This window comes from Primulina tabacum, chromosome 11, assembly GCF_025594145.1.
Source record: "Primulina tabacum isolate GXHZ01 chromosome 11, ASM2559414v2, whole genome shotgun sequence".
Taxonomy (NCBI): domain Eukaryota; kingdom Viridiplantae; phylum Streptophyta; class Magnoliopsida; order Lamiales; family Gesneriaceae; genus Primulina; species Primulina tabacum.
In genome coordinates, this window is record NC_134560.1 from 39,957,005 (window position 1) to 40,096,551 (window position 139,547).

The 139,547-nt window shown below is 36.0% G+C and overlaps 14 protein-coding genes and 2 pseudogenes across 16 annotated transcripts; 8 read left to right on the forward strand and 8 right to left on the reverse strand.

Annotated features, from left to right (window-relative positions):
- Positions 1-5,007: 5,007 nt before the first annotated feature.
- Positions 5,008-14,128, reverse strand: LOC142519879 (carotenoid cleavage dioxygenase 8 homolog B, chloroplastic-like; annotated as a pseudogene).
- Positions 14,129-17,707: 3,579 nt separating this feature from the next.
- On the reverse strand, positions 17,708-21,664 carry LOC142518216 (putative beta-1,4-xylosyltransferase IRX9H). 2 transcript variants are annotated; one of them, XM_075620949.1, is made up of 4 exons: positions 19,972-21,664; positions 19,076-19,325; positions 18,870-19,002; positions 17,708-18,328 (listed from the first exon to the last, which is right to left on the reverse strand). In XM_075620949.1, exons 1-4 carry the CDS (start codon positions 20,886-20,888, stop codon positions 18,162-18,164), a joined length of 1,467 nt encoding a protein of 488 aa, XP_075477064.1. In that variant the 5' UTR covers positions 20,889-21,664; the 3' UTR covers positions 17,708-18,161. The 2 variants fall into 2 exon arrangements, with proteins under 2 accessions (XP_075477064.1, XP_075477065.1); XM_075620950.1 differs by having other exon boundaries at positions 18,208-18,328; positions 18,817-19,002; positions 19,972-21,660.
- An 8,439-nt stretch (positions 21,665-30,103) lies between these two features.
- On the forward strand, positions 30,104-42,283 carry LOC142517793 (26S proteasome non-ATPase regulatory subunit 2 homolog A-like). The gene is made up of 25 exons (XM_075620246.1): positions 30,104-30,400; positions 30,591-30,691; positions 32,341-32,461; positions 32,550-32,609; positions 33,152-33,219; positions 33,506-33,548; positions 35,576-35,641; positions 35,832-35,870; positions 35,966-36,048; positions 36,413-36,527; positions 36,721-36,795; positions 37,646-37,804; positions 37,978-38,085; positions 38,182-38,286; positions 38,369-38,509; positions 38,635-38,739; positions 38,899-39,120; positions 39,486-39,599; positions 39,706-39,921; positions 40,048-40,107; positions 40,213-40,326; positions 40,434-40,519; positions 41,453-41,561; positions 41,662-41,840; positions 41,919-42,283. Exons 1-25 carry the CDS (start codon positions 30,272-30,274, stop codon positions 41,992-41,994), a joined length of 2,694 nt encoding a protein of 897 aa, XP_075476361.1. The 5' UTR covers positions 30,104-30,271; the 3' UTR covers positions 41,995-42,283.
- A 606-nt stretch (positions 42,284-42,889) lies between these two features.
- LOC142519145 (uncharacterized) lies at positions 42,890-45,496 on the forward strand. The gene is made up of 3 exons (XM_075622082.1): positions 42,890-43,470; positions 44,189-44,269; positions 44,801-45,496. Exons 1-3 carry the CDS (start codon positions 43,062-43,064, stop codon positions 45,217-45,219), a joined length of 909 nt encoding a protein of 302 aa, XP_075478197.1. The 5' UTR covers positions 42,890-43,061; the 3' UTR covers positions 45,220-45,496.
- Positions 45,497-46,341: 845 nt separating this feature from the next.
- Positions 46,342-49,988, forward strand: LOC142518509 (uncharacterized). The gene is made up of 8 exons (XM_075621296.1): positions 46,342-46,801; positions 47,196-47,354; positions 47,653-47,984; positions 48,463-48,802; positions 49,034-49,182; positions 49,407-49,500; positions 49,660-49,731; positions 49,809-49,988. The coding sequence occupies exons 1-8, from the start codon at positions 46,442-46,444 to the stop codon at positions 49,851-49,853; spliced, it is 1,551 nt and encodes a 516-aa protein (XP_075477411.1). The 5' UTR covers positions 46,342-46,441; the 3' UTR covers positions 49,854-49,988.
- Positions 49,989-51,645: 1,657 nt separating this feature from the next.
- LOC142518234 (aspartate aminotransferase, cytoplasmic) lies at positions 51,646-56,182 on the forward strand. The gene is made up of 12 exons (XM_075620979.1): positions 51,646-51,896; positions 52,036-52,107; positions 52,197-52,258; positions 52,333-52,416; positions 52,686-52,785; positions 52,869-52,989; positions 53,444-53,607; positions 53,723-53,860; positions 54,575-54,696; positions 54,878-54,972; positions 55,544-55,664; positions 55,798-56,182. Exons 1-12 carry the CDS (start codon positions 51,720-51,722, stop codon positions 55,880-55,882), a joined length of 1,341 nt encoding a protein of 446 aa, XP_075477094.1. The 5' UTR covers positions 51,646-51,719; the 3' UTR covers positions 55,883-56,182.
- A 2,312-nt stretch (positions 56,183-58,494) lies between these two features.
- Positions 58,495-62,354, forward strand: LOC142518334 (NADH dehydrogenase [ubiquinone] iron-sulfur protein 7, mitochondrial-like). Its single transcript, XM_075621095.1, has 2 exons — positions 58,495-58,956; positions 61,908-62,354. The coding sequence occupies exons 1-2, from the start codon at positions 58,538-58,540 to the stop codon at positions 62,140-62,142; spliced, it is 654 nt and encodes a 217-aa protein (XP_075477210.1). The 5' UTR covers positions 58,495-58,537; the 3' UTR covers positions 62,143-62,354.
- A 450-nt stretch (positions 62,355-62,804) lies between these two features.
- On the forward strand, positions 62,805-67,854 carry LOC142517831 (uncharacterized). Its single transcript, XM_075620295.1, has 6 exons — positions 62,805-63,154; positions 63,591-63,880; positions 63,956-64,048; positions 64,112-64,183; positions 64,336-64,452; positions 66,491-67,854. The coding sequence occupies exons 1-6, from the start codon at positions 62,869-62,871 to the stop codon at positions 67,616-67,618; spliced, it is 1,986 nt and encodes a 661-aa protein (XP_075476410.1). The 5' UTR covers positions 62,805-62,868; the 3' UTR covers positions 67,619-67,854.
- Positions 67,855-68,311: 457 nt separating this feature from the next.
- LOC142517612 (cation/H(+) antiporter 28-like) lies at positions 68,312-71,350 on the forward strand. The gene is given in 6 exon segments (XM_075619928.1): positions 68,312-68,539; positions 68,710-69,336; positions 69,338-69,706; positions 69,837-70,430; positions 70,738-70,893; positions 70,895-71,350. Coding segments are annotated over 6 exon segments (2,385 nt in total). The 5' UTR covers positions 68,312-68,356.
- Positions 71,351-89,563: 18,213 nt separating this feature from the next.
- On the reverse strand, positions 89,564-90,792 carry LOC142519880 (uncharacterized). The gene is made up of 2 exons (XM_075622895.1): positions 90,445-90,792; positions 89,564-90,139 (listed from the first exon to the last, which is right to left on the reverse strand). Exons 1-2 carry the CDS (start codon positions 90,790-90,792, stop codon positions 89,564-89,566), a joined length of 924 nt encoding a protein of 307 aa, XP_075479010.1.
- Positions 90,793-92,896: 2,104 nt separating this feature from the next.
- On the reverse strand, positions 92,897-93,520 carry LOC142519881 (uncharacterized). Its single transcript, XM_075622896.1, has one exon. The coding sequence runs from the start codon at positions 93,518-93,520 to the stop codon at positions 92,897-92,899; it is 624 nt and encodes a 207-aa protein (XP_075479011.1).
- A 610-nt stretch (positions 93,521-94,130) lies between these two features.
- On the reverse strand, positions 94,131-94,844 carry LOC142519882 (uncharacterized protein At4g02000-like). The gene has a single exon (XM_075622897.1). The coding sequence runs from the start codon at positions 94,842-94,844 to the stop codon at positions 94,131-94,133; it is 714 nt and encodes a 237-aa protein (XP_075479012.1).
- A 306-nt stretch (positions 94,845-95,150) lies between these two features.
- Positions 95,151-97,938, reverse strand: LOC142519032 (uncharacterized). Of its 2 annotated transcripts, XM_075621921.1 has the most exons (9): positions 97,776-97,937; positions 96,987-97,067; positions 96,606-96,655; positions 96,261-96,338; positions 96,006-96,063; positions 95,881-95,930; positions 95,616-95,724; positions 95,477-95,538; positions 95,151-95,312 (listed from the first exon to the last, which is right to left on the reverse strand). In XM_075621921.1, exons 1-9 carry the CDS (start codon positions 97,857-97,859, stop codon positions 95,270-95,272), a joined length of 615 nt encoding a protein of 204 aa, XP_075478036.1. In that variant the 5' UTR covers positions 97,860-97,937; the 3' UTR covers positions 95,151-95,269. The 2 variants fall into 2 exon arrangements, with proteins under 2 accessions (XP_075478036.1, XP_075478037.1); XM_075621922.1 differs by lacking the exon at positions 96,987-97,067 and having other exon boundaries at positions 97,776-97,938.
- Positions 97,939-112,016: 14,078 nt separating this feature from the next.
- LOC142519883 (uncharacterized) lies at positions 112,017-112,706 on the reverse strand. The gene has a single exon (XM_075622898.1). The coding sequence runs from the start codon at positions 112,704-112,706 to the stop codon at positions 112,017-112,019; it is 690 nt and encodes a 229-aa protein (XP_075479013.1).
- Positions 112,707-113,485: 779 nt separating this feature from the next.
- LOC142519884 (clathrin interactor EPSIN 1-like) lies at positions 113,486-118,456 on the reverse strand (annotated as a pseudogene).
- A 1,304-nt stretch (positions 118,457-119,760) lies between these two features.
- On the forward strand, positions 119,761-124,156 carry LOC142518096 (RNA polymerase sigma factor sigC). The gene is made up of 7 exons (XM_075620773.1): positions 119,761-119,960; positions 121,054-121,199; positions 121,383-121,865; positions 121,949-122,179; positions 122,624-122,764; positions 122,872-123,072; positions 123,720-124,156. The coding sequence occupies exons 1-7, from the start codon at positions 119,879-119,881 to the stop codon at positions 124,002-124,004; spliced, it is 1,569 nt and encodes a 522-aa protein (XP_075476888.1). The 5' UTR covers positions 119,761-119,878; the 3' UTR covers positions 124,005-124,156.
- The last annotated feature ends 15,391 nt before the right edge of the window (positions 124,157-139,547 follow it).

Sequence of the window (139,547 nt, forward strand, 5' to 3'; positions counted from 1 at the left end):
TCCCCAATTTTTTATGTCAGAGGTCAAGTTCACTTATCTTTTCATGTTTGCATGTAAGTTATTCTCCTAATTGATAGCAATTATCCAAAGATCTTGTACATGTCATCATGCAAACATTAACATCATCAAAAACTTCACATGTATGTTTATCAAACTTAACATGTAAATTGTCATCACACAATTGGCTAATGCTTATTAAATTCGAGTTTAATCCCTCGACATGTAGCACATTGTGGAGCTCCGACAGTCCTTCAACATTCAGTGTTCATTTTCCAACAATCCTTCTTTTTGCTCCCTCTCTATAGGTTACTTTATCATCTTTGTTCAACGTAATCCGTGAGATGTTCACGTGAACCTGTCATGTAGCGTGATCTTCCACTATCAAAGTACCAGTGATCTGCAGTGTTAGTCGTACCCAATTTTTCCTTACTGTATGTCGATGGTTGGAGGTGTTGCGGTAGGTGTTGGACAACACTCTGGACAATATCGGATTTATTTTGTTGTTCATGCAGTGTTCTCTAAGCTTAAAACAGAAAGGTCTGATATGACCGGGTTTAAGATAATAGTGACATACATACTTGTGTTTTCCTTGGCTTCGGCTTTTGAGCAGCACTTTGTCTTTTTTGCGAGGATTTCTTAACCGTAGAGATAGCTTGCGGCTGTTTGGATGTATCAGCTTTTTTTCACAAAAACAGTTGGTTTAGATGATTCACCAAATTCAAAGACATTGTTTTTGAAACCTAATCTAGTATTATCATCTCTTCCCATCATCAGTATAGAATCAAGCTTAGATGTGCTCGAGTTGAACTTGGTGAGTGTTTCAGTCGTCTTCTTAAGCTCATATTTAGTTTTGCACAATTTCATATCCTTTTTGCTTAAGATAACTTCAATTTGGCAACTACAGGCTTCAGCTATGTATTTTCCTTTGTGAGAGTTGTGTTCAACTTATTTCTCTTAATTCAGTCAGCATACAACTCTTCATTTAATTTATGTACACTCTCGAGAGTGGTTTCTTCATCATCAGCTTCCAAATCTTCATCTGCTCTTAAAGTTTCAGAAGTTATTGAGTTGAGACATAATGGTTTTGAACAGGTGTGGCAACACCTAAGGCAACACCTAGTGGATTCACTTGTAACCAATGTTTTTCTTCCAAAAGTGAAGTCAAGGAGGTGTGATTATCTTCTTCAATATATTCTTCCTCCTTATCAGATTCCTCATCGCTCAAGAAAGATTAAGTCCTTTATTCTTTCGGGGTATGTTTGCACATTCGTTGGCATAGTGTCCAAAGCCATTGCACTCTCTGCATTGCACATAGTCATATCTCTTCATATTAAACTGGCTATTTCCTTTATTACTTTGCCAAAACTCTCCTTGGGCACGAAACTTCTGTGGTTTTTTCAGGAGCAGTGATACTAGGGAATTTGGATGGTCGTCCAGTCTTCTTTTTGTCTCTAATACTCTTCAAATAATCTCCAAAATTCTTTTTAATATAGGAGATAGAGTCCTCACAAAGATTCAACTCATTCACTTCTTGTGATAGTTGAAGAAGATCATTATAGGAGTCATTTGATACCTGGAAAGTGATCGTCTTACCCTTATCCTTCTTTTGCATATCCATGTTTATCTCGAAAGTGCGAAGTGAGCTTATCAGATCTTCGAGTGCAATTAAGGTTGTGTCTTTTGCTTCATCAATTGCACATATTTTGATATTAAATCATTCTGGCAATTATTTGAGTACTTTTCTAACCTAACATTCATTCGAGATTGGATCACCTAGGCTGAATACTTCGTTGGCAATTTCTCTGAGCCGTCGATCATAATCTCTTATGGTTTCATTTTCTTCCATTATTAGATTCTCAAATGTGGATGTCAGCATTCTCAACTTCGTTTTTCTCACATTTTCTGATCCTTCACAATTTTCTGAAGGATTTCCCATGCATCCTTAGTCGATATACAGTTTGTAATCAAGATGGACATGTTCAGATCGACAGATGAAAATAGCATTCAAGGCATTTGAATTGTGATTCAAAACATGTACTTCATCAGGAGTCCATTCGTTTTCAAATTTTATCAGGCTATCGCCATCTTTGTATATTTTTTTCGGTGGACTCTAACCGCTAACAACACGTTGCCATGCTCGTTCATCCATGGATTTAATGTATATTCTGATCTCGATCTTCCATATATTGTACTTAGATCCATCCAAAACAGGTGGTCGAAGTGCTGCTTTGCAAGTGACGCGTCCATTAATCAAGAGAATATGTTAAACAAAATAATTAGGATTAGCACTTAGTATATCAAGAGACCTCTCTGATACCACTTGTTGATATGAGATATAATTTGTTTAACATAAAATATGAAAATAGAAAAAGTTGTGTGTATCAGATTTAAATGTTGTCCAAGATGTTGTAACACCTAGTGATAATAATCAGGGGAATATTATAACACACAAATAAATAACTTAAATTAAAATAACTCATGATTAATTGTGTACAAGTATGAATACTTGTGTGGTGCCTCAAAGCAAAATAATCACTAGAAAACCAATTTCAATTTACAAAAACCTAACACTAGTGATTTTAAAAAAAAACTAAATTTCTCAACATGTTGAGAAAATAAATTACTTTCTAAAACAACCAATCACACTAAAATGTATTCAAGAAATCAAAAACATGATGCCGAAAACGAGATTAATAAAAACACGATCTTCGGCCAACACTTCCACGCGTGTTGTTTGCAGATGTTTTCAATAATCCCGGCAACATGTAACACAACACTTTTCAAAACAACGACGTCCTTGTGGATTGTTTTTCTTTGAATTTTACGGCGTGTAGGAGTGCAAAAGCGAGCAGCCACCAAACGTCCAAGAAACAGTTCAAACGCCAAAAGTCTTTTTCCTTAGCTTGGTTATCTTATTTATAGTTTCCTCCTCTCCTATGGTTTATCTCTAAAAGAATCTTACAAAATATAGAAACCAAGAGTTTTATTAGAAATAAAATATTTTTAAACAATAATACTATATCATTAAATTCTTATCATAAATATCATATATAGAAAGATAAAACTCTTAATTAAATATTTCACACAATCTTATCTATAAGGAAAAATATGTTAAAGAAAGATTATTTTAATTAATAAATTATATATTGGAAACCAAGATTATTTTTCATTTCATGGGCTACATATGAAATCAGCTGTCTATCAATTAAGCTGCAACTTATGTCTCCATTAACATTAGCAAATTATGAAATGAAGTTTGGTGGTTCTTTACTTCGTTTAGCCTCGCACCTTATAAATTTTGCACAGAATCGAGTACCTTTATTTGCTTGCATATCTTTATTAAGTACATTGCATCGTATTTCTAGTTTGACAAGTCATGTCTCGCTGGACTCATTCCCAGAACAGGACTCTGGTAGCAGTTGAAATTTAAAACATGAACAATGCAGACAATTTATTCGTCAAATTCAGACGTGGGGAAAGTACAAAACGTTTTAAGGATTTTCAATAGTTAATGTGTCCGGGCCGACTCAAAAGTTGGTGGAGCCTTTCTCGAGTCTGGTGGTTTAAGTTCTGTAACGATGATCACGCGAAGCATTACCATGGGTAGTTTGCAAATACTTAAAAATTTTACCTTTCATTACTGATCCTTGACCTCGTGTTCTCAAACTTTACAGGCTATGTGTTATGGTGCCGATGAAATTACTCCATTTGATCATGCAACTAATGGGTATTGGAATATTGTAGGCAACAAATCGTTGTTTATTGTACGTATATCTAGATGAATGCGTAGAAGTTCCATCCTCAAGTAGGTATGAACATACTCGAACAAATGTTTGGACATGCAAAATTATGTAATTAATCAGCTTTAAGATTTATAATATTCTAGTTTTTCTATATATATCTGGTATTTTAATGACGTATTATTTTTTGTAGAATGCCTACATATTGGAAGAAAGTTTTTCTGGATCAAATGTCGCCAGATGGCCGTCAAAAAGCATGAAGCCAAAAACAAAGACTTGACATGCATTCTAACAACAATCTCTCTGTTTTCCTGCATTACAATTTTTTATACGATCGATGAAATGTTTACAACAGAAAAAAGGAATAAACTCAAAGAATTGCGTGTCTTGTCTCTTTGGAAAGAGCGATATGTTTTGCTAATGGACAATTCCATACAATATAAATTTACTTATATATAACAAACTACTCCGAAGAAGAACAAATGTTAAATATAATGCAAAGAAATATACGTACAACTACTAAAAGGAAGATATACTCCAAGTTTATCATGTCTTGGGAACCCAACATCCATGCAGTCCGTATGGAAGACCATACAAGAACTTTTCTCTAGCAATTTCTTCAAAATTAGATCTATCAATTAGTAAAGCATATCTTTCCCCATTTTTATCGCTGATTATTGAGATTACGACTCCTATTCGGAACACGGTCACCATATCAGTTACGACGAACTTAAGAAGGATTTCAAGACATCCATGTGTCAAAAATATGAAGAATATACTAAACAAAATTTGTCTCACCGTCATCTTCTTCTGTCGCACCGGCCCATGCTACAAAGAAATGTTCAGAGGGAATGGATCCATCATCGCACCAGTTCTTCGCCTTATTCCCACCAAGTCAATATGAACAACCAAATATTCAGATGGAATTTCTAACATGCCATTGTGAAACAAAGAAAATCTGACATTGGTTAAAGTGTTGGGGAAGTTGCAAGGCCTTTGAGCACCACAAGCATAGCCATATGAGCATATCTATATTTCTTCCCCAAATAATTAGCATTTGTACTGGACATATCCATCACTTTCCCATGTTCATTTGGTTCCAAAGCCACCTCTAGACCTCCACACGGGCTTCCATCCATCGGAATTCTGAATCTTCCAACTATATTCAAAGCAATAAATTAAAATTAATCAATATCACTTTATTTCTTAGGTTTTATGTGAGTGAATATACAACGCTTTCAACATGAATAAACTTCACTCAGAAATATTATATTATATTCTTATATAAAAAAATCCTCACCACTTATTATCCAGGATTTTTCAAGTCCAGCGACAGCGTCAGGAATTCGGTATCTGTTACAATGGGATGCGCTGAGTGAATCAATCCCCCAAGTTATTGTTGTATTCGATTTTCCTGACCGTATCTAATGTATCTGGATCAGTGACAATGGACCCCTTAATGGTTTCTATCAGGCAAACAACCCACACATCATCGAGTTTTACAACACCGATGTTGGCGTTATCGCTCAGATATGAACGTGAAAAGAGTTGTTGGGTTTGGCCCAACTCTTACCCAAGCCCAAAAACCCAAAGCCCGTTCCCATAAGCCTTAGCCTACTAGGTTTTATGTTTTATATTATTTAAACCGAGGTTTTCTCTCAGGAGCCATGAGATTGGGACATAATCAATAGCGTGAAATTGTGCACTTTACTCTTCATTCTTCTTCTGCGTGTAGTGCTCTTTGCTTGGTACATGTGAGGTCTTCTCTTCTCTTCTTCATCTCTATTCCTCAAGTGATATACGAGAGTGTGTGTGAGATTGGAAGCTGATCTCGGTTCCTTGTGCTCTCTCGATCAATGTCGTTTCCAGCCTTGGTTGAGTTTGCCTACTGTCTGTGTTGAAGGTTGGCCAGCCAGCTATAGAAAGTACGGGATGACTGATGGACACCTAACAGAGGTATCAGAGCCATTTTTTGCTGCCCGCCGTGTTGTCGTCGTCGGAATCTGAAACTCTTACTTAGGGTTTCTCTCTGGTAGGCTTCAGTAGCGTAACAGCTTGCCGCGGATTTATGTGATGGAATTTGTTGCTGGTAGAACTCTATGTTTTATGTGCTTCTTGGTTATTTTTGTGTTTCAATTTTCGTGGCTAAAAGTTGCTTCCGCTGTGTTCACTTTGATCTTGTGTGATTTAAATTTTTATGTGTGAAAATTTGTTGTTTTTGATTAACTGTTGTATTTTTTGAAAATGGCTATGACTGGATATCATCTCAAACCTTTTGACAGGATCGGTTAAGGGGTTAAATCGTTGAACTACAATAGCTTGGTTCTTGAAATATTGAACACCGATGAATTAAATCGAGTTTGGTTTTCAAACCATGCGGAAGACACTCGAAATAATCATTCGTAGAAATCAATTAAACATTTTTGTAAAGCATTTAAAATATATGCAAGTTGAATGAGTAATAATATTTTGGTTGAAGCATTTTATCAAACACTTGGTATGCAATATTTTGGTATTTGAAGAACACATAAAATGCTTCAACAATGCTTCTATAAAAACAGTGGAAATGAACAGTAATGCAATAAACAAATAGACACGATTTTGTTTATGGATGTTCGGAGACTTCAAATGCTCCTACGTCGCCCCTTTTTCCCCTTGGAAAGGATTCACTAAAAGACTTTGATTTATACAACTCTTTGTACAAACCCACTCCGGAAGGGCAGCACCAAACTAGAACTCGTAGCACTCAAGATTGTAGGCATCACCTCACAATCAGCATATTATTTAATGTCTCATATGCAAAGATTACAAACACATTGTTTTACGTCTTTGTGTGAAGACTCACTCAACTAATATTTGAAATTCAACTCTCTTGTATATGTGTGAGTGATTGTGTGTGAGGAATTTATCCTTTACAGTGTACATCTCAAATGTATCCTCACACAAGGGCTTGTGCTCTCAACTAGCTGATTTTTTCATGCTAACTGTCCATGCTTTGAATCATCTTCAAAAGATTTTGTTTGATCTTCTAGATGTTGTATTTATAGTCCCCAACAATGATATATACGTTAGACACAAGAATATGACCGTTTGAAAAGTTTATGTACTGTTTCTGATATTACAACGGTCAAATTCGCCTTGCTGGACATTTCCCGACTGGTCAACTCAACTGGTCATTCAGTTCAACTGGTCAGCAGCTGGTTCGGTTCAGTTCAGTTGGTCAGCTGCTGGTTCGGTTCAGTTCAGCTGGTTCAGTTGGTCTGGTTCAGTTCAACTGATTCGGTTCAGTTTCAGCTGGTCTAGTTCAGTTCAACCGGTTCGGTTTCAGTTGGTCAGCAGCTGGTTCAGTTCAGTTGGTTGGTCAGCTGGTCAGCATCTGGTTCAGTTGGTTCAGTTTCAACTGGTGTGCTGAAATCAGCCTAGCTGATTCAGTTTGTGCAGAATCAGTAGCTTCATCATCATTTATCAGCATCTTAAATTTCGATTCAGACTTTGACTTCTAAAGATGATTTGTAGATCATCGTCTTATCTTTACAACGCATAATGAATCGCTTCATTTCGATAACCGAGCTGAGAGATACGACAAAAATACCACAGATGCTCAAACCCAACTGATTGTTGTCTTCGTGCGATCAGTTACGATCAGCTATGATCAGTTTGACCTAGATAACATCCGATTTTGCCCAACTGACGTGAAATACAACTTGTTTAAATTGAGTTTTCTGATCATTTAAGTTGGCGGATTGTCATTTGGATCATCCAGTTGAGAGATATCTTCAAAACACCGAAACTTGCTAGAAATTCAGTTTGTGCAGAATTCAGTTTCAGCTTGCTTCTTGTTTTAATAACTTCACACTTGAGTAAATATGTTAGAAACACAACAAGTTTTATTAACATCAAAATCAAGATTGCGAACATGAAATGTTCCAACACCTTTTAACGGAAAAACAAATTTTTCAATATGACAACAGAAAATGAAAGGTATTTTGATACAACTAAAGGTTTTCAAAGAGATAGGCCTTTCATATTCAGCTACCGAAACTGCCGATAAAAAGGCTGAAAATGATGAGTTTGCTTATTCGTCTATAATTTTGAACTTGTCTGACTCTATGTTAAGAAAATTTGGTAAACTGAAATCGGTTAAGGAACTTTGGGAAAAATTAGAAGAACTTTATACTAAAACTTTGTTGTCCAATAAATTGTTTTTGCTTGAGAAATTTTCCGGTTCAAACTTGACTTAAACAAATACATTTATGAAAACCTTGATGTGTTTACCAAATTAGCGCAAGAAATTAAGCGAACTGGAGATAAAAATATTGATGATTACATCCTATTGTTCTTTTAAATGTTATACCTGATTCATATAGTGATGTTAAAGCTGCCATTAAGTATGGTAGAGATCAGATAAAGTTAGAAACCGCTGTGAATGGCTTGAAGAGTAAAGAGATTGATTTAAAAACCAATAAGGGTGGTAATAATTCTGGTGAGATAATATTTGTTAGAGGGAGGTCTCAAAATAGATTTCAAAATAAAAAACCTTCAACCAACCATAACCAATATTTCGTTACAAATAGAGGCAAGAGTAAATCAAGGTCTAAGCCGAAGCCCAAGAATAAAAAATTCTATAATTGTGATGAAACTGGTCATTACATTAAAGAGTATTATAGGCCTAAGCAGAACCAAAACCAAAATTTTAAAATCATCATGATGACCATGCTAATATGGCTTATTGTAGTGAAAACATGGGTGATATTTTTATGGTGACTGAGATATATGATTTGTCTGTTGTGAATCATGTGCATTCAAGTTCTATGTGTGAAAATGAATGGTTAGTTGATTATGCTTTTACGTTCCATATGTCTCCATTTAAAAATTGTTTTCTAGTTATAAAGATGTGAAGCATGGGACTGTTTCTATGGAAAATGAAAAATTGTGTCAAGTTGCTAGTCTTGCTGATGTATCGCTGAAATTTGATTCTGCTCATGTGTTAACTTTGGAAAAATGTGAGGCATGTTCCCGATTTATGTCATAATTTGATTTCTTGTGGTGCATTGGAAGATGCCGGTTTACATGGTAGATGGGGAATTGGGGTTATGAAAATTATGAAAGGATCTTTGCTGATTTTCAAAGCGACTAAAAAGAAAAACTTGTATGTTTGCTATGCTGAATCTGAATCTTGTATGCAAAATTCTGTGAATGCTGTCTTGAGTGACAAAATTTATTTGTGGCATAAAATATTAGGTTACATGAGTTTTAAAAGTCCTCAAGTTTTGCACAAATATGGTTATTTTTAAAGTGACAAATTGACTTGTATCTCATTTTGTGATTTATGTGTTCTTGGTAAACAGTCTAGAGTGAAGTTTTTTAATTCCCCTATTCTCAAACAATCTGTCACTTTTGAAATACTTGAGTATTTTCATGCTGATGTTTGGGGTCCTGCTAATGTGCCCACACGTGGTGGGAATCGATTATTGATGATTTTAAAGTGTTAATCAGTAGGGATGTTGTTTTCGATGAATTTGAATTTCCATGTTTATCTGTTCTTTTACCTATTCCTGAACCTTCCACTGCTTCAAACAAGGTGGAGCATTTACTTGTTCCAAGTCATGATTCTGAGAATGTGCGAAATGTTCCTGATATGAACGATTTATCTGAAGAAATTAATTCACTGCATGTTAACAACATTTGGATTCTTGTACCTAAACCTGAAAATTGTTCTGTTGTGGACTGTAAGTGGTTAATTAATGTCAAGAATGAATGTGAATCTGTTAGATTTAAAACTAGATTAGTGGCTAAGGGCTTTACTCAAAATGAATGGATATACTATACTTGAATATTTGCTCCTGTTGTAAAGTTTACTACTGTGAAACTTATGTTTGCCCTTGTTTCTCAGTTTGATTGGGAGTTGAAACAATTAGATGTTAAAACTGCTTTTTTATATGATGAACTTGATGAAAAAAATTTATGAAGCAACCTGATTGTTTTGTTGATTCTAAGTATCCTGATCATGTTTATTTGCTAAAGAAATATTTATATGGATGTGGATTGAAGCAATCTCCCAGGCAATGGAACAAAAAATTTTATAAATGCATGCTCTCTACGGATTTTACTAGAAGTAATTATGATAATTGCTTGTATTTCAAACACAATGCTAAAGTTTCTGTTTTCTTACTTATCTATGTGAATGATATGCTATTGATTAGTTCTTGTGTGAAGACTATTGATCATGTCAAAAATTGCTTGAGTGCTAAATTTGATATGAAATTCCTAGGAGATGCTAAACGTATTTTTGGCATGAACGTTTATAGGTGTTGGAACATTTCATTTTTGCAATCTTGATTTTGATGTTAATAAAACTTGTTATTTTGTTTATAATGAATTTACTTAAGTACGCAGAAGCTGAAACTGATCAGGATTCGAATTGATCAGTTACCGAGCCAAAACTGAAACTATCGAGATGCTAACTGAAAGTGCCAACTGATTGCCCAAAACTGAACCAGTTCAACTGACAGACCATGTGATAGGTAGTTCAGCGGAAGACCTTCAGAAGCCCGGCCAGCTGATGAAGAGCTCAAATGATGAAGAGCCCAGCTAACCATTTCAACTGAAGCAGTGAAATCAGTTCAGCTGACGAGCCTCAGCTGAACTGATTTCACCAAACCAGTTCAAGATCAGTTCAACTGACCAGTCCAGAACATCAGTTAGGAATCAATCAGTTTGCAGAACACGACAAGCTTATTCAAATAGAAGTCAATTGTGCGCATTGAGGAAAAGCTTTTGTCCAGTCAAAAGACAATAATGGACGTTGCAGCAGAGCTTAAAACCTAAACGTTCCAGAATGACTGTCGGAAAGTACAGACATATTTCGAGGAATGGATTCAAATTGCAACGAACATATTTGACGAGTCATGGTGTACGGTCACATTGCCTCTATAAATACTAGACCAAGATCATCAATATACAAGTGTGGAAAAACATATACATGAGTGTGTGAAAGAAGAAGTGCACGCATAATGCACATCAGTTTACAAGAAACAATCAGCCCAGATTTGAGGGAACACTTCAAAGTGTTATCAGCTTAGTTTAGAAGCATTTTTCTATCAATGTGTGAGAACACTTTCGTGTTGTATTCATATATCAGTTCTCACACACACGCACACACAACATCACTCACATATACAGAAAATAGAGAGTATTGATAAGTTGAGTGAGTCTTGTACAAAGACAATAAACTTGTGTATGTAGTCTTTAACACGTAGACGTTAAACAAGTGTTGGCTGGAAGGTGCTACCTTCAATCCATGCTAGGAGTTCAGTTAGGAAGTAGGATAAGTCCTAAACTGAGTAGGTTTGTACAAGGCATTGTATAAATCAAAGTTTTCTAGTGAATCCTACCCGAGGTGGTAGAAAGGATGACGTAGGAGCAGTTGAAGTCTCCGAACATCAATAAACATATCTTGTGTACTTAACTGTTTAACTTTTGTTTTCAAACTTATTTGATTAATTCGAGCAGTTATCAGTTCAGTTCTCACCATAACTGAACTGATATATGCAAGAACTGATCTCCCTCATCTTAGTTATTCAGTTCACACAAGTTAAAGGCTTCCAAATTAATCATATTTCTTAACGAGATTATTTCGAGTATTTTCTGCTTGATTTAACACCAAACTCGATTTAATTTATCGGTGTTTACATTCTTATAACACGAGCTATTGAAGCTCATGGAAAATATTGTGTTTGAAGCACCTTCGTAGGTGTTAGAACCGATACATCAATAGGGATAGAAAACGTTACGTCATTTTGTTGAATCGGGATATTTATGTCAAGAAAGTTTTGAGTAAATTTTCCATGTCGAATGCAAAACCAGTCAATGTACCTTTAGCTGATCATTTTGTTCTAAGTAAAGAGCAATCTACTAAAACTGATTTTGATGTTAAAAATATGAAGCATGTGTCATATTCAAATGCTATAGGTTCTGTCATGTATTTAATGGTTAGCACGAAGCCTGATATTGCATATTATGTGAGTTGTTTGAGTCGGTATATGTCTAATCCTAGTGTTTACCATTGGCAAGCTGTGGCTTTTGAGATATATCTGAATGGTTCTGTGAAGCATGGTTTAAAATTTTCAAAATATGATGTTGGTGTTAAATTGGTTGGATATGTGGATTCTAACTATGCAAATGATAGTGACAATAGTAAATCAATAAATTCTTATGTGTTTACATTTGTGGTGCTTGTATTAGCTGAAAATCTCAATTACAACACATTGTTGCTCTTTCAACCACTGAATCTGAGTATGTTGTTGTTACTGAAGCTTTAAAAGAAATTATTTGGTTGAAAGGTATAATTTTTTAAATTGGTTTTCTTGAAGGTGAAGTTGTAGTGTTTTCTGATAGCCAATCTGGTATACAACTATGTAAGAATCATGTTTTTCATTATAGAACTAAACATATTGATCTTAGATTCCACTACATTCGTGATGTGGTAGCAGAATGCATAGTCTATCTTGAAAAAATTCCTTCTTATTTTAATCATGTTGATATGGGAGCTAAGTGTTTGTTTGTTGAAAAATTCAGATCTTGTTAAAAATTTTAAATTTTGATACTTCTGATTGATGTGTTTGGTTTCTGTTCTTTGATGTAGCTTACTTGGTGTTTGCTATAAATTGATACTTGTACTAACTTAGTGTTTTCAACAAGTGGGGCAATGATGATGGCTATAGATGATTCTCCTGTCCAGTGAACTGGTGTTTGGCCGAAAGGTGGAGAAATATTGGGTTTGGCCCAACTCTTACCCAAGCCCAAAAACCCAAAGCCAGTTCCCATAAGCCTTAGCATACTAGGTTTTATGTCTTATATTTTTTATACCGAGGTTTTCTCTCAGGAGCCATGAGATTGGGACAGAGGCAGTAGCATGAAATTGTGTGTTGTACTCTTCATTCTTCTTCTGTGTATAGTGCTCTTTGTTTGGTGCATGTGAGCTCTTCTCTTCTCTTCTTCCTCTCTATTCCTCAAGTGATATACGAGAGTATGTGTGAGATTGGAAGCTATTCTCGGTTCTTTGTGTTGTCTTGATCAGTGTCGTTTTCAGTCTTGGTTGAGTTTGCCTACTGTATGTGTTGCAGGTCGGCCAACCAACTATAGATGGTACGAGATGACCGATGGACACCTGACAAGAGTTTTGCGAGGTCGCCTACATAGGATAAGAAGTTGTCGGGCTTCGGGACTTTGGAGAATTCGCTGTAGCAGAGTTTGTTGTTCTTTTTGGCTGCTTTGTAGGCATTGGACTCTATCTAGTGATGGCCCATTACAAGGCGTCCGTTCTCAAAATGGAGGCGGACTAGGGTGGCATAGCCATCGAAGAAGTGGCGGAAGTTGTAGTCTACGATGTGCCAGAGGCCGGGGCCGTTCCTTAGGTGTGTTCCCCTCTGCATGGAGTCAAACATAATATATAATATTTATAATAATAATTAATCAATTTAATAATTGTAATATGAAATATTTTACTAGCATTAGTTATTGATTGGCTTTACATGCATAAACAATTAAATTTGAATGAGACATCCCACGTAATCTTCGCCTACCTTTATTTTTTTAAGAGATCATTCACGGTTCATTATCCTAAATAATTATTTGCAGATTACAAATTATTTTGAAGTAATCTTAAAGCTTAAAATTGAAAAAATGGTAATTGCTATCCCACTTATTTTAGATGTTTTTGTTTTGATTAATATATATGTTGCACACATATCATGCATACTTATGTGAGTACAACACCGATGAAGTATCTCACACTTATTGGATGTTCAATTTTTTATGTTTCGTAACATCTAATATGTGAATGACATCTCATCTCGGTGCTCACATAAGTGTGTACAGTAGATGTGCAGCATATCAAAACTCTTATATATATTATCGATACAGATACATAAATTTTAATTTTTAAATGAAATATTAAATAGTAGTAAATAAGTTGTTCTTCGAGCAAGAGATTAAATACGCATTAAAACTTAAATTTTAAAGAAATATATAGATTATTTCCTTTGAATTACCAGCCATAACGGGATTTCTCCTTGAACGTCAAGCTCTCCTTCCCATCTCTCCTGCTTTACATTTCTCCATGCAACAAGCTTCTGATCATTTCCCCAAACTTGCTCTGTCGGAGGGGCGACGGCCGGAGGTTTTGTTGCGACATTCATAACAGTTAAGCTCCGATGTTTAACTAATTTCATAGTAATTGTTTTCTTGAAAATGGATTAATCGTTTATCAGATGGGATTTCTTCCGAACCGGAATTTTGTCGGATAATTTTACGGTTTGATGGTAGATATTACAAGGGAAGACATTGATTTAGGAGTTGAAAGAAGATGGTCTGTGAAAGAGAGAGTCTTTTTTCTTGTGAGGAACGATGGAGGTTCAAATCACACACAAATATATAGGGGGTGCACAAGGATTTACAGTATAGCCAACTCAAGTTATAATAAATTCAGAACATTTTTTTCCCGGTGTACTGGTTAATCTCATTTGGAATTTTAGCTAATCTATATATATATATTAGTAATTTCTCGCCAAAATGTCATTTCTAAAAAGCAGAGTTTTTGCCAAAAATAGTAATTTCTCGCTAAAATGTCATTTCTAAAAAAGGAAAGATATAAATATAATGAATCTTGAAATAAGAGTACTGCAATAAATGATAACTTCAATTATTGTTTGCATTGATTATATTGAAAACATAAACTACATTAAAATTTTTGCATTGATTATATCAATCAATTTAATTTGTGATATGAATTGTGTTACTATGATATATTTAATTTTTATTACAAATTGTATAAATAAATTATAAATACAAATGATTGCAATGTTCAGCATCACTCATCTATATATATATTTTTGCAAAAAAGTAATTTCCCGTCAAAATGTTATTTTTTAAAAAAGAAAGATATATTAATATATTGACATATGTGTACTGCAATAAATGATCACTTCAATTATTGTTTACGTTGATTATATCAATTCATTTAATTCATTTTTGAAATTAATTAATATTTATATTAATTTAAATGTAATTTATGTATTATATGTTTTTTTTAATTTTTTTTACTCAAATTAAAACTAAACTCTATTGAAAACGTAAACTATATTAAAATTTTTGCATTGATTATATCAATCAATTTAATTAAAAACTGTATAAATAAATTTAAAATACAAATGATTGCAATGTTCAGTATCACTCATGAGATAAATCATTCAAAAATACATTTTGCTATTTTAAGTAATTTTCTGCCTAAATTACTTACTAAAAAAGAAATACAATATTTAATTTCTCTAAAAATAAAATTGGTTGAGTGTTAAAAGTTATCAATACAACAAGGTTTTTCAATGAACATTAAATTATCATTTAATAATCATAAATTTTTTTTATCCCAAATGCATATTATTTCGAAATTACCTTAATTTGAAAGAATTAATGCATGGTAATTTTCTTCCAAAATCATATGTATATTGTATATCTTGAATTGTCTTCTTAAAAATTCAAATAAGAGAGCACAAGAAAATTAAAAGATATAGATACAAAAATGTTTCAAATGGACATTAAATTACTCTCAATAAACATATATATTACCCTCAATAATCAGAAATGTTTGACACCCAATGCATGCAATTCGAGATTTATATAATTTATAAAAATTTAATGTATGATACACTTCTGTCAAAAGCATCCAATGTATAATTTTTGTCCCTTGGGATGTCTTATTTGAATTTTAAATTATAAATAATGCAATATTGCATATTATATTAAAAATCAATTTTATTCTATTTATCTTACTAAATTTATCCACTCCAAAATTAAATTCTGAAATGACTCATCTTTTCAGCACCATATATGAGTTGAATCCTTCCAAGATGTAATGTTCGTTTAAATTTATATTTGTTCGTTGTTATGAACTACCTACATATGGAAACAACGAGAACTACGAGACATTAAATTTGAAATCTGTCTTTCATGATCGAGAAGTAAAAAAATATTATTATTCTATTTGTACAAAATTTTAATTATTACATATTATTAATGTGATAATTTTCTTCTATATTACAAGGTTCACGGATACATGATATTATAAAATGTCCCCTGATGGAAATGATTAAACTAATTCTAAAGAAAGTACGCAATTTATTAGAAGACACCTTATAAAATTTATTGACATTACTTTGGAATACACATAGTAAATGTTAATAAAATAACTTTTCTGATTTATACATAATTTACTTATGATCACACGTTTCATTTTTCTTTCGGAATAATAGGTTGTTGTGTATATTATGAAGAGATTTTGTAGATAAAATCACAACTCATATGGATAAAAATATTGATGAAACAATTATTGTTATCATTCAAATATGTCAAACATGTGTCATATCACAAAATTGTTTGTGAATATGGATTTAGACGAAATTACTGAATTTTTAAAAAAGTATTTATCATTATTTTTATTGAATGTGATTTAAAAATATTTTTTTATCGCACGTTAAAAAATAATAATATATAGCTTTTCGAAAATTAAAGAATTAAATATGTATTAAGGTTGGTGGTTGACATCAATACACTAAACACGATAAGCATAATGTCATTGCCTTAGGCTAACACAATCTAAAATTTTGATATATGATATTGATTATTAGTCAAAAAAATTAATCGACATGCGCTGTATTTAAGAAAGTTTTTTAAAATTAGCGAGAAAATAGTTTTTATTTTTATTTTTATAATTATATTATTTTTTTCAATTTAAATCTATATTCATTTTTTACTAATTTTTAATAATATCATCTCGTGCATCGCACGGGTTAAATACTAGTTAAGTACTCAAAGTCTAGTTTCATATACCAACTTTTAATTTTCAACTATTTTATTCTAATCATTGGCATGGCACTAGACGAGCCAACAATTTTTGGTACCACATAAACAATTCATGAATCATATTAACACTACGATGAAATAATACTAAATGGAAAAAAAATCAAAATTGTCGACCCAAACTAGACTTTAAATACATACAAAAACCCAACAAGAGGCAAGTTAATGGAAAAATAGTTATTTCCATTATAAATTACCTGATTAATTAATAAAAAATTTGAAATATTTTCGTACTCAAATATGAAAAATATTTAAATATTTTTGTTTAAGAGACTTACCATTCTAATAATATAATTTAGCCATATTGTTTGCCCCAAATCATAGTTTAATTTAGTGAGGGTTTTTTTTTTTTTGTAATATGTATAATTTTATAAATATCAAATAAAAAGTAATTAATTAAAGACTTTTAATTAGTTGAATATATGTTTAGATATTTGTGATTCGAACTTACAGATAGAAAGGTGGTGGAATCCAGATTGGTGGAATTCCATGATACTAGAAGACAGGCTACGTTATTGTCTCTAGCCAATGTTTTATTTAATTAAATGTCCAAACATTGGCACCTTCCTCAAAATGGATCTTCAACCACAATGGGTATTTTATTTTCCCTATCAATTAAAGTTACAACAGGTAAATTGTATTGGACAAATTAAATACGACATATCGTCCGAGAAAATATTGGTAAGGATAATCAAACTCATTATTATTGGTCAAGTGATCGTTTACTTCAATATATGGATAAATCCTTGCATTTATTTTTTAATTTTTGGAAAAATAGCCAAACTCATCCACTAACTCCTTAAAATTAGATCTTAATGCATAATTTTGATTATTATTATTTTTTTGTGTCCCCTTATTTCGTGTTTTAAATTCAACCCAAGCATGTTTTAACTCAGCTCGCGTTTGATATTTCAGCTCTGTTTTTAAGTCGTGAAACAACTACATATACAAGATTTAAAAGCGTAAAAATACATAATAATATGAAATACAAAATTTGCACTTTGATTCTCAAGTTGAAAGTAACATTTGCCACAAAGGCTTTGAAGATGGGATAAGACAGGTAAATCCCAACTCGATATCAGATTTTCCATAGAGAAAACATCTAAAAAATGAATGCAAGATTTGAATATGACTATCAACATTAGCTCGACACAAATTGCAAGCTAAAGATATGTTGAAATGAGAAATATAACGATGCAACGAGTCTTAACCGTTTTAAATCAGGTAAAAACTTCTGAATCAAATGATTTTCATTTCTTAACGTAGATGAATGGCAAAAAACACATCACATATATACGTACAGAATGGAGAATCTTGGCTGCAGCATCACGAAATCAAATGATTAAAAAAGAACTAGATTTAGACTAGGATCGACTAACAGTCAGCATTCCAACCAAATGGGCACCATGATTTTTGTCCAAGATCCTAACAAGATGGCTACAAGTACAGCTTTCGTAGATCAATGCAATTCAAGGAACGGCTAAACCAATCGCATCTGTATAGAAATTAAATACCTTTGAGAAAAAAGCGAGAGCAGTGGATGTTGAATTTGTCCATCTTGAAAACTTGCCATTTTCCAGAGTGTATTGCAACAATTGGTTCTGTAAACAGCAGAGTAGGTGCTTCTTCCCTTCTCGACCAAAGTTCCCCATTGAGCAAGTATATTGTCACATCTGCCAAGATGATGATGATGATGATGATGATAGGTGAAGTAGAGTATAAATCGTATGGAATTTAAAAGAAACTGTGGTTATCTCACATCAAAGATATGATGTTAGAAATGTCTGTTTTCTTTCGAAAAACTAAATTATGAGATGTATATTGGTGGAATCTTTGAAGAGAGGAAACAATAAATATTGAGATCAGAGAAGTGAAATAAAAGCTCGAGGACCCAGGCTGTGTGACAACCTTCAACTATAAAATTTTAAAATTAAAGCATTTCAACTGTATAAAATTATGGTTAATGCTAACTGTACAACTCAAGTATATTAAACCCGAGAACAACCACACAAGCAACAAATTTCCATCACTATGCAGCATAGGTAGCCACAAATGTTAAGAGGTGCAATTTAGTTCCCAACAAAAGTTAACCAAAATTTAATTTTTGTAGTTTTATACTCTATTAGTTTATGCCTCTGATAGTATTCCAAAGCAGACTGACCTGAACCATACTTGTCTGCCAAATTGCAAATTTTCAAGAAAGTGGAATGAAACTCTTTGCAAGCCTATCACGAGGGAACGAGTTTGAGCCTGTGACGTGATGCCAAACCATGATTTCTGAAGAGTTTAAAGAGAAACATTCCATTTGACTTTCATCCTCAACAACTTGCTCAATAAATGTGCTTGCCTGAGGTAGGATTTACACTTTTGTAAATGAATACTTCAACAAATAATTATACACCAGTTAAATATAGACTCACTTGGAAACCATCTTTAACATTTTTGAGTTGCCTGATTGGTTCAAGCATGGGCCGATGCCATCTCTTTGGATCCCAAATGATTGTACTATTGAAAGCAAATCCAGACATATCTGTGTGGAATCTTCGGAATCTTTTCGCTAAGTCAATAATGTGCCACCCCAATACTTGAGAGCCATTACATATTGGACCCTCCAAGAACATTTTACCTTTTTTTCCCTCAAACTTTGTCAATGGCCACGTTCCAAATCGCCTATATTCACAGAGCTGTTGTTAAGAAATACCGTACAAGCATATATGCTGAAACTATTATAAGTTTTTGCTTCCAAGAGAACATCAATTAATTTCGGTAAGGACGTAGCCAACATACTCTTATTTGTGCTAGTGAAGAATATAATTCAAACTCTTCATACAAGCGAACAAAACAATCAATTTTAAGTCTAACCAGTCCTGCCAAAATGCGCAAAGAAAACACATCTAGCAAATTTGATTGTCTATTACTGATGGTTACATGAGATACTAGTGTAGCACAGCTCTGATGTACATTAGAATCTGTCAAATTTTGGTTTCCCTTAATAATTTCAATACTTGAAATTTCAGATGTACAAAATAAAATATTTATAAATACAATGTGCCTCCTCAAAAAGACGAGGATAATCAACGAGAAAGAGAAATGACAAGCAACATTAAGCACAACTGAAGATTAAGATACAATCTACACGGCTACTTGAGTTCAAGCATGTGCAAAGATACCATCTCTTATTTTCCTATTGGAACAATGAAAATAACAAAGAAACAATATAAAAACATCAGCGAAACAAATTTGTTGTTTCATATTTCTCAAGGTGACAAAATAATTGCAGAAGTTGTATAAAGTTGTGTAAGACTACGGAAAGTACCTTATCTGTCTCAGTTGATCAAAGAGATGCACCGAGTATATGTTATCTACATCTGCAAAGTACACAATTCCATCAAGATGGTGAGTCTCAATATGCGAGAGAGCCACATTCCTTAAGAGAACTCTTTTATCTATTATGTCAGTCGAATTCTTAATACTGCACACAAGATGTCTGTACATTATTCCCGTGTTCCTCAATAATTCAGCCGTTTCCACAGACTGAGAGTTCATCTCCACAATAATCCACATAAGAGGATGTGGAACAAGTTTTAGCGTGTTCCGCAGACGGTTCAGATAATAAGTCTGATGCGATGATGAATATGATGGTGTCACTATGATCAGAAGCTTATGGAACATTGAATCTGAATCTTGACCAAGTGAATTGTTTAAAAGAATTTCGTCAAGGTTTCCATCTTTTAGTTCGAGATTTGTTCTCTGTAGCTCTGACGTAGAATTCTCATTTACTGACAATCTGCCAACTACCGGTGTTACATTTTTGTTCCATTCATTAAATTCGTTCATGACTGGTTGATGCAATTCGAGGTCAAAAGCTCGGTTTATAGACACGATGTGTGGAGACGAATGAAGCGAAGCAAATGGGGTGAGTCCAACAAAAACACCAGCAATGAAACATATCAGGAAATGGAAACAAGCTCTCCGCCAAACATGTCCCTTTGCCTTTGATCGATCAAAGGGTCTAGCAGATCGCTTTGAGAATAAACCTAGTATAAAAATTTGAGCTCTATACAGTGCATGATCAAGTGAACCCGTTGAAGAAGCCAATAGCCCATCGTTTGGTGTGTAATTTTGACTGTTTGAGGATGATTTAGACAATGGGGATGCAACTTGACAGGCTTCGGCATTTATTAAAGCTCCCGGACGAGGCACGGGGGACAATGTTCTTCTAATAGATGCCATCACAATTCCTCAACTAGAATCCAATTTTCTCAAACATTTTAATGCAACAGAAAACGAGGGTACATCAAGATTCACCCATTCTTCATACGGAATTTTTGGGTACCAAACCGAACAATATCAGTACGCAAAACCACCCTTGCAATTCATCGATAAACAAGGAAACCGACAAGTAAACAATATGTTCTTTTACTTGGTTATGCTACTTCAAAGAAGATATCATGTCTCCAAAGTTCTGAACCTAAATCACCCCCTCGTAACACCATCTATCAAAAGGTTCACCAATATTCTCCTCAAAGATGCATATCCTTATTAAGGTACAGAATCTAAATAAAAAAAATTGAAACTTTTTCCTAATTAAACGTGCACAAGAAAAAGGGTAGACAAGAAAATCGATGGACCAGTTGTTGAAAATTGAAAACGTAATCGACAAGAGACACGGATATCAAGAAACCCAGAGACAAAAATTCCATTCACCTTCCTCCAAAACCCTCAGATTCGAAACTCAAATAATGAAAGACCAGCCCTTCTTACCTTGTTTTCGTCCCCCAAGAAATGGGTCCGAACCAATCTCCCACCAAGGAAGTTGGATGAATCTGTATTTACAAATAAATTGCAAGTCAGATAGACAGGTTGAGTGCTTTTTGAATCTTGGGAGAGTACAAGTGTTTGATTAAATATTAGTTATATATTGAAAGAAAAAGTGTGCGCAGTGTGTTAATTTCTTGGGAAGGCGACAGCGCCGAGTCACGTGATATGTCGCCCATATCCGAGTCTGGTGGAGAAACAGGGCCCAACATACGTAATAAAATTATTTCACAATTTATGAGCTCTAAATTTCCATGGACCATTCTATTTAATGTTAATGACAAAACACAATATCGTGTAGTTTATATAATATAATTTTTTGGTAGGTTGCACGTTTTTTTAGTCATGTTATCGATGACGATATTCATAATCTTATTCTAACTAATTTATTATTTTTTTTATTGAAAAACTGATGATATGTCATATTTTTTGTGTTAAAAGGGAGGTACTAAAAGCCAAAAAACATTACAAATTAGCGGACTAAGATAGATTATTAATTGACTGATAATAATTTCAAAATGAAACACACAAAAAAAAAAGTAAATTTCCTATATAAATACAGGATTTAAACCTCGCCATTGGTTTTATTTTTAATGTCACGATCTAATTTTTACCTTTAAAAAATTAAAAATCACATTTAAATTTTTTATGTATTCTGATATTTTTTTAACAATAATTATTATATTTATATTATTAACATGATATATTAATGAAATGAGTAATTCTACATGTATAATCAAATTTGTACGATAATTTTTACTACACGAAAAATTCAATACAAAAATTTTATTTATTAAAATCTCATGATAAATTCATCAAAAAAATCTCATGAGATAATAACGAAATCTCAATATGTAATAACAAAATCTCACAATATAATTAACGTTTATCTTTTTTAATTATCTAGATTTTGGTATTACATCATGACACCATCAATAATCTATTTATATAATTATTATTATATTTTGAAAATTTTGTATCAAAATAAATTTCTATTTTTATAAAATGAATTGTTTGAAAATTTGTATCATAAAACAGTGTATAAATGCACAAAATATGAAAAAAAAAATCTGGAAAAGTAAATTATAAAAAAATATTTTTAAAAAATAAAAATATTTGTAATAAAATATAATTTAAATTTTATGAATTTTATTCGAAAATCTTAAAAACACATATATAAATAAAAGTTAACATTTTAAAAAAATTAAAAATATTTATAAAATTTATAAAAATCGCAGAAGTTGAAACTTAAGCTGGTACTCACACACTCCTTCCACACAACCACCTTCGATTCTCCTGCCATAAAAAAACGACTTAGGAGTAAAAATTAAATTCAAAATTCCCCCCAAATTGCTTCGTGCTGCGGCAATGGAGGTTTAAGCAGAGAGCAATCGCCATTGCCGTCGAATGTCCCTGAACCTCTACTTTCATTCTACTCCAGCTACTTATTCGATGGCATCCGCTCTTTATTCCACATTTCAATCAACTATGCCAGTGTTCTTCTTTGGAAAGTCGCAAACATACGTGGTTACTTGATAAGCAGACGCCGGAGGACTTGCCTTCCCCTTCCTTTACCAGCTACTGCTTTGCTCGATCGAGAGCATGGTTCGCTGTCGCGGTCGCGATGATCGGAACGGATGCTACCGTTCCAGTTACAATGAAATTTCGCGGAACGGTCGCGGAACGTGTATTTAAAAAAATATTATAAATATATAAAAATTAAAAATTTTGGAAAATATTTAGAAATATAAAAATTAAAATAAATATCATTTAAATAGATTATTTGATGTAAATAAGAAATTTAAATATTTTTAAAATTTTATTAACAATTTATTGAACACAATTTATATCGTCATTATATTTAAAATATTTCCAACCATATCAAAAATTAAATATACTATTAAAAATTATTTGTATTTAATTAATTTAAACTTTAAAATATTTTCGATTGGATATATATAAGTTCGCATAAATTTGAATCAATTTAGAGTGATGGACTAATAATAAGCATCAAATCTTATATAAAGTGATGTTACAAATTATTTAACATCAATTAAAATAGAAATATTTTATAATTAACTTAGTTTTCTTCACACTTATATAAAGTGATGTTACAAATTATTTAACATTATTAAATCCTTTGCATATTCGAATTTGCGACGGTTTTATGAAAAATCGTCGCTAAATTTAGCGACGGTTTTTATTCAACCGTCGCCGATTTTAATTTGACGACGGTTTTATTCAAACCGTCGCTAACTATAGCGACGGTTAACATCGGCGACGGTTGAATAAAAACGGTCGCTACATACATAAAACCGTCGCTAGTAGCGACAGTTCAAAACAAAACCGTCGCGAATTGCGTTCCGGTTCCGTTCCACTGTTATATCCCCGTTTTCGGTATATGAAACGCCGATACAAGCCATCAACCTACACATCCCGAAACCTCGTCAAGGTTGCTGACGTTCCGGTTCCGGAACGCCCGTTCCGGCCATTCCGTTCCTGTTTCGGCGAACCACGATCGAGAGTGAAACTCTATATCACTATCATTTGCTTGATTTGTGTTTGCATTAAATGTTTTTGGATTGATCAAGGAATGATCACCTGTTCGTTGTAATATGTGTATTGTTTTTTGTCAGCATTCAGGCTCCAGGACTCGATATTCTGATTTAGAGTAAAGCAAAATGATTGATTCTGCCTCACTGGATAAAAATTTCTTGGAGGAGAGATGATGCATGTACTATCTATTTTGTTTTCTGCTACATATGAAAGGGCTGGCAGAAGCGGATGATCCGTCTTTGGGGAGAGTTCCCACTCTCGGTTCTAAACATGCAGAAATTTAGTTTAGCCTAAATCAAAATAGATATTGCTTCCCATTTATTAATGCAAGAAAATCAATTTATTCCTGTTATATCCATTAGTTGGCACGATCATAAGTGTATTTTTCATTTTAGTTGATCTATAACTGCGTGTGCAAATGTGAATAACATTTATGATCAACATGCTGAACTTTTCATTTATTGGAAGATATCATAGACCTCACACTTCAAAATATGCAAAACAATTTAGGGTTTTGGGAATCCAAAGCTGAGGTACGAGTAATGACTTGGTGAAAATGTCTATCACTTTTTGATCTGTAGAGACATGTTCTACTCTGATATTTTTTTCATGGCACGATCTCGTATGTAATTGTGTCTTATGTCCATGTGATTGGTTCTTGAATGCAACACTAGATTATACGTAATTGTTATAGCCCTTATGCCATCACAGAAGATCGAAGATTCATTAGCTTGAACACACCATAGTCTCTAAGCTTTTGTTGTATTCAGAGCAGTTGAGACAGCAGCTTCGAACAGCTACATATTTTGGTTCAGCTGTTGAAGTAGCAATTGATGTTTGCTTTTTGCTGAACCAAGAGATTAGTCTGTCACTTAAAAATTGACAAGTCCCACTTGTGCTTTTCCTGTGTATTTTACAACCTGCATAATCTGCATCATAGTAACAAGTTAAATTGAAACATGAAGATTTTGGATACCAAAGTCCAACATTTTGAGTACCCTTATGTTATTCCAATATACATAACAACAATATAATGTGATTGTTTAGGATTTGTTTGGAATTTAACACATATGCAGACAACAAACATGATGTCTGGTATGCTGACAGTTAAGTACAGTAAGGAACTAATCAATCATCTGAATAGTGACACAAAAATAGATGGTGTAATCTCAATTTTATCCAGCTTGATTTAGGAGCTCATGGGTTCCATACCAAATTTCTTGAGGAGTTCATTAGTGTATTTAACTTGATTTATAAAGATTTCAGTATCTAGCTTTCTAACTTGCAAGCCCAGAAAGAATGTCAGTTCACTCATCATGCTCATTTCAAATTTGTCTTGCATCAACTTGTAGAACTTCTGACCGAGTTTGGGGTTAGTTGACCAAAAAAATAATGTCATCTACGTATATTTGGACTAACAAAGTATAATCTCCTTTACTGATCTAAATAGTGTTTTATCAACTGTGCTGATGGTGAAATCATGTTCAATTCAAAATTTGGATAAGGTGTCATACCAGGCTCTGAGAGCTTGCTTCAAACCATATAAGACTTTATCTAATTTAAATACATAACCAGATAGTACTTGATTCACAAATCCATGAGCTTGTTCAACAAACACATCTTCTTGTAAAAAATCATCCAAGAATGCACTTTTAGCAATCATCTGACATAATTTGAATTTCTTAAAAACAGCGTATGCAACAAATATTCTGATGGATCTAATATAGCTATTGGTGCAAATGATTCATCGAAATATATTCAATCTTCTTACTTATATCATTGTGCTACTAGTCTTGCTTTATTTATGATCACAATGTCATTTTCATCAAGTTTATTTCTAAAAACACATTTTATTCATATAATAGATTGATCTTCTGGTCTGGGAACAAAACGTCAAAGCTTATTTCTATCAAATTGCCATAATTTTTCTTGCATGACATTTATCCAATTTGAGTCAATTAGAGCCTCGTCAAATTTCTTAGGTTTATTCTAAAATATAAATGCAATATGAAAAAATTCATAAATCATATGTTTCCTGGTTCTTAAGGAAGCTGAAGGATTACCAATGACCAACTCAGGTGGATGATTTTTTTTCCACCTGTAGCTTATTCCAAGAGGATTTGAATTTATGGCACTAGAATTTAGTTCTTGAATTTGATCAATTTGTCCCCTATTAGATTCATTTTGATTTAGAACTAGTCTACTATTGGTTCACTTGGATCTAGATCAGCTCAATCTATTGTATTGTTATTTTTTTGCTTATCAGCTTGATCTCCCAAGTTTTGATGTTTCCTCCAGCTTGATTTGTAGGAATATCAGGCTCACAGTGCAAGTCATCTATTCATCAATATGAATCTCATCATCATTGTTAGATTGAAGAGTGGTATTTTCCTTTCTATTGGAAAGATCATGTAAGTGCGTGTTGGGTACATTTGGGACAATTAAAGATTCATAGAACACTACATGAATGGATTCTTCAACAAATAGAGTTCTAATATGAAAAACACGATATTCTTTGTTAACATGTGAGTATATAAAAATATTCCAACATCTGATTTTGCATCAAAGGAAGTTAAAAGATTTTTATTATTGTTATGAATAAAGCACTTACACATAAATACCCTGAAGTATGAGATTTATAGTTGATTTCTATTCCAGATCTGATAAGATGCCTTTCCATGCCTTATGTTGATCATCGATCTGGTTTGAGTATGACATGCAGTGTTGAAAACTTCAACCCAAAATGCTAATAAATTCTAGAGTCTGCTAGCATGGTTCGAGCTGCTTCCTTGAGTGTTCTATTACGTCTCTCAGTAACATCGTTCTGCAGAGGTGATCTTGAGTATTGACTTGAGGATGCTTTTCATCTCCCAACCTATATCGTGGAGATCTACCATGTTGAGCTCCAATCTTCAACTTAAGCTCATTTCCTTGACCTTTGAAGAATGATAATTTGATGTGTTGTGGATTTCTTATATTTGAGGCTAAGAATCCTACACCATAATCAATGATCCCCGTCTTCCAAGCTTTGATCCCCCAGAATATTTTTGGCTCCTTGGTTTTGTCTTTATGGTTGATGATATCGATGGTATTCTTGATTCCTTGGCCTTTTGGCCATGGATCCCCTATGGTCTCTTGCATCCATCCATCTTTCAAGTGTATATGATTCTCTCTGCTTGAACTTTTTCCGTACCTATCATTCATTCCATACATCTTATCTCAGGACACCCAACCCTCTTTTATATTTTTCTTGAGAAAATTCTTCATTTTCCACTTTGAACATAAGTCTTTTATCTCAAATAGCATTTCTTTGAGAATCTAATACATTTTCATTATTTTCTTCATATTCCTCTCATCTTTTTTATGGTTAACCGAGGATGGTGTTTTCCAAGACACCCTCTCAAATGTGTATTGGTCAGCTCTTATTTCATCATTCATTGACTTAGAAAACGAACTTCCTCCAAGGTACCGGTTCACCGGCTTTTTGGCCATGGATCCCCCATTGTATCTTGTATTTTCCCAACTGTCAGGTGTCTTCTCCCTATAATAATGATGATCCTCCATGCTGAAACATTTCTCTTTTCTGTCTTTGGCTTAAAAATATATATTACAGGGTATCCAATACTTCTTTATGACTTCCTAGAGACGATTCTTGTTCTTCACCATTAGACATGAGTTTTTACTTCAAATATCAATTCTTTGGGAATCCCATACTTTTTCATCACATTCTTCTTCAATTTTTCTTTCATTCCTTGATTAATGAACATACCATGTTCCCTTTTTTTGCCCCCGAACTATCCACATCACTCAGTAAAGTCTCGGAAACATAGAACTCTTCATCTTTGTTCATTAGACCATCTTTCTGGGCAAAATCTTCTTTCATATGAACACAATCTGGATTTTGGATATCCTTCTCCACATTTGAGTGACCTGTAATTGCATCGAAATAATGGTGATGAGAATTCCCCGATGATTCTCCGACCACGTCATTTTGTTTGTGGTCACTATTCTTGTTTTCCTCGCTATTCTGGATGTCTTTGCCTTGGCTAGAATTCTGCTGACTTTCCTTCGCTACTTTCAATCCACTTACTATGGCAGTCACAATCTTGCTCATCATTTTTATATACAACTCATGACTTCCTCCATACATCTCACAACACTCAATATAATCAAATCCAGTTTCTCGATTCTTTTCTTGTACTCGGGGTCTGAAGTAACACGAGAAACTGCGGATCCCTCAAGAATTTCTTTGATATGCTATTTTGATATTCCACCAAGTTATGAAGGAACCCTCTAGCTGATCCTTCTTGCTCTTTAGATCTTTGCTCTAGCTCTTCACGTGAAACTCATGTTACTTTTTCTGACGAAAATTAGGTTTATTCTATACTCGATAAGTAACAATACGCAACGGGCGATTGATACAATTTTCAACGATTAAACTCGTCCACCCTTAATTTATCTTCAAAAGAATTTATTCGTCAAAAAAATTCTTTATTTATTTTGTCTTTATTTTTGAATTTTTCTAATCTATGGATAAAATTAATTATGATAAAACCAATATTATAAAGACAATAAAACCATATTGTTACGTTTTCATATCAAAGTGAAACATAATCGTATGGATTTGAAAGATCAGAAGCCGTGTATTTCCTAGTATCAAATAATGAATTACATTCTTGCAAATGCATCTTTATGATGTAGCTTTCACCTACATTTTGCGTCATTTCTCTTGTAAAAGAAGTTTGAGGAATCCATATTTCATTTCTAAAAATATAACCATATAGATCTCCATGTTCCCAACAATTTGTTCGTGAATTCCATTGATATAATGAACTCGTATAATAATATCCATCATTTGATCTCCATCTTTCCTCGACAAAAGCTGCCTGAGAAATACATTTTTTATCATGTGAAAATCAGTATATGAATATGAAAAATCAGAAATCGTATATCCTTCTTTCCAAGTATTCACTGAGTGTATTCCTTCCAATTGTACATAAAACTACCTGACTTTGCAGCATCATTTCGTCATTTCTCACTGTTTCCTAGCTTTCTTGGCGTCAGAGTCCCACTGGGTATGCCAATTTGTTTATTACGAAAAATTTTGGGCATTCTATGCATGGAATCGTGCCAATATTTTGAATAATCTGACTTCTACGCTCAAGCGACGTGAATCTCGATTTGGTTGTTAGTTCTGACTTCCTCGATAAGCCATGAAACTAAGAAATTAAATGAAGAATTTGGTGGAAATTGCAGAAGATAAATTCATGAACAACAACAAAATTAATTGCGCTATTATAAGTCGAGTTCACCATCTTTTACAACTAAAAATGAAAATAAAAGTTGGAGGAATATTTAAAACCCGAGGGAATTATACTACTGATAACTATAAATAGACGAACTAAGATGAACTTAAATTAATGAAATTTTTCAGAGAGCATTTTGTTGTAATTTTGTAGAAGTTGATTATTTACTTGTTATCCAGCTTTACGATGATTTCCATATCTTTTTTGTTCATTCTTCCAAGTAGTCTATTCCAAATAACACAATCACGGGGCGTGTATCGTGAATTAATTTATTCAACAATGTGAGTCAGATTATCAAATGTTCAAGTAATTTAACTCAATTGACCTTTGTTTTTCTGGGATTTCAGGAGTTGAGCCAATCATAATTCTGGGTAGCAAACATAAATACATAGATATTATATTTGACATGAACATAATGTATTTATACTTAATTTTTTTTCTCATATAAATTATGCTCAATATTAAAGAGTAAAGATCACAAAATATTATATTTTTGTGAAACACATTGAGAAGAAATCAAAATAGAAAAAATTTTAAATTAGTTTTTTTTATAAGAGTGTTATAATGTTTTTTATGTTAAATTTAAAATAGTCATTTAATAAACATTCAAAAGTATAAATAAAGATGCAAGAATAACATATTATTTTTTTATTAAATTAAGATGAAATATTTTTGTTATTGTATAAAAATACTTGTGACCTATCAAAATATATACCATAATCAATTTGAATAGTTGGGAAGCCCAATATATTTGGGCCACGTAGATGCCAATTATCAAGGTTCTTGCTTGTTCAGAAAGGAAACCTCTCTCCCTGTTCAATGTTCATATACTCCTAGGGCTCGAAATCGAATCATTTTAATCGGTTCTTCTCGATTTCTGATAATTTCACAGGAAATCTTGTCTTTGTTCTAGAGTTTTTGTTGTAGACATTTCAGATGGCACCAGCTGAGCCGGACAACGGTAGCGGCGGCGTCGCGGGCGATGGAGTGACTAAGGATCAGACTTCAGTGAAGGTGCCTTCTAAAGACCCAAAAAAGAAGGATGAGAAGAAGGACGAAGATCTGGTGAGTACCAAAATTAGATTAAACATTATAATTTTGCTAGTTAGCTGAGAAACTATAATTTTCCGAGTTACTGGAAGTTATGTATGTAGTAGCATGGTTGGAGTTGTTAATTTTTTGTGTATATTTCTTGTATGTTTGTCTCTTGTCATGGGAATTAGTGCAATTTTTATTTGCCACTTTTGTTTTGTAGTCGGAGGAGGACTTGGCTTTAAAGCAGCAGTTGGAGTTGTACGTGGAGAGGGTGCAAGACTCTGATCCCGGACTGCAGAAAGTTGCTCTGGAGAGCATGAGGTTTGTAGTATTTCCTAGTTAATTATTTTCCAATTAAAGACAGCATTCTATTTGGGTGCGCTGGAGATTATTTATTTGGCTAACATTTTCATGGCGACGCAAAATGGCAACTGTGAAATGGTTGTCATAATGGAGACATTTTTTTGGTTTTAATACCAGCTAGATTACCTGGTGCCTTGGCATCAATTCCCTGCACTTTAATCTCATGAGGATTATTGAATTATGGTGTTTAATATCACCGAGGCTGAAAAGCTGAGAAAGAATTTGTTTAGTGCTTGCTTTTCTGAGAGAGAAATGGAGGTCTGAATCAGGCCTTGTGAAAAATAAAGAATGGTAGTTTGAATAAACTGAGGATGCACTGATAACTAGATTACCAGATGCATGAGGTATTTGAAAATGCCACCACTGCTACTTTGGGGTGGAAAAAGATTTGTTGTATGAGAAACAGAGAGCATATGAATTTGTTGAAATATGGCTTACTTAATGGACTTAATTGGATTTTCTTTTATTGAACAAAGAATAAGATTTGAAATAGAAATTCTTGAGTTGCTGACTAATTAATAGTTGCAATTTACATAGATTCTAGCAGACCGAGGTCTCCAAATAAGATGATTTGAATTACCCCAAGATTTATTAATTATATGACAGGTGAAATGTATAACATCCAAATGTTGCTGAAATCTGAATTTCTGGTTTTATTGAAGAGTGGCACACTTTTAGGACTGGGGAGGGCTCTTAAATCACCGAAGACTCTCCGTGTTTATGATTACCTATAAAATGTGATGTTGATGCATTATGCCTCAGCATCTGAATTTTCAAGCAAATTGTCTATCCTAATAGTAACTTTTATAATAAATTGTTGGAAACTTATTATTTGGATCCAGACATACTGTTCCAATTTAATCGGATTTAATTTAATTCTCGTGATTATGGTTGGATTTTGATGTGATTTTTTCCTTGTAGAATATAACTTTTTTTTAATGTTAGGACTTGTACTGTAGTAATTTACATATCGAGAACAGAGATAACATACACTTCTACCAAAATTTGCTACTTTGACCTGTTTTGCACACCTACAACTCCTGTTTTAGGTTCTAACTAGCCTTTTGTCTTCATTACCCTTTTTTTCTTGTCATATATAATGGAACATGCCTTGTTAGTCACAACCAGTTATAAGAAATGTTGATCCATTGTGAAGGGGTTGATTATTTTTACAATAGAGCAACATTGAATTATGGGCAACAGTTTAAAAATTATGTAGGTTAATATATAATGTGGTGGTGAATCCCAATATTATTAAGACTGAAAATCTTATAGAACAACTATATGTGATTGATGCCCGGATGGTTTATGACTGAATATTTACCGATTTTTCGAAAATCTTTCCAGAACCTTGAAATAAATCGACCTGAAATTCAGAGTTTATAAATTTGGTCAAGAATGAACCATCATCCTAAACTCTAACAATTTGTAGTCACATGATTTATATGGGGTTGGATTTCTTTCTGTTACGATGATGATTGTTGAGTTGTTTATTTTAAATCGACAGTAAACATAATATGTTTTCTATTCAAACATAGATAATTATGCATGATTTTTACAATATGATCTATCTGGTGGTTTTTTTATGGCTGTATGTTTTTATTTAGGCAAGAAATTCGTACTGCAACTAGTTCTATGACTTCAGTTCCAAAGCCTTTGAAGTTTTTACGTCCTCATTATGGAACTCTACAAGCACAATATGAGAAAATGACAGATTCTGATCTCAAGGTGAAAAATATCAGGCCATTATTTTATAATCATAGGGTAACCGTGTAATCCTCTCTGATTTACAAATTTTTTAAAATATTTTGTGCAGAAACTGCTCGCAGATATACTTTCTGTTTTGGCCTTGACAATGTCTCCTGAAGGAGAGAGGGTACACTTTCTGAACGCAGTGCATTAGCATAGGCTTTTTAGTTCATTTCGCAGCATCCCATTTACTGTCTCATTAGGCACACAACTTTTTTTGCAATTTTTGTGAAATATTTAATGGAATAAGCAAACCAAAAAAGTTCATTTCAGATAATTATAGTTGTGACTTAATATTTTGTACATAAACCTTTTATAAACTGATTTATTCAGCTATCAATTATTTGTTACACATCCGAGTCAGACTTTAAGTTCTTTTAAACAATTATCAGTGGACTTCTTTCCAAATTAATCCACACAATAAAGCAATTTTGTTTCTTAGCTGCATTTGTTCGCCAAACATGCTTTTGTCTCTTCAATCCAAGGGAAGAACAACCTTCTTCATAGAGTATCTGAGGACAGATCTCCTTACCATATGAAATCTAAATTAGTTTTATTCTTATGATTAATATGATTGGGATTGGATGTGAAATTGTGTACTGGAGTCTAAGTTTGTTCTTAGTGTATACAATATGATGATATTTTAAGTGTAAATGCCAAAAATTGCAGGCGAGCTTGAAATACAGATTATTAGGGTCAGACGGTGATATTGGTTCATGGGGTCATGAGTATGTCAGGTGAGAATCCCTATCCATTTAGTTATACTGGTTGGTAGAACGTGACATTAAAAAATTACTCCTTTACTAGGCAACCTTCACATACTGCTGTCAAATTTATTCATTTATAGCTGTGCATTGCACAAGTTGTGTGTTAAGTAAGATACAACATGACTAATCAAGAAATTTGCATCGCATTTTTTTTTCTGTTGCATGTTTTAACTAGTTTTGTGCTTTTAATACTGTTCGAAGAATTTTATAATTGATTGTTTTAGTTATTTTCTTTATTGGTCCGATGCTAATGCAGGAATTTGGCTGGGGAAATTGCTCAAGAGTATGGAAAACGGCAGGTTAGACTTTTTATGAGACTTTTCACTCTTTTAATCGCATGCATATGCTTAGAGTACTTGCAAATTCTGATTGATTGTTCTAGGGTAGTTTTTTGCTTTTCTGTGTTTTGATACACTGTATTATCACTCAATCCTGAACAATTAGTTTGCTTGATTGAACTGAAACCAACTTAATTTGTTTTCCTGGATATTCTCTGTGTTGATTTAGATGTTCAGATATTCTCTGTGTTGATTTAGATGTTCAGATATTCTCTGTGTTGATTTAGATGTTCAGATATTCTCTGTGTTGATTTAGATGTTCAGATATTCTCTGTGTTGATTTAGATGTTCAGTCGCTGAGAATTCTATTTTAACTGAATTAGTAATAAGAATCTCAACTTGTTTTAGTTTGTTTGGATTTTTTTCTTTATCAAACTTTGAATTTTTTCATTCGAATGTTGACAGCATCACGCAATGTTAAGGTGATAATGGCGAATAATTTTGCAATTTTCTGGTAGTGTTTTGAGGTATTTTGGGAGATTGCAATGGAAAATGTTAGGAATGCTTATTTTTTAATTGTTTGAGTTAAACATTTTTTCTCGTTGATGTCATGACTCGTGCCATTAAAATTTAGGGTTAATTGTATTAGGCCCCATGTGAAAAGTCTAAAAAGCATAAAACCCACTAAAAATATTAATAGGCTAATGTATTCTCCATTTTTTTTTAAAATTCAAGCACATTTAATTTTGAGTTAAAAAACTCAAGCACATTCACCAATTTGTAAGGGTTTTTATACCTGATTTTAAGAAATGTGGTTTTAAGTACAATTAATTTTACATATTTGTTTTCCAAATTTTTACAGGGGTGCTGATGCAATTGGCCCTTGAAATATTTTGTGCAGTGATAGTCAGTCATAACTCATACACTGGAATATAAGGCATTTTAAAGTTTTAAAACAAACTGAATTGAAATTATAATGTAATAATAGAGTATTTTCGGGGCATGAAATAAATTAAGAATGATAGTTATATTGAAAACTATAAAAATAAGATAAAAGTATTTCGTCAAGAGATTGTGTTGGAGAATGTGATATGTTTGTTTTTGTTTTTGGTAGAATGGAAATGTTCTTTAAAATCATTATCATGAATAGCCTGTCTTTCAACTTCATTGAATTAAATATACAGCCTTTAGTATAAGTGTATGTTTTTGTTTTGGTAGAATGGAAATGTTATTTAAAAACATTACCACGGATAGCCTTGTCTTTTGGCTTCATTGAATACAGCTTTTTGTATAAAATCATTGTGAGAATAGTCATGGAAATCATTGTAGGAGGAGGAAAGTTGCCAACGAATACTCCTGCTGCTTTTCTTTTACTGCCTGATGTATAATTAATTCATGTCTTATCTTTGTTATAAAGAACACATAAGAAATTTGTCTAGCTTTCTAGAAGTAAAACCTATTTATTTAACTTTTAATTAGCTAGGCTTTGTTATAAAATGATCTAAATTGGAAAATTATCAGTTGTAAAAATATGATGAAGGGTTCTATTATGGATAGAAATGCCGAGCGTGATTGGTGATTGGAGGATTTTGTTGTACTTGTGATTCATGATTCTGTTACGGACATGTTGATTTTGATTAATGATCTAGATGAAGTGTGTGATAATCTTGGTAGTAAAAATAGTGTACGAAACCGATTTTTTTTAAATGTCAATGGTAACAAAAGCAGGAAAGAGATTAAAGTTTGTTATAAGGATCTAGTTTGGTTGTTTTCTTTGGATTGTATGGTCCCTAACTCACACTTGAGTAGTCTTTTTACTCTTACCACTTTGTTTTTGCAGTTTCGGAATATCTACTGACATACTTAGTCAGGAATCTGTGCAATCATGTTGCTTTAACTAATGACTTGGGTGAATTTATGATATTTATTTGGAAAATTTTAAAGAGTGGAAATTTACACCGTTCTCCTTTACTTGATGCCTGAAGTTTCTATATGAACGTTACCGCATATGCTTGAGATAAGTTTCTTTACTGCATCATCTCTTTCAGGGTGAAGAGACTTCAATCGATGATCTAATGGACCTGGTTGTGCAAATTGTTGCCTTCCATATGAAGGTACGATCATCGTTGGTACTGCTATTTGTTTAATATTAAGGTAGAGCTTTTAATAATCTTCTTTCTTTGATATATGTAATTATTAGTTCTGTCTACGCTGTAAGTAGTAAGTTTTTACTTCAAGTTGTGTATTTCTTCTTTTGTTCTTAGAATAAAGGTTTTGGATTGCTTTTGTTCATGTTTTTTGCAGCATAATGCTGAGCCTGAGGCAGTTGATCTTTTGATGGAGGTATTATTGCCCATCCTTGAATGTATTTATACATTCATGAAGAATTTTGTGAATAATCACAAAAACAGAGTTTTATATTCCTTTTTTTAATCCAGGTTGAAGATCTTGATCTGTTAGTTGAGCACGTGGACAGCACAAATTATAAAAGGACCTGCCTATACCTTACTAGTTCGGCAAAGTAAGTAGATGTTTGAGCTTCTGTTTTTAGATTCATTCCACTCTATTGGCTGGTGTTTTATCCTCAGTGTGCCGACCATTTGTGCATTGAATAGCTTCCTGTTTCATCGGTGATGATTGACCACAAGCCTATTCTATTACCCTTTTGCTGTCTCCATGGGTATATGAGACCAAAAACTCAACCGGTAGTTCTATATTAAATTTTAGATTGAAGGAGTGTTCTAGTTGATTTGGTCTGACTTGATCTGCTGGCTATTGAAACTTGAAAGTGAACATTTTGTATTGTGTTCCTCTTTGTTCTGATGGTTAAGTTTGTCATTTATATCGCGGCTTTTACATATTTTATTGCTGTATAAAAAATTTAGGTATCTTCCTGGACCAGATGACATGTTGGTTCTGGATATCGCACACACCATCTACATGAAATTTGAAGAATATCCTAGAGCCCTGCAGATTGCTCTTTACCTTGACAATATGCAGGTTTATATTTAGTTTGATTCTGGTATTCTTACTTCAGGACTTCTAATTGAGGAAACTTTGGATTGAAGTTTGCGGCGTGAGATTATCATGTCAGATATGAAATCATAGATCCAATAATAACATATGTGACTTGTTTACTTGACAAAACTTTATGTTTATTCTTCTGATGTAATGTTTGGGTAACCTTTTGCAGTATGTTAAGCAACTCTTCACAACTTGTAGTGATCTTAAGAAAAAGCAGCAGTTTTGCTTCATACTTGCTCGCCATGTAAGTCATCTGGATTTTTGGATGCAGTTACTTTGTTCATTGTCGTCAACCTTTCTTTTCTTTTCTCTGTGTACCCTTGATTTCTGTCACTGTTTACTTTATTGGTGCGGTTTTTCTTCTTGAGGTTTTGGGATATGTGTACTTTGGGTGGTAATTGTTTTTACTTTGTATTCTGCTGCACTGCAGAAAGGTTAAAGGTTGAGGCCTAATGATTTCTCTAAGAGTTGAAAGAGTTATTATTGCTAAAGCATATACAGTCACCCTGTAAATCTTAGAATAATATTAGATCCAACACTTGGTGAAGGAATTTCTTTCTTTCATTGCATGGCTGAACAATTGTGAGTGATTGCATGTAGAGTATGAATGTGCGTAGTCTTCCGACTTTTTGTGCTTTGGTTTAGAGTTGAGACTTAAAATTAGGTTACGATTTGCTATGCATTTTTTCTCTTACTATTTGCATTCTTCTTAAGCTTCGTGCCACTCATGTTACATAGGATGGTTGAGTGCATGTGTCTGTCTATGGGTTGTTAAACAAATAATGGCTAAGAGAAAATGAAAAATAATATATCTGAACTAGTATATGTTGATATCTTTGGTCTTTTATTAATAAAGTTTACACCTAGAAATATCTTTTATAAATCTGTCTTTGCACATCATTACACTGATGGTATAGAAGGCTTAGAGCATTCCTTTAAGTTTTGGAATCGAGGAAAACAATTGGGATTGTGTTTGGTTCTTGCGACCTTGGGAAAACTGAGCAATAGCTAGAAATATAAATCCATCGATCTTTTACGTTACATTGATGCTCGGTCCTTGAAGATATATTGGTGCATACTCTCTTGTTGTGCAGGGCATTACTTTTGAACTTGATGAAGAAATGTGTGCAGATGAAAAAGAAAGAGAAGCTTTGCAAGAAATAATTAATAACACAAAGTTAAATGAAGGTTATCTTGCACTTGCACGTGATATTGAAGTCATGGAGCCCAAATCTCCGGATGATATATACAAGGTCTGTCTAGTCTTTGACGTCTCACTTGTTCCTCTATCTTTGCGGTTCTTGCCTTTTGCATATTTTTTATCGCCCTTGCTAGTAATGTGTTATCTTTTTCCGCCTTCCTTACAAGCATGATAAAAAATAAAAAGTGAATTGTTTTGATTTTAATATTTTTCTTGGATCTATAGGCACATTTACTTGATGGCCGAGGCAGTGGTGGGGGAACTGTTGACTCGGCCCGGCAGAACTTGGCTGCAACATTTGTCAATGCATTCGTAAATGCAGGCTTTGGCCAGGTAAATGCCATTGGTATAAATAATTTTTCTACGAGGAAAAGGTCAACGTCATCTCTCACTCTCTCTACTTAAAGTGGTGTCATTATATGTGTGCAGGATAAGTTGATGACAGGTTCATCAGAAATATCAAGTGGTGGTGCTTCAACAAGTTGGCTCTTCAAAAATAAAGAACATGGAAAATCCAGTGCTGCAGCTAGTCTGGTGTTTACTTTTCCTATTTGTTTATGTTTATTTTATTTATTGTTTGTCTACTAGCTAGAAGGTCATTGTCTCACCATTACAGGGCATGATTTTACTCTGGGATGTTGATTCTGGGCTTGCTCAACTTGATAAATATTTTCATAGCACTGACACTCATGTCATCTCCGGAGCATTACTAGGAGTCGGGATTGTGAATTGTAATGTCAAGAATGATTGCGATCCTGTAAGTTTCAGTTTCAGACCCCATGGGATTATATGTGCATTTACTGACACATACATTTCGTCAATTTGATTATAATAATGTGTACTTGTTACTTTTTCTTTCCTCTAATATATTTGTACTCTTAGGCATTGGCTCTTTTGGCTGAGTATATTGATAAAGAAGATTCTTCTACCAGAATAGGTGCAATAATGGGCCTAGGTCTTGCATATGCTGGTTCTCAGAATGACGAAGTGAGTTCGTTTTGTGCAGAATCATAAAACAGCAGTTCAAGATTTTTATAAATCTGTGAAACTTGACCTTTCTTGTTTTTGCACACTCTCATTCTTGAACAAGATTCGGTCTGTGATGCATTAGAGTTGTTTGGTTCTAATTAGCCTTGCAACATCCAGATTCGCAGTAAACTAACTCCCATACTTGGAGATTCGAAGGATTCTCTTGATGTGATTGCATTTACTGCTGTCTCGCTAGGCTTGGTGTATGTGGGTTCATGTAATGAAGAGGTTGCACAGGCAATCATATTTGCATTGATGGATCGAAGTGAGTCAGAATTGGGGGAGCCCCTCACTCGTCTCTTGTGCCTGGGTCTTGGTCTTCTGTACCTTGGAAAGCAGGTAAGAGAGAGCCCTGAATGTGGATCAAAATCAATTGACACTCATCTGCATCAAGTTATTAGATAATCCTATATCTAATAAACTTCAACAAGAATATTGTTTATTTACAATTATCTGGTATGGAGCCATTAGGCGTAATGGTAGCTTAAATACTCATCAAATGCAGCATAAATGAAGCTATTGCAACGACTGTTGGAATTGGATCCGACACACATTCCTTAGTTAAAATTTTTAATTTGCTCAAACATTCCTGTCATGTTTGATTTGGGATGAGCTCTCACAAGCTCGCCGCAAAAAGAAGCTGGATAAATTTGTTTGCTTCAATGCTCAGGCTAGATTGTTTTTCTCTTTCTTCTGTATGTCAGGAAAGTGTGGAAGCTACGGCTGAGGTTTCAAAGACTTTTAATGAAAAAATTAGAAAACATTGTGACATGACCCTGCTTTCTTGTGCTTATGCGGGAACAGGGAATGTTCTCAAGGTAATAAACCCTTGTTGCACTTCTTATCATTTTAGTGTGACAATTTTGGTTCTTCACACCATTTTAGTGTGTCGATTTTGGTTCTTACTACCTTTTCCCATTATAGGTGCAACACTTTCTTGGTCAGTGTGCACATCATCTTGAGAAGGGTGAAACATACCAAGGACCAGCTGTTCTTGGAATTGCTATGGTAGCAATGGCAGAGGAACTGGGACTTGAGATGGCCATTCGGTCATTGGAGCATCTCTTGCAGTACGGAGAGCAGAATATTAGGAGAGCAGTTCCTTTGGCTCTAGGTCTCCTCTGCGTATCAAATCCAAAGGTACTTTTTTCTTTTCTCTTGTTCTTTATTCTGTTTCTTTTCTTTTCTTTTCTTTTGTAATTTTTTTTAAAACCACCAAATTTCTTGCCTATTAATTTTTTTGGAGTCCCTTTGGTGGTCTATCAGGTCAATGTCATGGACACATTAAGCAGGCTCAGTCATGATACAGACACAGAAGTTGCAATGGTAGTTTGATACTTAAGCCGGCGAGTTTTTGTTTGAATTTTTGTCATAGTTATTGTTGTGCAATTTATGGTTTGGTACTCAGTGGATACTTCTTGAACTATGTAGGCGGCCATTATTTCCTTGGGATTGATTGGCGCTGGAACCAATAATGCAAGAATTGCCGGGATGCTTCGTAATTTGTCAAGTTATTATTACAAAGATGCCAGTCTTCTTTTCAGTGTAGGGCCAATGTTGACAATTCTTGCACCGTGATGCATTTTTCACGCTCATTCAAATGGTGGGTTATTTTTGTGTGAGTAAAATTATTTGCATTCCCAATTGTGCAGGTCCGGATCGCTCAAGGTCTTGTCCATATGGGCAAAGGGTTGTTGACAGTTTCACCCTACCATTCTGAAAGATTTTTGCTATCCCCGTAAGTTTTCTAGATTTCAGCTCCGATATGTTAAGAAAAAATGTATCTGTGTTATTGGATGGCAGTTTTCATTTTACTTGATGCTTGGACTCAATTTATTTTTGAAAAGTTGAAAGAGCTAAATACGTGACCATGTTTTGAAATTTTTTTCTACTTTTATATGGTGTAGGTGAGATAGTAGGTGTCATGTAACTAGTGTAATGATGGTCATTTTCTGTTTATTTGAATGTAGAGAAGTGCAACTTGTTGTTGCTGCGTGCATGCATTGCCATGATCCTTTTACTTTCTTATTGTGTTGTCTGATGTTGTGATGTTCACATGGTTGCCATTGTTTCTCTCCCTTGATTTTGGATGAAATACTAGTGAAATCAATCTCATACATGTGGAGCTAGTGGCAATAGCAATAATATTAGTTTTAGCTTCTCATTGTTTAATTAGTTAAATAATGTGCTAATTTAAATTTAATAGAGCTTTACTGGGATTGCTTTCTTTCAATTTCCTGCTGCCTGTTCAATATTTAGTCTCTGCTCTATACGTCACTTGATAACCAATTATATTCTCCTTCATCATTTGCAATATAATTGTTATGTCTGATGATTAACAGACATAAAAAATCTGGTCAACGATGATCTCTTTTCTAAACGAAATTTGAAATCCACTTTACATCAAGTTAAACAATTTCAATATTAATATTTGATGAGATCATTTGACAAATCTATTTCTCAAATCCTTTCCTCGAAATTTAATCAATCAATACAAGCATAACCTTTATGATTTCTTCATATTTGACTTTTATATTTTCATTTTAATATAAGCACTACTTTATTGAAGGATTTTGCTTGGCTTTGACTGCATTATATTTCATGGAATCTTGACCCACCCCCACGCTCCCTCCCTTTCACCTACGCTCACTCTTCTTTTTCCTCCTTCCAGCATTGCCCTGGCAGGACTCGTGACTATGCTGCATGCATGTCTTGATTTGAAAGCTCTCATCTTGGGGAAATATCATTATGTTCTTTACTTCCTCGTTCTTGCTATGCAGGTGTGACTTTACTCCGTCTATTGTTCTGTTGTTATTCTCATTCCCATTATATTTGTTATGTGAATGCGCTTCCTGTCATAAAAATGTATGTACCCCGCAGCCAAGGATGCTGATGACAGTGGATGAAAACCTTAAACCTCTGTCAGTACCTGTTCGTGTTGGCCAGGCTGTCGATGTTGTTGGTCAAGCGGGTAGGCCCAAGACCATAACGGGTTTCCAAACCCACTCAACTCCTGTTCTTCTATCTGCTGGTGATAGGGCAGAACTGGCAACTGAGAAGTAATATATCGTGCTCTAATACTGGTGTTCAATCCTCAATCACATGAATCACATGCTAACACGCAACGGTTTTTGCAGATATATTCCTCTTTCGCCAATTCTCGAAGGATTTGTCATCTTAAAAGAGAACCCGGAGTACAAAGATGAACAATGATACTGATCGGGAAGTGTTTGCAAACAAGCCTTGCGAAGAACCCTAACGGGGTTTGTGAAATTATGTAGGATGAAAGCCAAATCGATCAAGAATCATGCATCAGTGAAGCTGACAAAGGACACTTTCTTTATTTTAGATTTCTTCACAATTGCATCTATGGTGAGTGCTTGACCGGACTGTTTAATGGCATTTTGAATCATTTGATGGGGACAGGAGGGACTTCTTGTAACATTGTAAAATTTTCTTACGTGGTAAAATTCATGGAGAAAATTCCAAGCATTTGCTACAAGTGGCTCGTTCATTTGACCACGATTTCAAGTTTTTCTTCCTCAATGCTAATTTTTAAATGACCCCCTTGGGTGGTTTGAACTCGTGGAACATTAAACCATTGTGTGATATTTCACGAGGAATTATATTCAAAATCCAATGATGTGATAACGTCTCTCATATTCCTCAATGTGCTATGTAAAGATTACTAGTCATTTCTCCATTCAACACGGCCCTGATTAAGACTTGGTGATGTTGATATAATGTTTTTCTTGCTTTGGTTTGCTATTGTTAGCATAATATGACAAGCAGTACACACACTATAATTTTTAATCTTCATAAAATCAGATCAACGCAATTTAATTACAAAAATATTTAGATTAAAAAAAACGAAACACTGGCTGAATATATTTTCAGGAAAAAAACTGTTTTCCTTCTTTAAAAACAAAACCAAACATATAATATATTTTAAAGCAATTACTCTGAAGTTGATGAGAAACTAAAATAGACAATGTTTTAATATACAAGTCCTAAAACTATTACAACCATAGATTTGACGGTTTGGAAACTTCTAAGCTTAAATTTTAGTCAAATGAAATGGATATACTTAAACTGCATATAAATTAATCTATTTTACTGTATATGATTCCCAAAGATGGTGTCCAACTCAAAACCCATTCCCAGCAACTCTCCAAACCCTAGCTCTTCTTTTGAAATAAGCAAAAACACGAAGGCAAATTCACGCAATAATGAGCGAAATCCAAATCCCGCCTTTGTATGTAGAATAATGTTCAATTGAGATGGCGATAATTGGAGATGCATTGCGTCAGGCTTTCATGCCGAAGCACGAGTATCAGAGCCTACGCGAGGAGGAAAAGGCGTGGCACAAGCTCCAGAAGCCGTTGATTTTGATTTCGTTAACCCTAATTTCTCTTGCTATCTTGATTTCCTCTGTTATTAGCTTGAGCATCGTGTTTCCCGCTGATAATTTGCGGCGGCCTTTCTGCCGTGACGCAAGGATACGACCGTTGTCAGTTAATTTTACAGCGCAGACTGTTGCTTCTGGAGATGGTGGAGGTCGAGAAGAGTTGGATCTTCTACCCGGATCATTTGTTTTGACGGATCGGGAGACGGTTGATTATTACTGGATGGTTGTATTTGTACCTTCGGCTATCGTTTTTGCTGCTTCGTCGGTTTACTTGATTGCAGGTTAGTGAAATGTATGATTTTCGTGAAACAACTGTTTGTCAATGCTTCGATCAAATGCATCTTGGTAATCTTTGTGTATGCGTCTGCTAGGGAATTAAAATTTATTTTCTTTGACGCAGTTGTCAACCATTCAAATTTAAATTTGATGGAATAGAGTTTGTGGAATGAACAGTGACATCTGTTATATTATGTATCTCGATTATATGTCATTTGATTGATAAAAGGATAATATTAATTGATTAATGTAGCCATTTGTGAGATCAATACTGAATGAGGGCATGTGATTGATCGTATCTGGACAACATGGAATTTGTGAAGGAAATCATCTAATTATCTTGCATCCAACTTATATGCAATCTTGTAATTAGCTTTCCACAGAACTATGTCCTACAATGTTGATGCCCCGTATTCGAAGAAGCTCAAGTTTGCGTAGATTCATGCTGTAACACAGTGGAACAATGTTTCTTTTTATGGACTTCAGGTGCATTTTTTGATATTTTTCATATATTTTATGTTTTGGTGTTGAAGATGAGAGAAAAATGGCAATGAAGTAACATGCTGCATGTGGCAAAGTAAGATAGAGTTCTATGGAAGAATGTCAAAATGTAGGTTTTTCTTTGATGGAGTAACAACCATACAAGTGCAGTCAGTGGTTTACGATTTGTATTTATCACGGTTATTTTTATTTGAACTGTAATGCCAATTAATTGTTATGCAGGTATCATTGTTGCTTATAATGCTCCCCTGAGACATGGATGCTTGAAAGTGGTTGAAAACAATCTCTGTGCTTCGAGAAGAGGTAATATTATTACTCATTAGTATGTCTAATATTTTTGTGGGGCCTGCAGTTTGAATTTTAAATTTATATGCTATGTATATTAAGTGGCAACATTCAAATGATAGTTAAGCTTAAGAGGTCCGGTTGGTGATTGCCCCGGCCCCTTTTCTCCCCGTCTTGGGTTACTTGTCCTGTTTTCATTATGGTTATGGATTAATTACGTCAGAATGGGAACATCAATTTTTCACCAGCTTTAAGTGCATATGATTTGGTAATTCAAAATTATGCGTGTATTCTCATTGTGTGTTTTTTAAATAGTGGATATTTTAGTCCTCAACTTTGAAGTGTTTTACTATGATAAAAGTATTATTAAAGAACAATCCAAATATTTATTTGGATTATTTTTCCTAGTATTTTGATGGATGTGCTGTTATGAACAAGAAGAACTACTGCTTGTAATTTGTGGTTTTTAGATTTCAAAGAACATATTTTTGCATTTATTCTACAGTCTAGTTTCGAAATGCTTTCATTCCAATTTCAAACCGTTTACAGGTGGAGTGCGCTGTCTATCAATCCTAAATGTTGTGTTTACCATAGTTTTTGGCCTTCTTGCTCTATTTCTCGGTTCAACACTTCTCACACTCGGTAGCAGCTGCACGTTGGCATTGTTTTGGTGCTACGAAATAGCCACATGGGGCTTGGCTATTCTCCATGGAGGAGCCGCTTTCTTCCTCAGAAGAAAAGCAGCAACAATTCTAGATGAAAGCGACTTTGCCCATAGAAACATCGGGCTTGAAATGTTAGAAGCAGACCCAATAGAATTCACCCCAGATGTTGAGAAACGTGTAAAAGATGGTTTTAAAACGTGGATGGGTCCTTCTTTCCTGTCTTCTGATGAGGAAGACGAGCCTGACGACTATGTCGAAGTTTCAACCGTGACTCGAACAAACTCCAGTCGTCAAAGAATGTGAACCTTGTCGATGTTAGATGTCACGGGCGCCTTGGGTGTAGCGTCTGACAGTCACACAAGCAAGTTCGATTCTACCGAGGAAATTTGGTGCCAGTTTGTTGATACATTTACACGATTTATAGGGCATGGTGTTTGATACTAGCATAGGTGCAGATGTAGTGTCGATTTGTACAATTTTCTTCCAATTCATATTTTTTTAACATGAATATTATCTCCGTGGAAAGGACTTTGGTATATGATAAATATGTTTGACTACAAGTTTATATTTGGAATTCAGAATAATGTCCCATCAATCGAAATTTACATGTAATAAGTTACTCTTTTATAAAAAGAACACCGTGATTAAAATTATTGAGGTTAGTGAAGTCGTCGAATGCATTAAATTCGATTAATTCAGTTTCAAATAGAAAATCATCAAAATTTAAACCCATATATATATATATATAATACGACGATTTAGAGATTTCATGGTAAAAGAAGTAATCCACAATATTTTCTCATATTGTTTCTCATGAACAAAAATAACTATTTAAGATTGTTATACTTTTTTTCTTTCACTAGATTTTTGTCTCACAGAGACAAGATTCTTTCACCGTAATGTGATAAAAATTTGGATGAATTTTAATATTTATCATAGGTAAGAAGTCGATACCAAAAACCTATAAAAAGGTGTCTGGCGACGGCTGTGCGGTGCGGTCCGGCGTATGTCCGGCGACGGCGACGGAGGTCCGGCGGCGGTCCGGTGAGGGCGGCGGCGGCGGTCCAGCAGCCGAGGTGGTTCAATAGCAGTGAATCAAGAAGGGTAAAATTGAAAGAGAGTAGCGATAGAGGGGGGATTAATAATCCTACGGAGGAAGGAGGTATTATTTTATCATACGTAAACCACCTAATCACTCATAGGAATGATTGAGCTGGTTAAATAAAAATCGTACCAAACGCAAGATTAGGTGTGATAAAATAATCTATCACACCTAATCCACCCAACCAAACGCTGCGTTGATGTATTAAATTTCACTTATATTTGCATAAAATCTTTAACGATAATAATAATAACAATCACTTTAAACGAAAAATCTATAAATTAAATTATATTATATAAATACTGAAAGAGCCTATTGTTGTACATAAGCCCAGTGGAAAGCCCATAGCCGAAAAATCAGCTCCGACTTGGTTCAGCTAGGGCAGACACCAATCCTGTGAGACTGCAGCCGTCTTCATCAGCAATGGCGGGAGCTACGTCATACGAGCAATCCGATTCCGTCGACTCCGCCGCACTCGGCTACGACCCCAACTATGTACCCGATTCCGTGAAGTCTTTCGTGGTTCATATGTACCGCCACATTAGGGAGAAGAATGTCTACGAGATCCACCAGATGTACGAGAACTCCTTTCAGAGCATCAGCGACCGATTTTTTAAGGATTCTCCTTGGCCTTCCGTTGATGCCGTTGCGCCGTATGTTGATAACGACCATGTATTTTGCTTGCTGTATCGCGAGATGTGGTTTCGGCATTTATACGCTAAACTTTCGCCTACGCTCAAGCAGCGTATTGATTCCTGGGATAATTACTGTAGCCTTTTTCAGGTTTGAGAAATTCATGTTTGATTCTGTGAGCTTTGAATTTGTTCTTTTTCAGGAATTGTTTATTATTTTGTTTATAGTACTTTCACTTAGAAAGCGTCAAGTGCTCGCTTATTAAACTCTACCTGGGCTAGCTTATTTAGTGTTTGAAAAGTTAATGGGTTGAGCTGTATAATGTGTTGTTGACTAGAGCTTGCGAGTGCTTGTGAAGAAAACATGAGATATACAACACAATTCACATAGAAAAGCTTTGTGAAGAAAACATGAGATATACAACACAATTCACATAGAAAAGCTTTACGAAGGGCAGTATTTGGATTACTCATTGGTTGTCGACTCTTTTGACTTATTATCATAATAAATAATATCGGAAGTATGTATTTGTCCTGGGTTGCAGGTTGTGTTGCATGGAGTAGTGAATATGCAATTGCCAAATCAGTGGTTGTGGGACATGGTGGATGAATTTGTGTACCAGTTTCAGTCGTTTTGTCAATATCGTGCCAAGATGAAGAACAAGACTGAGCAAGAGATTTCACTTCTGAGACAACATGATCAGGTTTGTTGATGTAGTAGATTGTGCAATTGAGCTGTGTCTTGTGTCTGTATGTGAAAGTTTTCCTGAAAATGTACTACTTCAACTGATTATTTTCTTTGATCCTTTCCAGTGATCCTTTCTTTTAATAGTCAGTTTGTTGAAAGGGACTTTTTGGTACAGTCATTGAAAGGAACGTGGACCTAATTAAACTAATTTATACAAATGAATCTCTTATGTTCATGTTCTAGTTGTCTATTTAAATCCAACTAGGATCCTGGGAAATACATCTCTTAATGTTGTTTCATGTTTTGTCTCTTAGGCTTGGAATGTTTATGGTGTCCTCAATTATTTACAAGCACTCGTAGAGAAGTCCATGATCATTCAAATCCTGCAGCAGGAGAAGGAAGGGCTCGAACAGTTTACTGCTACCGATGGATATGACTACAATGGTGGTAGTAATGTGCTGAAGGTGTTGGGATATTTTAGTATGATAGGCCTGCTTAGAGTTCACTGTTTACTGGGTGATTATCACACCGGTCTGAAGTGCGTAATTCCAATTGACATAAGTCAACAAGGCGTGTACACCAGTGTAATTGGAAGCCACATAACTACTATATATCATTATGGATTTGCAAATCTTATGCTACGAAGGTCGGTTTCTCTGTATTTGCCTCTATGCATCTAGCTTTGTGATGACATTGGTTCCCAATAAACTTAAATATAATTATTCTGATGCAGCACTAGTTTAACTAGTTTTTATTTTTCAGATTCTATTAAATATTTTATTTGTGTCAGGACTGGTAATTTAATGCATCAGGACTCTTTATTATTTCGATCACGAATAACATAGTATCAGATTAGGATTAATACTCTATATATGTCTGATACTTGCATTCGAACTTTCGAGTTCAGCATTAATAGTATTATAGATTCATATTGGTTCTTTTCTCTCATTTGAATCACCCCTTCTTCTGCACCAGATTCTTAATGTTTCATTGTATAATATAATTGTTGATTGTTTGCATCATGGTTCAGTTTTTTATTTCTATTTATTGTTCCATTATCTGGAATCATATTGTTGAATTCTCTGCAATTCATCCTAATACATACCCCATTCAATGCTTAACAGATATGTGGAGGCAATTCGAGAGTTCAATAAAATACTTATTTACATTTTCAAGACTAAGCAATATCACCAAAAATCTCCACAGTATGATCAGATTTTGAAGAAGAACGAGCAGATGTATGCCTTGCTTGCCATTTCTCTTTCTCTTTGCCCTCAGGTGAAGCTTGTTGAGGAGACTGTGAACTCCCAATTGCGGGAGAAGTATGGTGAGAAAATGTCAAGGATGCAGAGGTTTGACGACGAGGGATTTGCCCTATATGATGAGCTTTTCTCTTACGCATGCCCAAAGTTCATTACTCCCTCTGCCCCGAGCTATGAGGATCCTCTTGTTAATTACAACCAGGTTTGGGATCTTCTAAGTATACTCCATTAAAGTGCTTTTTACTCATTCTGTATGACAGCCAATTTTTTCCCAATGAACACATTTTTATCACCTTTAAATTGCTTGTGGCCCCATGCACCACTTTTAATATTCTTTTTATTTTCTTTGCCCATAAATTTTCTATTGTTAAATGCTTTGGGGTGTTGAATATTTGATGGTAGTTGATGGGGATGCATGATTAAATTTTCTCAGGATGCTTATAGGCTGCAGTTGAAGTTATTCCTTTATGAAGTGAAGCAGCAACAGCTATTGTCAGGGGTCCGAACCTTCTTGAAAATTTACTCCACAATATCTCTTGGAAAACTTGCAACTTACATGGATATAGATGAACCTACTTTAAGGTCAGATTCTGCATTTATTTCAATTGAAGGCCCCTACTTTCACCTATGTGTAGTGTGCTTGCTACCTTATACTAATTTGAAAAATGTACGTTGTATCATGCAACTTAACAATTATTCAATTTTAAATTGCCACGATTCTAAAAATTAAAGGTTTATAGCAAGGGAGGGGTCTCAAGATCGGACTACTCATTCTTTTTAACCAGTTTTGCTTTGTTTATCCGCAGGACAATCTTAATCACATACAAGCACAAGACTCATTCTGTAGATTCCGATGGAAAAGTTCTTTCCAACGCTGATGTGGATTTCTACATCGATGATGTGAGTTTTTGAAATTTTTCTTCTCGTCCCCGGCTTAAATATCACATTCTAATTCGTTTGGGACCACTGTAATATGATTTTTAGGTCCAGCCATTACTATCTCTTCAAGTGACGAGTTTGTAACATTTTGAATCCAACTTATTTCTTCCATAATTTCAGGACACTGTTCATGTTGTAGAATTCAAACCTGCAAAACGCTATGGTGATTACTTCATGCGACAAATTGTCAAGGTATGCTATGATCTGCAATGTCGCAATTCTTGTCATTTCCTATATATTGTTGTAAACTGCTATTTATTTATTTGCAGCTTGAAGGGTTGATGAATGATATCGACAGGATAAAACTCGAGTGAGCGTTTTAAGTTTGTTCTAGTGCGATTTTGTAGAATATAATTTAAGATTTGAGACGCTATCTCTTGTGAAATTTTATTTTATATTCCTCAACCGATGATTTTTACATGCTATTATTATACGCGTTGGTTGTGTTAGTATGTAGCTCAATTAAAGTGACCACTTCGAGGAAGTAGCTCCACCATTTAACGGGCTAAAAAAGGCCATTTCAAGATTTCATAGGTTTCGAGATTTGAGATCTCTATAGTCCAGAATGTACCCGACACGATGTTTTGAATATGCTGTCCAAATATGAGCCTAATACAACGTTAGATTTCCACAAACGGCGTGGACTATGCAGATTTTCTGCGAGAAACTAACGGTCTCTATCTGTACTCTAAAAACTGATTCAAACGACCTCAAAAATCCGATCTCTATCATTCACAATTTAGCACTCTCTTGTGAACGTGTTGATCAAATTTCAGCTCGATCCGACGAATTCAAATGTTTCTGATTTTCAGGGACAAATCCGAAAATTCCCTCTTTATTTTTTTGTCTTGCTCTTTTTGACGGCTTGTTGAGCTCGAAACTATGGTAAGAATCTCTCTCATTTTATTGGGATAGACTTATTGGGTTTGTCCTTCTCCACATGAATAGAAACCCACCCAACAAGAACTAAATTAAAGACACCAAAAATTGTATTTTACATTAGCGTTCGGGGGTTTCTTGTGATACAAGATAGAGATTGTGTAACCTATTGTTGTTTTGGATTGTTCACTTGATGCTGTTGTTTTGGCACAGCATGGGAACCTTCACCTTTTGTAACTTTTCAGGGTGAAAAGGTATCTTGGGATAATATAATATGCATTTGGTTTTAGTTCTTGAATTGATTGGGAAATTTTTTTTCTTTTTTTGGGTGGTGGTGGAGGAATTTGAAACTACTTCTCTTCCTAGGGTGTTTTATTTATTTATTCGATATTTGTAGTACTTTTCAGAATATATACTCCATCGTCATGACCAACTTTGGGATTTGATGAATTAAATCAAGTACAAGTAATGCCAAATATTTTGTTTCAAGGGAAATTGAGCGAGTCTGGTATTTGATCGTGATTGTTCAAAACGTGATCCAAGTATTTATTTAAATAAATATACTTTTTTTGTTAATCTTCAATATTTTTGGCCGACCCAAAATTATTATATATAGGTTGATACACAGTCAAATAGTATCTTTAATAAGTCTATTTTTTTGTTATTTTATTATCAAAGACCACTTCTTTAAAAAAATTCAAATGTTATTATTAACTTCTTTTTTTTTTCCGCTAAATTCTTTCCTATCTATAAAAGTATCATTTATTCAAAGCCGTAAATAATGTAATATGATGTATCATTTAAATCCTTCCATTAATTATAAATGAAAAGTTGAAGAGAGAGAAGTTGTCCAACTCTTCATATCAATCTCATCTCATAGATGATAGATAGAAAGCTACGAACGAAATGGATAAAGTTTGTCTTGTCTTGCGGCGGCAAGCAAAGTCAAGTGGCCTCGTTCATCGTGCCAACCTATATTAATCTTATCTCTACTTTTTTCTATCTATTTAAAAATTATATGTATTTACTTTGTCAATTAAGATATCGCCACATCACCGGGAGAGCTTTGTATGTATGTATACCTTACGGTTATGTTTATCTCGACTTCGGTAAAATCACTCTCATATTTTATCACATCCAACTATCAATTCATTTGCTCACATAAATGAGCATATGTATGTATATATATATATATATATATATATATATATATGTATGCATGAGATGAAGTCCCAAAAAGCAAAGCAAAGAAAGGGGTTTGCACACAGATTTGTCTAATTTTTTTAATAATAATATTAATAATGATGATGAGCAAGGGCGACATTTCAGCATCACCAACTGATCGGAGGCTGACTACTTTGGCTACACATCTCCAAAGCTCTCCTATGGACTCCGCCGACCAATCCCTCCACGTTTCGCCAACTTCTGCCTCTGTCTTTCACCATCTTGTTCAAGCTCCCGAAGATCCTATTCTCGGGGTAATTCTCTCTTCATCATCTGTGTAACATCTTTATTTTTTTAAAAAAATGTTGATCGGATCTGATATAAGCAGCATCGTTTTATTCCATTCCGTTTTATACATTCTTAAAATCACTTTTTGAATTTAAAAAAAAAAAGGTTACTGTGGCGTACAATAAAGACCCTAGCCGGGTGAAATTGAATTTGGGAGTCGGTGCGTATCGGACAGAGGTGAATTGAATTACTCACTCTTCAATGATTATATATAGATAGTGATTTCGTTAGTGCTGATCGATCTTAACTTGATCGTATGACCACAGGAAGGAAAACCTCTTGTTTTGAATGTTGTTAGAAAAGCTGAGCAAATGCTAGTCAATGACAGGTATATGTTTTGCCATTTTGTGTCCGGAGATTTCAGGATTGTTGAATGTGCTTATAAGTTCAATTCTGACACAGCTCTCGTGTAAAGGAGTATCTCCCCATAGTTGGATTGGCAGATTTCAATAAACTGAGTGCAAAGCTCATTCTTGGTGCTGACAGGTGACGATACCCTTCACTTCATCAACTGATTTTTTGTCTTTTACTAGCTTTCATCAAATGTCTTGTCTTTCCAAAGAAATTATTTTTATGGATTAGACCAAGGTTGTCAATGAATCCCCTTTCATTTTATCGTGACACTTGTTCTTCCTAGTTGTGAGCTGAGCCTGATTGGTCACTGATGGCTCTCTGTCCTTGATCGGGTTTCCTTCCGTTGGACTTGTAAAATAGTATATCATTATGAATCACTTTCTTTGTTTTCTTGCAAATAGTCCCGCTATTCGAGAAAACAGAGTCACAACTGTTCAGTGCTTATCTGGTACTGGCTCGCTGAGGGTTGGTGGTGAATTTTTGGCCCGGCACTATCATCAAGTAAGTTGAAGTTCTCTAGGTTTAGCTTTACTTAAACTCTTCTCGATTCAGTTGTCATTTAGCCATTGCTTATGTGTTTGCAGCGTACCATATATATTCCAGTGCCAACGTGGGGAAACCACCCCAAAGTTTTTGGTTTGGCTGGATTATCTGTAAAGACTTATCGCTACTATGATCCTGCAACTCGTGGACTTGATTTCCAAGGTTTGCAGATATTCTCTCATAAATAAAATGTACTACTTTTGCATGTGGGGTTCGAGTTTGGCTGTCATACTTTACTTTGCCTCCTTGGTTGTGGAAGACAATAGCGGCTGTTAAACTGATATTTAGCTTGCAGTGCATCTAGTTAGTGTGTCTCCTGATCAGTAAAACAAAACATGCATTAAAATGCGTCCAGTAACTTTTTTGTTGGAGTGTTTTTAGTTGTAAACCGCATCGGATAATGTCTCTGTTTCCTAACTAAACTGTGGGAATGTCTCTGTCAAGTTATTACACAAGACAAAGTGTAAATCTAACTTGCGCTGGAGTTCTTTATTGAATCGTAATTTACTCATTGTTTCATCCGTATAGAAATGTGTAAGCTCATAACTGTTTTGCCACATGGATCTCTTGTTTGTTTGGATGATATCTAAGATATGTTGGTATGTTAAAACAACAGGCTTGGTGGAAGACCTTGGATCTGCTCCTTCTGGAGCCATTGTGCTTCTGCACGCATGTGCTCATAATCCAACAGGGGTCGATCCTACTACCCAACAGTGGGAGCAGATTAGAAAGTTGATGAGATCAAAGGCATTGCTGCCTTTCTTTGATAGTGCTTATCAGGTGATTGAACCATCGTGTATGGAATTTGAAGTTATATTTATAGCATCTAAATTTGAGTCAGACTGGTCTGAAGTATCCATGCATGCATGCATTAATTTAAATTCAATTGCTTTAGGGTTTTGCAAGTGGAAACTTGGATTCAGATGCACAGCCTGTTCGGATGTTTGTAGCAGATGGGGGTGAATGTCTTGTGGCTCAAAGTTATGCTAAAAACTTGGGGCTGTATGGGGAGCGTGTTGGTGCCCTAAGCATTGTAAGTTCGAAGTACAATGACTTTGTCAACAGATTTGATTTTGTTGTGATCACTCACTTCATTGAATTTTTTAACATTAAAAGAAGTGTCATATGCAACATCCCCCAATCTTCTCTGTGGTAGCAATTTTAAAATGCTAATCAAAGAAAGAGGCAAATGGCTTGATTTTCCTCATGTAATCATCTGAGCATGGCACCATTCAAATATTAACTTTGTGAGAACCGATCGATTGATTCTCCGCTATGTTCAACAGCATCTCCATTTTCTTTCCAATATTACTGGAAAAACACTGATCTCTTTGATTCTCCGAGAAAACCTATTTTTTGAGGTTGGCCTCTAATGCTGCTAATTGTGTCATTGCTTGATGCTGAATATTGTGTTGCTGCATGAAATTAATAAAGTATAGTGAGAATGCATTTCATCCTTAGCGTTGTCTGTTTTCCTTTTTCTTTTATTTTTTTATTCAAAGATCAGCTTGCAATTAGTATTGCACTCATATAGATAGATGTTCGAGAAAATTCAAAACTGAAGCGGAATGATAAAATAGCCCAAAGCATTTCTAGCCTCTAGAAGGCTTCAAGCACCAATATCCAAAATAAGCATTTCATTATATGAACTAAAATAATTCAATTAGCACTATATCTGCATATGTGAGGTGATCAAGTACAGTAAACATGAGAGTGGAGGAATTATCATTCCAGAAAATTTTTCCAGGTTTGCCGAACTGCGGATGTGGCAGGTAGGGTGGAGAGTCAATTGAAGCTGGTGATCAGGCCAATGTATTCAAACCCACCCATTCATGGCGCGTCAATTGTGGGAACTATCCTCAAGGACAGGTATGAATTGTGGTAGTTTACTGTTGTAGCATATGCAATGTACCACAAAATTTTTGAGCTCGTGTTTTTAAATGGAGAATTATACATATTTTACATGAATGTACAAAATGTAAAAGAAAAAATGTACCTGGTGAACGGATGTTTTTACTAACATAAGGTCACTGATTTTACGAACGTGCAGTTCTATGTTTCAAGAGTGGACAATTGAGCTTAAAACGATGGCTGATCGAATTATTAGCATGCGCCACCAACTTCTAGATGCTTTACATGCTAGAGGTATTTAAGATTTGATTTCTCTCTGATTTTTTATCTTCTCTCCTCATGGGGAGACCCCACACTTTGTTGTCAGTTGCACTTCCCATCTTTCAATATGCGCGAGCTTTAATTATTGTATGGACAAACTATATGACAATTGGTAGCACCTGCAAACCCATCTAATTTAGAAATGCAATTTTGGATTCCTTCTGTCGTTATGATTCTATTACATCAAATCTTGTGAGCGGAGTACTTTAAAAAAAAAAAAAAAACTTGTGAGTGGAGCCAATCATTATGATACCTATGGCCTTAGTCTTCCTTGTCTAAATTTGAAGCTATAACATCTATTTTTATGATATGCAAAATTTGATGAGGAGGTTTTCTTGCATCTTTTGTGGAACTCGGCTTCGCTTTCATGTGTCTTTTCACCTCCCATTACAATCACTAAATCAACCCAGGCTTTCTGCTAGGAAAAGTGCTAGCTATATAGTGTTATTTAAGAGGATAAAAATCTAAGCATTGCTTCTCTTCGAGTATTTAGAAGGTGGTTTGCATTGATATTTATTTGGCACGTTGCATTTGATGCTGGCAGGTACACCTGGTGACTGGAGTCACATTATCAAGCAGATTGGGATGTTTACATTCACTGGACTTAATTCGGAGCAAGTAGCCTTCATGACAAAAGAATACCACATCTACATGACGTCCGATGGGTAAAAATTATTTATTGGAAGTTTGCGGCTACTCAATATCGTATTCTGCTACCCTATCTATTCCCCCACCCCCATGGCATTTCAAACGATAAATTCTGTTAAGACACATATGTGAATATTGTTGCTTGTGCAGGCGAATTAGCATGGCTGGGCTGAGTACAAAGACCGTGCCACATCTTGCAGATGCAATGCATGCTGCTGTCACAAAAATGGGCTGATGATACTTCCACTATTTTTTGTTGTTGTAGTTAATAAATTATGCATCACATCAAAGACCCATAACTCATTGGAAATAAGCTGCTGCTGCTTGGTACACCAAGAAAATTAAGAAATAAGATGCTTGGTCCTATAGAGTACTTGGAAGCAGATCTTTAATGTTTAATGTGTATTCTGTACTCGTCGGCCAAGTTTGAATTTATCAAAACTAGAGTGGAACTCAAATAAATATATTTCATAACTCGATGTTTGATGTATCAATTAGTTATTTAGAATATATATAGATTCATCAATCTTGAACATATTGTTCTTGTTCTTTCTTAACAGAGAGATGAAAATGTTAAAAAGTTGAAACCAAATTAAGTCAAGTTCAATTTCAACTGTTCTTTCTGTTTCTGTTTCTGTTTCCTCGGCCTGACTTGATGAGAATCTTTAGGCACCGATACTGTACTAAACACGAGAGGAATATATGAGCCGCAAAAGCAATGTCAACGACGGTTGGAGCAAAGCATCCTGTATCAATCAAAGAACAATTGCTGAGAACTTGTGAATCAATCTACAATCCACAAGGAAGAAACTCTTGTAGGTCCTAGGGTGACAATTAAAGAAGACCAATGGATTAAGCTGGTCACAAATTCGGACATGAGGGGACGATGTAATAATTAAGTCTGCAACATGACAAAACACAATCACATTTCCCACCAATGAAAGACAACGAAACTCCAAGCTTAAATCCCTACAAAAAGATCACACATGCTTATTAACACATGGCTGATCATTTAATTCGCTGCGTCTCTGTAATCAATCTCAGTCTCTCGTAAGCATTGTAAGTTGTAACATACATGAACTGGACTTGGATTTAACTCAACCCCAAAAGCTAGCACAAGAGAGGAGGATTATCCAAATCCATATATGCAACTTTCAGGTATTTTAGTCAACCGATGTGGAACAACTAACACACCTTCTTCACGTCTTCATAATTATTTTATTCAACCGATGTGGGACAACTAACATAAGCATAGTCGTGTCGGGCTCGATAAAGCTCAGGTAACCTGATCTTCAAACTCCACATTCGTTTTTCCCTCACTTGCAGACAGTGCTTTTGATGATCTTAAGGACAAGCATGAAGAAACCTGTTTCTATAGGTTTAGCCGTGTCTTCCTCTTGTGGTGTCCTGCGTAGCATGTATTTTTGATACCATTCATTGTAGGCTTGATTTTTTCGAAAATACTCTTTTCGGGTTTCTTCATGCTTGTCCTTAAGCTTCGTTTCCTCCTCTTGGTGGATAATGATGGTTTTTACAACTGCTGCAAAGGAGGAAATTGCATTATTCACAATTTCATCAGGGAGTTTTTCGAGGAGGTCCTTCCAGGCATGGAGTAGTGGGTTGGATGATGAGATTTTTTCTTTCAAGCGACTTTCGATTGGTACGAGGTTTAGTTTCAACCACTGTCGAGAGCTGTTTGGTGCGCTCGTGACGTTGTTTGCTCGTTTCCATGTGGAGCCGACAGGCATCATGGAATATGAGATCTATGACAATCTTGTGCTGGCTATCATGATGTGAGCACATGGATATTCGTCATCCTTCAAGATTTTGAGAAAATAGACAATATGAATCTCAACTGAATAAAAATTATAGGTTCTGTATCACAAGACGAAATACTTGATTATTTGGAGAAAAAAACATAAAAAAATACAAATAAGGAAAATATCAGCCAAGAACACATGCAAACTAAAATCCCAATTTATATTAAAAAGTGAGTTATATAGGCAACAAGAAATCATTTATATAATTCTTCAATATCTTCTTGATTCTTCATCTTTCAACTATTCAAACTCACATCCTCGTACCAACCCTTCCCTTGGTGATATCATATATTTATATTATTATTTATTTAATACATGAACTCCTTAAAAATATTCATTTTGATCATTTTAATAAGTGGACTACTCTTCATTTTATTTATAGACAAAATATGGAGAAAGACATTAATGTAATATTAACAGCCCATTTTAAATTTAACTTCCCAATCAGACCTGTTCTATATGACAAAACATGGACTTAAATAGTTTTTATTTTATTTATAGACAAAATCTAGATGTAATATTAACAAATATATATATTCTATATAATTTTTCTAGATATTATTTTGTTTTCAAATTTCATATAATTTGAACATTAACTTTTACCCATAATATCTTTATTGGTTTTGTCATTATATATATACTATATTATTAAGTGTGAGATTCATAGAGTAACTAACTACCTTAGAGAACATCAAATTATGTAATTTCATAATTATCTTTCTCACCCTGCTAAAAACCTTCTCAAGTCATCTCATATCTTACATAGGAAAAAATCTGAACAAAATTTCTATTTTATATCGAAGAATTCTTCTAAATTAAAAATAATTTTGTGTTAATTGTTTAATATTATTTGATCAAATTAAAAATAACAAATGCAACGTGTCTAGTTTACAAAATATTTCTGTGTTATATTTTGTCCATGTAATGCATGTGCCAGACGGAACGCTTTTGAAAGTTGTTAAATTTATCTCTTGCAGCGCAGAGAACCGCATTCTCCCCACCGTACGTTAAAATAGAGAATCGACATAAACCCGGTGTATTTTGACCTTTGTTTCTCCGCAGCAAGAAATATGGCAGCCCAGCTAGCTCGAAACGTCCACCGCGTGCTCTCCCAAACGGCACCGTATAACCACCGCTCCGCCATCGCGTCCATTCATACAACCCTCCCTTCGCTTGCGGCACAGTCCTCCTCCGCGCCAGCGCGCTACGGATCCGCCCCCCCGCCGTCGACTTCTACTCCGACTGGCCTCCCAAAGGCGGCCGAATTTGTGATATCCAAGGTAGATGATTTAATGAATTGGGCTCGTCGGGGATCTATATGGCCTATGACGTTTGGGTTGGCCTGTTGCGCCGTCGAGATGATGCACACGGGTGCCGCGCGCTACGATTTGGATCGATTTGGGATCATTTTTAGGCCCAGCCCTAGACAGTCTGATTGCATGATTGTTGCGGGAACCCTCACCAATAAGATGGCTCCTGCCCTTCGCAAGTAAGTCTCAAGTTTTTATTTAATTTCCCCCTTTTCAAGCTTTGAATGTTGTTCGTTGTATTGAATTGTAGTGGGTAATTATGTGACCTATAATTTGAGTTGCTTAAATTTTCAGTTGCTCTGTCTGTGTTTTGTTCCGTCAATCAATGGTTTTCGATTTTTGCTCAACATTTATATTCTATGATGGTCAGCTGGATATGTACCTACATTTCTGCAAAATAAGCATTAGTGTGTCTGAAAGAGTGCAAAAAGTATCACGTGTAAAACATGTGGAATCTGAAAATTTGGAGTTTCTTAACTTCCAGGTGAATGAAGAGTTTCTGAATCACTTTCAGATGGGGTTAATCGTTAGTTTTTATTGCTAGGTTTATCTGTTGAGATTGAGACTGTCTCAAGCATTATTGATGTTCGACCTTATTTTATGGTATAGTCTCTTTTATGCTTTGTAACTAGCTTTGGGTTAACTTTTCCTATTCGTGGATGTGTAAAAAGGCCCTTTGTTTCTACATGCTAGCTTCCGAGAAAAGAGCAAAGTTGGAGTTTAAGCTTCGTTCCCATTTTCAGTGCAACTCAATATTAGAAGAAGTAATTTTCTTTGTAGACGTAGTCATGTTCTTTGTATAATGTTATGGGACATGTGCCCTTTCTGAATTTTTTGTATTTGCTCGTAATTGGGCTTAAAGTTGGTTTATATAGAGCAGCAGGTATTGACTAAGCTAAATCAGAAATGTACTCACTATGTTCCACATCCATAGGATCTGTGGATCCTGTGTTATTTTTTAAAGGTCTGCTTGTAGTACATAACCTATGTTGTTGGTTATACTGTATACGGGAAGTAGATCTCTTTAGATTATACAAGGAGCACCCAGGGAGTCAAATGCCCTTGTGACATATTAAGTGTCCTTTTTATCTGGATGGGAATTAGGAGTTGACTATTTTTTTATGGTAAACAATATTATATTATATAAAAATCATGTAATAATTACAAAAAGTGGATAAGATATCCACACATGAAGCCCCTAGAGATTCATGACATATTAACAATATATTAAGCTCCAATCTCTGACTAAATCTGAAACTGAAAATGTAGCAAAATCTTTATGCTTCCTAATCCAAGTAGAAGCCCGCATCTTGATCTTTTCCGAACATACTTCACCTGAGTCCGTTATATCCTAAAAAATTCTCCTCTTTTTTCAATCAAACAAACCAGCAAATACAGTGAACCACCACCGTCCAAAAAATTCTCCCCCTCTTACCAAGGCCGCACCCTATATCAGCAGCAAATAAGTCCTTCGTTAACCTCAGAGCTACATATAGCAAGCCCAGCTCTTCCAAAGCTCTAAACCAAAGACATCTCGTGAAAAAGAAGAATGGTTCGATGGGAATTTTTTTATAAAGAAAAAACCTTAAATGGCTTGAAACAGGTAAACTTCGTCTTTGAGCTTCTGATTTTAAAAAAAAACGTACTCAGACAAAAGCCCTTCTTAGTAAAAAACTTTTAAAACCAAGTGCTTGTGTATCCAAATTTTGTCATGCATATTTTCAAAATTAATATGTTGAAAAATATGGTCATGTGATCCAGCCTCCAGGAAAAAGCAATTAGTATTCATGAGATGAGAACGAGTTGTTTTCAGGAAATTAAGGATGAGCTGACTTTTCAAGGAGCAAAATAACAACAGGAATGTTGCCAGTGGCTCTTTGATCCTTAGTTTCTTTCTTGGCTATGTACTGTATGCAGTTCATCCAGTATGCAATTGCCTTTCTTATTTTTCAGTGTGTATAGTACATGCCATTAAGTTAGGTTCTTTTATGTTGAACTAGCAGCCATTCGAGTTTTAAGTTTCTCGGTTCTTCTCTGTTTTTTTAACCTTTCATCAAAATTAATTGTACAAAAAAGAAAAATGTTGTAAAAGATACTGCACAGAGCTATAACATCTCTAGAATCAAACTGAACAAGTTGCCTTATTTTCACTATTCACGTTCTGGAAAAAATTGATATTTCTTTTACATAAATCAGAGAGCTGCCGATAAAAAGGTTGCCATTCAATTGAATTGGGATATATGCAAGCAACTTTTTTGTTGGATAGAGTTTTGGAAAATTGGCTTGTTTGAGATGAAAATAGAGACTATGGTAGGTTTGAGATCAATTCGGTCCTGTCTTTTTTTCTCTGGGTTCAATATTTATCAAGGCTACTGTATTATAGTGCTATTTATATGAGTGGCATCGCGAGAGTTCATCTCAGTCTTATGTCCTGAAGTCGACTTCCATACATCAGGAATCTGTTTTCCCGGATCTATTAACTGTCTTGTCCTCATTCATTTGAATCTTTTATTTGGTGCTTCTTCTTAAATCTTCAAAGAAAGGGTGCTAAGCTTAAATTTACGCATGTGCCTGACACTTTAAAATCAAGTATATCTCAGCTTTAAAGTGGCATTATTGTTGCAATCATGAATGCATTCCACCGATATATTTATCTTAATCGCCATTTTGAGTATATGCTTGAGGGATCAGAATATCCTAGATACGCTTAGGAAGTAAAAAGGGGCATGTACTCGCAAGATAAGAATGTTTTATATTTTGCCAAGAAGATAAGAATGATTTGGACGCGTACTCTTTTACAGTTATATTAGGCGAGTTACTATTTGGAAGAGAGAAAACTGGTTGCGCCCTTTATTGTGTAGTCATTCCTGCTTTCCGGTTCTTATTTTCTTATTTCATTTTATTTGGAGAATATAGTCATATTCGTTATTCTTGCATAAAAGCATTAAGCATCTGATACTATTCCCATGGAATGAGAGTTTCTCGTCTTTCTAGTTTCTAGCCTAAGAATTCTTCTATTGATGTAATCACAGGATCATGATTTAGTGTTTAATTCGATTAATAAAATTGATTGGGTTATGTTTCAAAGTTTCAAATAGTTGGCCACTTGGTATAAATTTTTCCGTTGCAGAGTCTATGATCAAATGCCCGAGCCTAGGTGGGTCATATCCATGGGAAGCTGTGCAAATGGTGGTGGGTACTACCATTACTCGTATTCTGTTGTTCGAGGTTGTGATCGGATAGTCCCAGTCGACATCTATGTTCCCGGTTGTCCTCCCACTGCTGAAGCCCTTTTATATGGACTTCTACAGCTGCAGAAGAAGATCAACAGGCGCAAGGATTTCCTTCACTGGTGGACCAAATAAGTGCCCTTGCTTGTTTTTGCGGCAGATTTGGTTGCTTGCATTTGTGGAAAATAAATCAAACGCCATGGAGCTTTTTAACGTGTAAATGCCAAGGAAAGGCAGATACTCTACTTGTTTTGTACATCGTGACACCTTGTTATGTTAGTGTACAATGTGGTCATGGTGCTTATGGATTTTGTTTGAATTTATATCGACTAAGGATTTTTACAATACATTTTTATCAATTTATATATGAATTTTTAGAAGTTTAGAATGGAAAATTCCAATAATATTTTATTTTTAAAAAAATTGTATTTTCTCTATAATTTTCGTTTCCATAATTTTTTGCATCTATACAAATTTTGTTATTTTCTTTTTATAAATTTTCAAGCAGAAAATATTCTAAATATAATAATAATTATATAAATTCGTATAGTGTGAGTGTCAAAAAACTTTAGCACGCATCACAACTTACCTACTACACAGAGCAAGCCATTTACAAATTTAACACAGTGTCATGTCAATGGAATCTCGTTATTAAAAAAAAAAATCGCCGCGATAAGAAGGCGGCCCAAAACGCAAATTAGACTAAACATCGGGGTCAAACAGTAAAAATGAAATATATTGTATAAAAATCTACTGTTTCCTCGCTGACTATAAAAGGAAAATCGGGCTCTCCATATCCTTGTATTTCACTGTCTTCTAATCCTCTCCATTCGCCGTCTAGGGTTTTTGCTATCTACTCTAATGGCGGAAGAGCTGCAGTACTCAGAATCCAACAAACGCAAGTACGAGGATCACCAGACTTCTACTTCGCCGGCGCCGCGTAGGGCTACGGGGTTTTCGTTGGGCCCGGACTCTTCTGCTCCCCCTACATCGTATAGCAGCGTCCCCCCTCCTATAAGCGAGATCGAGCTGGCAAAACGAAAGGCTCAAGAAATCGCCGCTAGGCTTTTGAACAACGTGGATCCGATGAAAAGAGCGAGAGTTGAAAACGGAGATGGTGGCGGGGGGTTTAATTCGAGTGATGCTGGTGATGGTTTTCTCTTTACTTTTTAAAACTTGTTTAATTGTGATGTTTCTTGCTTTAGTATCATTTTGTGTTCACAAATCGTGTCATCTTTGTTATCCAATGTTTTTACACGAGCGCATGTTCAGATTGCTTGGTGTTCTTGTAAACTTGTGCATGATAAACTTGAGTTTCATTTAGCTATGAGTTTATACTTCACTGTTCAATTTTGTATTGCATTTATATGAGCTTACGCATTTTTGGTTTCTGAAAATGTAGTTACCGGGCTTGAATTTGTTGCTTCTTGGTTTATACGTTATGCATTGATTGATATTACTTTAAGTTGTACTTGATGACTTATATCTTATTTTATACATATATGTTCAAGTATGCTTGCTATGCCATATGTGAGAATCTAGTTATGGGGCTTGCCCCCTGATGCCATTAGGTTTGAATGCAGGTTTTGTTCACAAGCCTATGGGTATGGGTCTAAGCGGTCCACCAACAGGTGCATCCTACGGTTATCCAGGTCCGAGCAAGAAAATTGATATACCAAATGGAAGGGTAGGCGTGATTATTGGCAAAGGTGGGGAGACCATTAAATACCTTCAGCTTCAGTCTGGTGCTAAGATTCAGGTGACCAGAGACATGGATGTGGATCCAAATTCTGTTACAAGAGGTGTTGAGCTCACGGGTACTCCTGACCAAATAGCCAAGGCCGAGCAGTTGATCAGTGATGTTCTTTCTGAGGTACATGCACAAAGCAATTTGATGGCTAATATTTCGATCAAACTGATTCTGGCTATAACGTATTTACCCAAACAGACTGAGGCAGGTGGTTCCGGTGTTGTTTCTCGGAGAATGACTGGGCAACCATCAGGAACTGATCCGTTTGTGATTATGGTTCCCAACAACAAGGTAATAGCATGCTTGTTGTTTATGTTTTTTTACCCATTAATTAGAATCAATGAAAATTTTCAGGTGGGTCTTGTAATCGGCAAAGGAGGTGAAACCATTAAGAACATGCAAGCAAGGACTGGTGCTCGTATTCAGGTTTGTTTTCCTTTCAGTCTGTTGATGCTATTAGATCGTGTGGATCTCTAATAGAGCTGCTACTTCTGGTTTTTCTGAATATTCTGATATTGCATCTGCATTTCGTTCTTTTCCTGGTTCTATAACTGTTTTTCTGTTCCCAAATATTTCAGGTTATACCTCTCCACTTGCCACCTGGTGATGCGTCTAAAGAAAGGACCGTTCAGATTGATGGCACTAGTGAACAGATTGAGGCTGCGAAACAGTTGGTTTATGAAGTAATCAGTGAGGTTTGTTTGATGGTTGCATATGACTCACTCTACCTTTTATGCTTTTTTATGTTCACTGTCAGTTAAACTCGACAAGGTATTAAAATAATATTAATATGCATGTTTATTCTTAGTGGTGTATGATAGCTTGTGTTAGTTTCCTCATATGAAGTTTTATCTAGTTAATTATGTTTCACCCCTTAATTTTTTTAAGTGATATCCATCAATGTATTATATAACTGTGCCTGTTTGTCTCTGTGCTTTCCCTATTTGCAACTTGTACATGTAGAGGATTGCAGATATCTTTGCCACATCTGTCTATCTCTACGGCATGGTTGATATGGAGTCAATCTTGTGCAAAAATGATCCTTGGGTGGAGATCAGATTTTGCTGCTTTTGTTGTCGTGGGAGGAAGATCTCTTCGATATCTGGTTTGGATGTTATTTTTTTTTTTTGGATGTACGAGTTCTTCGTATAACAATTTCTCCCACTCAATCATATTGGAAGATAAAACGTTTTGTATTTTTTCTCTGACGTACTTTGATTTATCCTACACATATTTCCAGTAGCTAAACTTATATTACTTGTGAGATTGGTTAAATAGTGGTTGTAAGTATTGAGAGTGCCATATTAAGATGTTCCCTTTGTGGTTACTGGATTTTGGATACTGATTACACGTGAGGCAGGTTTACGTGAGCATTCTACATTGAGGTAACTATCATCATACAAAGTTTATTATAGTGCTGGGATACATCTATACATATTTTTATGTCTCATTATTGATGTATCTTTAGGTCAATGTACTTTTCTATTGGTTCATAATAAATTTATTTTCTTATAAAAAATTGTTGTATCCTGAGTGACACTGTTGTAGGGGTTAGAGGGTAATGGACAGTTCTTGACACCATCACGGGCCATTTGATGTATGTGTTTGCTTGACAGTTTCTGGTATGGTTCTTCCCTCGTAATTTCCCCATATTTTGGAGATGGACCTACTGATAAGGGAATTCAAAGAGTTTGTATTCCTTAATTGCTATCATTATGATGGAAAGCCACAGATTCTGTCTGCCTCTACTGTTTAGAAATGACAAAAATTTATGACCTGTTTGCAGATGTTTATTTTGAGTATTCCTTGTCAGTTTATTTGGCAAGCCATTGCCATTTTTGAGTTCCTACCGTTCTGTATTCTCTAAAATCCTTGTGTAATATCCAGTGCAACTGCTTTTTTTCATTTATTTATTGCTTAAAAGATGAAATGACTACTTCCTTTTAGAAATGTTGTAGAATTGATACGAGATTGGAAATTCCATTCCATGTTTGTTTACATTTTCCTTGGTTGATGTTTTGATCAATTTAATTGATATTTGTGAATTGCAATGTTTGAAGCATTTGAAATTGGATGTTATAAGTAGGCAATCTTCTGGTATATTTTCTTTGATTGTTGGTTCCTTTATTATTTCTATCACCTTGATTGTACTCTCAAGTGACTTTGTGCTCTCTATCCTCCTGTTCTTTGGAGGTTTTCGATTCTTGTTGGTAATGCATTCAAGACAGTCCAATTGAGGGGGAGTTATTTGTAATTATAGCCAGAGAGTAAATTGAAATATTTTACCCCATCACGAAATTAGCACATTGATTCCACTTCAAGTTGCTTATTCATTTAATTAGATGGAGGTGGATGATATTTGTGCCTTGCTCCCTCTTCTACCTGTTGGCCTCCATTGTTTTTATTATTCTAGTTATATAGTATATGCTATTTTCTTTGTACCCATTCACTTCGAATAGGGAGAGGATGGGCTTCTGCAGGAGTAAATCAATAGTACGACCCAACCAGTACGGTATGTAGGCGTCTAACCTTTGTCTTGTTGCAACTGCCCCATATATACTGTGCTTAAAAGAATTATTTGATGTCGGTATAACAACATCTCTATTTCTTCACATTTTACCTTGCTCTGATTGTGCTGCTAATTAGTAATTTCTCTATATTTTATCATGCAATTTTTGTTTAGTACAAAACATCAACTATTGTCCTAGGTTCATTTTAAACAATCTTCTGCAGAATCGTCCTAGAAATTCATCAATGGCAGGAGGGTATCCACAGCAAGGTTATCAAGCTAGACCTCTGACTAACTGGGCACCTCCTGGTCCACCCACGCAACAATCTGGATATGGCTATTCCCATCCTGGCTCATATCCTGGTCCATCAGCACAGTATGGTATGAATCAACCACCTTACTCCGGTTATCCCCCTCAATCCTCTTCTGGTGCATATGCCTCTGGCTGGGACCCAACAACTGCTCCACCAAATCAGCAAGCTGCACAAGGTGGCGGCGGCTACGATTACTACAACCAACAGCCTCCTCCACAGCAGCATCAAACTCAGGGAGGTCCTGGTGCTCCTACTGATGGTTCGGATTATGGTTACAATCACGCATCTTCCTACAGTCAAGGACAAGGTTACGCTCAAGCTAGCTATGGTGGCTACCATGCAGGTGCCGGCTATGGTCAGCCTCAGCCCAATCCCGTCGGAACAGGATACGAACAGCAGCAACAAGGGTATAATGCTGCCTATGGTAATGTCTCAAATCCTGCACCAGATGGCCACCCCTCTTCGTATGGCACACAGGGTGATGTCAATCAAGCACCCGGATCTGGACAGTCGTACAACACTGGTGGTCAGCCCAGCACAAATTATAATCCTCAAGCTTCCAACCAGGTCGGTTATGGTGGTCCCCCGTCTTCTCAAGGTAGCTATGTAACCCAACCACTCTCTGGTTATGGCACATCTGGTGCTCCTCTGGATCAAAAACCACCCAGCAGTCAACAAGCTTATGCACAGCCACAGCAGTCACCTAGTGGTCAGGGAGGTGGCTATACTCAACCAGGATACACACAGGCCGGTTATGCGCAGTCAGATGCGGGCTCACAAAAACCACCATCGGCCAGTTATCCACAATCTCAGCCAGTTTATGGTCCCCCATCCTATGGAGCACCGCCATCGGGTCAACCTGGTTACGGGCAACAGGCTCTGTATGACAGCGCATATGACAGTGGATATTCTAAGGCCCCGGCTCAGTCAGCTGATGGTTCAACTGGCACTTACTCACTAGGGATTTACGACACAATTCCACCGCCTTCCACTGCCCAGACAGGTGGTGCTGCCAAAACCTCTCCCCCCGGTGGGTGAGCTGATTGGGAGAGATGATCACAAATGTTGGTTTAAGCTTTTAAGCTGTTAAGATTAAGATCGACAATTTAATGCTTTTATGTTCGACTATTGACTTGGATCTTGTTTGGTTTTTGATATATTTTGCAAAATATACGATGTATAAGGAAGCAACGCTACAGGTGCGGACAAGTCTAATTTAATTTTTCACTCGAAATACATCAAATATTTTGGATATAGAAAAGTTGAATTTTAAACTCACGATTGGTTGGAATGGACGTCTGACTATGACATTGTAATTAATTGACCTTAGATCATAAGTTGGTTGGTTAGGAGAAAAAAAGAAACTGGAAATTTGAAAAACAACTGGGGTTTTTGGATAATTTTAACTCTTTGTTTAACTATTTAAAAAAATAAGAAGTATTATATTAATCTTGCTATGCTTTGACGAGTGGTGAAAAGTGAATGAATACCTTCATGAAATTAAGGAGTTGGTTGTTGGAAGGAGGAACAACACCGAGGAGCAGGGAACCCTAATCTATCTATGATGATTTTTAAATCTATCAATTAAAAGTAGGGTATGTTTTATATTATGTAAAAATGTTTAACAAATTGATTAAATAAATTATCTGCATGCGTGCTATTGCACCAAATGTCTTATTTTTATAAAACAAAAGGAATGGACCACAGATGTAGGAAACAGACAAGGAAAAAAACAGTCCCATCTCTCTGCATAATTTTGTTGGAGGAGAAGATGAGATGGATTTATGGAACGGTAATTCAGCATTCAAGAGTTTTACGAACGCAGCTGCATGCCGAACTACGACCTTGACGACCGTCGCATTGTACATGCTCGGATTCTTCTTCATCGTGTTTTTGTGCAATTTTCTCCACATTCTATTGCGAAATCTGTCACAGCCTCGTATCATCTCCGAATCCATAGTATGTGCATGCATTATTATTTTACGTGATGAGTTGATATGGCATATATATGCATCCATCTCGAGATTTTCAGATCACATGTCAGATACACCAGTGCTTTTGAAATATTAATGTTGTAATGGTTATTCTTATGATCCAGAGCCATCATTGATTGTTATGAATTATTTCAGGTAGGGCTATTTTTAAGTAATCTACCGATAATTAGAAGACATACAATCGGTGAAGAGACGGAGAAAACCTTTCAATACATAGTAGAAGGAGGGATGATTCTTCATATGTTCGTAGTTGGCCTCGAAATCGATCCACACATATTTCTTCGTTTACCATCAAAAGAAGCAAAAGTTGCCTGCAGTGGAGTTCTCACCACTTTTGTTATGGCTTCTTTAGTCACCCCATTTCTTAGCATCCCCGAAGTCCCAAATGTCACCTTCAACCTTTGTCTCTCTGTCATTCTGTCCGACACAGCATACCCATTATTAACTAGACTAATTACTGACCTAAAGATAGGAAAATCAGATATCGGGAGATTTGTAGTTTCAGCTAGCGTGCATAATGCCTTAGTTTCTACAATTCTAATTAGCTTTGGCTTTATAATATTTGATCCTAGCATGGGTTTTGCTTATCGGAGGTTGAAGGATGTTTTTGTCATGGCTGCGGTGCTAGTGATTGAGATAGTTTTGTCCGCGAAATTGACACCGGTGATTATGAATTGGGTGAACCGTGAAAATCCAGATGGAAAACCAATGAAAGGTTCACATTTAGTCTTGGCTGTGGCGTATATCGTCATGGTTTGTTCGTTTTTCACCCATCCTGGCAAATTATAACAGTGTGTTGAGTGCATTTTTGGCCGGAGTATTCATGCCTAGGGAAGGGAGGCTAGCAAAAATGATGATTAGTAAAGTGAACTATTTCTTTACTGCCATCTTCAATCCACTTTTCTTCTTTTGGGTCGGCTTGGAAGCGCAATTGCCTCAGTTTGGGGCAGCGCACATAGGAACATGGGCAAAGTTAATCTTCCTCTTCCTGATTACTACTGCTGGAAAGGTTATTGGTTCATGGGTTTCAGGGGTAATGTTGGGATTTCACTGGAAAGATTCAATTGCCATTGGCTTGCTATTAACAATCAAGGGGCATTTCCATGTGTATTTGGCTATAATGACATCAACTGTAAGCCCTTTTCAGATTGGTTTTTTGGTAGCATAGGATTGGATGCTCAAGCGGTTTGCTCTATAAACATGCGCATATAAATAGGTAATCTGACTTTGAAATGAATGTTTGTTTTTGCAATCGAACACAGATGAAACTCACAAGTATCTCAACAAGTATCGCTATGGTGTTTGTGACCTTTCTCACCATAATCTACACCCCGTTGGTCGTGGCTAACATCATTGAACGTGCAAGAAAACGCTCTCCAACTCAAATAATGGCACTTCAATGGCTTAATCCGTCGAACGAGCTTCGTGTTCTTCTTTGCGTACACGGACCACAAAATGTTTCTTCAGCCATAAATTTAATGGGAATTACCAGAGGGGCTGCTGATCCAGGGATCATGGTTTATGCTACAGACATGATAGAGTTGACAGACAGAATAGCAGCCACAATAACACATCATAGTGAAGGGGGGTATTCTGTGACTGTCACCGATCCAACTGTTGTGGAAATGAGAGAACATATAACAAATTGAATAAACGCTTATTTAAATGATCATGGAGATGGAATCAGCACAAAACGAATCTTTGCACTTTCGACTCTGAATAGCATGCATCAAGATGTGTGCATTCTGGCCGAGGATCTTATGGTTTCACTCATAATACTGCCCTTTCACAAGCAACAAGAAGCCAGTGGTAGGCTGAATTTGGGCCATTCCGGTTTTCGACATGTCAATCGCAAGGTATGTATTATGTACGAGTGTTCCATTCAGTGGCAAAGCTAACAAAGGCGTGCAACCAGTCGCATCATTCATCAAGTGACAATATGTTTGTATTACATTACTAATTTTTTAAAAATTTTCTCCTCAGTAATCTTACTATCAAGTCTCATTGGCTATGTGACTAGATTATTACAATGTAATGCTTGGATTGTTGTAGTGTAGAAGATCTGAATAATATAAACACTGATAGTTAAATTGTTTTCAGTAGAACTGAAGTTTGAAAGGCAAAACATTTTGGTGTCCTAATGGCTTTTAAACCTTTCCACAGATCCTTCGTCATGCTCCGTGCTCAGTCGGAATTTTAGTCGACCGGGGACTTGGATCGACCATAATATCAAGAACTTCCATATCTCTCCATGCGGCCGTAATATTCATTGGTGGCAAGGATGACAGAGAAGCACTAGTCTACGCGGGTCGAGTAGCACCGACACCCAGGTGTGAAACTTACTGTTATAAGGTTCCTTTTAGAAGCCACAGGAGACAGCGTGTCATCAAGAATCACAATTGCAAAATCCAACACCACAGAGCATCAAGAAGAAATGAAAGTTGATGATGAATGCTTTGCTGATTTCTATGATAGATATGTGGCTGGAGGGCATGTCGCATATATGGAAAAATACCTTGTTAACTCTGGGCAGACATTTTCTACATTGAGGTCGCTTGAAGGGCAGTATGGTCTTTTCATCGTGGGACGAGGCGGGAGGGTGAATTCGATTTTGACAGTGGGAATGAATGACTGGGAAGAGTGCCCGGAGCTCGGCCCCATCGGAGATATTCTATCAGCCTCGGATTTTTCGGTAAGTGCTTCAGTTATGATCATACAGCAACATAGTCTTAAAGGAGAATTAGACGGCCTCCAAGATGAATTCTCGATCATGTAAATCCAAATCAGCTGCACATAGGTTTTCAATATTGTAACATATAGGAAATGCTCTTCTTTGCAATAGAAAAATGTTTTCTTTGGAATTCTTGTCCCACTTTCTTAAAAGTATAATCACATAAAACCCATTAATGTCATAACATTTATCATCTATCTATACTTGCTATGCCTTTGTGGTCATCGCGTCATTTAGATTTTTGATATACCAAAAATACTAACCCAGCTAAAAATCTAGGGAAGTCACAAATTTCATGAAATCTCGTGGCTTGGAGCCTGTAAGTGATTTCCTAGCTTCTAGTGTAATTCGCACACCCTCATGAATAAAATCTGCCCCTGTTAAAAATTGGTCTTCACCAAGCCCTCTCGTAGTCATAGCTGTGAGTGCCAATGCGTATTTGTCACCTGCAAGTTTGAAATTGGTAAAGAAGTTCTAGTGCAAGCTCTTGAAAGATTGAAAGTTAGACCTAACTTTACTCCAAAAGCTAGCTCAAAAGAGGAGGATTGTCCAACTCCATACATGCAACTCCCACGAATTTTATTCAACCGACAACTAACATATTCCTCATGCCCAAGAATGAACGTTTGGAGCGTGAAGTTTACAAATGACTCAAATATGGGCAAAACAGGCGGGCCAACTATTGGACTATCTAACACATAAGAGTGAAACTCGAGCTTTGATACCAATGTTAAGATTGAGAGTTAAATCTAACTAACCTCAAAAGCTAGCTCAAGGACAGAAGATTGTCCAAGTCTATATATGCAACTCCGAGATATTTTATTTAACCGACAACTAACACAAGTGAATACATCGGGTTTGACCATGAATTGCATAGAGACGTGACTAATACACTTACCAGGTACCATGTTTTTATTAAGGGTGTGGATGCCATATCAAGAACTTTCTCCAGATGCCATAGGGACAACAGAAGTTGTTGCCAAGGATATAACATAGCAAAGGAAAAACAATATAGTATGATAATAAATGACAATATGAGTCTAGTTGAATAATTCTTGAGATTGAGATATCGATGTATAAAATAAATGTTTTGTTAACACATCGATACATGACATGCACGTTGAGCTATGATCCTTGGATACCCTGATATGATTTGATTGGATTCTGGGGTTTGTGAACACAATTGCTATGTTGGTATTATATGACCCGTAAAGCATAGACATTTGTGGCCCCGATGATTGGATATGAGATTTGTGATTTGATGGCGCTTTGTCGACGCTATCATACGAGTATCCCTTATTGAGGCCGGTGTGCCAGCTCGAGCATTGATTTGATAGCGATTCGATTGATTCTGACATGTGCTCAGTAGATGGGCATTTGACTTGATACCTCCACGACATACATGCATTGCATACCATATATCATTGTTTAGATATCTGTGGTATATATGATTGGTTGTTCCATACGGAGCTTTGCTCACCCCCAAGGGGGCTGTTGTTGTCTTTGTGTGTGGACAATGGCAGGTACTCTAGGATATCAGGAGACCGGAGAGGGTACTTCTGGAGGGAGCCACAGCTTGGGCTGAGGTTTTATGTTTATGTCTTGTTCCCAGTATATATGTATATGTATCTATATACCGGGGCATGTCCCGGGGATATGAGATGTTTGTATGTGATTGATTTTGATTACGTGTGTTCATGTTTATGACGTGAGACTAAATACTATTTTTAGTATTCAAATAAAATGATTTGGGCTCATTGTAAAGAAAAGTTAAACTCGTTTTCTGCTGTAATTAGTTAACCCTAATCAGATTGCATTGTAATAACTATTAGGAGCTAAAGGCCCACGTCAAATTTTGACTTCCATATGCATCAGCATCAATGTTCTTTTCATCAATTAGCCCACATTTGGCGTACATGGGCCACAAAGATAGGGCAAATTCATAGTAACATTTCGTCGAGAATGACTTATTCAAGTCATATTCTGTATTATCAATGTCATCAGTAGTTTGAAAATATCTTCCTCAACATTGGCAACACCAACATCATCATCACTTTCCTTATCAACATTGTCTTCATCATCGGCACTTGCAGCATAATCATCTTCAACCTAATCTTCTTCAGAAGCAGAATCAGAAGTAGAACTATCAGAATCTCCTAGGCAATTTTCATTGAATTCTTGCAACATTTCTTCATCAGGTTCTTCAACCTCAGAAGAGGCTTTCTTCAACACTTTATCCTCTTTCAATAGAAGAAGGAATTCAGCAAGAGATTCTTCATAATCAACAAGATCGCTTGGTCTTACAAACAGAGTTGATGTTCTCATCAGTAGCAAGAGGAGTTGTGTTCTTTCCAACAGTAGCAATCTTTGGCCTTGCAACCAATTCAAAATCTTCATTACTAGATGAGAAGTCTGGGTCTAGTAGTGTAGGAGTGGAGGAAGATGCTTTGTATTTCTTGGAAAGGATTAAATCCAGGTCACAGCTAGCCTGTCTTTTAGATCGTCTTGGCTGGGGAGGAAAATGAAAGACCACATCCATCACCTCAAAATTCGACAAAATTTCAGCATCAATTTCATAGTCTGGTTCTATAGGGGAAATGACTTCAACATGGAGTAGGACTTCTGCGACCACAATTATTTGAAGAGGTTCGACAGTAGAAGATTCTGTAGGCAGTGTTACCACATATGGTGGAACACATATGCTTACAACCATTTCGGTTCAAATGTCTTGATGATCAAATCCACTGCCATTTGTGAGATATAAATAGATACTACAAATTGAAATCGCGAAAAAGACGAGCACAAAGTGAAATCGCGAAGGAAGAATGAGATTGATGAGCGCACAATAAAATTATGTAGGGAAGCGTGATCAATTAACACAAATAATAATTAAAAAACAATGCAGTAACCCATCACGTATTTGTAACAATTCAATCAGGTCTAACCAAATTTCTCCCAACATTAACAAAAATATTTGACCCAATAAAAACGCTTGGCTATTCACAGATTTCAATCCAATGGTGACAAATGAACTAGTGCAAAATTATTTCAAGATATCCATCTAGATTTAGCTCCTCTTCATCTCAACCCACTAGAAATAAAATATATTCGAAATTAGGAAGATAAGATTTTATCCACTTGTCACACATTAAAATTTGGTAACCCATTGATCAAGATAAATCCATAAAACCATTAATATGCATATCTTAATTATGCCTCAAATATGTGTTTCTCTTAATTGTGCTCCACGTAGGCACCGTCCGCGCTTACTAAGCGCGGATTGCATTAGTTTTGAAACCATTTTTTTTTTCAAATTAGTTTTGAAATAAAATTTTAAATTTAAATTATTTTTTAAAAAAACCCGTGATCAAATTGTGAGATATTTGTACTCGGTGTTGACAACATCTCCTAGAGCACTCTCAATCTAGTAAATTTTTAATGGATTTTCTTTTGATTTAGAAGTGGTAGCTTCAACACTAGATGAATGGATTTCATTGGACTCATCTAGGTAGATTTTTCCATTTTATTCTGCATTTTTTTCTTTTTAGAAGTAATAGTACACTAGAAGAACTATCTTCATTGGACTTCTCTGCGTAGGTATTTCCATTTTTTTTTTTCTTCTTACTCTAGTTTCTCCAAGTCACTTTTCACATGAGATAAGATCATGGAATACAATAACATACTTCAACTAATTTGTGACTAAAACCGAGTATTCACCACAGCCAACTGCTTGATTGAGATTTCGAAAGTAACTAAAAGCATACCAGAAAATCAGCCACACAATATAAACATTAAAAAAAACAAGATGACTACTTAAGTGTAATATGTTTAGCATCCTATAAAAACATATGCATGCTGGGTGTTGTCATAAATGCTGCAACATGTACAACAACATGAGTGAGTGATCATTATGCACACAAACTGAGAGACTTTCTAAGGTTGAAAAATCTTTCGAAATCTAATGGTTTTGTGAAAATATCTGTCAGTTGGTTTTCAGTCCAAATATATTTCATTTTTATTATTATTTTTTTTCTATCTTGAATAAAATGATGTCTAATGTGAATGTATTTTGTTGAGAGTGTTGTACTGTTTTTTTGAAATTTCAGTTGCAATAGAATTATCACAATAAACAATGAGAGTATCACTATGGAAATCGTAGTCTTCTACCATCTAATCATCCATAGAAGTTGTAAGCAACAATCACCAGCTGCCACATATTTCGATTCAATATTTGAAAGAGAAACACAATTGTGCTTCATGTTGTACCATGACACCAAGTTATTGCCTAGGCAAAAGCATCCTCCAGTAGTATTCTTCCTATCATCTATATCTCCAGCCCAGTCTGCATCACTAAACCCAACTAAATTGATGTTAGTTTCTTTTGTATACCATAATACTAGATTTATAGTCCCTGTAATATATCTCAGAATTCGTTTCATAGCCTTTAAATGAGTGATAATAGAATTTTCTTGTTATCTTGCACATAAACATACACTAAACATTATGTCATGGTGATTGAATATTAAGTGAAGAAGACTGCCAATGATGTTGTAGTACAAGATGTTGTCAACACCTTCAGCAACATAGTCCTTGCACAGTTTTTCACTAGATCCCATAAGCATTTTCATGTATTTATTGTGTTCATTGGAAAATTTCTTTACCAAATTTTTAGCATACTTTCTTTAACACTGGAAAAATACCATCATGAAATTGTTTGATTTGGAATCCAAGGAAGAAACTTAACTTAATTCTTCTACCATACTCATTTTGAATGTGGAAGACATGCACTCAACAAATTGATCAACATGTTTCTAAGAAGAAGCACAAAAATTGAAGTCATCAACATAAATTTAACATATGCGAATATCATTCTTTAACCTTTGACTGAAAATAGTTTTATTTACCTCATCTCGTTTGAGTCCTATGTTGAGCAGATATTCAGTCAGCCTACCATACCATGCACGTGGACGCTGTTTCACTCCACATAATGCCTTCTTCAGCTTGTAAACATGGTCCAAGTGATGTGGATCTTCATATCCTTGTGGTTGGTTCACATAAGCTTCTTCTTTTAAAATGTCATTAAAAATTGTAATTTTCACATCTATTTGATATATCTTAATCCACATATGACATGCAATAGCAAGAAATAGTTGAACTGACTCTATGTTGAATACAGAAACAAAGATCTAATCAAATCCACCCCTTCAACTTCCGTACACCCTTGAGCAATCAACTGTACTTTGTTTCTAATAACATTCTCTTATTCATCAGTTTTGTTCTTAAAAATTCATTTAGTTCCAATCACATTACCATGTTCAAACCTTGGAACTAAATCTCACACATCATTGTAGAAAAATTATTAAAGTTCATCATGAATAACATTCGCCAAAAATTCATCTTTTAAAGCTTCATTAACGCTCTTTGGTTCAAAGTTTGAAACAAATCACGAGTGTCTTGCCTGAAAATATACGAAAGTCATGCATACTAACTCAATCATCTTTCAGCAGTCAGCTTTCTCCTTCCGTCGAGTTTGCATGTCTCCGTGTACATCTCCTATGATTTGGGATGATGGATGATCATTCTGGATTTTTCTGAGAATGTCCTTCCCAATATTGTTCGCATCATCATCATTATTCAATGTTTCATTGCTTTGTACATCATTTTCAGATTTTGTTAAACTCACTGGAGGTTTTTCTTGGGTGTTACAATATCGGACACAACATCCGTGTTGACTTAAATGTTTTCAGCAGATCATCTACCTGATCCTCAATCGTATTTTTTGTTAGATCTGCAAGATCATCAAACATAACATTAATGGATTTCATAGTTGTCTTAGTTCTTAAATTAAACATTCGATATACCTGACTATTAATTGAATATTCAAGGAAAAAATATTTGTCACTTTTGGAATCAAACTTGGCCACTTGATCTCTGGAATTTAACATATATCAAACATAACAAAAAATATGAAAATATTTTAGGGTTGGTTTCTTTCCCATGATGATCTCATAGGATGTCATCATTGAACCATTCCTTAAATATAGATGATTGGAAATATAACATATTATGTTTAATGCTTCAGCCTAAAAACGTTTTGAAATATTTTTAGAACTTAACATGACCTGAGCCATCTCTTGCAAAGTTCTTCTTTCATTCGGAAATTCTGTTTTGTTGAGGGGTCTTAGGGACAGAGAACTCATGTGTCATACTTTTTTCGTCCCACAAAGATGAAAAGTGTGACAAATTCCTTATCGTAGTCAGTCTGTTTTTACTAACCCTCAAATTGTGCAGATTGATAATTGTTGGAACATTTCATGTTCGCAATCTTGATTTTGATGTTAACAAAACTTGTTATTGTGTTTCTAATATATTTACTCAAGTGTGAAGTTATTAAAACAAGAATCAAGCTGAAACATAATTCTGCACAAACTGAATTTCTGGCAAGCTTCGGTATTTTGATGATATCTCTCAACTGGATGATTCAAATGATATTCCGCCAATTGGATTGACCAACTGAACTGAACCAGCAGCTGACCAACTGAACTGAACCGAACCAGCTGTTGACCAACTGAATCGAATCGAACCAGCTGAACCAACTGAACTGAACCGAACCAGCAGCTGACCAACTGAACTGAACTGAACCAGCTGCTGACCAGTTGAACTGAACGACTAGTTGAGTTGAGCAGAGTTGACCAGTTTATCAGAGTTGAGCAGTTGGGAAAATGTCCAGTAAGGCGAGTTTGACCGTTGCAATTTCAGAAACAGTACAGAAACTTTCCAATCGGTCATATTCTTGTATATAATGTATATATCATTGTTGGGACTTATAAATACAACATATTGAAGATCAAACAAGAGCTTTTGTATAGGATTCAAAGCATGGGCAGTTAGCATGAAGAAATCAGTTAGTTGAGAGCACAAGCCCTTGTGTGAGGATACCTTTGAGATGTACACTGTAAATGATAAATTCCTCACACACAATTACTCACACATATACAAGAGAGTTGAACTTCAAATATTAGTTGAGTGAGTCTTTACACAAATACATAAAACATTGTGTTTGTAGTCTTCGCATATGAGACATTAAACAATATGATGATTGTGAGGTGTTGCCTGCAATCTTGAGTGCTAGGAGTTTCAGTTAGACAAGAGATAAGTTCTAAGCAGAAATGGGTTTGTACAAGGTGTTGTATAAATCAAAGTCTTCTAGTGAATCCTTCCCAAGGGGAAGAAGTGGTGACGTAGGAGTGTTTAAAATCTCCAAACTTCCATAAAAAATTCGTGTCTATTTGTTTTGTAGAGCCCAAATTCAGTACACGTATAACTCATGCATTTATTTAATTATTGACGCATTTATTTAATTTTAAAATGAATCTTAGTGGTGCATGATCTATTTAAACGCATTACTTTAAATTATTTACGTTTATGTGATGCACGTTAAAATATTTCTCGAGTTTCATGTTTTAGGCGATTATTCGAGGCGGGATCGAGGAAAAGAGACCGGTGACGATTTTTGGTAATTTTAAAACGTGGTATTTTATTTTAAGTTAAGAATGAAGCATTTTAAATAATTTATTTAGATTTAGAATTTTAAAATCTAAGTTATCTATTTAGCTATTTTATGATTTATAAATTTTTAAAAGTTATGTCACTTGTGCAAGTTATTTTAAATTTAGAGATTTTATTAATTAGGAGAGAGTTAGCATTTTAAATTAGCTTGTTAATTATTAATTAAGTAAATTTTTCTCCTAATTAACACTAATCACACGCACACACTTTTACACACACTAAATAACGACTAAACACACACACACACACACTTCACTATTCAGATTTTTTTTATTTTGAGAGAAAAAAACTAGGGTTCATAGTAGAGGGAGCAGCCGCCCCCTTCTCTCTCCATCTTCCAGCAAATTTTCGTGTGTTTCCTTCAAGGATTTTAGCGCCACAATCATCCCGGATCAATTCTCGCGCCATCTCCGCTTCGGTATCGTCGGTTCGGTAAACTTTAACGTCATAAGGCACGTATATTCTTTTCTTTTCTGCGTCGATCATGTCATAGTAGGTGTTGTGTTGTTTTTATGCGTAAAATCCATGTATGATGTGCAAGGTTTGGGCAGAAACATGTTGGATCGATTTTGAAACGTTTTTAGATCTAAAATTTCGAAATTTACTGTTCTTTTTAAAACTGCGATTTTTCGATCGTGATTCTGAGGAAACTTTCAACACAAAAATTGTAAAGCTTTTCGATACCTTCTATTTGATATAAAATTCAAAATATTTGGATAAAAATTGAGAGAGTTATGATAATTTCCGTGGGACTGCTCAAACTGCGTTTCTGGAAAAAATTTGTTATTGATGCGTTCTTGAAGTTTTATTGTTGCAGGCTTCGTTGGAGATCGACGGGTGATCGTTGCTGTATTTAGGTATGTTAGTATGATGTTGGGTTGGTAATTGGTGTACCGATTAGTGTCGATAGGCACTTGAATTCATCAGAAGTCGTAAGAAGCGATTTGGTGTCAAGTCCCGTGTTTTTGTGTTGCATCGTGTCGTAGGTTGGATGTCGTGGATTCGGGGTGTTTGTACGGGTTGTATCAATGTAGTAGTATCCTAGGATGGGTCTCGAGCCGTAGGGTCATAGTCCGTACAAACATGTTTAGAATGTTGAGCATCACATGTATTGAATTTTCGTTGGTTTGCTTTCACCGAGGGTACACGGACCCGGACACGGACCTAGGTATGGGGTCCGTGCCTTTGCTCCTTCCAAAGTGCCAATTTTCCGAGTCTATATGGACCCTTACACGGACCTAGGCACGCGGTCCGTGCCTTCCCTTTCCTTCATTACGCATTTTACAGTACCTACACTGACCCGGAGCCGGACCTGGGAATGGGGTCCGTGTACCTCCTGTTTGGGAATAGTTTAGGGTTCCTTTTGAGATTGTTTTGGGGTTCTATACCATGGCTTAGTATGATTATTAATCGAGGTCAAGTCCCGAGGGATCTAGAATGTCATAAGCCATTTACTTGATTCAGTGGTGAGTACGAATACCTACGTCTAAGTTATGCAATGTAAGCGTTGAATTCATGTTAGTGTGTGCAGCAGTGGCTCCAAAGTGAGATCCAACGAATCCCTCAACGCCAAGTAAGTATGTTCGACGTGCAAAGGAAAATATTTTCATGTTTTTTTGAGGTATGCTAAATGTCTTGTGACCAATTTATGAATGGGTTTGGAAGTCGGTGAACGTGGCCGAGGATCTCTCCACCCCGTTAAAGCATAAACGGGTTTAGATCAGGATTGGAAAGCGTTAAAGCATGAACGGAGATCTCATGTATGTGGCAGTGGATTCGCCCCTGTCAGCCCAGCACTATGGTTTAGTCTGATCAGGCGATTTATGTTATGGGTCACTTGCTTTGAAACATGCCCCTACACAAAATGATGAAGTTATGTATGTTCAAACATGTTCAAGTATGCAAGCACGTTTAAGAAAAGTTTTATTTTTATGGCACGTCTATGTATGTACGCATGTAAGTTCAAGATTAAGCGCAAGTTCAAGTTCATGTATGTACGCTCTAATTTTAAAGTTGCATGTGGTTTTATTACGTATTACTCGTTACTTCCAGTTTATACGTGTTGAGTCTTTAGACTCACTAGACTTGATCGATACAGGTGAAGATGACTTGGAGGAGACTAGGGGTCGAGACCAAGGAGCTGGCTTGGACTGAGCAGGAGGCTAGGCCCGAGGACCGCCCATGTTTTAAGCCTTTTTGAAATGATCAAAATATTCTGATTTATGTTACTAGTTATGAGATTTTAATCAGACGCTTTTGGGGAAACTTTATTTTAGATCTTTTGTTGCAACTACTTTTGGGACGTACAGCTTATTTTATCGAATTTTGAAGGTTCACCTTTTATTCAAGAAATTTTTTAAATTTTTCGCAAATTTTAAGTAGTTAAAAGTACGGTACGTTACATGTTTATTGCATTTACTTATCATTTCCATTGTTTTAATGATGCATTGTTGAAACATTTTATGTGTTCTTCAAATACAAAATTATTGCATACCAAGTGTTTGATAAAATGCTTCAACCAAAATATTTTTTACGCATTCAACTTGCATATATTTTAAATACTTTACAAAATATTTAATCGATTTCTACGAAGAATTATTTGGAGTGTCTTCCGCTTGGTTTGAAAACCAAACTCGATTTAATTCATCGGTGTTCAATATTTCAAGAACCGAGCTATTGTAGTTCAACGATTTTCCCCCAAATCGATCTTAACAATTGATATTAGAGCGGATTGTTCTTGAAAGAGCATTTAAACTGATTTGATGTTTAAAGTTTGAAAATTTCAGATTTTTTAAACATATATATGCAAAACTGAATTTTCATTCAGCTTGCATCGACCGTAGGAAAAATGACATATCTCCTTGCTCAAGTGTCCAAATGACAAACCGCTTTTTGCGTTTCAAACTAGACTCGTAGAGGTTTATAGCGGTATAAAATTTGCAGCCTAGTTATGCCTGAGAAAATATAGTTTATTCGTTGAAGGCAGAGCATATGTGCTGCAGCAGAAAATGAGCCATGAAGAAAATTGGTTAGTTATCCCTCTTCTTTTTTAATTTTCAAAATTTCAAAAATATAGAGGGAGAACTCATTATAATTTTAATGGAGTAGTTATTTTTAAATATTGAAGGGGAGAAAATTTTGTTTAAAATTGTTTTGAAAATGTGACTTTTTGATTCACACAAAAAGGGGGAGAAATATGTTAGTTGAATCATTTGTTTATCCAAGTTTTGTGATCATCCAAAATGGAGAGATTGTTGGAACATTTCATGTTTGCTATCTTGATTTTGATGTTAACAAAACTTGTTATTGTGTTTCTAATATATTTATTCAAGTGTGAAGTTACTAAAACAAGAAGCAAACTGAAACTGAATTCTGTACAATTGAGATTTCTGGCAAGTTTTGGTATTTTGATGATATCTCTCAACTAGATGATTAAAATGACATTCCGTTAATTGGACTTACCAGAAAACGCAATTTGGAACAAGTCGTATTTCACGTCAGTTGGGCGAATTCGGATGTTATTAAGGTCTAACTGATCGCTGAATTACCGAATTGATTTCACGTAAACAGCAATCAGTTGGGTATGAGAAGTTGCGGTATTTTAGTCATATCTCTCAGCTCGTTTATTGGAATGAAGCGATTCAGTTTGCGTTGGAAAGATAAGACGAAGATATACAAATAATCTTCAGAAGTCAAAGTCTGATTCGAAGCTTAAGATGCTGATAAATGATGATGAAGCTACTGGTTCTGCACAAACTGAAATCAGCCTAAAACTGAACCAGACCAGCTGAAGACCAGTTGAACTGAACCAGCTTCTGACCAACTGAACTGAACCAGCTGCTGATCAACTGAACTGAATCGAACCAGCTGAACTGAACCGAACCAGCAGCTGACCAACTGAACTAAACTGAACCAACTGCTGCCCAGTTGAACTGAACGACCAGTTGAGTTGACCAGAGTTGACCAGTAAGAAAAATGTCCAGCAAGACGAATTTGACCGTTGCAATTTCAGAAACAGTACAGAAACTTTCTAAACGGTCATATTCTTGTATCTAATGTATATATCATTGTTGGGGTTTATAAATACAACATATTGAAAATCAAACAAAAGCTTTTGAAGAGGATTCAAAGCATGGCCAGTTAGCATGAAGAAATCAGCTAGTTGAGAGCACAAGCCCTTGTGTGAGGATACATTTGAGATGTACACTGTAAAGGATAAATTCTCCACACACAATCACTCACACATATACAAGAGAGTTGAACTTCAAATATTAGTTGAGTGAGTCTTTACACAAAGACGTAAAACATTGTGTTTGTAGTCTTTGCATATGAGACATTAAACAATATGCTGATTGTGAGATATTGTCCTGCAATCTTGAGTGCTAGGAGTTTCAGTTAGACAAGAGATAAGTCCTAAGCTCAAATGGGTTTGTACAAGGTGTTGTATAAATCAAAGTCTTCTAGTGAATCATTTCCAATGGGAAGAAGGGGTGACGTAGGAGTGTTTGAAAACTCCGAACATCCATAAACAAATTCGTGTCTATTTGTTTATTGCATTTACTTATCATTTCCATTGTTTCAAGGATGCATTGTTGAAGTATTTTATGTGTTCTTCAAATACAAAATTATTGCATACTAAGTGTTTGATAAAATGCTTCAACCAAAATATTTTTTACTCATTTAACTTGCATAAATTTTAAATGCTTTACAAAATATTTAATCGGTTTCTACGAAAGATTATTTTGAGTGTCTTCCGCTTGGTTTGAAAATCAAACTCGATTTAATTCATCGGTGTTAATATTTTAAGAACCGAGCTATTGTAGCTCAACGATTTCTCCTCAAATCGATCCTAACAGTAGTCATTGCAAGTAATTTATTAAAAGCATAAAAAGTATCTGAATTTTCTCTAAGAAAATTTACTCATGTAAAACGTGAAAAGTCATCAATACAAACAAATAAATACTTTTTATATCTCAAACTTTCCATTTTCATTGGACTCATATGATCCATATTCAATAGTTCAAGGCAACATGTTGTGCCAAAGTGTTGCAACACTTGACGTGGCACACGACTTTGCTTTCTTTTGACATGATCCACAAAAATATGCTATTCCAGATGTTAGAATAGACATATTTCACACAACATTATATAAGGTTTTGAAGTTGGCAGAACCCAATTTTTTATGCCACAAATATAATTCAATTACCTTCATATATCTGCAGGTGTGTTCCTCTCCCATTTTATAGCAGTTGTCAGAAGATATTGTACCTGCCATAACACATGCATTAGCTTTATCAAAAAAACTTTACTATCATTTTCATCGAACTTAACATGCAATTCATAATCACATAATTGAAAAATTCTTATTAAGTTGGAATTAAGTCCTTCGACATGAATGACATTGTAAAGTTCAGGGATTTTATCAACGTTCAGTGTCCTTTTACCGAAAATTCTTCATTTCTGCACTACCTCCACAGGTCTCTCAGCCACTATTTAATTCAACATAATCAATGAGCTAGTCCTTTGAACCTGTCATGTAGCATAAACCCCACTATCGAAATATCATATGCTTGTAATGTTAGTTTTCAAAGATATATAAATAAAAGTGCACCAAATTTCAGCCTTATGAACCCAAATATTCTTCACTGAAGTTTTTTAGCGAAGGTGTTGCGGTTGGTGTTGTGGGACACCTTGTGCAAAATCCGATTTGCCTCCCAGCTCAAGTAGTCTTACATCTTAAACCAATAAGGTTTGATGTGACCGGACTTAAAACATGAGTGACATAAAACGACGCTTCCTTCATTTTGGCATTTGAACATAATCTAATTTCTTTGTTGGTAGAATCTTGACCGAAGGAGTAAATTTTGGAAATTTTGAATTATCTTTATTCTCTTTCACAAAAACGGTTGGTTGTGATCTAGAGTTGGAAGATTCTCCAAACTCAAACACACTATTGTAAACCCAAGACCAGCTTTACCGTCTTTTCCCATCATCAAAATGGAGTAAAATTTGGTTGAACTCGAGTTGAATTTGCCAAGGTTCTTTGTTGCCTTTTCGAGTTTAGCCTTGGTCTTACACAGCTCCAGGTCCTTCATACTCAAAATAACTTCAAGTCTTGACACACATCCCTTTAACTCTGTATTCTCTTTTGGGAGAATCGAGTTCAATTTGTTTCTTTTGATCCAATCATCATACAGTTCCTTATACAATTTATGTACATGGTAACTTTTTCTTCATCCATGTCCTGGGTTTCCATATCACTTGAATTAGTGGAGGTCGTCACATTGAGGTAGCTTAGGCTTGATGAATTTGGAAAGGTATTCATGCTTGGTGATTAAATTGCATTGAACGTTTCTCCTTCAATAGAGCAAACAAAGAAGTGTGTTTTTCCCCTTCACTGGATTCTTGTTCTTCGTCAGCTTCTCCTTCACTTAAGGAGACATTCATTCTTTTGTTTTTACGAAGTCTATTAGCACAATCATTTGTATAATGTCCAACACCAGAACATTCTCTGCATTTAACCGAGTCTAACATCTTAATATTTGATTGATTATTTCCTTCATTCCCTCGATTATACCAATTGAAAAGATTGTTTGACATAAAAGTACTAAATATATTATGAATTGTGTATATCAAATGTATGTGTTATTTGCAGTATTGTAAGACTTGAATACAACATGCATTGAAGTGTTTTAATTTAACACAAAATTAATCTTGATAAATAAATTAAAAACGGAAATAATCGTGCACAAGTGTACACTCCGCGGTGCTTCAGTGCAAAAGATTCATTAAAAAATAACGTAGTTTACACAAAAGCATACTAATGAATAAAGAAAGCCTACTACTTAACAGAGTGATGGAGTAAAAAGCAACAAAAATAATCTATCACCAAAATAACCAAACAACTATGAATGTAAACTATATTAAGCTGAAATCTCTTTCAATAGTAAGTTCTCAAGCAACAATTTAACACGTTGTTGTGATTGAGTGTCTTCAGCACTTCACAACAATATAACAATGCTATGAGACTTGAGCCTTTTATGATTTTTTATTTCTCTCTTGGGGCATCTCAACTCTGTCTATTCATCTTCTAGTTCTGCAACATCTATTCTCTATTATTCATAAGCTCCCTTTGGCCTACATATTATTCCTTGGATAGATACCTACCAAATATGGAAACAAAGTTTCATTAGTAAATGATCTCTTTTAAACAAATATATCAAATCTAGAGTCTTATCATAAATACATTAGTTCAGAAAGACAAAACTCCATAATTTAATGCACAATATTATTTAAAAGTAAAATATAATTAAGGAATAAATTATTTCTTTCAAAACGTAAGATGAGTAATATCAATAGACTTGCATACTTCATTTGTTAAGCCATGAAGTTTCAAAATGAAACTAAAATTAGCACAAAAAGTTTGAAACTTTGACAATCGAAAGAAGCAATCTAAAACGGAAAAGAGTATAATCAATGGACTGAAAAGAGTCTATAATCTTTTCACCCTAGATCATTACCACAAAAAGAATGAAACTTGATGTCCCATTAAAGTACCTATTACAACTCTTTTTATGTGTATTTGGGTTTACCAATCTGCAAACACACCAATGTTCCACACAATTGCAAAAAATATGAAAATTGATTATCACTGAACTAAAAAGAGTCTATAATCTTTTCATCATAGAAAATTAGCGCACAAGATTGCAACTTGATATCCCGTTAAAATACCTATCACACCTCGTATTATATTAACACACACACGCACACATATCTATGTATATATGCATATTATATGGGTTTGCCAATATGCAAACACACCATGTTCAACACAATCCCAAAAAACATGTCAAATTTTTTATCACTTAACTGGAAAGAGTAAAGATTATTCTCATCAGAGAAAATTGGCACAAAAGATTGGAACTTTGGCAATCGAAAGAAAAAAATTTATCGTCATTTATAATTACCTTCAACTTTCTTTCAGAGCCATCATATGCATTCGTTCTTCAGGACATGGTGAAATTGTCGTGCTTGATGGTGACACTTCTTCTCTGAGAATCGATTTTAGGTTGTTAGATCGACTGGAGCATCAAATAGACATCCAAGGGTAAGTGTAATTTTTGTACTTGTTTCAAGATCTCCATAAACTCATCATCATTTCATTCTTAGTATGATTTGGAGCTTGCTGCAACAAGGATATAGATGAGACATTATACCAGAGCAACTTCAACTACAACATCACAATCACACTCGAAGGTAATTGACAAATATAATCTTATCAAGTATTGATGCACATAATTTACGTAATATTGGCAGGAAGCACAACCACCTAAGAACTTCTCTCAATCAACTTCAACTGGAGTATCAAATAGATGTCCAAGGGTAAGTGGAATTTTTTTACTTGTATGTTACAAGGTCTCCATAAACACTTCATCATTTTATTCTTGGTTGAATTTGGAGTGTACTACAAGTGCAAAAGCTCACACAAATACAAGAAATACAAGTGCAAGCAGTAGTGCAGCTGCAATAGGCAGTTGTAGTGGCAGTTGCAGTGCAAGTGGAAGTGGAAGTGCAAGTTCTCATACAAATATAATAAATCCAAGTGCCATTGGCAGTGGCATTGCAAGTGCTTGGTGATGCTTGTTAGTGAAATTTTTGGCGTAATTTTGGCGCTGTTCATATGGGATGACATGGTTTAGGATTCTAACTTTGGTGGTGTTGATATTTAGGTATAACTTTGGGGCTGTTGAGATTTTGGTTGAAGCATACGTTTTGTCCTGTGAATGCAAATATAATGAGATGACAATGCATTTTGGTAATGTTGATATTTTGGTGGTGTTTTGTCCTATGAGTTGAAATGTAATGGGATGACAATACATATTTCATAGTGGATTTAAGTTATTCTTATCTCTGGTGCCATTTGTATTTTATAGATTTGTATTATCTTTGTAGATCGTGATTTTATGTCCAGAATTCTCATTAACAACTTGAGTGCGAACCTCATCTCCTAATTCATTCACAATTAACAAAATACACATTGACATAGAAAGGAATATTTTATTTTTTTATTATTTTTTGCTAAATTAATATTATCAATTTAAAATTTTGTCTTTCTAGATTATGAAATTTTGCTTGATTTATTTGTAGATGATAAGATATTGGTTGATTTATATCTAGATATTATATTATTTGTTTTTAATATGATTTTTATCTCCAATATATTTTATACTCGTTAAAAAGAGTTTTATATCTAATGAAAATATTATTTTCATTTTTTTCTAGGACTCTTTTATGGAAGTATTTCTAGGTCAAATATGATATATATATATATATATATATAGAGTACTTCATGGCCGTAGAGAGTATTTTGGAGAGAATAGAGTCTTTTTCGTGTGAAGCTTTTTGTGTGCTTTTTCGTGAGGTTGAGAGAGGTCGGCTGAGGAGTTCTTGAATACAAGAAAAAAATGAGAGCCAAGCCTATTTTGATGATAAGCTTTGATGTGATCGTGTGATCACTTTGCAGTGCATGAGAGCTGTTGGAGTTTTTTTGAACAAACATTAGTTCAGTATTGAAGATTTTCGTGTGAAGAATTTGGGTGATTGATTCACAGATTTACCGTGTTGCTGATAGATGTTGACGACACTCAAGAACAACACCGACGCAGAGTTTTGATTGAAGAGTGGTTTCGTTTGGTTTTAAGAAAAACGTTTTTTATTTTATGCATCTAGTTTTTAGTATTGGTTTATTTTGATGCATTATAATTCCTTGGAGTGTTAAGAAATTTAGTTTTGTCACTCTCACACTTGTGCATAATTTAAATCTGGTGTTTGTTTATTATAATTTTATGTGTGTGTTGAATAATCAATTTCCGCTGCATGTTGTGCACTCGTGTTGACAACACCAGAGCACAACACTAATTTCTGATACACACATTATAGTTTATTTCATGTACATTTATGATCAACCTCTTGATTTTTCCTCAATTTTCATCATTTTTTTCATTTTTCAATAAAATTAGATTTTTATTATTTTTCAATCAAGTTTGTCCATTTGCACCTGACACTTCTGTATTTTAGAAATTTTGTGCATACTCAATGTCAACGGATGAGCGTGAAAACAGTTTTTAGGACGGGTTCACCGTCTTTTTTCGCGTTTTTTCTAGAGTAGACAACGGTCGGTCTGATTCGGTTTTACGTAATTATGGTTTATAAATGTCTAACCAAATAACCTAACCATGATAAAATGGTTTGATTCGATTTTATAGTACTATGATCGTTTATAAAGTTTTAAAAACAAATTCAATCGATTCATTATTTATCATTTTCAAAGATGTAGCTTTCTATAATTTTCATTTGTTTTTCGATTTTAAAATTATATATTTAGATAATTGAGTTGTCTTATTTTAATTTAATATTTTTAGTAAATTTAAATTATTTACATTATGTTTTTTTATACCTTTGTCAATAATGTGAAATATAAATTATATTATCTTAAAACATACAGAGATGTTTTTGAAACAATTTTGCACAAAATTATAGTTATTTATACAAATTTAATAAATCAAAAAATATATCAATATAAATACAATAATTCATATTTGAATTATTAAAATTATATATAGTAACTAATAGTCTAAATATAAATAAAATATTTATTTTATTAAAATACTTTTTTTTAAGGAAATTTCACTAAGCATGTAAAGAACTACAACTTTCATCCAAATGTTCAATTAAACAATGGGGAATCTCAAAATAAGTAGAAGGACTAGCATATAAATGAGCCGCTCGGGCCATGGCATGAGCTGCTGCATTTGCTTGTCTATAAACAAACTGAACCGAGAACGACGTTCCTTGATTTAAAAGAGATTTGCATTGGCGCACAATAAATCCAAATTCCGTATCATCATCTGTCGGGTTTTTTATGGCATCGACAACATTTTTCGCGTCAAGTTCAAAAATCACATTTGCAAGCTCCATTTCCTTGATCCAGGTAATAGCTTGGAGTAGCGCAAGAGCTTCACATTCCTTTATAGCAGGATTTCCGGCGTTGTGTTGCATTCGGCATGCTATAAACTCTCCATTTTCGTCACGCAGCACACCACTAAGTCCAAACCTGTTGCTCGAGGTGAACAAAGCAGCATCTGTATTGCACTTTAGGAAGGAAGCAGGAGGTTTATGCCATCTCTTGCAGCTGGTATCAACACTGTTGGAGTTGGGATACAATACTTTCTTTTTTCCAATTGCTTGCAACCAGTCATACAAATTCTGTAGTGCAAAATGCACCACCTATGTAGGTGTATTCTGTTGATTGTTCCACAGTTTTTCATTCCGTTGTCTCCATAAGCTCCATAAAATCATAACAACCATGCCCATTTCTTTAGTGGTTAGTGAGTTCAGCATCATAAATATGAATTCTACAAAGCTTTCAACTTGAGATGAGCAGGAATTTATACTTGTCACGAATTGGGTTTCACTCCAACAGCTTTGGGCAACTGGACATGTAAGAAATATATGCTAGGTATTCTCAATATCACCCCCACACTGAACGCATGTAAGAGGAACTTGAATACCTTTATGTTGAAGACTTGCTCGAACTGGGAGACAGTTTCTGGTTGCCCTCCATAAAAGTGTTTTACTTTAGGTGGGACTTGTAAATTCCAAATCTTCCCCCATTCTCCTGCCACTCCATTTTCTTCACTCAAAGCACTAGTCTCCAAGCAAATCCAATATCCCGACTTAACAGTATACTTCCCAGTCTTGCTATAATGCCATACCCAAGAATCTGGGCAGTTGGTCTCTTGCAGCGGAATTTGCAATATTGCTTTGACATCTCTGTCATTAAACAATTCATGTAATAATCCAATATCACATTGTTGAGGGTCTGAACTTATCAAATCCGATACTCTCAGCTCTTCCATGTTAGAGATTATAGGCGTTTGTATTCTGAAATTTGCATCATCTCGTAGCCAAGGATCATTCCAGACATTTATATTGGTTCCATTTCCTATCTTCTGTCGGCACCCTATCCTCATCAATGATTGAGCTCCAGATACTTTTCCATACAAAACTTGGATTATGGCCCAGTTGGGCTGAAAGAAAGTCCCCTCTAGGGAAATATCTAGCTTTAAAAGTTCTACTTGCGAGCGTATCAGGGCTGGAAATGAAGGACCAACCTTGCCTCCCTATCATTGCAAGATTGAAGCCGTGGAGATTTCTGAAACCAAGACCCCCTTTCTCTTTCCTTACACTCAATCTATCCCATGATAGCCAATTTATACATCTTTGGGTTGTTCTCTTAGAACCCCACCAGAACGAGTTTAACATCCTCTGGATTTCCTCTGCTAAGGACACTGGCAGCAGAAACACACTCATGCAGTACGATGGTATAGCTTGTGCCACAGCCTTTATAAGTATTTCACGGCCTGCTTTGGTTAGTGGTTTGCTCCTCCAAGATTGAATGCGTGACCAAATCCTCTCCTTTAGGTAGCTGAATATCGCTTTTTTCCTTCGCCCAATCAGTGATGGCAATCCAAGATATTTCCCAGTATCTAGTGTAGATGTCACCTGAAGAATTGATGAAATAGCATTTTTTATATCAAGGTGAACATTACCACTATAGTAGATACCTGATTTACCAAAGTTTATGGCTTGCCCAGATGCCTCTTGGTATGCAGTAAGTATATTCCGCATTGTTCGAGCTTCATCAGTTGTGGATCGGATGAAAAAGAAGCTATCATCTGCAAATAAAAGATGAGACACCTTTGGCGCTCCTCGACATATCTTATAGCCATGAAGCATTCCCTGTCTTTCTGCCTGGCAAATCAAAGCCGAGAGTCCCTCAGCACATAAAATAAATAAGTAAGGCGATAGTGGATCACCTTGTCGAAGACCACGCTGGGGTTGGATAGGGCCAATATCTTGATTATTCAGCAAAACAGAGTAGCGAACAGAGGTTATACACGCCATAATAAGCTGAACCCATTGTGCGTCAAACCCCATTTTGATCAGCATGCCTTTAAGATATCCCCAATCTACTCTATCATATGCTTTACTAATATCCACTTTCAGTGCCACACCACCCAACTTACCTTTCGTTTTCCGCTTCATATGGTGCAGAATCTCAAAAGCAACAAGGATATTATCTGTTATAGATCTTCCTTGCATAAAAGCCGATTGATGTATGGATATTGCTTTTGGGAGAACTCTCTTTAATCTGTTGGCAAGCACTTTTGCTATAATTCTGTAAAGTACATTACAGAGAGAAATTGGGCGGAAGTCTTTCATCGATGTTGGTGTCTCACATTTCGGGATCAAGATTATATTGGTGTCACTTAGGCTTGCTGGAAAGGAAGCTGTCTCCATCCACTTCTTGCATGTGCTGTAAACATCATGACCCACCAAATGCCAAAATTTCTGATAGAAATTCGGGTTAAAGCCATCTGGTCCAGGCGATTTATCTGGATGCATTTGAAACACAGCTTCTTTGAATTCTTCAAGAGTATACGGTGCAACTAGTGAGGCATTATCAGCTGCTGAGATAGTACTGTTGACCACATTCAATACAGGATCATAGTGGCCATTACTAGCTGAGTAAAGATCAACAAAATACTGCTTTGTAATCCGAGATAAGTTTGTCATATCCTCGTACCAGATGCCATCTTCATCCTGCAATCTGTTGATTTTATTCATCCTTCTCCTTGCATTTGCGTGTGAGTGAAAGAACTTTGTGTTCAAATCCCCTTCACTCAACCAATAAGACTTGGCTCGCTGGCGCCAATGATCTTCTTCTTGCACTAAGAGATCGATCATCTTGTTTCTTATTATATTGTATTCCTCCGCTGACTCTTGATCATGACAATTTCGAAGTTGTTCCAACTTTTGTTTATATCTTGTTATGCTTCCTTTGAACGCTGCCAGATTCTGTCTCCCCCAAGAGGACAATAATTCAGAGCATAATTGAAGTCTCGGTAGCAGATCTTGGCTTACTCCTGTCTCCCAACTATCTTGGACCAAGTCCTGAAATCATGGTTCCCTCAACCATTTGTTTTCAAACCAAAACCTTCTTGTACGATGAACGATTTCAGGAGGTGCTGTTTTGAGTAGTATGGGTGAGTGATCCGAAATAGATGCAATAAGGTTAAGTAGTTGGGCCTCTGGGAATAGAGTCATCCACTCTGAATTGCCAAAAGCGCGATCAAGACGTTCTTCAATGGCATTTGGCTTACCTCTGCATCGGAACCATGTGAATGGATACCCCTGTAGCTTGAGTTCTTGAAGCGCACACTCATTAATAGTGTCTCGAAACCCTCTGAATAACCACTCTGGGTGGTCCACCAAACCTCTTTTATCCTCAGTATGCAGCAAATCATTGAAATCTCCAATAACACACCATGGCAAATTAGATGCAGCAGCAATGGTTTGAAGCAGGCGCCATGATTCTCTTCTTCTATGTCTCTCGGGATAGCCATAAAAACCAGTCAATCGCCAACGGTTTGCATCATTGTTCACAACTTCCATATCCACATGATTATTTGAGAAAGTAAGCATCTGGCAGGTAGAAGATCGTCTCCAAAATACGCCAATTCCCCCGCTACGGCCGTCTCGATTTACAGCAAAACAACCTTCATAACCAATCTTTATCCGCATGTCTTCTAATTTATGGGCATGGACAAGAGTTTCAAATAAGAAAATAATATCAGGATTGTGAGTTTTGATTAACTCACGTAAGACAGGAACTGCTCTAGGGTTGCCCAATCCTCGGCAGTTCCAACTTAATATTATCATGGGTCCTGGCAGGCCTGGGACCCAGAGCCTGCCGATAAAAAAGAGTTTGTTGGGTTATTCATTGTTGTTGTCACCTGTTGGGCCTCAGCTTCTTTTGTTTGAGGATCCAAATTCATAGGGGCCCGTGGATCTATGGAACATTCAGGCCCACGCCTTCGCTTGCGCTCCTCAATTATTTCCATTATGTAGTCCTCCGAATCATGCATGTTGATTTGATTTGGATTATTTTGAGAAGCATTCTGAAAATCCTCCGTAATATTCGTCCTGTTTTGCCGCTGATTGATAGCCACATCCATAATTGCCAGTTGTTTCCCATTCATTGCGCCACTCAGATTTCTTTCCATATTGGCATCATCATTCAAACTGCAGCGATGTCTATGACCTTGGCCGAGCCCCTCATCAGTAGTTCCAGGCATACCGAGGGACTCATCATCACGAAGCCATCGACTACCCTCTGTATTTGCATTTCTCCTTATCGGTGCACGGAGCTAGATTCCCCATTTTTTTTAATATCATCTTCAGGGGTGCTGAAAATCTTTTCACAGAACCTATCTGTATGACCAAGTAATCCACAAATAAAGCAGAATTGAGTTAATCGTTCATACTTGAAATTTACAATCATCCAGTCTCCTCCTTGTTTCCGGATTTTCTTAAAGCGCTTCAGTGGCTTGGTAGCATCAATTGTAACCCGAATCCTCATAAAGTTGCGCCATATAGAAGAATTATTACTGATATCATATGCAACAAACTTACCAATAAAGTCTCCAAGTAATTTTCCAATATTTTTCGACATAAACCCAATTGGTAAATCAAACACTTGAACCCAGAAATCCACCTCGTGGAAGGCGATCATAGATGGTATTTCTCCCGATTCCAATTTATGCAGAATAAGAAGATGGTTGTCGAACGACCAGGGACCACCCTCTTGGATTCGCTTCATGTCAATTTTGTGAAAAAACTGGAATAAGTATAAATTGCCCTCTAATTCTTTTATACAGATCCCTTTACCTGATCTCCATATACTGGCCAGTCGATTCTTCATGGCATTGAAATTGATGGACCGATCTATAAGGAATCGTCCAACCAAGCAGAGTTCCTGGTCAGAGCCTTCGATGGGGATAGTGTTTTCCTCAATGATAACTTCCTCATCCTTTGACAGAGTCAAGTTCTCCATGAACCGTTCCATGGAGATATTTACTTTGGAGATAAATATTTGTGTAAGATCTGTAAGGTAAGGAAATACAGAGAAAACGAGGACCTCTCAACAAGGAGAGAAAACCGCAGGCCTCTCAACAAGGAGAGAAATAAATTACGCTACAATTTTGTGGGACGCTGCCTAAAATTATCGAATCATGGCATAGTAAAATTTAATATGTCAATAATAGCTTAATTCAATAAAACATTGTTTGATATGTATGTATGTATATATATCTCCATTTGCAAAACAACATTATCATGGCAGGAAAACCAAATTCTCGCGTACTAACAGATGTTAATAAAATGGAGTTTTTATTTAATCACTTGATTGTAAATATTTTCATTTCCAAAATCTCATAATTGGCTTTAGTTCTACATCTATAGAAGTCTCTCCATATAACTTGAGGACTTGTCTTATTCCACATGTGAAATCCCACCACCTGTGTCTGCCCTCGTTCTGCAAAAACATCCAACAAAAGAAGGTTATGTTACAAGTTAAAAATGAACCAAATCCAACCAAAGATGATGGGAGGTAGTCGTCTCTCTTCAACACTACTTTCAATACCTAAATCCATCCAAGAAGACGAACAAAAAATCACAAAGAAGTAACATGAAATTTACTTGTGATCCGAAGGATTTGGCATTAGTTCGTAGACGATTGTTGCGACCACATCCCTCTTCAGCTGCAGAAAAATGGGATTCAAATCATGTAAGATAATGGATGTGATATGGACATTTTTTTTTTTGCATGCAAAAGTACCTGAGTTGCTTCCCCTTTCAACCCAATGTAATGTATTTGAGTTGTATCACCACCAAAATTATCTGGGAAATGTAAAGTGATGTTTCCCAAGCCTTGAAATCTTGAATATCTGATTTGATGCATCAATACGACAGTGAAAAGTCAAAATTGATGACAAATGACCCTCGTTGTGCTTCAGGATTATGTTTGCAAGAAATGCAGAAATGTAAAAGAATTAGTTAAAAAATATCAACGAGTTGCCCCCAAAAGCAGAAGTAAATTTTACCTTGTCTGATACTCTAAAACTCCTTGCAAGTTTTCTGCCAAGTCCCACTCCTAAGGTGAGCAAATAAGTTATTCGAGTACGCTACTATGTGGACGTTCCATTTAAAAAAGCAAACGAAAGCACACCTGCACAGGTTGCATGCTTTGAGCATCTGAAAAATCAATACCATCCCGATTGATAAATCTGCATTTAAAAGAACATTAAAGTGTCAAAAAGGAGGTTCAGGGTCCAGGGACATCAACATTTAAGTGAAAAAAAAAACTAGGGTGGCTATGATCCCACGACTCTCTAATACCATAGCTCATATTATAAAAAATCTGTCAGCTTAACCACCTAATCAGGAATTCATACAAAAACAGATGTTGCTTGCACAAACTCACGCTCTCATTTTTGAAGGGCTGGTCCCATCAGCACCACCAACAATGGAAATGCTCTTGATCTTAACATCCGATGTAAATCTACACACAAGATTTAGCGAAAAGATTAATAAAAATTTAGCAAAATTAACTTAGAAGAGTTACAAGTAGAAAAAATAAATATTGATCAAGCCAACAAGGAAAAGGATGATGAAACAGATCACAATAATAGATAAAGCTGCCGTGTTAAAACTTTCTGTTAGGCACGTTGTTCTTCTGTCTTACTGGCTCCATGGTTTAGTTTCTTAGTTAAAAATAAAAGGAAATATTAACAATGTCTTATTTAGTATAACAGACATCAACACTTACGGAATAAATACAATCAATTCCGGATCGCCGTCGTTGCTTTCCAGGTGACCCTGTTATGGTTTAAACCAGCGTAAAAATGATTGAAAGTATAAGCCTTCATGGTGCCATGTTTTCACACATCTGATCATTATACCAAATGTGCATCGCATACATTCGAACACTGCTCTAGCATGTCATGCAAAGAAAGAAATTGAATCCATATTGACTAAAACCTGGTGAATCGTATTCAAGAACAACAAACTAGTACTCTGTTATAAGAGAAGATGCCCAAGTTCATGCAGTTTTCTAGATAAAAAAAACATAATATTTGATACTACTGGCATACACAAGGGAAGGAACTACAGAGATCATTGCAACTTGACGTAACCACATGCTGAATACCTCTGAAGAATTAAGGCGCTGCTCCCAAGCTCTGAATACCGACTTGACACTTCCAGAAACAGCTTCATTCAATGCAGAAACCTTGGGGGCAGTAAAACTTTTCATTCATTTCACGCTTAAAGTGTGACATCTAATTATTCTTTGATATAAAACAGGATTATAACATCAATCTAAGGGATTCGTGATCAAAAGATTCAATGATAAATAAATAAATGATATAATGTCGTAAGTTAGGCCTAAGACAAAAAAAAAGGTGCACGCTTGTTATTTGCATGTGCACGCAAAATCCAACATAGGAACACTATAAAAGTCCTTGAAATATCTTTTATTTTTGTAAATATACACATTACGCGCGTTCACAAAGAATAGCTATTAAAACAGAGGTATATCCAGAAGCAAAAATTATATAGAGACAGAATAAATGTCCTCACACAATCCCCCTTTTAACATTCTCATTTCTCACCTTCTACTACAACTGGACTTTATTGCCTTGATCAAACCTCAGCCCACCTTGCCTTGGAACTAGAACAAGGCCAAATGATAGTACAGACAAGTCGTTCTACACATTTAGCACGAACTTTAGGCTACTGCATTCCTAATTCGATTCGGACACTGTGATAGGCATACTATGTATTATTGAAACCCACAGAAATATGAACTGTTAGACGCAGTAGAGTGTGACAACTAACAACACAATATCGAAACAAAAGAAATCAATAAAAGGGAACAAACCATCAAATATATACATTGTAAGCAGGAGCAAACACGATCGAGAAAGAAGATTCGAACCTTAGATAAATCCACATGTTTGTAAAGAGACCAATCGGAGGAGCAATCGTGCTCCTCGCAGCTGTGATCGTGCAAGCATGCCATTTTTCGAGTGTGATTGAACAATTGTGTGTGTGAAACCGTGTTAGGGCAAGAGATTTATGTACGTCATCATTCTCTACGCTTAACAGGGAATATATATAATATATATATATATATATATATAATTTGTTTTACTTTTCTAGTAATTAGTTTAGTGACGATTTTTTAAAAAAATAAAGATTTTTCAGATCAAATTAATATATGATGTTATATAAAAAGTAGTTTTTTAATAGACTCATGTAAAATAATATCATTAATAGATAATATAGACTACTGATCCAGAGGCGTGAGGAAATTTTTTCATCTTGAGCTATTTTATTGATAACAAAAATAAAATAGTATAAATTAAATATTAAAAAATTAAAATATGGTAAAATACTAATTTATAATAAAAAAACACTTATTAAATATTTAATGATAACTGCAAAAATTACATAGTGACACGAAAAAGATATAAACTACTGAAGTTGTGCTCTGCGGTTTTTCATAAAATAGAATTCATCAATTATTGCATCGGTGTCGATCTTTGCTGTAATCTCTATTTCAATATAGATAATCATAAAATCTGTCAAGAACTCATCTTCCATATTATTTCGGAGAAAAGTTTTAAGAAGTTTCATAGTTGAGAATGATCGTTCTGTTGTTGCAGTAGAAACATGAAGTGTTAAAACAAGACGAATCAATCTTTCAATTAAATGATAATGTTGTGTCTTTTCATTCTCTACTAATTGTCGACATAATTCAAAAATTGTAGAGATATTCTGAAACCTTTCATGATAATTATATCAAATTTATAATGCTCCAACTGACTTCTCAAATAATGTAGTACTTGCCCATTGAAATCAATGAGATATAATTTTTATGCAAGATTGTAAATATCATCAACAATAAACAACTTAAAGTTGTCTCGAGGTTCCAAAGCAGAGTTAAGTCTAAAAAGTTCTATAACCCCATCATTGAATCTGTTATTGAGTTATCAAACATGATAATCTATTGTAGTATGAAACACATCAAAACGATAATGGAGCTCAAATGTAATAGAATTTCTTTGATGACACAAACTTCCTGTAGCAGATCTATAACAGGCATTCATATTTGGTTCTCAATGCCATTATTTTCACAAACTGATTGCACAATCGTTAGAAGAATATCATAACATTCTGCTCTCAAAATATGAAGTAAGTCTTTTGTAGTTGAGACAAAATCCATTGCATTTAAAATGTCTAATACTTTTCTTACAAAGCTCGACAAAGCAAATCGGTTATCCCCATAATCTTATGCATCATTTATAATATAAATACGAAATCAAATTATCTCAATTCAATCAAAGAACATGTAGCTTCCCCCGTATAAATTCGAAGATGTTTCTTCCACCGTGTACTAAACCACAATAATCACATAGTTGTACATATCTATCATACTGCAAATCGACTCAAAATGAAAACTCCAACGCATCTTGCCAGCTTGCTGCAAAGTTCCAATTTGATTAAGGCCAGTATATGTGGGGACCCGAGCTCTAACTCAATTCCTTTTTTGGGATTAATTGGATCTTTGCTAGAGAATGTGGGTCATAAAAAAGAATTCTTTTAAACATTATAAACTAATGTATATAAATCATACACCATACACAATGTTGTCATATTATTGAACTCCAAATAACATTCACATGTTCAACTACAAGTATTCTACTAGTGTTTAGGATCTAATACATGTCTAGTATTACATCACTAGTCCTTCTTCTTGGCCCGAAATCTCCACGCTATCTCGATCTCTCATCTCTGTCGCGACCCAGATCCTATCCCACCTGTCGTTATGCACACATACAGACACAACAACAGCCGAAAACTCCGGTGAGAACAAATCACAGTATAAAACATGGTATACATGCATATACACAATATAAATCATGAAACATACCATTATGAATAAAATCAATAGTAATAGGTTCCATAATCTGTGAAACCAAATCAATATAAGCATGCAACTGAAATCAATTCAGATCTTGGACTCGACTCGTATCTAACTCTAGGGATCCCGGTGTGAATAAGACGTCACAGTCTGCCACCTACCCTCCCAATCGGGGTGACGGTACGTCTTATTCCTAGACTTCGGTCATGTCTGTATCGAATGTCTACAATCGGAGTAAATCTGCTCCTATGCGTCGATAACACCGAACATCTAGAAATTTGGCAAATCTGCCAATGATTTTCCTATCTTAATGCTTGAATATACATCTATAAACAAAGCATAAGCATAACAAGATATAAACAACAATCTAGTATGTGATTTTGGGAAACTCAAATCAAATCTAATTCGAGTTGTATCTTCCCGAATTCACATGAATTATACCTTTCTTGTCGTAGTCTTTATCTAGGTCGAAATCTCGAAGGCGAATCAGACAATATCAACTCTGAAATGACAATGTTGAAATGTCCAATATCAATCCACAACTCAATTCAACACATGTATGAATCAATAATTAATCTTGATACAATTCGACGGCATAACGGCGTAGTTTCTCGATACCGATCAACTCAATAAAAATAGCCAACACAAGAACCATATCATCAACTCATAATCATCACAATATATGCATCATGCCCTCTAAATCGGTATAACTTCATACACATATATGCTGGAAATCTAAACAATCTCATATCATAACCGTTCTTCGATTCGTTTGTAATTCTACGATCATCACAATCATGGGAACACAAAATATAAATCAAATCTGATTTCTTCCAACATATATACATCGAACCATGCTGAAAATAAACCATACTTACATCCTTTTGAAGCTTATGATGCAAAGAACACAAATCTGAACTCGGAATTAAAATCGAATGAGTGGATCTTGCACAAGCTAATTTCTAAGCTAGAAGAAACTTGGAGAATTCTTTCATGGAACTCTCGGCCTTTGCTGCTGGAAAAGGAAGGAAGTGAAGACAACTCAACCTATATGCATGGCCTAGGACAAGTGTTATTATTTTTCAATCAACACGTCGCACCGCAGGTGCGATAGCATTTCACCGCGGTTGCGCCTAGCTCTCGGCCTCCCTTTCAATTTTCCAAATTCGACGACCGCGGGTGCGGTCACTTCTGCACCGCAGGTGCGCTGGTAGTTCGTACAAAAATCCCCAACTTACTGCCCATCAACAGCGGGTGCACTCTCACTTGGACCGCAGGTGCGGTGTCCCTTCGGCATCACCTTCATAAATTCAGAATTAAACAACCGCAGATGCGGTTCTGTCTAAGTCGCAGGTGCGGTCTCCATTTCCTACAACACTTCATAATTTCATTCTATCGACCTACAATCTCAGGCCCTTACATTTCTCCCCCTCTTAGATAAAAGTTCGTCCTCGAACTCGCAAGTACTCAATCAAGGTATATATAAGATGCAATATAATCAAAACTGAATAAATACTCACATCATGAAAATAGCTCGGGATATCTCTGTCTCATCTCTGATTCTGTCTCCCAAGTCGCTTCTTCAATGCCATGACGACTCTACTGGACTTTCACTAGTGGAATAGTCTTCGTTCTGAGCTGCTTTTCTTTTCGATCCAAAATCTGTAATGGTTGCTCAAAATAACTCAGTGTATCGTCAAGCTCGGCCTCATCAGGCTGAATGACATGAGAAGCATCAGGCATGTATCTACGCAGCATCGATACATGAAAAACGTCATGTATCCCATATAAAGAATGAGGAAGAGCAAGTCGATATGCTCGATCGCCAATCTTCTCAAGAATCTCGTACGGACCGATGTATCTAGGAGATAACTTCCCGCGTTTGCCAAATCTGACAACGCCTCTGAAAGGGGAAATCTTCAAAAATACTCTGTCTCCCTGCTCGAATACTAACGATCTTCGTCTGATGTTCGCATATTTGGCTTGCCTATCCTATGCTGTCTTCATTCTCTTCTGAATGATCTTCACCTTCTCAGTCATTTCACGAATCATGTCAGGTCCAAGTTCTGGTACCTCAGATATATCATCCCAATACAGAGGAGATCTGCACTTCTTGCCATATAAAGCTTCAAATGGTGCCATCTCGATGCTCATCTGATAGCTGTTGTTGTACGAGAACTCACAAAGTGTTAGTGAATCTTGCCAACTAATGCCAAAGTCTAGCACTACAGCTCTCAGCATATCCTCTAAGGTCTAGATAGTCCGCTCTGACTGTCCGTCCGTCTGGGGATAATATGCAGTGCTCAGGTGCAATGTCGTACCCAAAGCCTGCTGCAGACTGTGCCAGAAATGAGAAGTGAATCGTGGATCACGATCTGATACGATCGACTTTGGCACACCATGCAATCTGACTACCTCTCTGATATATATCTCAGCCATCTGATCATGTCGGTACGTCATTCTGTACGGAATAAAGCATGCTGATTTGGTCAATCTGTCAATAATGACCCAAACCGCATCACAGCCCCGGGATGATCGTGGTAACTTCGTAACGAAATTCATGGAAATGTGATCCCATTTCCATTCAGGAATAGATAAACTCTGAAGTAGACCTCCGGGTTTCTTCCTCTCGGCCTTCACCTGTTGGCAATTCAAGCACTTAGACACAAATTCTGCAATGTCTGACTTCATCTGTTTCCACCAGAACTGTGTCTTCAAATCGTTATACATCTTCCTGCCACCAGGATGAATACCGAACCGACTACAGTGCGCTTCTGACAATATCTGTTGTTTCAAATCTGAAACATCTGGCACTACAAGACGGTTATTCACATACAAAACATGATCATATACATGATATTCTGACAAATGTCCCTGACCTGACTATCTGAATCGATTTCTGAACATTCTGATATGTTCTTTGTGCTTCTTTAATTCTCATAATCAAATCTGGCTCAACTTGAATCGTAGTAAGTCGTAGTGGTCTACTATCTGTATCAAATGCTAATCCAGACAAACAGCAATCTTCAATCATCTTTGAAACACCTATCGTCGATAAGGATAGGGAACATACCTTTCGACTCAAGGCATCCGCTGCTGCATTTGACTTCCCTGGATAGTACTTGATCTCGCAATCAAAGTCTTTCAGTAGATCAAGCCATCTACGCTGTCTCATGTTCAACTCTGACTGAGAAAATAAATACTTCAGGCTTTTGTGATCAGAGTAGATCTCAAATTTCTCGCCATAGAGATAGTGACGCCAGATCTTTAGTGCAAATATGATAGCCGCCAATTCAAGATCATGAATTGGGTATCGAATCTCGTGTGGCTTCAGCTGTCTCGAGGCATATGAGATCACATGTCCTCGTTGCATAAGAACACAGCCTAATCCCCTGTGAGATGCATCACAATATACAACGAAATCACCAGTACCTGCAGATATCGTCAATACTGGAGCACTGATCAGTCGTTTCTTCAACTCCACAAAGCTAGACTCACAAGCTTCAGACCACACGAATGGCGCATTCTTCTGTGTCAACTGGGTAATCGGCTTCGCTATATTGGAGAAATCTTGAATAAATCGTCGGTAATAACCTGTTAGACCCATAAAACTGTGTATCTCTGGCACAGAAGTCGGTCTCGGCCAACTGATCACAGCTTCAACTTTACTCGGATCCACAGAAATACCGTCTCCAGATATAATATGACCCAAAAAGACAACATGTCTCAGCCAGAACTCACATTTCGACAATTTAGCATATAGTCTCTCATTTCTCAATGTCTGCAGCACAGTTCTTAAATGTCCGGCATGCTCAGTTTCATTCTTGGAATATACCAAAATATCATCAATAAAAACAATAACAAACTCATCTAGATACTTCTGAAAGATACGGTTCATCAAACTCATAAACACCGCTGGAGCATTCGTTAAATCGAAAGGCATGACAATGAATTCATAATGTCCATACCTGGTTCGGAACGCTGTCTTCGGTATATCAACATCTCGGACTCTCAGCTGGTGATATCCAGATCTCAGATCGATCTTGGAATAGACAGAGGATCCCTACAACTGATCAAATAAGTCGTCGATACGAGGCAACGGATATTTGTTCTTCACTGTTGCCTTGTTCATTTGTCGGTAATCAATACACAATCTCATCGAACCGTCTTTCTTTCGAACAAATAATACCGGAGCACCCCAAGGCGATACACTCGGTCTGATGTAGCCCTTGGCCAATAAATCTTCGAGCTGTTCTTTCAATTCTTTTAATTCAATAGGCGCCATTCTATAGGGAGCTCGAGATATAGGAACAGTACCTGAAATGAGATCGATGCTAAAATCTACCTCTCGGGCTGGGGGTAGCCCTGGAATCTCGTCGGGGAATACATCAGCAAACTCACGTACCACTGGCAGATCTGCCAATGACGGACTCGATTTCAGTAAATCTACTGAATATATATGGAACCCCTCTGCTCCATTTTGCAACAATCTACTCATAGTCAAAGCGGATACTAAGGGAATCCGAGATCTGGAACCCTTACCGTAGAATTTTCACTCGTCAGCCATCTCTGGTCTGAACCTGACAATCTTCTGGAAATAGTCTACAGTGGCTCGGTACTTGGTTAACATATCAATCCCAACAATACAATCAAAATCAGCTATCCCAAGCACAATACCATCTAAATTGATCTCATGACCTTCAAACTGTAGTATACAATGTCTAACTGAAGTCACAGATATAAGAACACTTCCCAACGGAGAAGAAATAGACACTACCGTAGCTAATGCTTCGACAGGCAATGAATGTAATAATGCAAAATGTTCTGATATGAATGTATGAGATGCACCTGTATCTATCAATACATAGGCAGGATAACCGCAAAGAAAACAGTTACCTGCGATCACATCGTCCGGTGCATCTTGGGCCTGCTCCTCTGTCAATGCAAAGACCTGAGCCTGTTGTCTGGGAGGCTGGCTCACGGTTTGGCTACCTCTGGCTCTGGGCTGTGTCTGTGTAGGAGTGGGCTGAAAGGAATGAACAGATGAAGCTTGCCTCTCAGGCTGAGCTACTGAACCAGATGACCCTGCACCCTGAATTCTCTGTGAACCTTTCTGTGGACAGACTTTGGCGAAATGTCCTTGCTGCCTACATATGTTATATCTGCCCATCACACCCTGACACTGCTCGGTGGCATGTCTACCTCCACAAGAACTGCAATACACACCTGTATACTCTGTACTCTGGCCAGGACCTCTCTGTCGTGACCCACTGGAGCTCGACGAACTGCTCCCTGATCTCTTGAACTATTTTCCCTTTGCTTTCAGCTGATCTTTTCTCCCGCTGCTGCTACCACCACTCTCGAATCTGGGAGGGGGTTTAAATGAAGGTTGTGGCACTCTCGGAGTAGGAGCGACATAGGAAGTGCTTCGTTGCCTAAGCAATCCAGCTTCTGCCCCCTTGGCACGGTTCAATGCTTCAGCAAAATTATTGGGCCTACCGGTATTCACCAAGTTAAAGATTTCTGGATTCAGGTCATTGATAAACTGATCCTGCAACGGCTTCGTCATTGTCTGCGACATGAGGAGCAAATCGGAGCAATGCAGAGAACTTAGAAACATACTCCTCAATATTTAGCTGTCCTTGTCTCAAATTGGCAAATTCAGCACCTTTGTCTTTTCGGTAGGACACGGGGAAAAATCGCTGATAAAACTCAGTCTTGAACACCTTCCAAGTAATCTGCGTGCCACGGTGCTCCAATGCTCTTTTCGTAGTCAACCACCAATTCTTTGCTACTTCTTGCAGTTGATGTCCAACCAATTTCACTCGTCGCTCGTCGGGGTAGTCAAGAGATTCAAATAACATCTCTATATCATCGAGCCAACTTTCACACTCCACTGAATTTTCTGTGCCCTTCAGTGTCGGTGGTCGAAATGACTGAAACCTTTTCAGCAAAGTTTCCATCGGTGTAGCAGTCACATCCATCAGATCATTGGATGTACTACCCTGTTCTGGTACCCGGCCTGCTGCTGGTTGCGGTACTCGTCGAGACGGCATATCTGAATATCAAACAGATTAATACACAATCTATACAGTCTGTCTCAGCCCTCCTCTGATCATATACCTCTGATCCAGAATCGGTTCTGATTCAGTTTTTGCGAATACATGCTGTAAATCAACTCAGATAACAAGACAACATGTAATAGGGAAAGCAATAAATCATGCTAGCACAAGAAAAGCAAGGAAGACGACTCGATCTACCCCGCTCATTCTACTCTATCTTAGTCTAAAGGATCTATTGCTCTGATACCACCTGTTGTGGGGACCCGGGCTCTAACTCAATTCATTTTTTGGGATTAATTGGATTTTTCTAGAGAATGTGGGTCATAAAAAAGAATTCTTTTAAACGTTATAAACTAATGTATATAAATCATACACCATACACAATGTTGTCATATTATTGAACTCCAAATAACATTCACATGTTCAACTACAAGTATTCTACTAGTGTTTAGGATCTAATACATGTCTAGTATTACATCACTAGTCCATCTTCTTGGCCCGAAATCTCCACGCTATCTCGATCTCTCATCTCTGTCGCGACCCAGATCCTGTCCCACCTGTCGTTATGCACACATACAGACACAACAATAGCCGGAAACTCCGGTGAGAACAAATCCTAGTATAAAACATGGTATACATGCATATACACAATATAAATCATGAAACATACCATTATGAATAAAATCAATAGTAATAGGTTCCATAATCTGTGAAACCAAATCAATATAAGCATGCAACTGAAATCAATTCAGATCTTGGACTCGACTCGTATCTAACTCTAGGGATCCCGCTGTGAATAAGATGTCACAGTCTGCCACCTACCCTCCTAATTGGGGTGACGGTACGTCTTATTCCTAGACTTCGGTCCTGTCTGTATCGAATGTCTACAATCGGAGTAAATCTGCTCCTATGCGTCGATAACACCGAACATCTAGAAATTTGGCAAATCTGCCAATGATTTTCCTATCTTAATGCTTGAATATACATCTATAAACAAAGCATAAGCATAACAAGATATAAACAACAATCTAGTATGTGATTTTCGGAAACTCAAATCAAATCTAATTCGAGTTGTATCTTCCCGAATTCACATGAATTATACCTTTCTTGTCGTAGTCTTTATCTAGGTCGAAATCTCGAAGGCGAATCAGACAATATCAACTCTGAAATGACAATGTTGAAATGTCCAATATCAATCCACAACTCAATTCAACACATGTATGAATCAATAATTAATCTTGATACAATTCGACGGCATAACGGCGTAGTTTCTCGATACCGATCAACTCAATAAAAATAGCCAACACAAGAACCATATCATCAACTCATAATCATCACAATATATGCATCATGCCCTCTAAATCGGTATAACTTCATACACATATATGCTGGAAATCTAAACAATCTCATATCATAACCGTTCTTCGATTCGTTTGTAATTCTACGATCATCACAATCATGGGAACACAAAATATAAATCAAATCTGATTTCTTCCAACATATATACATCGAACCATGCTGAAAATAAACCATACTTACATCCTTTTGAAGCTTATGATGCAAAGAACACAAATCTGAACTCGGAATTAAAATCGAATGAGTGGATCTTGCACAAGCTAATTTCTAAGCTAGAAGAAACTTGGAGAATTCTTTCATGAACTCTCGGCCTTTGCTGCTGGAAAAGGAAGGAAGTGAAGACAACTCAACCTATATGCATGGCCTAGGACAAGTGTTATTATTTTTCAATCAACACGTCGCACCGCAGGTGCGGTAGCATTTCACCGCGGTTGCGCCTAGCTCTCGGCCTCCCTTTCAATTTTCCAAATTCGACGACCGCGGGTGCGGTCACTTCTGCACCGCGGGTGCGCTGGTAGTTCGTACAAAAATCCCCAACTTACTGCCCATCAACAGCGGGTGCACTCTCACTTGGACCGCAGGTGCGGTGTCCCTTCGGCATCACCTTCATAAATTCAGAATTAAACAACCGCAGATGCGGTTCTGTCTAAGTCGCAGGTGCGGTCTCCATTTCCTACAACACTTCATAATTTCATTCTATCGACCTACAATCTCAGGCCCTTACAGTATATGTCTCACGAATACCAGTTGCTATTGAAACGTCTGCTTATTCGTTTTGCTTAAAATGTGCTAGAAATTTTTTTTCCCTCTTACATATATATATATATATATATATATATATATATATATATATATATTTTTTGAAAATACTTTGTACCATTTTAAAAATAAACAATTAACTAACATTAAAAAATCAAAGGAAAATATTTTAAATCGTCAAACGTTTTACCAAACCTAAAAACATTATTTGAAAAGTATAACACATACTATATCCTCTAAAAAATCACTCATAAATAAATCGTCGTAAAAATATCTTTAGTATCACTTAAAATTATAAATCATAACTAGTGCGAAAAACTCGGTCCTCGGGTTATGTGCACCTTCAGTCTAGCAAAGTCAACCATCAAGACATCCATTAATATTAATATCATAATCACATGCATCAATCACACCTAGTGAGTCTAAAGACTCAACACACCATAATCTTGATAACAAGTAATACATATACATAACACATGCACCGTAAAAATACTTGTACTTAAAATATCATTTTCATGAGATGCATAAACTTTAAACGTAACCATTTTCGTAAACATTTCATGATGCATAAACTTTAAACGTAACCATTTTCGTAAACATTTCATGATGCATAAACTTTAAATAAAAACATTTTCATGATAATGCATCAACTTTAGACATAAACATTTTCATATAAACATAAACATATTCGTATTTGTATTGATATTCATATCAACATATTCATATAATCATATTCATATTCGTGTTTTGTTGAATTCAGATCGTAATTGTGACTCGTATTCGTATTCGTATTGAGCGATGAATTCATCTAGATAAAACCATAGTATTGGGCGGCGGGGACACCAGCGACTTTCTCACCAGTGAACTGAGCCTTGGCCAACGTATTAACATATTAACGTATTCATATTCGTATATATATCCAAGGAAATACGATCGTCGGGCTCTCACTGGGACCATAACCCTTACGATATTTCCAACATATCATCGTATTTAGTCACAATTCCTTCACGTCCTTCAACATTTTGTATTTCCATCATTTAATAAAAACATGCATATAATATCGTTTTTCTTTTAAACCAAGTATGCAACATATCTTTTAACGTTTTCGTCTAATCATAAAACTCATAAACGTTTAAAAGAATAAATCATAACATATTAAATCATAAAATCCATAAACATTTAAAACCAACATTTTAACATATTAAATCATAATATTTAAAATAAAATTTTGACATATTAAATCGTATACATTTCCATAAACGTTTAAAATCAACATTTTAGCATATAAAAATCAATAAATATTTTAAAATAAATATTTTGGCATACTAAATCATAAAAACATCCATAAACTTTTAAAATAATCATACTAGCATATAAAACAACATTCGGGACACTGCCATGACATTTACTAATTTTCGGGTGTAAAATGACCGTTTTACCTAGTTGTAAAATTTCACGCTTTTGACATTTTCTTAATTACATTGACTCTAACATGCCTCAAATAATTATTTAAGCCTACATAAATTTTCTCATATTTTTATTTGGCTTAAATCGATTCCTTTTAAATTAATTTTTAAATATGACGTATTACTGCGTTTTAATCCTGAATTAAACCAAACCTTAATATAAAATTCTCAAATTAAAAACTTAGACTTTTATTAATTGTTTGAGCTTAAATATAATTTTCCATAATTTTATTAAGCTTAATCTAGGCGTTTCCATTAATTCTTTAATTAACGTTCCGTGAGGCGATTAAAAATCCCGAATAAATCCAAAACTCGTTATTTTGATCCCAAACTTTAAAATAACATTTTTATTATTTATCTACCCTTGTGAGCCATGAACCACCCCGTGGACCCATGGTTACAATTTTACTTATTAAATTTTCTTTTTTGACATCTAATCGAACACACCAAGCCATCTCCTAATTTACTCGAGCCATGCCCAAACCACCTCGAGCCAAAACCTAGCCAACCCACTTAGGGGGACCCTAATGACCAAGCCCAGCCCAAATAACCAGCCCTGGCCCACTCATAAACATGCTGGAAAGTGAGACCATGTGCTGCATGTGTGTGTACGTGAGTTCCCTTGAACAATAGGACTTCCACCAAGTCTAGGACCGTTCCAGCCCTTAACCACTTGACCCCTCATGACCCTAAACTTTCCTGGACCACGTCCAGACCCAGCCCAGCCCCTTGAACTCGTGCACGAAGCACTGCATCAGACCCTTGCTTGGCCGAGAATCTCCCTCCTTGACATGGACTCTACGTTTCTGTTGCTAGGCCTCTAACCATCTAGCCACCCCTTGAACCAGCCCCTCAAGCACCCTCGTAGGACCCTAAAGAGTCGACCTAGCCCAGCCTAGAGCCCCCTGGCCGAGCCTCTTCTTCCCTGCACCAGCAGAAACCCCTGCGCTACTTCCCTTCAATTCTCGGGTGGAGTCCTAGCTTGCTAGGACTCCTCCCCAGCCCCTGGTCTCAAGTCCTAGCATGGCTAGGACTCTTCCCTTGACCCACCCATGACCTTAGCTAGCCCTGGCCCCAGTCGAGCTGAGCCACACCCCAAGCTTCCCCCTTAGCCGATCACCTTGACCCCTAAACACCATATTTCTGTCCAGCTTGCATGTTTCTGGTTTGCTGCTCCTGTGTGTGTGTTCTAGGCCTTTAAACTTGTGTAAATACATGCTTATTCATATCCTAATTCATGGCAGCCCCTAAACCACATAACAAACAAGTTTTTGGATGAAAACCCAAGCCTTAAAAATCACCTATGATGCAAATCCGAAAATATATCATGATGCAACTTTTTTTTCATGCAAAACACAATTAAATAAATATTGTGGTGTGATGGATGAGTAAAAGGAGAATTATGGCGTGTCTTGCGTTTTAAACGCATGATTTTACGTTGACGACAAAGAACGACGACGAGGAAACGACAGCTTGAAACCCTTGCAAACTTGATGCTTTTCCACTTAATTTTCCTTGTGTGTGCCGTGTGATTATGCAAGGGAAGAATTTGAAGAGTTATGGGGTGTGGGGCATGAGTTAATATGAAATTGGGGTGGGGTTTTTGTGCTTAAATAATAATTAAAAACACTAACAAAAGTTTAGGCACATTAGGAAGTTAATTAGGCCCAATTAAGCTCATTAATGTTTAATTAAAATATTAAAAATAATTTTGTTTAAATAAGTTTGTGAAATTATTAGTCGGGTTGTCAAAACGTTCGTATTTTTTTTTTGAAAATCCAACACCTATAAAATTTACGTCCCGGCGTATAAAATCACCTCAAAACTTCATATTTTCAAAAATAAGAAAAAGCATCACCCTTAATTTAAATAATTAAAAACAATTAACCAATAAAAACATTTTCTATTTTTTTAGCCCTCGATCTCCGTTCCTCGATCGCAACTCGAATAATCCTTTAAAAATATATTTTAATGCAACCATGTAGAAAAATATATTTTAAGCATGTCAACATGCACAACATTATTAATTTATGCAATTAAAACAATTAATTGTAATACACAAGGAATTTAATAATTTATATGCATGTGGTTCGCGTAAACCTTAGAAATTTTCGGGGCGTTACAGCTATCATATCTGCAATTTCAATAGCTTGGGCATATTGCAACTCAGTGTGACGTTTTGGAGATACCTTATTGATCTTACAAATGGAAATTAATTTTGAAAAAAATAGCCAAATATAACTCTCTTTTCAGCTGCATCTACCAACGCCAACTGAAGTCTATGTGCAAAACAATGAACATAAAATACTTGTGGAGAATCTTTCAGAAAAAGAGCTCGCAGTTCGTTCCATGAGCCATACATATTGCTAGCTCCATCGTACCCTTGACCCCGAATATCTTTGATATACAACTCATGTAGACTAAGCACATTACAAATTTCTTTTTTTAGTGTCATCGCAGTGGTATTAACAACGTGCACAATATCAAAGAAACACTCTAATAAGAAACCTTCACGATCAACAAATCTCCACACAATAGCCATTTGCTCTTTGTTTGATATGTCTTTAGCCTCATAAACCAAAAGACAAAATTTTGCACTTCCAACCTCCTCACGTATTTTTTCTCACTCTCTCGGCAAGAATATGCAAAATATCTTTTTGAATGTCTGGTGATGTATATTTTGCATTTCTTGGTGCTTTTTCTAAAACAACATTATTAATATTAACATCCATTTTTCCCATAAACTTTATCATTTCTATAAGATTACCTTGATTGTTAGAAAATGAAGATTCATCATGTCCTCTCAATGCACATCCTTGCAAACAAAACCAACGAATGCTTTCAATTATGGCCTTGAGCCTCAATCGGTTCTTCTTCACTTCTTCTGATGTTTGTGCATTCATCATTTTATCGATGTGACCATTTACATTCATCAAAACACCCATAGATTGAACTGCATTGTTATGTTGTGTAGTAGGACCTCCCACATGCATCAATAAAGCACATCTCTTCACATCATTAACTCTTTTCCAACTTCTAAAACCATTAACTATAAATGTAGGATAACGAGTATCTTTTCCTTGGAAAATGAAATATGGAAAGCAAAAGGCCTCATCTTTATTAGGAGAGCACTCCAACCACGAAAATTGCTCAAACCTACATTTTTGAAATCGCCGATATTGTTCTCCTAATTTGGTTAGCGGATATTCCATAACATGTTGATATGGCCCCATTAAGATATAAGCTCGTCTGATTGCATCTCTTTCATTGACAGGACATTGCCATATTGGAGTACGCATGACCGGATCTATTTGAACATAACCACTATCATTTTCAACCCTCTGATACTTCGAAGGATATTGGTCATCATGGTTTGAGGGATGTTGGTCATCATGGTTTGAGATCCTTGATACTGAAAGTCACAATTAACGATCGAATTCAGTAAAAAAAAATGTATACGTATATGATGAAAAAGGAAATGTATATGATGAAAGGAAAAATGTTTATATTTATTCATGCTCATGAGAAGTTATTTTAAGTCAAAATATTTTCATTGTTGCATTGATTGTATATGTATTACTTGCTATTAAAATTATGGTTTGCTGAATCAATAGACTCACTAGGTGTGATCGATGCAGGTGAGTATAATATTGATGTTGTTGAGGGACTTAATGGTTGATCTTGCTGGACTGAAGGTGCATATAACCCGAGGACCAGCGCTAGTTTTTTCGCATTTATAATTTAAAGTTTAATTATGTTAAAGATTTTAATGAAGCTTTTTGAGTGGTTTTTGAGAGGGTGTTAGAGTTAGCTTTATTTTAAGATATTGCTAAGTTAGGTCGGGTAAACGATTGACAACTTTATGTTTCGAATTATTTCTTTGGATTTTTAAATATAGTTGGTCGTTTTATTTTTAAAATGGTGCAAAGTTATTTTAAAATATATATATATTTTTTAAAATATATATATATATATATATGTGTGTGTGTGTGTGTGTGTATTTGTGCATTCGGCTGAAATTATTATATAAAAAAAAATTAGTATTTTAAAGAAAAACGAGTAGTGGACGTTTCAAAAGCAAAATCAGCAAACAAATCAACCTCTGATGGATCATTTTCAGAAGTAAACTTATCTACCTAACCGGATATAGGTGCATCCAAGAGATCACCAACAAATTTTTGCCCAAAAAGATCCACTTGATTACTTCCAGCAGAAGGTTATGACGATAGCGAATATATTAAACAAATAAAAGTTCCAAATCAATGAGGCAGATGGAACCCTCAGAAAAGTAGTAAATGTATACTAGCTCATGCAGATATTCATCATCAAAATGAAGCTCGACAGCAAGATTACTTGCACTTGAAGTCCCCCGTGGATCAAAATCATCATCAAACTTATCTGTCTGCACATTTGATCTTTGTGAGGTAATTGATGCAGACTTATCTGGCACGCTTGCTTTTGATGTATTTGATGCACCACTTCCACTAGCTGTAGAGCCCTGACCCTTGCTGAAAAGAGGAAGCAAACCACAGATTACATATGCAAAAAAAAAAAAAAAAAAAAAAAAGAGAAGCAAATATCACGACTAACATTCTCTCTTGCAGGAACTTAAGGCATATACTAATTAGTTCAAGAGAGTAAAAAAATCATGATCTGAAAATCAAAGCTGTGCAATACAAGACATGCATGCCCTAAACCATTAGACGAAGTTACAGAAAATCCTCACAGTTCCAGGAAAAAAACTTATAATATTTAAGTGGTTGACTACTTTCTGATGGAACTTATAAAAACAAGTCATAATATAAGAAAAGGGGGATCAAATGTGCATCGACAATGATAAAAGGAAAATGTCTCAGTAAGAATAATTCAAGCAAGCCAGATGAAGAAACAAAAAAAAAAAAAAAAGCATCTTTCAAAATATTCGTGTAACAACCATGTCATGCACCAAAAACATGAACCAGTTTGGAATTTCAAATCACCTAGTTGATCAGCAAATAGAGAAAAACAAAGAACAGCACTTCACAGTAACAGTGCAGACCTAGAATAACGAGAAGATTCTTTCATTGATTTGGTAGGCTTCTCATATTTATCTTCATCGTATTGATCATTGTTCTTATAACTATCCTTGATTCTATCACCATCACTGTTATTACCAAAACCTCTATATTTGCCACTGTTACTAAAGACGCCGCCACTAACTGAGGACATGCCTGACTTGTACGTTATTCCAGATGATGAAAGTCCAACATACCTACAATTAATTAAAAGATCGTAAGTTCACCATTATTGAAACATCTACACACAACCTCAAAATATGATTTTACTTATCACGATTTTCAGCAGCTTTGTTCCTCGCTTCTTGTATTTTGTCTTTGTTATTTAAAAGAGCCACAATAGTTTCTTCCTTTTCCTTACTTTAATCTCCATATCCTGCCCACTTGGCTCAACATACTCAAAACTTGCTAGAGACTAGAGAAAGTAAAAAAGTGAGATTGAACTCAGTTGGAATCTAATAAAAAGACTTGGTATGTTAATTTGAGTTAGATAACAAGATAATGATCACATAGAATTTAGGCAGAACTCAGAAGAGAAAATACGTACAGATATCTGAAAAGTGTGTCCTACTATGTCATCAACAGCACGATCAGATCCATGCGCCACCAAATACTCCATAACAGACAAGGCCTAGACTGGAGAATCATTAAATTTTGGTTGTCAATATTTTCGGAGACAAACATGTTAAACTTGATGACAAGAGAAGTAACAAATAAGAACGACTTGAAGAGATTGAAAATTTAATCATTCAAATATGAAAATGGGGTAAATCCATCGTATAGTTCTTGGAAAAGGTAAATACCTTGTAAACAAAACGCCAATTCTTTCCGGTCTCAGTCAATCGCGTCCAAAGAAAATTCTTAACATTTGATTATGAGCTGAGTATTTTTTAAATAATTGATTAAAAAAATTAATGGGTCTAAACACATTTCTGAAAATCTTAAAAGTTAATTTAAATTTCTATCCCAAATTTTACAATTTCGTATTTTTAAAATCCAGATTTAAACCATAATAGATGATTTAAATAAGAAATTCATGTCACATGAAAAACCATGGTGAAAATTGTAATACAGAAGATGCTCAAATCCTCCTGTCATTGTAAGGTAGAAGTAACAAAATATCGGTTTAATTATGAACTTATTCTTTTAATTTTGCGGTCGATTTTAAAATATGATATGCTTCGTGGGTTTTTAGATGCTTAAAATTTTGGATTTGGATTTAGAAATATAATTAGATTTGGAATTAAATTTGGAAATTCATGGATTTAGAATTTCATCTAGTGCTTTGGTTTGAAATTTTAAAATTCATATCTTGTTTGGAAAAAACAAGATTTAAATTTGAAAATTTTACTAAAATAATTTTAATTATCTTTTACAGATATTTAAAACATATTATTAACATTATTAAAAACTGAAAAATTAAAATTAATTTTATCATATATTTCTCTATATCATTTTAATTATATATTTGTGTTATACAAACTATATAAACTCTTATATAATTAATTAACTAATCTAAATGAACACAAAATGAATTATGAAAATAAAATAATCAAACAAAACATCTAAATTTTCAAATTTAAATTAATACGAAATAAAGTATTTCAAAATTAAATGTTCAACTACATCCTAATTTTATAAATAGAAAAAAAATTATTATTGAATAAAATATGAAAAAAAAATACCATTTAGTCCAACCATTATACATAAAGATTTAGAAGGATAATAATTAAAAAAAATGTTACGAATATTTTTTAGTTTTATTCAAATTCAAATCCCATCAAATCTGATCACTTTGAGAAGATTTGTTTATACACAATGAAATTCAGTCAATTATCTTAAACATCAATTTTATTTTTAAAATCCAACTAACCAATGAGTTAAAATCGGGATTTACAAATCCAAACCGTTACAAAGTTTCTAAATCCATGCTTCCAAAAATAGGATAGTTGAAACGGCCTCATTTTTTTAATCATAAATCATAAACTCGAAAATATTATCCAAATAAAATAACTTATCATTTCTAACAATCATAATAAATTAACATTTGAAATCTCAAATGCATAAAATAAATCCTAAATCATCAACTAATCAAAACTTCCTAAATTGACCTATAAAAAGATCAACTAACAATAAACCAAAGCATAAAAATATCACTAATAAAATCATTAACATAATCTTTAAATCATTAATCTATCAAGCTAGTGCGGAAACATAAAGGCCCTCGGGTACTGCTGTACTCGATCCACTCAATCGTCACCGCCTCCCATAATTCATCAAATCCGGCATCATACAAATCTAGTGAGTCTAAAGACTCGACACGTTCTAAACATGGATAGCAAATAATACATATACATTCACATGCATTAAAAATCATACTTTTATTTAAAATAGCTTTTAAACATAAATAAATCGTAAATCGTAAAAATCATTTTAAAATACCTTTTGAGCATAAATAAATCATTTAAAATAAGCTTTGAGCATAAATAAATCATTTTAAAAATAGCTTATATCATCGTCATGAATCATATATAATAAAATCATTTTAATCATAAAGCTCTCAATCATATATCATTTTGGGTGAAGTTTGATCCTTGAAAGTGGCTAGCTTTTATCCTCTGGTCGACTGATCAGTCTTCAGCTCCACATGACCCATGGGGGTGGGCACTGGGCTCCACTGTGGAAATACGATCATCAGGGTCCCTCTGGGGCCTTTTCCCATACACGGGGTCCCTCTGGGGCCTTAGGCCCGTATATGGACTCCTTCTGGGGCCCTGACCCTCACGTCATCCCCTCAACATTGTAAGTTCACCGTCCTCACATAAACGGATCCACAACAAATCATACATCATATATCACAGTCAATTCACACCACTTAAAATATTTTTTCTTTTATTTAAAAATCATAAAATAACACAACTTTCCAAAAATAGCATTTTAAACAATACAAATTGCACATCTTTACAATAAATCATAAATATCATATTATCATCAAAATCTTTATTTTAAGTCATAAAATATCATTTAAAATGCATTATGATCCTTCGAAACGCTGCCAAACTTTTACGTATTTTCCTAAGTGTAAAATTACCGTTTTGCCTCTCGACGTAAAAATTCTTGATTTTATCTTTTTCCTACTTTTAAAGATATGGGCTTATTCTAAATAATTATTTAAGTTTAAATATAATTTTTCATAATTTTATCAAGCTTAAATCTAGACTTTTCAATTAATTCTTTAATTAATTATTCGAGAGGCGATTAAATCTCGGATAAATCCAAAACTCATTATTTTGATCCCAAATTTTAAACTTAACATTTTTATTACTTATTCTACCATTTTTAGCAATGAACCACACCCGTGGACCCAAGGTTCCAATATTGACCCATGATCGAACCACCCAAGCCAACTCCTAATTTACTCGAGCCACGCCCGAGCCACCTCGAGCCAAACTCTAGCCAACCCACCTAGGCACCCTCCTGACTAAGCCCATCCCATATAACCTAGCCCTGGCTCGCTCAAACTCTCCTGAAAACTGACCCGAACCTGCGCGCATGGCTTGACTCACGCCTATAGACTCCTAGTGACACTAGGACACCTCCAGCCGAGCCACCACCGACACCACCTAACCCTAACCATCCATGGACCACACCCAGACCCAACCCAGACTAGCCCAGCCACTAGAACCCAAGCAGCGAACCACTGAACCAAGTGACAGCAGCTGCGTGCTTTCCCTTGCCCTCTCACGTTTTTCTTGAACCAGCAGCGAGCCCAGCCGCTCCAGCCCCTGGCCCGACCCCTGCCCATCACCCTAGGACCCTGATGGACCACCCTGGCTCGCCCCTGGGCCAGCCGCAAGCCTCCTCCTCCCTAAATACCCAGTCGCGCACATGCTTTGGGGGAGAGTCCCTCGTCACGTGGACTCTTCCCCAACCCATGGCTCGAGCCACCCTCGATTCCCAACCTTCCTAACCCTCTCTGGAACACCTTGAGCCATAGCCTAGACGACCTAGCCTAGCCCTCTCTCGAGTCTCCCTCAGAAAACTCTCGGCCACCCTCAAGCATGCATGGGAAGAGTCCTTTCACATGAGGACTCTTCCCCAGCCAATTAACGCGAGCCCTAGCCCTAGTAGGACCCTTCCTAGGACCTAACCACGTCCCAAACGAACCCTCCTCAAGACCTGGTCGAGCCCCTTAACCCCATGCACCCTAGTCGAGCCATAAGAATAAAGCAATACCCAACAACTTTAGGCTTCTCTCCTCTCCTGAAACCCACGGTTCCAGCCTTATTTTTCTTTTAAAATTTTCATGTTTTGATCATAATTCAATCATATTTTATCATGTTTTGGCAGCGTACTCGTTGAATTCAAAAACATTTTTAAAACAAGCGTGAAATCATCGTATTTTTTTTAAAATAAACGTTTTACCATAAAAGATATCAAACACCTATATTTTTCAAGCATAAACAATTAAATAATGCATAATATGATTTGTATGTGTTTAAAAGAGTTTAGGAAACGTGTCTTTGCGTTTATAACGCTCGAATATACGATCGTTGGCGAGGGTGCGACGTTGGACGACCGGACGACGAAGAACACAAGCTTTTTCTTCTCCTTGATATTTCGAAATTTGTGTGTGTGTGTATTACGGCTACTGATGGTGAAGGAATTGTGGTGATAAAAGACCTAGGACACTTATTTATAAATATATTAACATGTTAATGGGCTTTGGTTTTGGGCTTGCAAGTTTGAGGATAATTGAGCCTACTTTAAATAATTAAATTGGGCTCAATAACACTTATTTAATTAAATAATAAAAGTTTGTAAAATTAGTTTCTCAAAAATAATATTTTTGATCTTTTAAAACTCCGTGTTTGCCCAAAACCAGCTTCCCGGGAAAATCGAGCTCGACTCGTAAATTAATTTGAACTCCAACATTTTTTAGAAAAACGAAATCATTTTTAATCATATTAGGAAACATTGCCATTAATTAAAGAAAAATAAATATCCTTGTTTTGGTCGTCTTCGCTCTACTTTTCTCTCTATTATCGAATATTCAGGTAAAATCCTTAAATTTCATGTAATCATGTCATATTATCATTTAATATTACAATCATACATTTAATCATATAATAAATATATAATGCGAACATTTAAAAGCAATTAAATAAAACAATTACAATAATTTGTATACATGTAGTTTACATAGATTGGTTTTTCGGATGGTTTTTCGGACTTAAGTTACATTAGTGTTCATTAAAAATATCTATCTATTTCGATGTGCTTCTGTTTAAGAATTTCAAGATTAAAACAAGGAGGATGTGAAACAGGTGGACGAAAGATTGCAAACATACACCACCACCCTTTCGATCTCACCCATATATCTTCATAATTCTCCTGCACCCATTTCTAATCCGTAAATGGGTTTCAGACTCAACCTCAGATGGGGTGGTCTCTCCGTTAAATCCCCCCTGTCTTCATCGTTTCCTTCTTCATATCCATGTGAGCATTCACTTTTCTTGATGCTTGATTAATGTTTTACTCGAGTATTCCTAGCTATTTGGATTAATGGGCTTGTTTGATATTTATGATTCAGTTGGTTCCTAGAAATTAGTAGGATTAATGGTGCACTTTTAACATGGAGTTTGTGCAGATGCTTAGCTTTAGTATGATAGCTTTCTAACACTAAATCATGGTTATTCCGGGTCTGCGAATGCCGTCTTTGAAGCTTATTTTACTTGCTGTAGGGATGGCTGGGTGAATTGTTGGAATAAATTCAATTGGTGAATTAAAATTCAAGTGTTTTATTTTAGATGATTTATTAACTTAACATATCTAACCATTAATCGGTTTCAAAACTTGGGAGTAAATCACTCATCTAACAATTAATCGGTTTCAAAACTTAAATTAAATACGATTGATTCATGTAAACTTTTGAAACGCATGTGTGGACTTAACTATATATATGCATGTCTTATTCTTTGAGAGTAATAGACAAAACAAAAGGTTCTTCATTCCAGTATCTTTTTTCTTTTGTTTTATTTTTAAGAATGATTACGATCAAGTATATTTTCTGTTTGTCGCAGTAGCAAGTTTGTGTTTATTTGCTATTGGTACTATCATAGTATCGATACTCAAGACACCATGGACGAGGAGACAATCTGTTTTAAAGAAATTGTGTTTTTCACTGGCATCGGTCATCAACTTGTTGATTTTGTCCTTTTCATGGTGAAGTGACGAAGTGTTTCAATAGTCAATAATTCAATACGCTGCTTGTTTAGTCTAATTTTATGCAAATAACTCTAATTCTTTTTATTTTTGAAATTAATGTTTTGTTTGTTATAAATTTCTTCCTCCCATATATCGGCTAACATGAATTTGATCCCAGCTACTCTATACACTGACAGATAATTATATATGCATCGTCTTAAATTTGTGAACCTGATTTTCATTATGACAATTTCCTGGTGGAAGGTTGAATCTCAATTTTATTTGTCCCGCCTCCTACTGACACAAGCGTGCGATCAACCACAATCTCTGGTCATGATATTCAGAATGTGCGTTTAATACTACTATTTATGTTCATATTGTTTAGGTAATTCCAATCTATTGGTTAGGCTGTCTGCCGCATCCCTCATATATCGGGAAACTGAGACATTTGCTGATAATTCCCTGGCACAAGCTTGTTCTTCTTCCTCACAACTTCTGGAGAACTTTTACTCTGGAACTAGAGAAACAAAGGTACTTTCGTAATTTTTTTAACCTTGTTTGATTAATTGAATGGGGATTGTGAAAGGGATTATTAATGATATCCTCTGTCATCTTTTTGCTTCAATACTTTTGTGTTTCCTTGAATTCCCGATTATTCGGATGGCGATTGTAAGGGGATCTGATCTATATGGTTTACGTTGTGATGATATCCAGATATTCGAAAAAGAGGGTGAATCAGCATATCTTACGAGCCTTCAAACCACCCAAACATCCCGGTTCAAGTTAATGATGAAAAATCTTGATATGTTGGAGGACATATTTGTTGATACCGACTTGGTAAGGTTGGAAGGAGATATTCTAAAGCAGTTAGAAAGGCTCGGTGCTCTAAGATATTTCCGTGCATGTCTATCCAGGACCCTCCAGTCCGTACCTGCCAAGCTTGCTGAAGAACCTAATTTAAATGATCCGGTGACTGGCTATTCAAGCAAACTGAATTTTTCTACTGGAAAAAAAGAACTGAGAAAATTAAGGAGGAAACGAGTATTGGAAAAGGAAAATGGCAGTTCCATGCAAGAATTTGGCTTGGAAACTGTTTCAAATAATATTAAGCCTCCTAAATTAATAAGACAATCGAGGCCTAGAAATAAAAGACAGAAGGTCACTAGGAATGAGGCAGAATTGTCTAGTAGCGTTAAGGTTGTTTTGCAGTTTTGTCATAATAACTTATCTTTGCCATATAAAAAAAGCCCATCTTTACTGTTGTTATTGTAACACAACAGTTGGTTGCAGAATTGGAAAAAATCAGGTTGATACTGGAGGAAGAAACCGGCGAAGTTGCTACCTTGAGTAGCTGGGCTGAAGCCACTGGAATTAAAAAGAAAGAGTTGCTGCATCATTTGCATTACGGTTGGCATTGCATGGACGAGCTTGTAAGAAGTACACGTTCCTTGGTTTTGTTTATTGCAAGAAACTATCGGGGGCTTGGAGTGTCCTTTGATGATCTGATTCAGGTTTGTCAACTGAATGATATTATATTGCATTTTTTTTCTCCAAGAGGAAGTATTGGTCTTACTGTATTTTCAAGCCTTCTGTTAGTCTGTTCAAGTAACGAAATTCTATGTTTCGACACTTATAACACACGTACAAATTAAGACCCTGAGTTCCATGATATGTTCTTACTCAGTAAGAAAATGTGTGCCCTGCTATTGGATGAGTTAGCTTCACCTTAAAGAGTATAGTATGTGCAGAATTTTGAGTTCTGCTCCGTGCCTGTCTTTCAAGGAAATTCTTCTTATTGACTGGCAATGAATGCAATTCTTCATTTACTTGCGTATTATATACCCGGGACGACAAATCGAGAGATTTGGTGAGGCACATGATCAGGAGTAAATTTTCATGCTAATCATCTTCATTTTCTTGTCTAACTATTAATTTGCCTGTCGCGATTTCTATAGGCAGGAAATTTAGGTGTCTTGCAAGGTGCTGAAAGGTTCGACCAATCAAGAGGGTTCAAATTTTCAACGTATGTCCAGTATTGGATAAGGAAATCTATCTCAACATTGATAGCAAGACATGCTAGAGGGATCAGAATTCCTGTATGCTTTTTCTTTTCTGTTATACATGGACGATTTTCCATTCCATTTTATTCATAAATTTTCAAACAAAAGAAGGAAAATTTTCCTGTTCTTGCTGTTATCTACAGTGTTCATTAAGCAAAGGGATAAATGAAATACAGAAGGCACGAAAATACCTTAGCATCAGCAATGGGAATCATCCTGATGATCAAGAAATTGCCAAGTTCACTGGCCTAACTTTAGCTAAAATTAAGTCTGCTAGCGAATGCCTCAGGGTTGTGGGATCCATCGATCAGAAACTCGGAGAGGGAATCAGTATCAAATATCTGGTGAGATACTGCTTTAGATTTGTAGCTAACCATTTATATCATCACAACAACTCGCCGTTCTAAAAGTTCACTTGGCATCAACTTCCGAATGCATTTACTGCTTTGGTTTTTTATTTGTGCATGGAATTCTTGGCGCGAAGTGTGCGAAGACCAAATCTTGATACTACTAATTAAGCGCACAAATTATGTTGTTATGAAGTTATTGAATTTAAGTTGTAGAAATAAATATATAGGAGTGAACACGACACAGGATTTACACGGTTTAGCCATAAATGCCTAATGTGTGTTTGGATTGCGGGATCACTTACATGAAAATGTAGTGGGATGAATATCCAAAACAACATGTGTATATAGTACTGAGATAAATATTATACTTACTAAATCACTATAAAAAAGAGAGGCCACGCTTGTGATCAGATGTAACGTGATTTCAGAATTGAATTCTAAAAGTTTTGGTACGCCATATTTTTATACTATCATAAAATTGAAAAAGACAGTTCAACATCCATCGTGTAGAGTAGATTTTGACCAAATGTTTGGCTCGATATACTTGGATAATAAATGGTGCCTTGTAAGTTTCGGACAATTAATTAAGTGGATCACTATTTTTTGGTTTATTAATATTGCGTTTTGGAACTTTCTTGCAGGAAGCTACGCCGGATACATCAATAGCAAATCTAGAAGAGGCTGTGATAAGGAAACATTTGGTGAAGGATTTGTACACTCTTGTGAATGGCTTGGAACCAAGAGAGATTCAAGTGTTAATGCTGAGATTTGGGCTAAAAAATTGTCAACGAAGGTCGCTGGAGGAAATTGGGGTGCTGTTTGGTGTTAGCAAAGAATGGATAAGAAAAATAGAGAGGGGAGCTTTGACAAAATTAAGGAATGAGGATTGTCTCAAAATTTTGCGTCATTATGCATGTATGCAGTAAATGATCAGTGGCTTGGTTTTCATTTTGAGCAATATCCCCTTATCGCAACAATCTCCAATATATATTTGATGGTTTCAAATGCAAAACAGAAAAGAACATAAACCTAATTGGTACCATGATTAATTTTGATTCTTTCTTGCTAGTTGTTATTATTCATCTTCTTACGTTGGGTTATAGTTTTTCTCGTATCAAAATCACAGCGAAAGTTTTAAAATTTTATTTTTACATTCAAAATATTCTTTGGAGACTTATATGATTTAAATTAAATAAACACTCATAGGATGTTTAATATATACTTTTAGTGAACGATTTTCAATTGATTCCAACTACTTCGGTATTAGCGGATGTAGCTCATGTAGTAAATCTCTACAAACTTCTTTCAAAAACTCTTTTCTTCGATCTCCTAAACAGATCCACGATTGAAATATTTGTTCCTCTTCAAAATTGCACTAGAAATTTCGAATAAGTTTTGCGTTAGAGAAGAAAAATCAAGAGGAGGCTCAACCCCTTAATTTTTTTCCAGGATGACCGAAATCTTGAGAGAATATGGAGAGGCAATTTTTTAAAATTGCAAGTCTTATGGAGGCTATGGTTTGTGCCTCCTTTCATTTTATTATCAATGCATGACCTATTTTCCATCAATATAGATTTAGGCATCTTAATTAATATTAATGAGCTTGATTAATTAATTGGACTAGTCCAACTAGTTTAATTAATTAATCAAAGTCCATTAAGAAAGTTATTTAATATGTTGGACTTGTACTCCTACAAGCCCATGAAACATATTTCCTACTATGTTTAACTTAATATTTAATAACTCAAATCTTGAGTTTAATAATTAAATTATCAAATTTTATAAATTCAACTCCTTGAATTTAATCTCTCCAAGGGGAAAAAATGATACAGTGCTTGTGTGACCCTCAATGGTCCAGAGATACAGCTAGCCGTGAGTTCAGAACTCTTTGTGATTCATGACATTTTTCTTTATTCAGGCTTACCCCAATTTGTCACATTCTCATAACATGCACCAACATTTGGTTATGAGAATGTCAGAAATCATTTTCTGATTAAACCTATCAGATCATGGTAAGAGCGTCTAGTAGCATCGTCCCATGATTCCCTAGGTATTGCTGATAGTGCCTTCAAGAACCATTCAGTTATGATTAACGTACATTACGGTCTCTTCATCTTATATATCCTGATCGAATTTGCAACAATTGGTTCATCAAGGGTTATATATTAGATTGGATAGTTTTCGATACAATCATGAAATATTTATAGTGTCATCGTGTGGGGCCCTTAGCTCCTAATCGTTATTACAATGCAATCTGATTAGGGTTAACTAATTACAGCGGAAAACGAGTTTAAATTTCTTTACAATGAGCCCGAAATATTTCTTCTATAATTTAAATACTAAAAATAGTATTTAATCTCATATCATAAACATGCCCACACAAAGTCATAACCAATCATATACAAACAACTCATATCCTCGGGACATGCCCCGGTATATAAATACATATACATATATACTGGGAACAAGACATAAACATAAAACCTCAGCCCAAATTGTGGTTCCCTCCAGAAGTACCATATCCGGTCTCCTGATATCCTGGAGTACCTGCCATTGTCCACACACAAAGACAACAACAGCCCCCCTTGGAGGTGAGCAAAGCTCCGTATGGAACAACCATCATATATACCACAAGTATCTAAACAATGATATATGATATACAATGCATGTATGTCGTGGAGGTATCAGGTCAAATGCCCATCCACTGAGCACATGTCAGAATCAAACGAATCGCTATCAAATCAATGCTCGAGCTGGCACACCGGCCTCAATAAGGGATACTCGTATGATAGCGTCGATCGAAGCGCCATCAAATCCCAAATCTCATATCCAATCATCGGGGCCACAAATGTCTAGGTCTTTAAGGGTCACATAATACCAAACATAGCATTGTGTTCACAAACCCCAGAATCCAATCAAATCATATCAGGGTATCCAAGGATCATAGCTCAACGTGCATGTCATGTATCGATGTATGCATCAAACGATGTGTGTTAACAAAACATTTATTATATACATCGATATCTCAATCTCAATGTCATGTATGCCACATCAATCAACAAATAAGGCATATAGACATGTATTCTCATTCCAATCAATCAAATCAATCCAACATATATCATATAATACAGATACCTGTCGTATGTTATCCGGTCGCAACATACCTCAATTCTTCGTTTCCAGTTGATGTAGCCTGAAGATATTGATATTACACTTTATCTACATCAATAACATACTCATTCCAATCAATAACATGATCCAAAATTATTAATATGAGTTTCAAATATCTTTTGAAACTTCAAAAATTCATATCAAATCAAATTCATATCATAATTCAATTCCGACTTCGAATACAAGTTTCTTGTCGGTTATTCTACTACATATCAGAAATTCAACTTCAAATGCATGCTATTCCAGCACTTTGATATTTCGAGCTGCTGGAACTAGAAGAAAATTACCTCAGTCAGAAGCCCTTGACGCGACGTTCACAAATATATATATGTTGGATTGATTTGATTGATTGGAATGAGATTATGTGTCTATATGCCTTATTTGTTGATAGATGTGGCATACATGACATTGAGATTGAGATATCGATGTATAAAAATAAATTTTTTGTTAACACACATCGTTTGATGCATACATCGATACATGACATGCACGTTGAGCTATGATCCTTGGATACCCTGATATGATTTGATTGGATTCTGGGGTTTGTGAACACAATGCTATGTTTGATATTATGTGACCCTTAAAAACATAGACATTTGTGGCCCCGATGATTGGATATGAGATTTGGGATTTGATGGTGCTTCGTCGACGCTATCATACGAGTATCCCTTATTGAGGCCGGTGTGCCAGCTCGAGCATTGATTTGATAGCGATTCGTTTGATTCTGACATGTGCTCAGTGGATAAGTATTTGACCTGATACCTCCACGACATACATGCATTGCATACCATATATCAAACGAATCGCTATCAAATCAATGCTCGAGCTGACACACCGGCCTCAATAAGGGATACTCGTATGATAGCGTCGGCAAAGCTCCATCAAATCCCAAATCTCATATCCAATCATATGGGGCCACAATTGTCTATGCTTTACGGGTCATATAATACCGGCATAGCGATTGTGTTCACAAACCCCGGAATCCAATCAAATCATATCAGGGTATCCAAAGATCATAGCTCAACGTGCATGTCATGTATCGATATATGCATAAAATGATGTGTGTTAACAAAACATTTATTTTATACAGCGATATCTCAATCTCAATGTCATGTATACCACATCAATCGACAAATAAGGCATATAGACACATAATCTCATTCCAATCAATCAAATCAATCCGACATATATCATATAATACAGATACCTGTCGTATGTTACCCGGTCGCAACATACCTCAATTCTTCGTTCCAGTTGATGTAGCCTGAAGATATTGATATTACACTTTATCTACATCAATAACATACTCATTCCAATCAATAACATACTCCAAAATCATTAATATGAGTTTCAAATATCATTTGAAACTTCAAAAATTCATATCAAATCAAATTCATATCATAATTCAATTCCGGCTTCGAATATGAGTTTCTTTTCGGTTATTCTACTACATATAGGAAATTCAACTTCAAATACATGCTATTCCAGCACTTTGATATTTAGAGCTGCTGGAATTAGAAGAAAATTACCTCAGTCCGAAGCCCTCGACGCGAAGATCACAAATATATAATTTGTTTCGCGTTTAGATAGCGTTTCGAAGTCGATTCGGACGGAAGAAATTTGATTTCTCTCGTTTTTTCGAAGTTGCTAAAAGATAGAAGGAAGAAATCGAATAGCAAAATCGTTCTTATCCTTCCACCGTTTCGGCGCTCGGGCGGTAGACTTCTCGCGCCCGAGCGCGAGAGGTTTTGCCCCCGAGTTTCAAATGCATCGCTCTCGGGCGGTCGCAAACTACCGCTCGGGCACGATGTCTTCTGCCCGAATACTCAAAATTTTTACCTTTTTTGGAAGTGACCGCCCGGGCGCCACATCTTCTGTACAAATATTTATGTTTGTACTATATTGGCGTCCGGCTTCTCCACTCGAGCTTTTACAACGTCAACTCATATTCAATATTCATTTTCTCAATTTCATTGTCATAATATACATCAAATGTATAATCACATATCAAATTCCTGAATTATCGATAATCATATAAGATTTACGATAATACGATACACGGTCCTTAAATTTCTCCCCCTCTTAAAAGATTTCGTCCTCGAAATCTCAAACATCTCTATATATATAACATTGGCAAACATACATATGTCACCAGCTATAGTACATATCAAAAGTAAAATCAGTAAAAGGATCAGAATACATCGAATACAATGGAACAGATGGACTAGCATCAAATAAATGCGGATATGATTCTCGCATTTTGCTTTCCAATTCCCACGTCGACTCTTCAACACCATGCCGTGTCCATTGCACTCGAACTAGAGGAATCGATTTATTTCTCAGTATCTTTTCCTTTCGATCCATAATTCGAACAGGTTGTTCGACATAGGAAAGAGAAGGATCAAGTTCCACCTCATCAGGTGCAAGTACATGTGATGGATCCGGTTCATATTTCCTCAGCATAGAAACATGAAACACATCGTGAATAGCAGATAGAGTTGGTGGCAATGCCAATCGATACGCAAGGTCACCAACTCGATCAAGGATCTCGTATGGACCAACATATCGAGGAGATAATTTCCCTCGCATGATGTGGGGCCCTTAGCTCCTAATCATCATTACAATGCAATCTGATTAGGACTAACTAATTTCAGCGAAAAACGAGTTTAAAATTTCTTTACAATGAGCCCGAAATATTTCTTCTATAATTTAAATACTAAAAATAGTATTTAATCTCATATCATAAACATGCCCACACAAAGTCATAACCAATCATATACAAACAACTCATATTCTCGGGACATGCCCCGGTATATAGATATATATATACTGGGAACAAGACAAAAACATAAAACCTCAGCCCAAGCTGTGGCTCCCTCCAGAAGTACCCTCTCCGGTATCCTGATATCCTGGAGTACCTGCCATTGTCCACGCACAAAGACAACAACAGCCCCCATTGGGGGTGAGCAAAGCTCCGTATGGAACAACCAATCATATATACCACAGATATCTAAACAATGATATATGGTATACAATGCATGTATGTCGTGGAGGTATCAGGGAATATGCCCATCCACTGAGCACATGTCAGAACCAATCGAATCGCTATCAAATCAATGCTCGAGCTGGCACACCAGCCAATATGGGATACTCTTATGATAGCGTCGGCAAAGCGCCATCAAATCCCAAATCTCATATCCAATCATATGGGCCACAATTGTCTATGCTTTACGGGTCATATAATACCGGCATAGAGATTGTGTTCACAAACCCCGGAATCCAATCAAATCATATCAGGGTATCCAAGGATCATAGCTCAACGTGCATGTCATGTATCGATGTATGCATAAAATGATGTGTGTTAACAAAATATTTATTTTATACACCGATATCTCAATCTCAATGTCATTTATGCCACATCAATCGACAAATAAGGCATATAGACACATAATCTCATTCCAATCAATCAAATCAATTCGACATATATCATATAATACAGATACCTGTCGTATGTTACCCGGTCGCAACATACCTCAATTCTTCGTTTCCAGTTGATGTAGCCTGAAGATATTGATATTACACTTTATCTACATCAATAACATACTCATTCCAATCAATAACATGATCCAAAATTATTAATATGAGTTTCAAATATCTTTTGAAACTTCAAAAATTCATATCAAATCAAATTCATATCATAATTCAATTCGACTTCGAATACAAGTTTCTTGTCGGTTATTCTACTACATATCAGAAATTCAACTTCAAATGCATGCTATTCCAGCACTTTGATATTTCGAGCTGCTGGAACTAGAAGAAAATTACCTCAGTCAGAAGCCCTTGACGCGACGTTCACAAATATATAATTTGTTTCGCGTTTAGACAGCGTTTCGAAGTCAATTTGGACGAAAGAAAATCAAAATCCCTCGTGTCTCTCGAAGTCGCTGAAAGAAAATGAAGAAAACGAACAGTAAAAATTGTTCTTATCTTCCCACCGCTCTCGCGCTCGGGCGGTAGAATTCTCGCGCCCGAGCGCGAGACATTCTGTCCCCGAGTTCTACTTACACCGCGCTCGGGCGGTCAAAAACTACCGCTCGGGCGCGGAGTGTTCTGTCCGAGCCTCAATTTTTCCCACACTGGCGCTCGAGCGGTCATTTTCTACCGCTCGGGCGCCACAAGTTCTGTCCCAATATTGATTTTGCATTGTATTGGCGTTCGGCTTCTCCACTCGAGCTCTTACAACGTCAATTCATATTCAATACTTATTTTCTCAATTTCTTTGTCACGATATACATCAAATACATAATCACATAACAATTTCATAAATTATCGATAATCACATAAGATGTTCGATAATACAATACATGGTCCTTACATTTCTCCCTCTCTTAAAAGATTTCGTCCTCGAAATCTCAAACATCTCTATATACATAACATTAGCAAACATACATATGTCACCAGTTATAGTACATATCAAAACTAAAATCAGTAAAAAGATCAGAATACATCGAATACAATGGAACAGATGGATTCGCATCAAATAAATGCGGATATGAATCTCGCATTTTGCTCTCCAATTCCCACGTCGACTCTTCAACACCATGTCGTGTCCATTGCACTCGTACTAGAGGAATCGATTTATTACGCAACATCTTCTTCTTTCGATCCATAATACGAACAGGTTGTTCGACATAGGAAAGAGAAGGATCCAGTTCAACCTCGTCAGGTGCAAGTACATGTGATGGATCTGGTTCATATTTCCTCAACATAGAAACATGAAACACATCGTGAATAGCAGATAGAGCTGGTGGCAATGCCAATCGATACGCAAGATCACCAACTCGATCTAGAATCTCGTATGGACCAACATAACGAGGAGATAATTTCCCTCGCATGCCAAATCGAACAGTGCCTCTAAAGGGAGATATTTTCAAAAATACTCTGTCACCTTTCTGGAATTCCAAGGGTCGTCTTCGTTTATTCGCATAACTCGTTTGACGATCCTGAGCAGCTTTCATCCGCTGCCGAATCAACTGAACCTTATCATTCATTTCCTGTATCATTTCAGGTCCAGTCAATTGTCTCTCACCAATCTCATCCCAGAATAACGGTGATCTACATCGTCTCCCTTATAGAGGCTTCAAACGGTGCCATACCGATACTCGTCTGAAAGCTATTATTATAAGAAAATTCGACCAATGGTAAGGCATCCTGCCATCCCATTCTGAAGTCCATCACAATCGCACGCAACATATCCTCTAGAGTCTGGATCGTACGCTCAGTCTGGCCATCAGTTTGAGGATGATAAGCAGTACTCATAGCCAAACGCGTACCCATCGCCTCCTGAAAACTACCCCAGAATTTAGAAGCAAATCTGGGATCACGATCAGACACAATCGAGACTGGCACACCGTGAAGTCTCACAACACTCTCAATGTATAAACGGGTCATTCTCTTATAAGGATAAGTCCGTTCATACGGAATAAAATGCGCAGATTTCGAAAGCCAATCAATAATCACCCAAATAGCATCACAACCCTTAGGCGAACGAGGTAAATGAGTCACAAAATCCATAGCGATATGTTCCCAATTCCATTTCGGGATTTCAAGACTATGGAGCAATCCTCCCGGTTTCATTCTCTCGGCTTTTACTTGCTGGCAGACAAGACATTTCGAAATAAACTCAGCAATGTCCTTCTTCATACGTTTCCACAAGAATTGAGGTCTCAATGTCAAATACATCTTTCGACCTCCAGGGTGAATAATGTATTTGCTACAATGTGCTTCTCGAAGAAGGGCAGATTTCAAATCAGAATCATCAGAGACTACCAGCCGACCATTAAGTCGTAAAGAACCATCAGAAGAAAACTAGCTTCACATTCATCTGACCAAATGAATCGTTGATTCTTCTGTGTCAGTTGAGTAATAGGTTTAGCTATTTTCGAAAATCCTTCAATAAAGCGTCGATAATATCCCGCTAAACCCATGAAGCTACGGATCTCAGGAACATTCGTAGGTCTTGGCCAATTCAATACAGCTTCGACCTTCGCAGGATCAACAGATATGCCATGTCTCGAAATAATGTGGCCTAGAAATACTACCTTGTCCATCCAGAACTCGCATTTGGACAATTTAGCATACAAATGACTAGTACGAAGATTTTGAAGTATCAGTCTCAAATGTTCAGCATGCTCCTTTTCGATTTCGAATATACAAGAATATCATCGATAAATACAATAACGAATCGGTCCAGATAATCTCGAAAGACACGATTCATTAAGTCCATAAAAATAGCAGGAGCATTCGTAAGACCAAAAGGCATAACCAAGAATTCATAGTGGCCATACCTCGTACGAAAAGTAGTTTTGGGCACATCTTCGTCTCGAACACGTACTTGATGATACCCAGAACGAAGATCAATCTTAGAGTATACAGAAGTACCCTGAAGCTGATCAAATAAATAATCAATACGAGGAAGTGGGTACTTGTTCTTCACAGTAGCCCGATTCAATTGCCTATAATCAATACACATTCGCATCGTACCATCTTTCTTTCGAACAAATAAAACTGGAGCTCCCCAAGGTGATACACTCGGTCGAATATATCCCTTATCGAGAAGATCCTGTAATTGTTCTTTCCATTCTTTCAATTCCAATGGTGCCATGCGATAGGGAGCTTTCGAAATAGGCGCAGTCCCCGGCACAAGATCAATACTAAACTCAACTTCTCGATGAGGAGGAAAATCAGGAATCTCATCGGGAAATACATCTGGGAATTCTTTCGCAACAGGAATCTCAGATAAAGAAGACTCCTTCTTCAAAATATCAATAGCGTAGATAAGATAACCTTCATCTCCGCTAGTCAACAATCGGGACATTTCCAAAGAAGATACCAATGGAATTTTGGCTTGAGAACCCTTGCCATAAAAATTCCACTTGGGTCCATCAATCGGTCGAAATCGAACCACTCCATGACAACAATCAACAGTAGCTCGATTCGTCATCAAGATATCCATGCCAACAATACAATCAAAATCGAGCATTGGAAGGACAATCAAATTCAGAAATACCACATTATACTCATATATCAATACACAATTATGCACAACTTTTTCAGACAAAATAATCTTTCCTGCTGGCGTGGCTATCGACAAAGTGTCATACAACGGGGTACACTCAATATCGTGAGATGCAACAAATGCATGAGATATGAATGAATGAGATGCTCCTGTATCAAATAAAACACGTGCAGGATAATCGCAAAGCATGCAAATACCTGCAATCACGCCTCCAGGAGCTTCCCTCGCCTGATCCTCAGTCATGGCGTACACTCTCACTTGGGGAGGAACTTGGGCACTCTGACCACCCGGTCCTCGATATCGTGGGACACTTGACTGCTGAAACGATGGAACATGAACAGTAGGTCTCATCATAGTACTAAGGCCACCTCTAAATCCTTGCTGGGGTTGAGCAGAAGTTGTACCCCTGTTCGGACATACTCGAGAGAAATGGCCTTCCTGCCCACACTGATAACAAGTACCAAACATACCTCGACACTACTCGATAGTATGTTTACCTCCACAATGACTACAATAGGGAGCAATCACAGGACTCCCTTGCTGTGATCCACTCGAACTCGAAGAAGACGAAGAAACAGAGCCAGTCTTCTTGAACTTCTTACCCCTCGGCCGCAAAGTAGGCTGCTGAGCTGACATCGGAGGTGGAGGAGTATACATGTGGACCTCCTCTCCTAAGTCCAGCCTCGGCTGCCTTGGCTCGTTCCACTGCCTCTGCGTAGCTGGTAGGCAATCCAGAAACAACATAAGTATATATAGCATGATGCAATCCATTTACAAACCTGTTATACTTTGCCCTCACATTCCCAGCCACGTGAGGTGCATACATCAACAGAGTAGAAAATTTCAAAGCATACTCCGCAACATACATCGTTCCCTGCTACAGATTATTGAATTCATTCTCCTGAGCAGTATAATAGGATGGAGGGGAATACTGCTCCAAAAACTGGGCCTTGAAGACATCTCATGTGACTTCAATCCCGGCTTCTTTCAATCCAATCTCAGCGGCTTCCCACCATGATTTAGCTCGGTCCTTCAACTGATAAAGAGCAAGTTTCAGTCTCCGAGCCTTGGAATATTCCACAATATTAAACAAGTGCTCGATATCCTTCAGCCAGGCCTCAGCTCTTTCAGCACTCTCAGTGCCAAAGAACCTCGGTGGTTTCAAATCCTGGAATCGAGCCATCACCACATCCATGGAAAATCCTTCAAATTACCCAACAATCCTCTCAGTACTGCTACTCGCAGTCTCATTTGTGGGATCCATCTACAAATCAAAAGATGAATATCACAATTTCATAATCTCATCATCTCATATCGTCAATCTCATCAAATACTTACTCAATTCAAATCAGATAAGAGCAGTTAATACAAATAATTCAAACACATACGCACAATTCATTTGTGCCTATTACGTGTGCACAAGACTCAATCGAGCATTCCCAGCTATGCTCTGATACCATACTGTGTGGGGCCCTTAGCTCCTAATCGTCATTACAATGCAATCTGATTAGGACTAACTAATTTCAGCGGAAAACGAGTTTAAAATTTCTTTACAATGAGCCCGAAATATTTCTTCTATAATTTAAATACTAAAAATAGTATTTAATCTCATATCATAAACATGCCCACACAAAGTCATAACCAATCATATACAAACAACTCATATTCTCGGGACATGCCCCGGTATATAGATACATAAACATATATACTGGGAACAAGACAAAAACATAAAACCTCAGCCCAAGCTGTGGCTCCCTCCAGAAGTACCCTCTCCGGTCTCCTGATATCCTGGAGTACCTGCCATTGTTCACGCACAAAGACAACAACAGCCCCCCTTGGGGGTGAGCAAAGCTCCGTATGGAACAACCAATCATATATACCACAGATATCTAAACAATGATATATGGTATACAATGCATGTATGTCGTGGAGGTATCAGGGAATATGCCCATCCACTGAGCACATGTCAGAACCAATCGAATCGCTATCAAATCAATGCTCGAGCTGGCACACCGGCCAATATGGGATACTCGTAAGATAGCGTTGGCAAAGCGCCATCAAATCCCAAATCTCATATCCAATCATATGGGGCCACAATTGTCTATGCTTTACGGGTCATATAATACCGGCATAGCGATTGTGTTCACAAACCCCGGAATCCAATCAAATCATATCAGGGTATCAAAGGATCATAGCTCAACGTGCATGTCATGTATCGATGTATGCATAAAATGATGTGTGTTAACAAAACATTTATTTTATACACCGATATCTCAATCTCAATGTCATGTATGCCACATCAATCGACAAATAAGGCATATAGACACATAATCTCATTCCAATCAATCAAATCAATCCGACATATATCATATAATACAGATACCTGTCGTATGTTATCCGGTCGCAACATACCTCAATTCTTCGTTTCCAGTTGATGTAGCCTGAAGATATTGATATTACACTTTATCTACATCAATAACATACTCATTCCAATCAATAACATGATCCAAAATTATTAATATGAGTTTCAAATATCTTTTGAAACTTCAAAATTTCATATCAAATCAAATTCATATCATAATTCAATTCCGACTTCGAATACAAGTTTCTTGTCGGTTATTCTACTACATATCAGAAGTTCAACTTCAAATGCATGCTATTCCTAGCACTTCGATATTTCGAGCTGCTGGAACTAGAAGAAAATTACCTCAGTTAGAAGCCCTTGACGCGACGTTCACAAATATATAATTTGTTTCGCGTTTAGACAGCGTTTCGAAGTCGATTTGGACGAAATAAAATCAAAATCCCTCGTGTCTCTCGAAGTCGCTGAAAGAAAATGAAGAAAACGAACAGCAAAAATTGTTCTTATCTTCCCACCGCTCTCGCGCTCGGGCGGTAGAATTCTCGCGCCCGAGCGCGAGACATTCTGTCCCCGAGTTCTACTTACACCGCGCTCGGGCGGTCAAAAACTACCGCTCGGGCGCGGAGTGTTCTGTCCGAGCCTCAATTTTTCCCACACTGGCGCTCGGGCGATAATTTTCTACCGCTCGGGCTCCACAAGTTCTGTCCCAATATTGATTTTGCATTGTATTGGCGTCCGGCTTCTCCACTCGAGCTCTTACAACGTCAATTCATATTCAATACTTATTTTCTCAATTTCATTATCACGATATACATCAAATACATAATCACATAACAATTTCATAAATTATCGATAATCACATAAGATGTTCGATAATACAATACACGGTCCTTACACATGCCAAATCGAACAGTGCCTCTAAAGGGAGATATTTTCAAAAATACTCTGTCACCTTTCTGGAATTCCAAGGGTCGTCTTCGTTTATTCGCATAACTCGTTTGACGATCCTGAGCAGCTTTCATCCGCTGCCGAATCAACTGAACCTTATCGTTCATTTCCTGTATCATTTCAAGTCCAGTCAATTGTCTCTCACCAATCTCATCCCAGAATAACGGTGATCTACATCGTCTCCCATATAGAGCTTCAAACGGTGCCATACCGATACTCGTCTGAAAGCTATTATTATAAGAAAATTCGACCAATGGTAAGGCATCTTGCCATCCCATTCTGAAGTCTATCACAATAGCACGCAACATATCCTCTAACGTTTGAATCGTACGCTCGGTCTGGCCATCAGTTTGAGGATGATAAGCAGTACTCATAGCCAAACCCGTACCCATCGCTTCCTGAAAACTACCCCAGAATTTAGAAGCAAATCTGGGATCACGATTAAATACAATCGAGACTGGAATGTAAGGACCGTGTATCGTATTATCGTAAATCTTATGTGATTATCGATAATTTATGAAATTGATATGTGATTATACATTTGATGTATATTATGACAATGAAATTGAGAAAATGAATATTGAATATGAGTTGACGTTGTAAGAGCTCGAGTGGAGAAGTCGGACGCCAATATAGTACAAACATAAATATTTGTACAGAAGATGTGGCGCCCGGACGGTAGAAAGTGACCGTCCGAGCGCCAAGGTAAAAATTTTGAGTATTCGGGCAGAAGACATCGCGCCCGAGCGGTAGTTTGCGACCGCCCGAGCGCGATGCATTTGAAACTCGGGGGCAGAACCTCTCGCGCTCGGGCGCGAGAAGTCTACCGCCTGAGCGCCGAAACGGTGGAAGGATAAGAACGATTTTGCTATTCGATTTCTTCATTCTATCTTTTAGCAACTTCGAAAAAACGAGAGAAATCAAATTTCTTCCGTCCGAATCGATTTCGAAACGCTATTTAAACGCGAAACAAATTATATATTTGTGATCTTCGCGTCGAGGGCTTCGGATTGAGGTAATTTTCTTCTAGTTCCAGCAGCTCTAAATATCAAAGTGCTGGAATAGCATGTATTCGAAGTTGAATTTCCTATATGTAGTAGAATAACCGACAAGAAACTTGTATTCGAAGTCGGAATTGAATTATGATATGAATTTGATTTGATATGAATTTTTGAAGTTTCAAAAGATATTTGAAACTCATAATAATAATTTTGGATCATGTTATTGATTGGAATGAGTATGTTATTGATGTAGATAAAGTGTAATATCAATATCTTCAGGCTACATCAACTGGAAACGAAGAATTGAGGTATGTTGCGACCGGGTAACATACGACAGGTATCTGTATTATATGATATATGTCGGATTGATTGGAATGAGATTATGTGTCTATATGCCTTATTTGTCGATTGATGTGGCATACATGACATTGAGATTGAGATATCGCTGTATAAAATAAATGTTTTGTTAACACACATCATTTTATGCATACATCGATACATGACATGCACGTTGAGCTATGATCTTTGGATACCCTGATATGATTTGATTGGATTCCGGGGTTTGTGAACACAATCGCTATGCCGGTATTATATGACCCGTAAAGCATAGACAATTGTGGCCCCATATGATTGGATATGAGATTTGGGATTTGATGGAGCTTTGCCGACGCTATCATACGAGTATCCCTTATTGAGGCCGGTGTGCCAGCTCGAGCATTGATTTGATAGCGATTCGTTTGATATATGGTATGCAATGCATGTATGTCGTGGAGGTATCAGGTCAAATACTTATCCACTGAGCACATGTCAGAATCAAACGAATCGCTATCAAATCAATGCTCGAGCTGGCACACCGGCCTCAATAAGGGATACTCGTATGATAGCGTCGACGAAGCACCATCAAATCCCAAATCTCATATCCAATCATCGGGGCCACAAATGTCTATGTTTTTAAGGGTCACATAATATCAAACATAGCATTGTGTTCACAAACCCCAGAATCCAATCAAATCATATCAGGGTATCCAAGGATCATAGCTCAACGTGCATGTCATGTATCGATGTATGCATCAAACGATGTGTGTTAACAAAAAATTTATTTTTATACATCGATATCTCAATCTCAATGTCATGTATGCCACATCTATCAACAAATAAGGCATATAGACACATAATCTCATTCCAATCAATCAAATCAATCCAACATATATCATATAATACAGATACCTGTCGTATGTTACCCGGTCGCAACATACCTCAATTCTTCGTTCCAGTTGATGTAGCCTGAAGATATTGATATTACACTTTATCTACATCAATAACATACTCATTACAATCAATAACATACTCCAAAATCATTAATATGAGTTTCAAATATCATTTGAAACTTCAAAAATTCATATCAAATCAAATTCATATCATAATTCAATTCCGGCTTCGAATATGAGTTTCTTTTCGGTTATTCTACTACATATAGGAAATTCAACTTCAAATACATGCTATTCCAGCACTTTGATATTTAGAGCTGCTGGAACTAGAAGAAAATTACCTCAGTCCGAAGCCCTCGACGCGAAGATCACAAATATATAATTTGTTTCGCGTTTAGATAGCGTTTCGAAGTCGATTCGGACGGAAGAAATTTGATTTCTCTCGTTTTTTCGAAGTTGCTAAAAGATAGAATGTAGAAATCGAATAGCAAAATCGTTCTTATCCTTCCACTGTTTTCGGCGCTCGGGCGGTAGACTTCTCGCGCCCGAGCGCGAGAGGTTCTGCCCCCGAGTTTCAAATGCATCGCGCTCGGGCGGTCGCAAACTACCGCTCGGGCGCGATGTCTTCTGCCCGAATACTCAAAATTTTTACCTTGGCGCTCGGGCGGTCACTTTCTACCGCCCGGGCGCCACATCTTCTG

What these genes read in the sequence shown, in the direction of transcription:
- LOC142518096 (XM_075620773.1), top strand. Translation starts at nt 119,879, where the DNA reads ATGGGTTTCAGACTCAACCTCAGATGGGGTGGTCTCTCCGTTAAATCC. An exon ending in CCTTTGATGATCTGATTCAG is followed by an intron (nt 122,180 to 122,623) that starts GTTTGTCAACTG and finishes CGATTTCTATAG; the next exon opens with GCAGGAAATTTAGGTGTCTT. An exon ending in CTAGAGGGATCAGAATTCCT is followed by an intron (nt 122,765 to 122,871) that starts GTATGCTTTTTC and finishes TGTTATCTACAG; the next exon opens with TGTTCATTAAGCAAAGGGAT.
- LOC142519882 (XM_075622897.1), bottom strand. Translation starts at nt 94,844, where the DNA reads ATGGAACGGTTCATGGAGAACTTGACTCTGTCAAAGGATGAGGAAGTT.
- LOC142518334 (XM_075621095.1), top strand. Translation starts at nt 58,538, where the DNA reads ATGGCAGCCCAGCTAGCTCGAAACGTCCACCGCGTGCTCTCCCAAACG. An exon ending in ATGGCTCCTGCCCTTCGCAA is followed by an intron (nt 58,957 to 61,907) that starts GTAAGTCTCAAG and finishes TTTCCGTTGCAG; the next exon opens with AGTCTATGATCAAATGCCCG.
- LOC142519883 (XM_075622898.1), bottom strand. Translation starts at nt 112,706, where the DNA reads ATGCGTACTCCAATATGGCAATGTCCTGTCAATGAAAGAGATGCAATC.
- LOC142518216 (XM_075620949.1), bottom strand. Translation starts at nt 20,888, where the DNA reads ATGGCATCTATTAGAAGAACATTGTCCCCCGTGCCTCGTCCGGGAGCT. An exon ending in ATGTTAAAGATGGTTTCCAA is followed by an intron (nt 19,003 to 19,075) that starts GTGAGTCTATAT and finishes ATCCTACCTCAG; the next exon opens with GCAAGCACATTTATTGAGCA. An exon ending in TCGTGATAGGCTTGCAAAGA is followed by an intron (nt 18,329 to 18,869) that starts GTTTCATTCCAC and finishes TCATCTTGGCAG; the next exon opens with ATGTGACAATATACTTGCTC.
- LOC142519880 (XM_075622895.1), bottom strand. Translation starts at nt 90,792, where the DNA reads ATGGAAGAGCTGAGAGTATCGGATTTGATAAGTTCAGACCCTCAACAA. An exon ending in AGCAAGTCTTCAACATAAAG is followed by an intron (nt 90,140 to 90,444) that starts GTATTCAAGTTC and finishes TTTGCACTACAG; the next exon opens with AATTTGTATGACTGGTTGCA.
- LOC142518509 (XM_075621296.1), top strand. Translation starts at nt 46,442, where the DNA reads ATGGCGGGAGCTACGTCATACGAGCAATCCGATTCCGTCGACTCCGCC. An exon ending in ATTACTGTAGCCTTTTTCAG is followed by an intron (nt 46,802 to 47,195) that starts GTTTGAGAAATT and finishes CCTGGGTTGCAG; the next exon opens with GTTGTGTTGCATGGAGTAGT. An exon ending in GCAAATCTTATGCTACGAAG is followed by an intron (nt 47,985 to 48,462) that starts GTCGGTTTCTCT and finishes AATGCTTAACAG; the next exon opens with ATATGTGGAGGCAATTCGAG.
- LOC142517831 (XM_075620295.1), top strand. Translation starts at nt 62,869, where the DNA reads ATGGCGGAAGAGCTGCAGTACTCAGAATCCAACAAACGCAAGTACGAG. An exon ending in GTTTAATTCGAGTGATGCTG is followed by an intron (nt 63,155 to 63,590) that starts GTGATGGTTTTC and finishes GTTTGAATGCAG; the next exon opens with GTTTTGTTCACAAGCCTATG. An exon ending in TTTATGAAGTAATCAGTGAG is followed by an intron (nt 64,453 to 66,490) that starts GTTTGTTTGATG and finishes AATCTTCTGCAG; the next exon opens with AATCGTCCTAGAAATTCATC.
- LOC142519881 (XM_075622896.1), bottom strand. Translation starts at nt 93,520, where the DNA reads ATGCGGATAAAGATTGGTTATGAAGGTTGTTTTGCTGTAAATCGAGAC.
- LOC142517793 (XM_075620246.1), top strand. Translation starts at nt 30,272, where the DNA reads ATGGCACCAGCTGAGCCGGACAACGGTAGCGGCGGCGTCGCGGGCGAT. An exon ending in TCTGCGTATCAAATCCAAAG is followed by an intron (nt 39,922 to 40,047) that starts GTACTTTTTTCT and finishes GTGGTCTATCAG; the next exon opens with GTCAATGTCATGGACACATT. An exon ending in ATGCCAGTCTTCTTTTCAGT is followed by an intron (nt 40,327 to 40,433) that starts GTAGGGCCAATG and finishes CCAATTGTGCAG; the next exon opens with GTCCGGATCGCTCAAGGTCT.
- LOC142519145 (XM_075622082.1), top strand. Translation starts at nt 43,062, where the DNA reads ATGGCGATAATTGGAGATGCATTGCGTCAGGCTTTCATGCCGAAGCAC. An exon ending in GTCGGTTTACTTGATTGCAG is followed by an intron (nt 43,471 to 44,188) that starts GTTAGTGAAATG and finishes ATTGTTATGCAG; the next exon opens with GTATCATTGTTGCTTATAAT. An exon ending in TCTCTGTGCTTCGAGAAGAG is followed by an intron (nt 44,270 to 44,800) that starts GTAATATTATTA and finishes AACCGTTTACAG; the next exon opens with GTGGAGTGCGCTGTCTATCA.
- LOC142518234 (XM_075620979.1), top strand. Translation starts at nt 51,720, where the DNA reads ATGATGATGAGCAAGGGCGACATTTCAGCATCACCAACTGATCGGAGG. An exon ending in CCGAAGATCCTATTCTCGGG is followed by an intron (nt 51,897 to 52,035) that starts GTAATTCTCTCT and finishes AAAAAAAAAAAG; the next exon opens with GTTACTGTGGCGTACAATAA. An exon ending in CAAATGCTAGTCAATGACAG is followed by an intron (nt 52,259 to 52,332) that starts GTATATGTTTTG and finishes ATTCTGACACAG; the next exon opens with CTCTCGTGTAAAGGAGTATC.
- LOC142519032 (XM_075621921.1), bottom strand. Translation starts at nt 97,859, where the DNA reads ATGGCATGCTTGCACGATCACAGCTGCGAGGAGCACGATTGCTCCTCC. An exon ending in AGCCCTTCAAAAATGAGAGC is followed by an intron (nt 96,064 to 96,260) that starts GTGAGTTTGTGC and finishes TTTTAAATGCAG; the next exon opens with ATTTATCAATCGGGATGGTA. An exon ending in GTTTTAGAGTATCAGACAAG is followed by an intron (nt 95,725 to 95,880) that starts GTAAAATTTACT and finishes GCATCAAATCAG; the next exon opens with ATATTCAAGATTTCAAGGCT.